The sequence below is a fragment of the Cydia strobilella genome, chromosome Z, assembly GCF_947568885.1.
Source record: "Cydia strobilella chromosome Z, ilCydStro3.1, whole genome shotgun sequence".
Lineage (NCBI taxonomy): Eukaryota > Metazoa > Arthropoda > Insecta > Lepidoptera > Tortricidae > Cydia > Cydia strobilella.
Window position 1 is genome coordinate 842,860 of NC_086068.1, and position 133,941 is coordinate 976,800.

The 133,941-nt window shown below is 37.9% G+C and overlaps 2 protein-coding genes across 2 annotated transcripts; both read right to left on the reverse strand.

The window, feature by feature from the left end:
• Positions 1–6,250: 6,250 nt before the first annotated feature.
• LOC134754579 (transient receptor potential cation channel subfamily A member 1) lies at positions 6,251–78,242 on the reverse strand. Its single transcript, XM_063690896.1, has 22 exons — positions 78,108–78,242; positions 51,489–51,645; positions 46,711–46,801; positions 44,520–44,589; positions 39,040–39,165; positions 37,512–37,652; positions 36,951–37,106; positions 36,533–36,772; positions 35,865–35,972; positions 35,559–35,737; positions 33,263–33,427; positions 31,595–31,709; positions 28,482–28,651; positions 27,947–28,091; positions 26,778–27,032; positions 23,393–23,678; positions 20,303–20,508; positions 17,377–17,565; positions 13,977–14,249; positions 13,254–13,413; positions 9,488–9,618; positions 6,251–7,849 (listed from the first exon to the last, which is right to left on the reverse strand). Exons 1-22 carry the CDS (start codon positions 78,237–78,239, stop codon positions 7,715–7,717), a joined length of 3,630 nt encoding a protein of 1,209 aa, XP_063546966.1. The 5' UTR covers positions 78,240–78,242; the 3' UTR covers positions 6,251–7,714.
• A 29,908-nt stretch (positions 78,243–108,150) lies between these two features.
• Positions 108,151–111,598, reverse strand: LOC134754095 (probable NADH dehydrogenase [ubiquinone] 1 alpha subcomplex subunit 12). Its single transcript, XM_063690169.1, has 4 exons — positions 111,437–111,598; positions 109,633–109,758; positions 108,587–108,779; positions 108,151–108,227 (listed from the first exon to the last, which is right to left on the reverse strand). The coding sequence occupies exons 1-4, from the start codon at positions 111,551–111,553 to the stop codon at positions 108,187–108,189; spliced, it is 477 nt and encodes a 158-aa protein (XP_063546239.1). The 5' UTR covers positions 111,554–111,598; the 3' UTR covers positions 108,151–108,186.
• Between the last annotated feature and the right edge of the window lie 22,343 nt (positions 111,599–133,941).

Sequence of the window (133,941 nt, forward strand, 5' to 3'; positions counted from 1 at the left end):
GCCGGTTAATGTACAATCGGCCACGGTGTGTGACTTGCTATCTCTTCCTCAGCTAGGGATATAATAAGTTTTTGGCAAAAATTAAATTTTTGGTACAAGCTTTTATCGCTGACTGTACTTTTCTTTCCACAGGCAACTAATTCTTATCAAGACAATTCTAAAAACCCCAAACAATTAGGTTGCGCTGTTTTATCACAGATTTCATATTACCACCTGTCTCCATCAGATCAGCTCGATGGTACCATAATATTGCATTGTCACCCGACTTACATATGTATGCAAATTTTCAGCTTCATCGGACACCGGGAAGTGGGTCAAATTTAACTTGCAAGATTTTACCCGTACAAAAATACTTACATAATATTACATACATACTTACATAGGTATATTGCAAGTTAATAGAAAGCTACTACGTAGTAATAAAAATAGTTCAATTGTGTCAGATCAGAACATAAATGGCAGATGACCGTGACGTAAAAAATAGAATAAATGCGGGATGGATAAAATGGCGACAGGTCTCTGGAACAACTTGCGATCCACGAATGCCTCTTAAACTTTAGGGGAAAATTTACAGGACGATCGTGAGACCTGTTGTAATGTATGGATCAGAATGCTGGGCGACGAAAGTGACGGATGAAAGAAGAGCACGCAGCGGAAATGAGAATGTTGAGATGGATGTGTGGAGTGACGAGGAAGGATCGGATTAAGAATGAGTATATTAGGGGAAGTTTGAAAGTAGCACCAGTAACGGAGAAGATAAGAAGTAGTAGGTTAGCGTGGTATGGGCATGTGATGAGGAGGGATGAATGCCATATAGGCAAAAGAATGTTAGGGATGAATGTTGATGGACGGAGAGCGTATGGTAGACCCAAAAAGCAATGGATGGATTGTGTGAAAGAGGATATGAGAAAGAAAGGAGTGAGTGCTGAGGTGACGAAAGATAGAGGAGAATGGAAGAGAAAAACATGTTGTGCCGACCCCACATAACGTGGGATAAGGGCAGGAAGAAGAAGACTTACTTACATAAGCACATTGCAAGTTAATAGAAAGCTTGTAAAAACATGTGTCAGACATTGTGTTATTAGAATACTACGTAGTAATAATAATAGTTCAATTGTGTCAGATCAGAACATAAATGGCAGATGATTATTTGTGGTGAACCGATCTTCTGCAGCCACATCTACGAGTATGTGCAGTCTGAAAATTTCCAAAACTGCATAATCTTCACATTTAATAACATACATAAATAAATACATATTATAGGACATTCTTACACAGTTTGACTAACTCGTAAGCTTAAGGTTTCCCAGGTAGCAGTGACTTCAGCTACGTCATAATGACGTAATAATGATGTCACAATGACGTCGCTGACGTCATAACGAAGTATAAATGCTACCTGGGTTGTGTTGCGGGTACTCAGACAACGATATATATAATATACAAATACATAGAAAACACCCAAGACTCAGGAACAAATATCTGTGCTTATCACACAAATAAATGCCCTTACCGGGATTCGAACCCAGGACCATCGGCTTCACAGGCAGGGTCACTACCCACTAGGCCAGACCGGTCAAATTTACAAGAACTGCAAGAACTAAATGTTTATTCATTTAGTTCAGCATTTTTTCGAGCACGATAAAGGATGACTCACGTTAGACCGGGCCGTGACCGGGCCGGAGCTTCCGGCGCTTCGTTTTCGATGGAAAGCATCACGTGATCACCTGTCATGTCATAGAAAAGTTAGCGCCGGAAGCTCCGGCCCGGACACGACCCGGTCTAATGTGAGTCATCCTGTACTCAACTGTGACTGCCTTGGTTGACGCCGCATATCGCCGGTACGGGGTTGCCATCGGATACTATGAACTGATCTTGATTGCAAACATTGTTGACTGGATCGGGTCCGGCTATTGTGAAGCGATTGAAGTCTAACCTGCAAAACGATTTTATATCCATATTGTCATTTCGACTTCCTTTTCTATGACATGACAGGTGATCACGTGATGCTTTTCATAGAAAACGAAGCGCCGGAAGCTCCGGCCCGGTCACGGCCCGGTCTAACGTGAGTCATCCTTTATTCTTATTTAAACAGCACAACCTAGGTTTTGAACCCATGATTTATGATCATCACACACATGTCAAAAGTTAATAGACCTGACTGTACCAAAGGCATAGTTGTTATTATTTCACTTGTCAAACGATCCAATATTGTTATCTCTTACAATAAATACGCATGAAATAGCTATTATACGATTCACATACTCTCACCACATCCGCATTAGAACCCAGCGTTAGAGCGTTTTCACATTGTCGATCCGATATCGGATGTAGGATCCGACATCCGCGCAGGGACCGGCCCGCTATCCCTTATCGGGGTTTTATAAGGGTATTGCATAAGGCTTAACTCACCATACCCTTTGCCAGACGAAACCCTTTGTTTTGGTTTTAAAAACCCTTATATAAAGCTACCACATTTGAGTAATCGGTAGCCCAAATACCCTTACAAAACCCTTATCATCCGCTCACCAACACCTTGCATATTGCTTATAAGGGTTAGCCTTATAAAGGGCTTCCCTTTTAGCATATAAGCGTGCTAATTTAAGTCGTCTACCTTGTTCATAAAGCACACATTACTTCGAATCCGAGCGATCGTCGGCGGCGACGGTGGCGTTCTTTGACTAGGCAAGTATTTTCTTTCCTTTTCATACACTACCGTAGATATATACTAATCCTGTCTCTTTCACGCAAAGGGAAACCTTTATAAAAAGCGCTTAAAGATAAGGGTAACCCTTATTAAGAGCTAGCCTTATTTATGGTTAGCTTTTCGGTAAGGGTTAGTCAAAGGTAAGGGTATGAATGGGCTTGCAGCTCAAAAGGGAAAGTCTTTCAATGTGTTAGCCGTGTTTAAGTGTCGCCCATTGAAAGGGTTTTATCGCGGAAAGGGTTGTCCGGTCCCTGCATCCGCGTAGTCAGGCCGCGGGTGCGCCCGGGCGCCTCTACCGGTCACGCACACTACTACAAGCATTATGCCTACACACAAACAAATATTACCGGTCCGAAAGCTGACGGGGGCTCCGACATGGCTGAATTTATCGGAAGCGCCTTTCCGATATCGGGTGTCGGAAGGCGCCTATGACTAAATCAGCTGCAGGAGAGTGCGATTGGCATTAAGTCCGCCTTTTTTGCGGTATTTATAGTTTTTTAGTAATAATGATTTATTAAATGCATAAATAAATACAGAGAAACACATATCTTACATTTTACTTTCCTTCCGACATCCGATATCGGAACGGACAATGTGAAAACGCTCTTAGGGTAACTCGTTCATACTCTGTGCCAGTAATAGATGATTTACCCTACAAATCAATTATAAAGAAAAGGAATAAGTTCCTTAAAGGAATACGTACTATCATGTACAGTCGCCATCAGATATATCGGGCCGGCCAAGACGCTCAAAAATATCTGAACACGCACTATAACGCCTTGACAATAGAGGCGTGTTCAGATATTTGTGAGAGCCTCGGCCGCTCCGATATATCTGATGGCGACTGTACCATATTTGTGGTTTGTGTTTTATACAATAAAGATATTAAAATACATACACACATATATAAGATGAATAAGACAACCCTAGGTTACCACGTATAGGGTGTGGTAGATTTTTCGTTAAAATTATAAAAAATATTGTGAAATCGCACCAGCGTCTGACTTTTGCCCCCTTAAACCCCCTTTTTCATAAAACTGTACAAGCCTCATTTAGTTTTTAGGGTTCCGTACCCAAAGGGTAAAAACGGGACCCTATTACTAAGACTCCGCTGTCCATCTCTCCGCCTACCGTCCGTCTGTCCGTCTCTGTCTGTCACCAGGCTGTATCTCATGAACCGTGATAGCTAGACAGTTGAAATTTTCACAGATGATGTATTTCTGTTGCCGCTATAACAACAAATGCTAAAAACAGAATAATATAAATATTTAAATGGGGCTCCCATACAACAAACGTGATTTTTTTGCTGTTTTTTTCCGTAATGGTACGGAACCCTTCGTGCGCGAGTCCGACTCGCACTTGGCCGGTTTTTTTATGTTTTATCCCTTTTGTTACATAAGAAAAAAAGTACATTAAAAAGAAATTGCCTATAAAAGAAATCATTTGTTATTATTTTGTGAAATTAAACACACGTTTGTAGCTATATTTATTAGTTTGTTATACACAAAACATTCCGTACCTATATCTATTGATATTTATTCCTGTTAAATATAACGATATAAATCCCTACTTATATAAATCTATCAATACTATCATATATAATTAAATGACTAGTGTAAATCCTTGTATAGGTATATCTGTTTGACACTTACTTATAATATAAATAATATAACTATTTATTAAGATAACGAAAACTAGGTATAGTTACACAGATTTAGGGCCTGATTCACAATGTCCAAGTAAAGTCCTGAATAAGCTACTTGCCACTTCTCTCTCTCTCTGTGGTCGCTCCCTCATGACTGAGGATCGTGGTCATCAGTGGATGTGGATGCTCCACACCTGGTTCTTTTAATCTGCCTCCATCGGTGCCTGTCCATCGCGTCTCTGACGACCGAGCAAAAGCTGGTTGAGGATGGGGCCCCTTTTACTTGATCGCTCCATCTAGTTGGAGACCGTCCCCGGCCTCGTTTGCCCTCCGTGTTTCCAACGATGATCAGCTTTTCAAGGCTTTCATCTCCCCTCCTCATTACTTGCCACTTATCTGACGAATAAAGTCATCGTTGGCGTTTCACAATCTCCAAATAAGCTTAACTGGTAGATAAAATGCTTTTTTTGTAGGAAATTTTAATTAATTTAGGTTAATTAACTAACCAATACTTTATTTGGACATTGTGAAACAGGCCCTTAGTATTTATTTGTTTTATGGGCATTTTCAGAACATGGATTTCCAATAAATGTACTAATTACATTAAATCATGTTAGGTTAGTTCAACTTGTCTCTTTCGCTCCTGTACCGTTAGGCGAGTCAGTGCATTAAATGGTTACATAGAGTAACTTATACTAGAGCGGTACTGTCATAGTAAATTTTGTAACCCCAGTAAATTCACTGCCATCTGTCGACACATTTTTAAACTAAAAACAAATATTTATAAAAATACGTTAAAATGTATTTAAATATGGATGTTTTTTTTTATTTGCATTAATTATTTTTATGATTTTGACCCATGTTCTTTCATTGATATGCGTTTAAATTATAAATAACAAACGAAACCGTCAACGCCCTCTATACGAGTGTAGGCCAAAACTAGTGGCGCCCTCTGATCGAGAATCAAATTTTCATGATTTTCGAGGCACGTTTTTTCCTTAGACTGTATCCATCTATTACGGAGTTATATCTATCTTTGATGGTTACAACGCGAGCGCACGTCTTTCATTTATCACAGTGGCAACGTCCGGGTTTTTTTTTAAGTACGAGTTCGACGATCGGAAATCTACCTGTTTTTGAAGTCGGCAATGACTGGAAGGTGTTTAAGGAAAGTTTTTAGACTCACTTGTTTTAGTCACTCGCGCGACATGTTTCGGAGAGCCTAGGTCTAGGTCTGGGTCTAGGTTAATATGTCTCACAACAGTTTAAATTTGAGTACTAATTAGAGAAGTAAAAAGAAGACACACTTTTTTCTTTTTTTGTCAGAAGATGAAATTATACACCGGATTTCAAATTTTGTATTCTAATAAAACAGAACATCACATGTTTTCGTAAAATGTATTATTTTTAAATAGTTCAATACCTAGTATTAAGATTGTAGCAGTGCCCTAACGGGGTATCATGTACCTACTTCAAAATGTTTTGTACCATCCTCTGTAATGAACATCATCGCAATAAAGATATATGAAATGCCCATATTATACATTTTGGAGTTATTAGATATTTTTCGTAACATACAATATACTTACGACATAACATTAGAATTAAACTAAAACAAGTATTTAGCCATTTTTTGAATTATGACAAAATTTTGGTATCTCTGAATAAGCTCTTACAATTTTACATTTTAAATAAGTAATAGATAACTTGTGCCTATACTTAATACGTGACAAAAACGAACTTCTCTTAAATAAAATAACATTTTTTATATTTTATAAAACTGGTCGTAAATATAATTAAATCACTAAAAACATTAATATTTTCCCCTCACTAGCTCGGAAAGCCGTCTTTTATCATTTAAAACAAGCGGGGAAAAACGCATTTTATCCACTAGTGGGGAAAGTAACTTGACCTTGGATGGACCGTGTTTAAGTAGCTTTTGACAGATAACAAAACGTAAAACGCTCATAATAATGGTTCGTTTGATATTAATTATCATTAAATAAATGGTTTGAGAATTTAATAAAAAATACCAAAATTGGATTTATTTAATGATTTTAAGTCATAAACCATAAATTCCATAAGAAACATTTGTTTTTTTAAATCATGTTGAATGTAATTTTGAACGCACAAGTTGAGTCGATGCAATTTCAAAACGCATCGTCAGAAATGTCAACATTGTCAACAAAATTTTTCTCACCGGCTCCGACACGTAAAAATGCACAACTTCCAGAGTTTTCTGTTATAATATCGTATTATCGTAAAAAAATTAGTGATTCCAGTGATAAAGATGATATAACGCCTATGGATGTTGCACTTTCCTCGCTATAGTGAGGGGAAAAGTTTTGTGTTACACACGGGTGCAAATGTATTTTACTTCTCGTGCGTTGAAACACTCGCTACGCTCAGGATTCTATTTTAGAACCACTCGCTTCGCTCGTGGTTCAACTATAGAATCCTTTCGCTTGCTCGTGTATCAATTCCACACTCACGGGTAAAATACAACTTTGCACCCTTGTATAACAAATAACTATTATCGTATTCTAGATTAACATCGTCTTAGTTTTACCATAGAGTAACTTATACTAGAGCGGTACTGTCATAGTAAATTTTGTAACCCCAGTAAATTCACTGCCATCTGTCGACACACTTTAAAACTAAAAACAAATATTTATAAAAATACGTTAAAATGTATTTAAATATGGATAAATGATTTTTTTTATTTGCATTAATTATTTTTATGATTTTGACCCATGTTCTTTCACTGATATGCGTTTAAATTATAAATAACAAACGAAACCGTCAACGCCCTCTATACGAGTGTAGGCCAAAACTAGTGGCGCCCTCTGATTGAAAATCAAATTTTCGTGATTTTCGAGGCACGTTTTTTCCTTAGACTGTATCCATCTATTACGGAGTTATATCTATCTTTGGTTTTACATAAGTTCCTAAACATTAAGCAATCTAAGGTTCTCATAAAATGTGACGTTTTCATCCAAAAGGTACCACATTGTCGTTTGATAAGTTTGATTTCTAATTGAAGCTATATGGAAATAGCGCCTTACTGACAAGCGACAATAAGTACCCTTTTGGTTGAAAATGGCACAAATAAATATACATTAAACTAAATTAATTAAGTACCTACAGGGTAATTATAAATATTATAATCGATCCGGTTTTTTATTTAACAGCCCAATGTTTAGTCCTTTCACCCAAATGTCCAAGAGACGTGTAAGGGGAGTAGCGACTCCATGTACCTGAGCGCCATGTAGGAGTTATTTCGAATTTATTCCGTTAATACAAACTCCCGTCGATAGATGGCGTTGTGTGTTAAGCGCTCTCAGTGACATGGCGTTTTAAATTGTTTAGTTTTTGTTAAAAGAGGGAACTGTCCGCAGTTTCTTGCGGATGCGTGGGGAACTCCAGCGCGGGACCACGCGGGTGTCGCCCGGGGACACGCCCTCGTCTACGTCGTCGGCTTCCGTTTTTATTTCCATTTTCTGAAAAGAAACATCGGTACATTATGTATAGTTTGTCAAAGGACTGTCTTATTTCAAACATAGACAGAGAGAATCATACTATCTTTGTCTAAAGCATATAGAGTAACTTATACTAGAGCGGTACTGTCATTAAAATTATAAATAACAAACAAAACAATCAACGCCCTCTATACGAGAGTAGGCCAAAACTAGTGGCGCCATCTGATCGAGAATTAAATTTTTCGGATTTTCGAGGCACGTTTTTTCCTTAGACTGGATCCATCTATTACGGAGTTATATCTATCTTTGGTCTTAAGCGAGGTTTAGACTAGCAATAACTTGCATGCAATTTTCGTTACATTGCGGTATATGATCAAACTTTTGAATGCACTTTACCTTAGTAGTCGGCAATGTAACGTAAATTGCATACACGTTCTTGCTAGTCTAAACCTCGCTTAACACTAGTACTAGCACTCAAAAGAAAGGGACGAGTATAATTTTCCTGGTTCTTACTGACTGACAAGTTGGTTTGACCAACTATACTTACTTATATACTCGTCGGTACTAAAATGATGAGACTGTCTTCATGGAATAATCGATGATGTTTCTCATTTTTTAAGAATTAATTTTTCGAATATTTGTGCAACTTGCAGTGCTATAATCCATACTAATATTATAAATGCCACAGTCTGTGTCTGTGTGTTACCTCTTCACGCTTAAACCGCTGAATCGATTTAGTTGAAATTGGTGGTATTTCCTATAAAAAGGGACCTTATTGTCGATGGCGCTTACGCCATTATAAACGATGCTCCGATATAAATACAATGCCGCGCGACGCTGTGCGGCGTAAGCGCCATCGACAATAAGGTCCCTTTTTATAGAAAATGCCCCATTTGGTATATAGATATTATTGAGTCCCGGGAAAGGACAGCATAGTTTTTATGTCGGAATTCATCCCTAAAGAGAGTGAAAAGGGGGATGAAATTGAGAGATTTAAATAATTGCCTGATAATTGATGTCAACCAATTAAGCTTATGCTTAAATTGAATGTTTGCTATTACACTTTATCCAGGCGCTAAACTTACAGCTGCTGTTACTGATTCCACGCAGACGAAGTCGCGGGCAAAAGCTAGTATGATATAAACTAGCTATCTAGCTAGCTTTTAACGAGTTTTGACACATCTCAAGGCAAAAATTCAAGGCAATAAATAATATCACACATACAGCGCGTGCATGAGTTTTAGAGGGCAGCACAGGGAGCCTAAGTGTCAATTTAAAGTTTAATGTTATATAGTCTCCATGGTTTAATGTATCTAACTTAGGTCACAAAGTAGCAGATAGATCATCCAATGTCAAATGGGAATGCATTTACTGCAGGAGGCAGTATCCTACTTATTGTTTTGAAGAATCAATATCAAATCATTGGAGAATTAAACATACGGAGATTGGACATATGGGGACTGGACATTCGAGGCCAGATATATAATGCAGAGGGGGCAAGTGCCCCGGGTGCCATCCAAGGGGGCGCCAAAATGGGCAAAAGGCAGCAGCAGGGAAACTTTTGTCAGTCGTCAGGGGGCGCAAATTTGGTGACTGCCCCGGGCGCCATATATCCTCTAGCTACGCCCCTGGTTAAGCAAGTCTTAAGATTAGTCTTACCTGTACCACAAGCCGTATCAGCGTGTGCTGTTGTTCTAGAAGTTGAGACATCTCCCGTAATCTTCTCTTCTGCTTGTCAAGTTCAGCGCTGATGTAGTCTTCACTGCTCTCTAGCACGAGATCGAGACTGGCTGGAATTTTAAAAACCCAGTATACAGTTAGGGGGGGTATTACGCTAAACTCTGCGTAGGGGGCGCCACTACCACAATCTGAGGGTCTATCGCGAAATAAGAAAAGCGAAATTTCGTTATCCTACATCTCTGTCACTTGCATATTCGAGCGATAAAGAGGCAGCTAGCGAAATTTCGGATTCGCGTTTCCCTGTAGGTCCTCTGTAAAGAAACCGGCTTGATGCATCAATGTCATATTTTATTATCTCTGAAAACTTGTCAAAAACCTGTTAAAGGTACAGTATGTATAAGTTACTCTATGGTTTACTAAAAATGGTAGTGCTGCACTCTGGTGGCAGAACATTGCAGTAATATCCCCTATATAGTGGGTAGTGACCCTGCCTGTGAAGCCAATGTTCCCGGGTTCGAATCCCGGTAAGGGCATATATTTGTGTGGTGAGCACAGATATTTGATCCTGAGTCATGGGTGTTTTCTATGTATTTGAGTATTTATATATTATATATATCGTTGTCTGAGTACCCGTAACCCAAGCCTCCTTGGGCTTACCGTGGGACTTAGTCAATATTTATTATAAGTCTGTTATATTATTTAAAAAATACATTTAGTAAATTTCAATTGTCTTCGCATTTTTTAAACGTAAAACCATATTGAACCCATCAAACCAGGGTATACAAATAACACATTAAATCAAAGCAAAAAAAAACATAGATACCGACCATAGACATAGTACATACAAGTATAGCTGGTCAAGCAAATCTTGTCAGTAGTAAAAGGCGGCAAATTTAAAAAATGTAGGCGCGAAGGGATATCGTGCCATAGAAAATTTGATATTTCGCGCCTTTTTCTACTGACAAGATTTGCTTGACCAACTATAGTTATAGACGCGCCACCGAGCGACCGGGGGTAAGAGCTCAGAATAATGACTAAAGCAAAGAAGCCGGGCAAAAATAAAAGCTTGGTAAAAGATATCGTATTCACAACACGTTATTACTTTTTGTCTATGAGTGAGTGAGACAACAATCCGCAAGTTCTTTCGTTTTTTTCAGTATTGTCATAAGATAAACTGAGGGAAATGTCAAATGGTCCTATGTGGTTCTATAATATAATCCAGCCAAATAAAATATATGTTCGTTATTTCACAGGTAGGTGTCAACTGTAACAACTTGACATAGTCGTATTATTTTAGTTGAAATATTTCGGGATGTTTCAGCGGTCATCTTGGTTTATTTTAATTATATTTTTGCTATTCCTGAAAGATTGTTGGAAAACGTGCTGAGTTTTTATTTGTAATGGTTTGAAGTTCCCTTTGTGATAATGTCTTGTGTGATCGAGGGCTGTAAATCGCATACAGGAAGAAAAGAAAATACGCACGAACCGATAACCTTTAATCGGTGAGTTTTGTTCAATTTTGAAGAAATTTATTTATAGGACCTGACCCTAAACATAGAAATTGATATGTTGTTTATGTAATTATTACTTGCATTCAAGTCTATATAGATTTTTGCATATATTTTCGAACTTTTCTGCTAAGTATGAAAGGTTATATTTTTGGCATAGTGATGTATCGACCTCAGATCAATAACCTATCGACATTTACAGCTTTCTTATAGTTTGGCCCAGGACTGTCTCATTTTCAATTGATGAGTACAGTCAAGGGCATAAATATATATACATTCCCAAAGACTCAAAAATATGTGTACGCTCAGACAATAAAATCGTGTTCACATATTTTTAAGCCATTTGTCTGGATCGATATTTTTGCCTTCGACTGTACCTATAGTTTTCTTTGTTCTTACTTACTGACAGATTGTGTTTGCCAGAATATAGTATAATACTAAAAACCGGTCAAGTGCGGGTCGGACGCGCGCACCAAGGGTTCCGTACTTTTTAGTATTTGTTGTTATAGCGGCAACAGAAATACATCATCTGTGAAAATTTCAACTGTCTGTTCATGAGATACAGCCTGGTGACAGACAGACGGACAGCGAAGTATTAGTAATAGGGTCCCGTTTTTACCCTTTGGGTACGGAACCCTAATAAAAAAGACATTAATGATCATTGATGAATGTTCCTTTTATTAATATTGTTGGTCACAAAACTGAACTTTTTATTTCAGATTTCCAAAGGACGAGGAATAGGGGATATTACTGCAATGTTCTGCCACCAGAGTGCAGCACTAGCTTTTTTAGTGCACCGTAGAGTAACTTATTCATACTGTACCTTTAACAGGTTTTTGACAAGTTTTCAGGGGACCTACCGGAAAACTCGAATCCGAAATTTCGTTATCTAGCTGCCTCTTTATCGCTCGAATACGCAAGAGTGACAGAGATGTTAGATAACGAAAGTTCGATTTTCTTGTTTCGCGATAGACCCTCAGATTGTGATAGTGGCGCCACCTACGCCGAGTTTCGCGTAATATTCCCTATTATTAAATTAAAAAAAAATATTACACGAACGTTTTTTTTTATTATATCCTATTTGGTACAGTCAGCTGCAGAGAAAAGGTACCCCACGTCCATACTAATTTACAGAACTTTGTATGTCTTTTCTATGCCTTTTCTCTGCAGCTGACTGTACATGAATAGAAACTATACTTAGTCTTTTAGCATTAGAAAAAACGGTAAACCATTTCCACGTGTCTTTTTATTGACAAGTTTTTTTATAAATATAACAATATTTTACTTATGAAAGCAAAAGTATGTAAATGATCGTATATTATATTTGTTGTGACTTATTTTCAAAGTGTTTCTCGATAAAACGACGACACGTTAAGATCGCTCGCCTTCTTTCTAATGATAAAAAAACGAGAGGTATAGTTAGACGGTTCTGAGTGGTAGACTGCAAATGAGATAAAAGCTATATTAGGTACATGCATTAATCCTCATATCAGGCGGCTCTTTGATTCCAAGGATTGCATAATTTTTATACTTTTTAATGATTTTTAGAATATGAAAATTATAAAAAGTGTAAAAGTTATGCAATTCTTGTATTCCACGCATTTCATTTCAACGAGCCGCCTGCTACAGATTTCTTGAAATTGCCGCGTTTTTTCAGGTTCAACTTTCATTAGCCAGACTAAATATTATCAATTTGCCAATTTCGTGATTATTATTTTACACGGCACATAAACTTATGCATAATTTATCGATATAAAAAGTCGACACAGTTACATCCCTAGCAAATTATCAAACTTATGACACCGTACGTAGATGAGAAATAACAAGCATATATGCATCTCTTTTCGGCACATTATCTAATTCGTAAGGAAGTAAAGTACGGGTATACATATTTGCGAAGCATTTTTGCCCGACTTCTATGCTTTAGTCATTATTCTGAGGGTAAGAGAAAGAATATTCATATAAAATTTGGTCAGCATAGGATTTTTTCTCTTTCACTCTTACAAACTTCGGTATTTCGCCATCGCCTCCTACGTATGATCCTACGCGTGATAAGGACAAAGCATGGCACTATTTTCTCTTTCCTCTTATAGGAATCGCAATAAGACTATATTTCTATCAAAGAGTGTCAGGCCCTTGATCCCGACGAACTGAGAAATGTTGAGCGGCCCGATTCGACTCGCGCCGTTAGTCGGTTAAAAAAAAGCTTGTTATAGTTTCAATGATTAAATACGAACCATCATCAGTGAAAGGATTGCAGAACCACTTCTTCATTATGAGGTCCAGAAAGCCCAGCTTGCAGTTCTTGTTGTTGGGGTACTCGATCAGCTCGTTCTTGTCCACCTTCTCCAGGAGGATGGTGGGCAGCTTCCGCTCCAGCTCCGTATGTAACACCACCTGGAAATTACAGCCAAGACCATTGTAATTAATTGTTTTTCAAAAAACGCAATTTTAACGAATCAATCGATTGCAAATTGCAATAATAACATATTTTATCAAATTACGCAATAATAACATAATTATGCTCAATGTAATTTGCGGTTTTGAACGCATCATAGAGGGTATAAGATATGTGTTTTAAGGATATAACCAAACGGAGACGCCGTGTCTGTAATTTATCTGTACAAAAAAGTCTGCCGATTTTTGCGGGAACGTCAAATGTATACGTAAAGTAAAAATAGCCATGTCATATAAACGTCATTCCATACATTATGTATGACCATTAGCCGCCTATTTTCGACAGAGGGGAACGCCTAATGGCTACTCCGTTTGGTTATATCGTCGCTATACTTACTCAACCTCATATCTGCAACAATCATTTGATGGAAATGTCGCTTTTCTTTCATTCGGAATACGGGTGTTTTTGTCATCAAATGAGTGTTGCAGATACGAGGTCAAGTATAGCGACGATATCCTCTAAGATAAACAAATTTAGATCAAAAACTGTGAAAACTACTCACCTGCATAGCCAACCTCTTCAACTGCGCGTTCCTCCTAACACTCTCAATGTCGCCAACCGCCAAACCGATCAGCAAATTCATCAGCAGAATCGGCATTAGTACCATAAAGGTCCCCAGAATCGCAAACGTGGGCATAGGGAATGGTAGGCCCCTATCCGTGTCTGATTCATAGTAGGGTTGCACGTAAGTCCCAACGAAGTCTATCTCGCCTAGCATCATTGCAAATGTCCTCATTAGAGACATCGGTATGCTGTTAAAAGACAAGTGGTGACCCTGAAAAGATTTACATGTGACAATTGAAATTCGCAATGCAGTCCGCTTGGCAGATGTAAAATGGATTTTTTACAAATTATAGATGGATTTTCATTAAAGCAAAGAGGATATAATAAGATAGAGCGGCACTGTCATAGTAAATTTTGTAACCGCTGTAAATTCACCGACATCTATCGACATATTTTAAAACTAAAAAGGAAGATTTATAAAAATACGTTAAAATGTATTTAAATACGGATAAATGATTTTTTTATTTGCATTAATTATTTTTATATGATTTTGACCCATGTTCTTTCACTGATTTGCGTCACGAGAGTAGGCTAAAACTAGTGGCGCCCTCTGATCGAGAATCAAATTTTCGTGACTTTCGAGGCACGTTTTTTCCTTAGACTGTATCCATCTATTACGGAGTTATATCTATCTTTGATTAAAGGTTAACACTTAAGTAGAATGTATAGTTGGTCAAACCAAATTGGCAGTAAATAAGAACCAAAAATACTATACTCATCCTTTTCTTTTGGGTGCTAGTACTAGTGTAAGACAAAGATAGTATGAGTCTCTCTCTCTTTATGTTTGAAATGAGACAGTCCTTTGACAAACTATAGCTAAGTAAAGAGTGTGGTGTAGTAGTAGTGACTTGACTGAGTACTAAACTAACACAGGGCGGAAACGCTATACATCAAAAATCACTTGCGTTTCTATGAACGGCACGTCTGTACACGCGTCATGCGTCATAGTGTAAGTTGCTTAAAAAGCGGCCGGCAAACGGCCGTCAATCTGGAGTCGCGGGGCGAGGGCATTCGAGACGGGGCGGGGCGGTACGTGGCCGTTCTGTATGATAATACTATTACTTATTCTGTGTAATTTGCTAAAAGCTTGTTGTGTCATAAATCTAGGTATTTGTATAGTTTGTAGGTAGTTAAAAGCTTTTTGAGTACGCCATGAAGCAGCTTCTAAGCAGTGACACAGTGACGTCACGATGCGTTGCCATCTGTGTTAGAGCATTTGCTCAGTAAAGTGGCGAAGCCAGACTGACCATCATTTGTGACTTTTGTATTGCTTTAAGGCGGTTCCCTGAGCCTGAAGGCGAAAAATCTCCTTACATGATCCTGTTTTTCTAAGAGGCGTTGATATTCGTAGACGTGTAAAAAATATATGTAGTTCTTGACTATATTATCTTTAATATCATAGCTTCTGATACACGAATTATGACACTTCACTCGATACAATTAATTACCAAAGTAACCTCTAACTCGAACTTTTATTCCAACTTTACTCGGTTATTTATTATGTGATACTATAAACAAAAAAAGAAGAAAAAAAGAAAAATCTTAACTTAAATAATAATTTCATAGCTTTCGAATTTCGATATTGTAGGGTAACGTTTTTAAAATAAATAAAAATCGACAAAATTCGATCAAAATTGACACTTGGCGCGCATGATCTTTCCCGTTCTTTCTTGTGAAATGTGACAGAGACAGCGGCAAACCGATGGAACGGCCTTAAGTTAAGACAATGAGTCCCATACAGACATTTGATCCTCAAAACAAACCTGATCGACTGATACCATTAATCAAATTGTCAACTGCCCCATTGCTGCTATCGAGAAATATCGATTAGCCAGTTGCATTTCATGATCACAATATTTTATATAACATAATAGCTAGCCATACACGCACGGATTTGCCCGTCGGATCTGCCTGAACGATGTCTGGCGGACACATCCGTCAATGTGTGGAGAGATTTGTCCGCCGGATGCCCGTCCGCTGCCCATCTGTGTCTATTTCTCGCCACACATTGACGGATGTGTCCGCCAGACACATCTTTCAGGCAGATCCGACGGGCAAATCCGTGCGTGTATGGCTAGCTAATATATTATTTACTGTTAGCTCAAGCTTATCATGACGTCATGATCGCAAGCAAGCAAGGAATATTACACAAGCGAGTCTGTAGATTTGACGCCAAAATCGCGTATAGGTACGAGTCCTTGGCGTAAAGAGCACACTTTGTCCAGTAATGTGTACAATAACTTATAAAGTATTGTTTATACGAATGTTTGTTTTGTGTATAATTAAACATATTTGAACATTTCTACAGCCAAGCTTAAACAGCTTAGATACGAGAAAAGCCGTTATGCGACCATTGCTGATCTGGCTTTCCAAGGACAAGAATAATATTATGTAATGATGTACGTCTAAACTTAACCTGCACTGACTACGGTGACAAAGTGTGCCCATGTCATTATAAACGTCACAAAATAATTAACATAATACCATTTTACTAAGAGAATTACTGTTTCTGACAAGAAACTGGAATTATATTAAGTATTGTGACCATATCCAAATTACCGACGAAAATAAACTTATTAAAAATAAGTATAATACCAGAAAAAGAATTTCCATAAAATTAAATTTTAATTAAATTAATACAGTAGGTATTTTGATATTTTTTACGTGTAATTAAAAATATGCAAACAATAAATATTGTTCAATCCAATTTCAAAACTTGGACTTGTTCAGAATAATAAATTTATCTCCAATTTCAAGGGTCATTCTCAAAAAATATGTCTACGGCTTAATTTCCGTGACCCATACAATTTATGTATGAAAGAAACATGAATGAAACAAACAATGAAACAATAGAATGAGTGAAACATGTCGAACGTTTTTCGACTTAAAATACGTTAGTAACCCGTTTTAATTATATTTAATACTACTTTGCCCGCGACTTCGTCTGCGTGGACTTAGTAACCGCAGCTAGAGTAAGAATAGCGCCTGGAAAAATTCTCATAGCAATCTAAATTTGAGCATATTATGCAAACAAATTAGCAGGCACTTCGTTAATTATCTCAATTCCACCCCGCTTTTTACTTTCTTAAGGGATGATTTTCGAGATAAAAACTATCCTATGTCCTTCTCAGGGACTCATCCTATCTCTATACCAAATTTTATCTAAATCGGTTCAGCGGTTTAAGCGTGAAGAAGGAACACACAGACAGAAAGACAGACAGACAGACTTTCGCATTTATAATATTAGTATGGATGAATAGTATGGATGTATGAGTCGTGGCAATAAGACGCAACCGCAGACTCAGAGAATGACTCTCAAATAGGTAAACAAATCTTACTTTAGACAGCAGGATAAAGAAGGCGAGTCCAAAGGCGATGAACAGTATGGAGAAGACCATGAGAACTTTCAGCAGCGTCTGCAGGATCTCCAGGAACATGACCACGTAGATTCCGACCGTGTCGAACCGCTGCAGCAGGAGTAGCAGCTCGAACCAGGACAGGAACACGGTGATCGAGGCGGCCGAGAACTAGAAATTAATATAGAATATAATAGCATAGAATAGTTTTTATTCGTAAACACACAGACAATAGACATCATCATCATCATCATCATCATGTCAGCCGATAGACGTCCACTGCTGGACATAGGCCTCCCCCAAGGCTCGCCACTCCGACCGATCCTGTGCCGCTCGCATCCACCGAATTCCCGCGACCTTCACCAGGCCGTCGCTCCACCTCGTTGAAGGCCTACCGGCAGTTCGTCTTCCGGTACGCGGACGCCACTTAAGAACCTTCCGGCCCCACCGGCCGTCAGTTCTGCGAGCAATGTGCCCCGCCCACTGCCACTTAAGGTTTGCAATTCTGCGAGATATGTCGATGACCCTAGTTCTACTGCGGATATCATCATTTCTGATTCTATCACGCAGAGAAACAATATATGCGTGACAATAGACATACATTATAAGAATATAGTGAAAATAAAGTGTCACGAAATGGCCCCATCTCAGCATGCTGCTGGCGACTTCCAGCGCTGATCTTCCGATGAGACCATCAAGTGAGAATCACGGAAGGTAACAGACAAAAAGAAAGCAATATAAAGGAAAGAAACACAAAATATGGCGGAAAATAAATTACACAGTTTACACAAACTAATACAAAAAAGAGATACAATACGACGACATAAGAACGTAACATTAAGTAGAATTTAAGAACGTAACATTAAGGTCCGGTCGGACCATATCGTGGCGCGACATTAGGCGCCATATAGGTACCCATATAACCATTCCGGTCGCAGAAATCACCAAAGTAGTAACTAAATGTCAGATATGTCGTTGCGGTGTCGTAACAACTACTACGCTGCGACTGTGTTCAGTTTTGGTTACTTAGTGTGGTAACAGTGTGTACACAATGCGACCTGAATTGTTTCAGTAACTAAGTGCGGTCGCCGTCTGTACACTTTTCGGTCACAAAGTGTCAAAACATTTTTTTCATCACACTCGCTCAGTAAATGTGGTATTGCACGCAGGCTTAGCGGGAACTATAGAAAAAGCTTTTTCCCCTCACTAGCTCGGAAAGTTGTCTTTTATCCTTCAAAACAAGCGGGGAAAAACGCGTTTTATCCACTAGTGGGGAAAGTAATTTGACCTTGGATGGAGCGTGTTTAAGTAGCTTGACAGATAACAAAACGTAAAACGCTCATGATAATGGTTCGTTCGATATTAGTTATCATTAAATAAATGGTTTGAGAATCTAATAAAAATTACCAAATTTAGCTTTATTTAATGATTTTAAGTCATAAACCTTAAAATTCCATAAGAAACGTTTGTTTTTTATAATGATGTTAAATATAATTCTGAACGCACAAGTTGAGTCGATGCAATTTCAAAACGCATCGTTGACATTTCATACGTCAGAAATGTCAACATTGTCAACAAATTTTTTACTTAAAAACTTCTCGTGTAAAAAAAACAACTTCCAGAGTTTTTTGTTATAATATCGTAAAAAAATTAGTGATTCCAGTGATGAAGATGATCTAACGCCTGTGGATGTTGCACTTTCCTCGCTATAGTGAGGTGAAAAGTTTTGTGTTACACACGGGTGCAAATGTATTTTACTTCTCGTGTGTTGAAACACTCGCCACGCTCAGGATTCTATTTTAGAACAACTCGCTTCGCTCGTGGTTCAACTATAGAATCCTTTCGCTTGCTTGTGTTTCAATTCGACACTCGCGGGTAAAATACAACTTTGCACCCTTGTATAACAAATAACTATTTCCCTGGGGAGTTATGAAGTTTCTAGAACTAATTAACATTTTTTTTTGTCTTTATATTTCATTCTTGTATCGCAAGTGTGATGAAAAACATTGTATGTAACTCGGGGCGAATAATATTGCAAACTCGAGTCTGTAAAATTAGACTCTCGTTTGTAATGTATAACTAACGCCCCATATTGCACAATGTTTAAGCTTACCCTTATTTATTTTTTACATTGTGTTTACTAGTCCATCTACTGGGCCTTACTGAAAATCAGCGTCGCGGAGTGTGCCATGTTGGCTCACACCGTGACACCAAGCTGAGTAAGGACCATTTAGCGCAACCTCATTCTGTTTAATTATTTCTAGTTTTAGTCTTGTTATGTTGTGCTAATAAATGCTTTTTCTTTCTTTTCTTTCTTTCTATGTACTATTTATACACTTTGCGTTCAGTTTGTGACCAAATCTATACACAATGTATTGTAACCGTTACCAAACTGTTTCTGTGTTGAAAAAAAACTGATAACAATGTGTCAACTCCCCATTAAAATTTCTGGTAGAGGTGTCGTAACGGCGACGACACTGCGACCGGAATTGTGACCGGAAAAAACGGTGTCGACACATTTGCGTCGTAACGGCGACCGAAAATTGTTGTATGGGTAGCTAAATAAATAACAACCCAATAATAATAAAAATCTGTTTAATTAGCTCAACGCCAGCGTCGGTTGTTGAGCGACCCCGTGTAAAGCGAAATTGTTTGTAATGCATTAAATTATTAATGTTAAGTGAGTGAAACTTAACTTTAACATTTCTACCGCATTTTTGCCCCTTGCAATTTGCCCTTAAAGGATTTGCCACACTGGATGCGTTCTGGCAGCGGTCAGGTCAAACTTCAACTTCAAAGGTTGCTGTCAATGTTGTACATGCGGGTTTGGCCTAACCGCTGACCGCAGAACGCATCCCATGTGGCAAATCCTAGAGAGAAATTCCTTTGCCAGAATACACATACGCACCTGTATCTCAGTGTAAAACCCAAGCACCGTCGGTAGAACCATGATCGTCGAGCATACATACAGCACCCACGACACGAGATTGGACGGATCTACCATATAGTGCCATTTCTGCTCTTTCATCTTATATGCGCCTAGTACCAGGCAGAGCGCGTTGTGAATCAAAATGGCCACCGTGCTTGTGTACATGGTTACGAGCACCTCGAAATCTGGGGAGAAGTACATTTTAGAACAGAGATACCAATGTAGGCAAACAAGCGTAGTGACACTGTGAGTGTAGTATGCTTGGTTAATGAGTGTAGAAGGGGATCCCATGCCCCAATGACCTTCGGTTTGAATACCTTAGTTTTCTAATGTTTTTTGTAGCTTATCATATTAACAGCAACGGATTTTAGCAATATAGTATCCCATATTTATTTCAAAGTTCATTGTTTTCGAAATATTTGGCATCAAAGTTGAACAATTTTAGTAACTGGTTTTCTGGCCATAACTTTTGTGTTAATTAGTTTAAAATTAAAACCTTAGACAAATTTTAGAGACGTCTAAGACGAACCCAAATATGTAGATTTCGTATAAGTAAGATCTTTCACAGCAATCGAGATACGAAAAAAGTGTATTTTTTAGACAATGTTTAAAACAATCATAAATAAATAAGTATTCATTTTTTTCACAATCCGGTAGACAAAAATGGAGATAAAAGATTGAAGAACCGATAGCCGCTTGTCTTATAGTTCTATATGTAGTGCAAAAGTAGGAGATACTATTCAAAACTTGTCAAAAATCGATGAAAACCTCAGGTAGCCGTGTAGACATACAATCGGGTATTTGGCTACTAGTCAAATCAGTTTCTTTTTTCGAACTGTCAAAAAGATTTTGCTACTATGGAATTTATATGAAACACTAGCATGTGACGTCACATTCAAATTACCTACTCTTTATAGTTTAATACTGGTTTTAAAATAGAAATTGTGTCTAAAAACAACTGCTTTCTACGTTTCTCTATTAATCTTCCGGTGCTTTATTTCATGCATGGTGTAAAATAATTTTCCCCTCACTAGGTCGGAAAGCCGTCTATTATCCTTTAAAACAAGCGGGGAAAAACGCATTTTATCCACTAGTGGGGAAAGTAATTTGACCTTGGATGGAGCGTGTTTAAGTAGCTTGACAGATAACAAAACGTAAAACGCTCATAATAATGGTTCGTTCGATATTAATTATCCTTAAATAAATGGTTTGAGAATCTAATAAAAAAATACCAAATTTAGCTTTAGTTAATAATTTTAAGTCATAAACCTTAAAATTCCATATGAAACGTTAGATTTTTTATAATGATGTTAAATATAATTCTGAACGCACAAGTTGAGTCGATGCAATTTCAAAACGCATCGTTGACATTTCATACGGCAGAACAGAAATGTCAACATTGTCAACAAAATTTTTACTGTTCTTCTCACCGACTCACGTAAAAATCAGAATTTCTAGTGTTTTCTGTTATAATATCGTAAACAAATTAGTGATTCCAGTGATGAAGATGATCTAACGCCTGTGGATGTTGCACTTTCCTCGCTATAGTGAGGGGAAAAGTTTTGTGTTACACACGGGTGCAAATGTATTTTACTTCTCGTGTGTTGAAACACTCGCTACGCTCAGGATTCTATTTTAGAACCACTCGCTTCGCTCGTGGTTCAACTATAGAATCCTTTCGCTTGCTCATGTTTCAATTCCACACTCGCGGGTAAAATACAACTTTGCACCCTTGTATAACAAATAACTATTATTTTAAATACGGTCAAATACCCTATTTTTTCCCACCACGGGCGCTAAGGAAAATTAATCACCAAGCGTGTACTGTTACGAACGGTTTGCCATAAAACAGCGAAAGTACTAAAGTTTTAATTTACAAAGTTGTTATAAAAGGGAAGTGTCTGAAAGTTTTAAAGTTCATTGAATTTTACTAGATAGTTGTCGAAGTTACGTAGTTATAGTTTGTCAAAGGACTGTCTTATTTCAAACATAGAGAGAACCATACTATCTTTGTCTTACACTAGTACTAGCACCCAAAAGAAAAGGATGAGTATAGTTTTTTTTGTTCTTATTTACTGACAAGATTTGCTTGACAAACTATAGTTGCTATACTCAGCATCACAGTTCGCACCAAAGCGCTGGCAAATTTTAACATGCAAATATTAAAAATATCTATTTCGAACCACATTTTGAATGAGTCTATCCTGTCTCTCTTTTGCGTTTCCACGTGTCCACTTTGACTTTAAGTATGTGACAATGTGTAGGGGGTGAGAGAAAGGTGAAGGGATGGTACTCAACTACTCGCAGCTCGTCCTTTTAATTGTCCAAATTACAGTGCTCGGAGGGCCTTTGGTTTCGGAAGGCACACGCGACACGGAGGGTGTAGAACTTCACCCTTTTGAGTTCTTTTTGAAGTCCTGAACGCACACGCGCGATATGTGTCAAGCTCGGAGGCAGATCGCATTCTGCCGAGCGTTCCCGAACGATCGGCGTGAGTTATGATTTTGGAAAGGGAAGGGTAGTCGGGAACTGCACATTGTCACAAGTATGTTGTAAATAATATGGCATAAAACAATGGGCATCTCCAACACCAGACTAGAGGGCCGGCATTTAAGATATACGGTCTTTTATTGAAGGTTTGACAATCGTATCGGTCCGGATATACCGCGGGCGACAGTTTATTCCACAGTTCAGCTGTGCGAGGCAGGAAGTTTCTGGAGAAACCGAGTTGAGGAACGCTAACCATCTAAAGTGGTGAATATAGAAATGTTGGCGCCAGGGATTAATCAGAACAATGAGGGCTAACGCGTATGAATTCGCCGCTAGGTGCGCTAGTGTGGATGGTGGTCTTCGCAAAGTTCGAAATGTCAAATGTCACTTGTCACTGCAATGACTGACAGCTGTTCTTTAGTCTTTTGGACCACCATCAACAGAGGCGCCAACTGGTGAGCAAAAAAAACGATAGCCCTCATTCCTTAGAGCACTCCCCGTTATACATGCGACGGGAAGAAATTTAAAGCATCTTAGACATATAATACAATCAATATTTTTAATAAATACTGTACTTACTTGCATGAAAATCTCCTCTGTTCCTACAGTCCACCTCCGTGCTATTCTGCCCTGTGTCATTACCAGTGTCACTTGAGCTCTTCGTCTCACACTTCGCATTATCAAAGCTCGAGTCAGTATTCATCATTAGCAAGTACGAATACACCGTCACAAACGTCAGGAATATGCTGTAGAACAATAAGTTGGCTAGATGGAAGTATTTCCCGTAGGAGTGCCACTTCATTTGAAGATATTTCTGGCTGAGGGGGTGCGCGAGGAGTTCTACTCGTCCGTGGGCTACCATCGCCTGAAATGTCATGGTTTAGTAGTCAATTGTGAAGTGCCTCATGAGGTGCTGTTCGAGGCAACTCATGAGGCACCTCAATAGGTATGTCGGAAAGCATACCTGCTTGCTTTCCGATATACCTATTGAGGTTCAAGCTGAAATGTCATGGTTTAGTAGTCAATTGTGAAGTGCCTCATGAGGTGCTTCTCAAAGCAACTCATGAGGCACCTCAATAGGTATGTCGGAAAGCATACCTGCTTGCTTTTCGACATACCTATTGAGGTTCGAGCTGAAATGTCATGGTTTAGTAGTCAATTGTGAAGTGCCTCATGAGGTGCTTCTCGAGGCAACTCATGAGGCACCTCAATAGGTATGTCGGAAAGCAAGCAGGTACTACCTTTATCTTTAAATACAGACAGAAAGTAAAGTTCTGTATCACATTTTGTTGTGTGGAATTATTCTTAGCTCATTCATAATTTTTAAAGTAAAGACATTTATCCTTTGATTACCCATCCAACATTGTTTGATTGTAACTATGTGTAACATAGTGAGTTGTATTTTACAAGTGCTTATACCTATATTATGTGTGTTTTATACAAGTGTGTGTAACATGTAAAACCCACAACCCGTGCTTATAAGCTTTGACATGTGTTTTGCCATGAACTGAGGGGGAAGAGAAAAATGTGATGCTTATAGGTTATTATGTTACATTTCGATGACATTAATTCCCAGTTCATGGCGTTAGTGACATACACGCACATGAATAGTGGCAACAATAAAATACATATGAATTCTCGACATTTTGACTAAAATAACTGACGAGAGAGCTAATCTAAAAACGACCAATGGATTTCTCGTCGTAGTATGAGGCGCGAAATAGAGTTAGACCAAGAAAAGTGTGCAGATATTTTGACAACACACGCAGTGCCAGTGTTATTTATACGTCATAATTTCATAGAAGTTTGAAGAATGAGTAAATTAGGGGAAGTTTGAAAGTAGCACCAGTAACGGAGAAGATAAGAAGTAGTAGGTTAGCGTGGTATGGGCATGTGATGAGGAGGGATGAATGCCATATAGGCAAAAGAATGTTAGGGATGAATGTTGATGGACGGAGAGCGTATGGTAGACCCAAAAAGCGATGGATGGATTGTGTGAAAGAGGATATGAGAAAGAAAGGAGTGAGTGCTGAGGTGACAAAAGATAGAGGAGAATGGAAGAGAAAAACATGTTGTGTCGACCCCACATAACGTGGGATAAGGGTAGGAAGAAGAGAGAGAATTTCATAGGTTTGACGTTTAAAATAACACCTGCACTGCGTGTGTTGTCAAAATCTCTGCAGACTTTTCTAGGTTTGACTCTATTATACATGACGCCACACTCGTTTAGCATCTTTTTCTGTTAGATTCCCTTAAAAGTAGCTAACAGCTGTTTTGAAGCTAATAAGAACCCGTTCTGACTCGTCGGATGTCGGGCCCGGATTTTAATAAGATGTCCCAGTGGCAAAACATATTATATACTTGCCGGAAACCGATTTGCCTGCAACTACCGCCACCACCGCCTACAGCTGTATAAAGCGCAGGTTCGCCCGCACATGGAATACTGCTCTCATCTATGGGCAGGGGCACCCCAATACCAGCTTCTCCCTCTGGACCGCATCCAACGAAGAGCGACTCGAATTGTCGACGGCCAGCGTATTTCGGAACGGCTTGACTCCTTGGCGCTGCGTAGAGATGTGGCCTCGCTCTGCATTTTCATCGCGTGTATAACGGGGAGTGCTCCGAGGAATTGTTCGGATTAATCCCTGCCTCTTCTTTTCGCCATCGCCCTACGCGACAACATTACCATCCTCACCACTTAGATGGTTGGCAGTCCTCAACTGTGCGTTTCTCTGGAAACTTCCTGCCTCGCACAGCTAAACTGTGGAATGAACTGTCGCCTGCGGTATTTCCGGACCGATATGACCTTCAAACCTTTAAGAAAAGAGCGTACTCCCATCTTAAAGGCCGGCAACGCACTTACAACCCCTCTGGTGTTGCGGGTGTCCATGGGCGGCGGTAATCGCTTACCATCAGGTGATCCGTCTGCTCGTTTGCCTCCTATTTCATTAAAAAAAAAAACTGGGACATCCGGGCCCGACATCCGACAAGTGAGGACGGGCTCTTATATACTCTACACTCTCTACAGCTACTTCCAAGAGACCACATAGGAGACAGCAATTCTATCGTGACGTCGTTGAATATTTATTTCGCGCCTCAAAACATTTCGAGATGATACAAAGCAGACCATCTCATCCTGTTTTTCCAGGCAGACTGACAATAGGGTATTGACTGTATTTAAAATAAATTAAAATAAACCATGCATGAAATAAAGCACCAAAAGATTAATAGAGAAACGTACACAGCAGTTATTTTTAGACACAATTTCTATTTTAAAACCCGTATAAAACTATAAAGAGTAGGTTATTTGATTGTGACGTCACATGCTAGTGTTTCATATAAATTACATAGTAGAAAAACCGTTTGGACAGTTCGAAAAAAGAAACTGATTTGATTAGTAGTCAAATACCCTATTGGTCTTAAATGAGTGTCACTCTTTGTCGACTCCGAATCAGCTATAGCATAAAAAGAATAAGTTATTTCTCTATAATTATAGATAACATTGCATTTGCGACAGAATTTTAGCGCAGCATTGCAGCAAACCGCATTGTTGCAAGGAAATGTCAATTATCTAATGTAATTGTATTATGCCGAGACAGAAGCCATATTTAAATTTTGTTAAATAGAGATTTGTTAAATACAGAAGCCATATTTAACAAAATTTAGTTTCAATATTGTGTCTAGATTAAGCCTTAGTTTGTAGTTAGTAGTTTCTTACTAAATTATAGTTTTTAATTGTAACAAAGTCTGATATTTAAATTGTTATTGGTTCCCCGCGATACAGGCACTGCCTAGTGCGGAGACCCCTGGAATGTCTGTAACCTTTAGCTGAAAATAAATGATCTTTATTCTTAATTGCAGACTGCATCATGCTACGAACTTCCGTGTCATTAAAAAAATGTTTGGTATGTATTTTAGTGTCCCACAATCCCATGGCCAAAGCCCCAAAGTCAAGCAGACTCACGTTGACCACGATCAACGGTTCTGGTCTATACTTCGGGTCGTTCAGCGCGACCCTCAGCGCCTCAATCTCCTCCTTTGAGTGTTGGTAGTTGCCAAAAGAATACTTAATCTGTGAGAAGAATATACTATTAATAAAGTTTACTCTACTTACGTTCAACGCGGGGAGCGGTACGGTCTGTGATTTGGGGACGGCGTCCTGTTTCTTCGTTTCGTCGTCCGTTAGGACAGGGCAAAGGGCTTCGAAGTTGTATTTGATCTAAAGTGGAAAAGCCGCTTAGTTGCATTAGTTCAGCGTTCGATATCGTTAGAATGCTATTCTATATTAAAAAAAGCTTAAATTACCTTTCCAAGTTTTACAACAGCGCTGGATTCAAGTTTTTAAATTACCTATTAATGCAATAAAGGATATTTATTATTACTCACTTCTTTCTTAATACAATTGTAAAAAAACTGTACTTTACGTAGCTGTCAAGCAAAGTTCAGTTTTGCAAACAATTTTTACTTAGAGACGTATTTTTAATCACTATATACAATATTTCCACTGCAAAAATGTGGATGTTCAAAGAGTAGCATGTTCATGTTCAAAGATAAATGCAAAATGGGTGTTGATATCCATTAACTCAGTGTATTTTCTTAATTTTTTAAAATAAAATCTTACTATGTGCGCAAGTACTTTACTTATACTAGTTCTATGTCAATCATTATCATTCGCCTGTCATGAAATGTTAGTACCTACTCATTCAAAATTCTTGCATTTAAAATTCTATCCGACAGCTGAAGCCAGTTAGATTTAGGGTTTCACCTCCTCGGAGAAAGATATAAGCTGGAAACTACACACACGTTCATTATGGCATTTCAAACATTGTCTTCAAAGTCACAGAAAATTTCGTATACTCGTCGGAACTCGGAAGTTATTTAGGGTCAAAAGTCATAGAAATTGTTTTTCGTGAATATCCAGGGTTCTTGGTCAAATAATAATGTTTACATGTAGGTAAAAACTGAAATCATAAAATGAGCAACAAGTAATATTCCAAACATTTTTCACGCGGTCACGCGGAAGGTGTACAAGTTTTTAGCTTATTATCTCTCATGAGGCCCTCGCTTCGGTATAAGCCAGGGTTAAACCCCCGAACCCCTCACTGCAAGCATTACCTGTTATATTGTACTTACGTAGAAGCTCTTAGAATCCTTCTTACAATTGGCCTTCGTGATGCACTTGTCCTGCACTGCCTCGAACACGCGGGGCATGTACGCGATCAGGGCGAGAGTGACGCACGGGTGCCGGTCGGACCTTAGTGCCATTACTTCGTGGGCCCTGGATCAAAACGTGCAGGGTTACACTTAGAAGAACTGCCAAAATATCGGGTACACGCCAAAACAAATATACATCGGAAATACCCTGGAAAATGTTAACGGAATGGTGGCCGCTTGAAGATGAAAGGAGTGCCTGGCGTCCGTTGGCTCGTTGGGTGGACATTCGGATGGGGTCACTTCTGGATGAGCTTGGTTCAGGACCGGGATAAGTGGCGTAGTCGAAGAGAGGCATGCTCAGCAGTGGGCGATTAAAGGGATGGCGATGGATGGAAATACCCTGGAGGCTTAATTACATTCTGACATCGAAAAAGATGTCAGTAGCGCGTGCATTTAGCTCGTTCTTGTCGAAGCGAGCGAGACGCACGATGAACATCAATAAACAACTATATACCTCTGTTCGTGAGTGACCATAGCCAACGCGGCTTCAGGGAATTTGTAATAGATGGCGTAGTCGATGGCGCTCATATCCATGTTATTGTAGCTGAGACGGCAGCCCATAGACAATAATAATGCTATGGAGTTGGGCTTGTTCTCCATCGTGGCCAGGTGGAGGGGCGTGTTCTAAAAATAACGAAAGAAACATTTTTTTAAGTCGACTACGAATTCATTCGTCAAAAAACTTCTCTTTATGGATCGCCTGATTCGAAATAAATAAATTATTGATTTATAAATTAACGGAACAAGACAAGACATCCACACTAGCGTCTCGAGCGTCGGCGCGGCGTCTAGCCAACTCCCCAGGTAGCAAAATGACGTAAAATGACGTCAGCGACGTCATAATGACGGCATTATTACGTCATTATGACGTCGCTGACGTGATTTTACGTCATTTTGCTACCTGGGTCTATGGCTGCTGCTCGCTGCGCTGGAGCAACTGCGCATGGACACCATTTACACTTGAATACTTTTGAAAATAGGGACGAAAGAGAGATCCGACTGCTTTCTAGAAGGAAAGACTTAAGTAACAAGATAGTACCTAGGCTGAATATTGTTAAGCACGCTACATGCTACCAGTCAATCTACCTTTTTAATAAGCTGCCAGTTGAGTTTAAACAGATGAACAGCAATATTTTTAAAGCGAGACTCAAAAGTTTTCTTTTAAAAAAGGCATATTATTCTGTAACCGAATTCGTAGCAGATGGTAACATTTAGTCAAATTTGTTATTATTAAAAATGATTGACATTTTATTAATTGTATCTTATTGAAATAAAACTATGAAAACGGATTATATCGCGTATATTGAATTTATAATACATCCCGACGTTTCGAACTCTTTACAGCGTTCGTGGTCAACGGGTGTAGTTTTATTTCATGAGTAACTATCGCGGTAACCGAAGGCAATATTATGTATCTTATTGTTTTTATTTTCCTTTCATATGTACTGACGGCTAGTTTTAGCATTTTATTTTATTGCATGTTATTTTTAATTTTGTAAATATCTGTTATTCAAACACAATGTATGTTGTAAATGAATGAATAAATGAAATTTTCTAGACACCAATGCTGAAAAGACGCTATGTCTGTATCTATAGGTATTTAAAAGAATGTAAACAAACCACAGTTAGGTATTTTATTGGGCAAGAAAATTCAAGTCAATTAATTTAAATGGATGTGTCAAAACTTATAGACAAAATCGTGCTATTTTGGTAATAGTAATATATCGGGATGAAATGATAATCAATAGCAAAGATAGATATAACTCCGTAATAGATGGATACAGTCTAAGGAAAAAACGTGCCTCGAAAATCAAGAAAATTTGATTCTCGTTCAGAGGGCGCTACTAGTTTTGGCCTACAGTCGTATAGATGGCGTTGACGGTTTCGTTTGTTATTTAACCATTTTAACGCATATCAGTGAAAGAACATGGGTCAAAATCATAAAAATAATTAATGCAAATAAAAAAAATCATTTATCTATATTTAAATACATTCTATCGTATTTTTATAAATCTTCATTTTTAGTTTTAAAGTGTGTCGACAGATGGCAGTGAATTTACTGGGGTTACAAAATTTACTATGACAGTACCGCTCTAGTATCAGTTACTCTATGTCAATAGTAATTTAGTTTTGTAATATATGCTATTACTTCGACCTCATAAAGGACCTAAAACGAGATCGATTATTTAACTATTTGAGGGTAGATGAAAACATTACTCGATTAAATTAACTAGAAAAAAAGTTAGAACGATGAGGAACAGATCCAGGCAGTTTTCTATTTGGTTGGTTAATTCATAATTCATAATTCGTTTATTGTCTGTAGAACATGGGTATATACAATGATGGAACATAAAGACATGGAATCACCATGGTCTTGCCATTAGGCGTACAAACAGTTAAACTTATAACTACTTACTACTACTTAAAACATAAGTCATGCAAATTACAATATATTTACATATAAGTTAAGAGGCCGGTGTCGATTTTAGTCGCAAAAATGTAAAATTGAGGGATTTAGTCGGTGAAATTGTACACCTTTTGTTACCTAATTGAAATAACAAGTACTGGTTTCTATTAGCACATCTTCTTATCTTACCTTTTATCAAATCAATTTGTTGAAAACAGACTCACTAAATTAGTAATGTTTACTTTTCTGATGGACGTTTAGGTAAACGCGCGTAAAGCACTGATTTTGTCGCTCTTAATTGTAAATTTCGTAAAGTTTGGACGGCTAAACATGGTAATTTTGTATTACACATATCCTGTACTTGACGTTTATCAGACTACATTTTTATTATTATGACTTTGAAGTAGTGTAAATGAAAGTTAGACGAAATCAATTTTCTCCAGAAATTACTTCAAAACAAGTGACAATTTCTCTGAAAATCGACTTAATTTCAACGTAATTTTGATACTTAAACAATCTACAACATTTGTTGAAACTATTTTTATACATCAATTTGTAAAATTTACCACCATCAATTTTTGATGATTTTTTTAAAACTGCCCCTTCTTTTCATATATTACCGGTGACGCACGCTTGCGACCTCATTATTAAAAGGCAAGATGAGAAGACGTGCTAATAGAAACCAATACTTGTTATTTAGATATTACGTAACAAAACGTGTATAATTTCAACGACTAAATCTATCAATTTAAAATTTTTGCTCCAAAATCGACTACGGCCTCTTAACAAAAGCGGTCTCATATGTAATGTTACGCTATAATGTTAAAATTTGTCACAGAGGTCTTGAATGGAGTAGTAGTAGGCTTTTTTTGATAAAAAGTCATGCAAAATTTTCTTAAAATGTTGTAAATTATTACAGTCTAAGATGGATTTTGGGAGTTTATTATATAATATGGGTGCCATTCCATATACACTTTTGGAAAGTAAGGCCGTTTTATATGGTTTCGCGTATATTTCTCCTTGATGTCTAATGCTATTGTGTAGTATTAACTGATAAATGTTTCAAGTACCCGAATGTAATAACACATTGTTTACATTTATTTAACTACCTAAAGATACAGACTATAGTGTGGGATCCCTCTTGTGTACGTAATGCTTACCCCATCTTTGTCAACTTGGTCCAACAAATGCGAGTGCACAGAGCGCAGCAGCTCGATGGTCTGCGTGTAACCGCTCATGGCCGCCAAGTGGAGAGGGTTCCTGCCGTTGTGGTCCCTGTTTTGACGGTTATAACATTAGTACTAATAATGAGATAATGGCACAGGGCGGACAACATCAAAAATCACTTGCGTTTCTGTTTGAACAGCACGTCTGTACACGCGGCATGCGTCATAGTGTGAGTAAGTTGTTTAAAAATAGTACTGAGCGGCCGGCAAACGGCCGTCAATCTGCTGTCGCGGGGCGAGGGCATTCGAGTGCGGTGCGTGGCCGTTCTTGTTGATAATACTAGGTATAACTTTTTTTTTTTTTTTACTAGCCTAATTTAGTGTCCCACTGCTGGGCAAAGGCCTCCCCTCGTTTCCTCCACTCGACCCTGTCGTTTGTAGTGTCCCGCCAATCCGGATAAAATGCGTCTAAGTCGTCCCGTCGTTCAGGTATTACTTATTCTGTGATAATGGTCAACGTTAAAGGTGCTTTCAGATTGCAACTGAAACATTTTTAATTTAGCGTAAGTGCAGCGAAAACGGGTTACTTATAAATTCATTGATTAATTATTAGCTACATGCATGAATCCTTTAGGTTATCAGATGTCAATCGATTCAACTTCCCGTTAGATTTAAATGTTTCTAATAAACCTGCTATATATCTACTGTATATAGGGTTGAAAATTCTCGAAAAAAAACAAATCTTTTTTCCAGGACGTTTTAAAATTTTCGTTTTATACCGTGTTTTTCAGTTTTTTTGGGCAATGAAACATTTATACTAATTAGGTATTATTATTTATTATTCACTGTCACTGCCATTATCTAAGTCTATCATACTCGAATCGATGACTTCGTCGATTCTGTAAGAAACAATTTGCAAGTGCAAATTAAATCGAATAAAAATTAGTTTATTCAGCCGTAAAGATAAATATGTAAAACATTTAATTTGTGACAGTAGCAAAACATGTACGAACATGTACAGACAACAAAAGCAGAAAAAACAGAACATTCAGTGTGCACCACCACCCCGAAATGGACCCAACCCAACTCAGCATAATGGTAATAGGTACACAACCAGCGCTGGCCTTCCGTAGAACATATTACCTTTACATTCCTAAAAAGAAGGCTGTGAAATACATTGTTGCACATACATAGATACATACATATAATCACGCCTATTTCCCGGAGGGGTAGGCAGAGACCACGGATTTCCACTTGCTACAATCCTGACATACCTCTCGCTTCCTTCACTTTCATAACATTCCTCATACACTCGCCGGTGTAGGGTGCTCTTGACCTGGCCTTTCTTCAGGATTTCCCCGATCTTATCAGAGAAAGTCCACCGAGATCTTGGCCCCTTCCAACTCCCGTTTCTACCTCTCCCTTATACACTCTCTTTGTTAGCCGTCTTCACACACACTGGCGACGCGGGCTGTGCACGGAGTACAGCCGCCGCGAGCACTCGAGCTTGAGGAAGGACTCCCAACCAGTCCGAAATATGTCAAAAGCGACTAATAATACTAGTGAGTGTAACCGTAGTGATCTAAATGTATCAGCAACTCATTCATTCTCTTTTCTTTCGTCCATGCCCAAACAATTTTAACTGACTTCAAAATTCCAAACCTATGCAGTAGTGCCCCTCGATTCAGCAGCAACTGCACGACCCTAGTGTGGCCCTCGCGCGACGCTATGTGCAGCGGCGTCAGGCCCTCGCCGTCGCTCTCGTTGATTATGAACGTGCCCTTGTCAGAGTCAAGAAGCTGGCAGGCTGTGTGGTAACGTCCGTATCTGTATAATTTACAAAACAGTTCAAAATGCGATCATTTTATGGTCTTCAGTAGCAGTTCCACATTCCCAAGTGATTCTTGAGAGCAAATGCACGAGGTACTTACTGTAAAAATACCGATTTTTTTTCTTATTTAGAACACAAACACATATACAAATGGATTTATAGAACAATGTAGTGTAGGTATAGTCCGACAAGAAATTGTAGAAAATTATTGAGGGCGCCAGTTAAGGTTGCCACCCATACTATAATGTATACCCAGGTAGCAAAATGACGTCATCGACGTCATAATGACGGCATTATTACGTCATAATGACGTCGCTGACGTCATAATGACGTATAAATGCTACTGGGGTAGTATCGTGCTATATTTTACACAATTGTACTATATATTATACAAAAACAATATAGTACGAAAAATACTATATTTTCATAACTCAAGAAAGGGTTATATAAATGTCACCGATATCACATCGTAAATTCGCATTTTTAATTCGCCTCAAATCGGCGTCCTATATTTTTTTTTATTTTTCCCAGTAAATACTATATTTTGTCAATATTTTGACAAAAATACTATGTGTGTAAAGAAAAAAGGTGGCAACCCTAGCGCCAGTTCCTACGTAACTGTCACATTTTTGACGTAAAATGCTTAAATATGGCAACAAAAGGGTATTTGACGGTATTTAAAATAAATTATGTTACACCTTGCATGAAAGATTGCACCAGAAGATTAATAGAAAAACGCATACAGCAGTTATTTTTAGACACAATTTCTAATTTAAAACCCGTATAAAACTATAAAGAGCAGGTAATTTGATTGTAACGTCACATGCTAGTGTTTCATATAAATTCCATAGTAGCAAAATCGTTTTGACAGTTCGAAAAAAGAAACTGATTTGATAAGTAGTCAAATACCCTATTTAGTATAGATTTTTTTTAGTTCCATTTAATTATATATAGTTAAAGTATAGATAGATTACATACATAGATATTGTCACTAACATAGGTTAAGAGTTAATAGAATAAGTAACTAATATATTATGGAAATTGAATTTCTGAAATAAATAATTATTTAATTTAATTTAATTTAATTTTTACTATTTTATGTCGCACTATACTTAACGTACTTAAGAAACAGACCTGGAGGTTCATAATTAAGGACATAATGTTAACATACATAATAACAGCAGAAAGAAGATGAAATCATGAGCCATACCTACTTAAATCCTATTAAGATATCACTTATTAAGACCCTTTACACCTCTAAGGATAATATGATGACCGTTTTTTTTACTATACATGTATATATTTTATCTCTGACACCTTGAGACTTTTACATCTCTAAACAATTTTAGTAATTGTCTGTTGTTGGTATATTTTTTATTAGTTTTTTTTTTGTGTAATTTGACATTTAAACTGGATACATCTCTAAAGCGAGGTTTAGACTAGCAAGAACTTGCATGCTATTTAAGTTACATTGCCGACTACTAAAATAAACTGTATTCAAAAGGTTGATAGTGATTTCTTAATTGGTATCTACATTCCCTGAGGTTGAAAATCATGTTTATCATGAATTAACATACATTATAATGTAACCATCTGCCAAGCATTAACTTTAAAAAATATAAATAAAGCCTTACAGAAAAAATTAAACTACAATTAACTAAACTAAAACTACTATAAAACTAAAAATCTAAATCTAAAATGGGCCCCAGTGGCATGGTGCCGAGGATGCTGGCAGCATTTCCTCGCTGGATCGCTATGCTCAAGCGTTGGGCGAGGAAGCTGCCAGCTCTCTTATCTCCGGTCCCATCCACCAGCCGCTTCGCCAATTGCCGGTATAGGCCCTGTGCTGCGGGGCCCCATGGACCAAGAGTCTCGACTCCAAATGCAACAAATTTGTAGTTGGTGTCGAGACTCCCGTTGATCAAATACCGCAATGTAACGAAAATTTCATGCAAGTTCTTGCTAGTCTAAACCTCGCTTAACAAAGTATCTAATATTTTAATTATTCCATATTTGTAATTGTTTTTTGTAATTTTCGGTTAATTTTATTGCTTGTAAAAATTGAGATGTAAAAGTGCCCCTGTGGCCTATTTGCTGAATAAATGTTTGATGTTTAAAATATCATACCTGGCAGCAAAATGCAGAGGGCTCTCGTTATTGTTGTTTTTCAGATTGATGCAGGCTCCTAATCTGATGAGGTTCTCTAGGGATCTGATGTGGCCCTCGCGGCTCGCGTAGTGGAGGGGAGAGCAGCCGGTCATGTCTTTTTCGTTCAGGAGCTCGGCTAGGCTCTTCTCGCAGCGGTCCTGGTGGGGAGATTTTCGACTGCTTAATTAATTAATGCTTTACGCATTATATTAAGGGGCAAAGTTACGTAAGCAATGTGATATAGATATATGCATGTGTCTATCGATGGTTAAGTTCTGCTATTACCTTGCAGTTGGCAGCGAAGTCTTCCAGTCTGCCACCGTTCATCACGACCAGATGCAGTACGTTGCGAGAATTGATGTCCTTCAGCCGAATGTCGGCGCCCAGACGGATCTGGCAAGTACAAAGTTGGAATGAAATATGTGGTATTTTCTATGAAAAGGGACCTTATTGTCGATGGCACTCATGCGGGGTAAGATGAAAAGTCGCCCAATGGCACGCGCTCAGACACAATGGCCAACCGGTCACACAAAAGCCATTGTTTCTTTCTTAGGGTCTTACGCGTCAAACGATTTTGACGCGTAAATCCCTAGTCTTACGCGTCAAAATCGTTTGAGAAGATTCATAAGGTTATTATAGGTCACAGTTTCCATACTTATTTCTACACATCTTACATCTACTATTTACATCATTTCGATTACTACCCCTTCCTTCCCTTCATGTGTCCGCCGACCTGCCCAAGAGGCAGCGAGAATAAAGGATGAACTTCTTTTCTTTTCTAGGGTATTGTCTGCTCTCTCGCACCAGCCCAGGTTGCAAAGTGACGTTAGCGACGTCATAATGACGCCATAGTGACGTCATAATACGTCACAATGACGTAATGGACGTCATAATGACGTATAAATGTTACCTGGGAGATATCACTTGCAGATCTGAAAGGATCTCTTCTTTACCAGAGTATGAACTGTTCTCCATCCAGCTCTAGAGGCAGCCAGAAGAAGTGGTGATCTTCTCTCCTTGTCCAGGGGGTTGATGTCCGAGCCCTCCTTCACAAGGTAGTCCACGATGTCCGGGTGGTCGAACATGGCGGCACAGTGGAGGGGCGTCATGCGCTGGACGTCGCAGGAGGTCAGGCAGGCTATCTTCTCTTTAGGCTGCATTGTGAACATAAGCTTGACGATTTCTAAAGCGCCCTGTGGAAAAAGGGTTGAGGACATTGTACTTACAAATCGTAGCAGTATACATAAAAGGGCTAAGGAGAGAGAGAGAGAGAGAGAACAAATAAAATACTGAACAATAAATAAAAAGTGAAGTGGACAACTTTATATAAATTAGTCCACCATTCCTGTAACCAGCTATAGGTTAACCAACCTGGGCACACGCCAGATGCACCGGTGTCGACAAGTCATGTTGCTGCGTAGATATTTTCGCGCCGGAGCTCAGGCACAGCTCCACGGCCTTGATGTCGCCGCCGTGCACCGCCGAGTGCAGCGGCACGTTACCCTCGTTATCGTATAGCGAGATCATCTGGACAATACAAACATAATGACAACATGAAGGCATGTATTCCCCCTATAGATAGCTATTAAGTTTTTATTTCTCTTAAAAAGCAAAGAGATAGGTGCGGGCTGAAGAACAGCGCTGTGCAGTCGCCAGACTCGCGGCACAAGCTGTCCCGAGGCCTGATTATGTGATTATGTTTATGTTTATGTTTATGTTTATGTTTATGTTTATGTTTATGTTTATGTTTATGTTTATGTTTATGTTTATGCTTATGCTTATGCTTATGCTTATGCTTATGCTTATGCTTATGTTTATGTTTATGTTCATGTTTATGTTTAAGTTTATGTTTATGTATGTGCAGCCTAGGAACTTCCTCGTTGTTCTTGAGAGGGGGGGGGGCCTAAATTACTTCAGTATTAAGTGTAATACCTGCTCCCGAGTGCAGCCTAAGGACTCCCCCCACTGCAGGAACACCTCCATGGTACGCGAGGAGGCGTTCTTGGCGGCCTCGTGGATGGGATAGTAACCGTTGTTGCACGGACGCTTGCAGATGGCGCCCAGGTCGGTAATCTGTGAACGTGTTCAATCTGGGTGTTTTAAAGTTCTAAAATACACCTAAAGCTAAAGTAAAGCAAATGTAATGAGATAAATATTGAAAAAAAACCTTAGGAATTCGAAACTTTCGTTCGTTCATTCCGAACCATATCGACTGATCAAGTTTTAGATATTATGCCATGGCACACAGACCATGGTCATCTAAGGCATCAACTCTTGAATTGGATCTTGTAATATTACACCTGGATAGCGTTACCAGGTATACCTGGATAATATTACCAGAACTCATGCGTCGTCGTGGCCATGAATGACCAAAGCTGGCTGTTCAACAGGTTTTTGGTCGTATTGGATCTTATTAAGAGTAGTAGGATATAAGAATGATATGGGATCCCTTTGTTTGACATAATTATTGAAAGTCATAATCCCTAACAGCATTTATACGTCATTATGACGTCAGCGACGTCATTATGAAGCCATAATTACGTCATTATGACGTCGCTGACATCAATTTGCTACCTGGGATGTAATGATTGTCATATTATCATTAGTCATAATTCTGAAACCGTTAACTTTTCAGGATTTTCCTCGGGTTGTCCTATAGATAGGTTAGGTTAGGTTTGTTTTATGGCAATCCTGAAAAGTTACGCGTTTCTGAGAAAAACCAAATTATGTCTAATGATAATATGACAATAATTATGTCAAACAGAGACCCGAATGATATGCATGTTGACTTCCGGTTCGAGCGCCATCTTGGTAGTTAGCATCGTGATTAATTACTTTGTTTTTTGCTCATTAATATTGTTTAAAGTGTAATATCGATAGCTTATTATACAGTAAACTAATGTGGTAGTGTGCAGTGAATGGAGAATTAATTTTGAAGCGCGTTTAACCACCATCTTGGAGTCAACGGCCGGTAGTCCACGTGCTTCTTGTAAAGTCTAGCTATCGATTTACAAGAGCTAACAAATCACCGTACACTGTCTTGTACAAACGTACAATTTTTGTCGTTTTTAAACCTCTTAATACCTTGATACTGGCGAAATAGTCCCACTGGGCTGAAGCCATAATTTTAAAAGAAGAAGAAGGATATGCATGTTCTTGAGTATAGTATATCGGTATGATGGCGTGGTTATGTTTGACACACTGGTTACACTGTTACAGTATGCATGGACTTACATGGCTACATACGGTTCTAGGTGCGTATGGTCTACTTGAGTATCCGATCTCATTGACATAGGAAAAAGAGCTAGTGAATGGTGCCTGCGTTTACTGCAATCAACACCTAATCACCTGGGTTACAACACTTACAACCCTGGTCAGCGACGTCATAATGACGTAATAATGCCATCATTTACGTCATTATGACGTCGCTGACGTCACTGCTACCTGGGAAAGACCTTACCAGAACTCTGGCGCACAGATCGTGATCATGTATGGCTGCAAAGTGGAGCGCGGTGCGGCCGTGCTCGCCGCCTAAATCCACGTTAAACTGGCTCTTGTACTTGGCGAAGGTTTGGAGTACCGTTACCTGTACAAGTAAGTGTTTTATTTGTAAATTGACAATAAATGACTTTTTTTTTTATTATAAACTGATCGGCGATTGGCCCTAGTCACACCTGATGGAAAGTGAAGACAGGGCCTAAGATGTAGCTCACCGGTTCAGTAACAACCTATTCACTCTTTTTATATTGGTAATAACAGTGGTGGTCAATGTTTACACGGTGGCTAAAAAATAAGTGCGTTCCCGTTGCCAGGGAGTTTTTGGGATTATACTGAGCAACTTTTACTAAAGGACCAATCCCGAAATAGCAAAAAATTTTTTGGCTGTTTCATACATTTTGACTGGTCCATTTTCTATTGAATGGTAATTTTTTTATACGCGATTTCGTGGTTGGTCATAGTAAAAGTTGCTCAATATAATCCCAAAATCTCCCTGGCAACGGGAATGCACTTATTTTTTAGCCACCCTGTGTAAATAGTTGGTAAATATAGTCTTACTATAGCTATTTAGTTTGCCAATCGGGGTACAAAAACATTGAACTTACCTAATACCTACTAAAAGCCGAGTACGGTTAAAAATACTTTCACATCACCTACTCGAAAAACGGCTTTTTCTTGTATGCTAGGAGTGATCAGTGGCACTTCTTCCCTGCTAGGAGGGATCACGATAACAATTTCCTGTTCTAGAACACAATTTTATTTCTTTATTGCATACAATATATCCGCTGAGATACGATACGAATCACAGACAAAGATCACGTTGAACTCATATTTTCTTCTCATTTCAAAATGCAGTATAATATTCCCAATTAAAATAGTTATCGATATACAAACTGTCCACGAACGTCCGAACTACCCAACAATTGGGTCTATACTAACCTTAGCTTTAACATTTCTTAGCTTTAACATTAACTTAGCTTTAACATTTCTTGAGCTTCAATAGCTAATAGGTATGTTGACAATGAGACACCTGCGCTGAAGAAACGTATTCCCAAATGAGGGTATACCTACACAATACGGCCCACGTACATCTGGGGATTGGACTGTAATATTTTTAATAAGGCCTTAGGGCTAGTGCACACCGGATACGAGCCCTTGTAGGGTACGATTTCAAAAACTTTTTCAACACACTTGCTCAAAACGACGTTTTTATTCCACCATTTTCATTTTTGGCTCATAATCCTAGATATTAAACACGTGTGCTCTTTCAGTGTATTATTCCACTCGTGCTTTTTCATTATATTATCCGACTGAGTTAAGAAACTAACTGGTTGCTAATAATATGCATGGAAAGGGAGCCTTCTTTAATTGGTCGGACTGGCGGGCCCGGCCGGCCCGCCCGCCGCGCCGCCCGCGGCCGGGGCGAGCGAGGGCCGGCCGGCAGTACGAGTATGACAGATGAAACACACAATACTAACTGTTTTAACTATTAAAATTTGATTAATATGAAAGTTTCTTTTTTTTCTCACAAGTGTGTTGAAAAACGTCGTATGAAACGCGTGTGCATTGGTCATTACACACATCGGCTTTCTTATTCAATATCGCCTCGTGTGTAATGACCAACTTAGCACACTTGTATCATAATGTACTATTATGATATGAGTTAAGGTTATGCAATTTTCCTGTGGACATCGAAATATAAACGGAAATTATAGCCTACTTTTAATACTCCTTATCGGCATGTCGGGTAAATCAGATTTTTTTAGAAGCACACGCACAATAGGACAAACGTCAAAGTGCCAACATAGCGATAAACGTCCAAGAAGTTTTATCTCAATCGCACGTAAAGATACATTACACGCACACACTTTTTTTTTATAAGTTTTAGAAAAACTTTAAACGTTTAGCTTTTTGTTAGTAGTAGTACCTATCTAAGTAACGAAACCATTTAATACATACTTTACTATAGAAGACTAAGCTTCTGCCCGCGGCTTTGCCTGCGTGGGATAATGATGATGATTGATAAAAACTATCCTATTTTCTTTCCCGCCCCTCACTCATCACTAAAAAGTTTCAGCGGTTTAAGCGTGAAGGGGTAAAAGGGATGATGACACCATGTTGAATTTTATAACAAAATCTAGTAAAATAGCAACTGAGCAATTTATCACAATAATGTGGATATTGAAATAATATATCGAAATAATACAAAAATACAGGACATGAAAGTTTAAAAATTTAAGTTTTTTTTTACTTCCAAAAAGGATAAAAGTAAGGGCACCATTCGATTCCTTAAATTTTATCCAAAAAAGATTGTATAGCAACTATGTACATAAACGCAAAATTTCACCGACAAAAACGCAATTTTCTTATTTTGTCCATACTTCAAGATGTGCTCTCAGTGACCGTGACGTCACGTTCACTTATCGTTTTTCTAGGAGCGTTTCGCGAGTGAAGTACGACTGTCGGACTTTGACTATCATTTCTGACTTTCGTATTGCTTTAATGCAATCTCATATAGACATTTGCTCCTAAAAACAAACCTGATCGATTGAAACCATTAATGAAAATTTATCATCTAGCCTACAGAAGGGATAGATAAAGGGTACTATATTACATCCGTGACGTTACGGCCCGGCCACGACATTGCGCGACCGGCGGCGGCGGCGGCAACCGTAGGTGGGAACGAAAGGTCCGATCGCTGTGTCTCGGTCCAATCTATGGCCGCCGCTCGCCGGTGCCGCCGCCGCGCGATGTCGTGGCACAGAATAAGTAATAGTTTTATCATACAGAACGGCCACGCACCGCCCCGCCCCGTCTCGAATTACCTCGCCCCGCGGCACCAGATTGACGGCCGTTTGCCGGCCGCTCAGTACTATTTTTAAGCAACACACTCATACTATGACGCATGACGCGTGTACAGACGTGCCGTTCACACATAGAAACGCGTGATTTTAGATGTATAGCGTGTCCGCCCTGTGGTCGTGGCCAGGCCGTTAGTCTTTTATCGACCATCTAGATCTAAGCTAATTCCAATCCCACAGCCAAATAAACGTGTGCCCGCGCCCTAATAACCCTTGACCTTCGTCTCGCATTGTAAATCCCGCCTTCTATCTACTATCTTGTATCTTCTATTGTAATCGCTATACAAACTCCTAAATAGGCCTATTTGAATAAAGAATATATTGACTTTGACTTTGACATTGACTCCTTTCAAAGACGACCTTTGCAGATTCCGTTTTCAGTAAAAGGTGTCAAACACATATATCTGTGTAAAGGCCCACCCATACAAAGTTTCCCTATTTTTAATTTGAACCTTGTTGTATAGAAGATTAGGGTGACTTTCGTTTGTTTTAGAAAACAATGAAACAAAAGAAATGCTACTTAATTCAGTTAGTCTAAAGTTCAAATCAGATTGAAACAGAGTGTACATTGTAATGCACATTGGGCCTTACGAGGTTAAGGGAAATTTTAGCAACAATAATTAATACCAAACATGATACTTACCATATACCTATATGTTCGAGCCAATTTCAGCATTTCATTGTTTTTTCAAACAAACTAAATTCATCCCAATTTGTTTATACAACAAGTTAAAAATAGGAAAATTTTGTGTGGCCTCGCCTCGCCTTACGACACTTCGACAGCACGGCTAGCACATGATTGGAGCGACAGTAACTATGTCGCCGCGAGATAGACTACCCGTCTTTTTCAAACTGTATTAATTAAAGAGGGACGTGTAGTCAATCCAATCATGTGCTAGCCCGGCAGGCGTGGCTCACTCCGCGATTTCGTCGCGTCGCTACATGTACATGCGGCCCACACCAATTTTGGTGTCTAGCCCTATGGCTACTATTATTAGTTGCCGCGCACCGCTACGGAACGGACGCCTGTTCGCGCTTGCGCCACCTAGCGGTCATATTTGTCATAATAGACGTGTTTTGATAGAGAGTGAATCTTCCGTACTTAGAACTATTATTTATTCTGTACAGTCGCCATCAGATATATCGGAGCGGCCGAGGTGCTCAAAAATATCTGAACACGCACCTAGCGCCTTGACAATAGAGGCGTGTTCAGATATTTGTGAGCACCTCGGCCGCTCCGATATATCTGATGGCGACTGTACCTACAAGTACCTAGCTCAACGTGTAACTATTTTTAGTAAAGCCTGACCAGTAATATATGATCATTGTCAAGAGGGCGCTGTTATTTTCATGTATAGGGTGGCAGTTCAATATAGTATGAAAATATTAGTTCCAGTGAAATTCCGCAACATGGCACTTTACATTTACGCGAAAAGTAGAAAATTCGCAACGAGTGGTGATAAATTAAAACACCAAGGGGAGCGTTTTTACATCGTCACGAGTTGTGAGTTACCTATTCGCAACGTTTTACAGTACATATGGCCCTTTAAATTTTCGACGTAGGCACGTAATGTGCTTATTATAAGTGTCGTAATGGAGCACCAGATGTACTGTAAAAAATATTATAATTAATTGTCTTAATAGGGGATATTACTGCAATGTTCTGCCACCAGAGTGCAGGACTAGCCTTTTTAGTAAGCCAATGAGTAACTTATACATACTGTACCTTTAACAGGTTTTTGACAAGTTTTCAGATAATAAAAAATGACATGGATGCATCAAGGCGGTTTGCTTACAGAGGACCTACCGGGAAACGCGAATCCGAAAATTCGCTATATGTCTCTTTATCGCTCGAATAAGCAAGAGTGACAGATATGTTAGATAAAGGAATTTTCTTGTTTCACGATAGACCCTCAGATTGTGGTAGTGGCGCCCTGGCGCCCCCTACGCAGTTTCGCGTAATATTCCCTATTACAGAACTAAGACATATAAATAGACAATTTAGGTAATAGATACTCAACAACGAACACCTGACCCTTACCTTATTCAACTCAGTAGCCAGAAGTATAGGCGCCTGGCACTTCACGTTCCTGATTCCAGTATCCACGTGTCTGTGCATAAACCCTACGCAGTTTCGCGTAATATTCCCTATTACAGAACTAAGACATACAAATAGACAATTTAAGTAACAGATACTCAACAACGAACACCTGACCCTTACCTTATTTAACTCAGTAGCCAGATGTATAGGCGCCTGGCACTTCACGTTCCTGATTCCAGTATCCGCGTGTCTGTACATAAACCCTACGCAGTTTCGCATAATATTCCCTATTACAGAACAAAGACATATAAATAGACAATTTAGGTAATAGATACTCAACAACGAACACCTGACCCTTACCTTATTCAACTCAGTAGCCAGATGTATAGGCGCCTGGCACTTCACGTTCCTGATTCCAGTATCCACGTGTCTGTACATAAACCCTACGCAGTTTCGCGTAATATTCCCTATTACAGAACTAAGACATATTAATAGACAATTTAGGTAACGGATGCTCAACAACGAACACCTGACCCTTACCTTATTTAACTCAGTAGCCAGATGTATAGGCGCCTGGCACTTCACGTTCCTGATTCCAGTATCCACGTGTCTGTACATAAAGACGTGATTAGGGTAAGAGTGCGCAGTGGAATTGGAAGGGTTAGGTTACAGTGGGTAATGAAAATTGGCCTTAAGGATACCGATTAAATACCACGTGATTAGAAAACCGGCCAAATGCGAGTCGGGCTCGCACACGAAGGCTTCCGTACCATTACGCAGAAAAACGGCAAAAAATCAAGTTTGTTGTATGGGAGTCCCACTTAAATATTTATTTTATTCTGTTTTTAGTATTTCTTGTTATAGCGGCAACAGAAATACATCATCTGTGAAAATTTCAACTGTCTAGCTATCACGGCTCGTGAGATACAGCCTGGTGACAGACGGACAGACAGACAGCGGAGTCTTAGTAATAGGGTCCCGTTTTTACCCTTTGGGTACGGAACCCTAAAAAGTAAGGAAAGTCCTTTTCATGTGTGCTTGTGGGTAAATTTTTGAAGAGGGTGTTTTTTCGACATTTGTATGGTAATATTTTATTTTTACTAAAAAAAATATACTGTACGAGGCACCACTCTACTTTTTATAGTTAGCTAGATATGTACGTTTAAATATCGACATTTGTATGGCACTATTCCGCTATTTGTAAGGCGCTTTTGACATGTAAATGGCACTTTTTCGATATTCCACGGCAGTATAAAAATTGTTATGGCAATATTTATTATTTTTGTCTCCTTTGTGACCCTGACGACATTTGTATGGCACCTTTTCGGCATTTGTATGGCACTGTGTCGACATTTGTATGCCACATTCGACATTTATATAGTCAAAGTAGCCATACAAATGTCGAAAAAAATGTTTTTAAGCCATCTTTCGTGCATTATGTACTCGATTCACGTATCCAACTATTATTATAAGAAAACACATTTTTATATCAATGGTATTAATCAATAAGAGCCACTGTTCAAGAAAATTAACTGTTTTTCGATACAAAATACCGTCATTGCGTCCGCTACCGTTTGAGATCGAAGCCCAAGTAATGTACTATTTGGCATGGCCATAAAAATATATAATAAAATCCCAAACGAAATAAAAGAAATAAATAATTATAGTAACTTAAAAAATGCATTAAAAACTTACCTAAGTAAAAAAAGCATACTACACATTAATAGTAGATTGTTAACCAAGGGATGAAAGGCACTAATTTCTGTCGAGGTATTTTGGCGCTCGAACGCAGTGAGAGCGCCAATAGTCCGAGGCTGAAATGAGTGCCTTTCACCCGAGTTAAACACTCTACTTTTCATTTCGAATACGAGGAAAGTAAAATGCATATTTTTAACCATGACCAAGTGTATATACATTTTTATAGTATTTCTTGAGGGTACTTTCAATTAACAATTCAGGCAAATGTGTCGTTATTTATGGAATGGAGAGTCAAATATCAGAATAGAAATTGTATAACAAATCCATTTAAACTCAAATTTTAATTACTTATCTTAAAAAAAATAAAAAAATCGTACTTCGAAAGTAAAATGCTCTAGTGCAGACACGTATCATTTTCTGCACACCTTTTAGAACAACAATGACCCTCTTTCAGAGCATGAGAAATGAAAATGATTTTTTTAACGATAATATGGATTAATAACGTTACCGGCACCGATAAAAGTTTGAAAAAAGGTTACAAGAGTGACCATTATAAATTATACACTAGTCTTTAGGAATTGGCTTATGCCTATGATGCATGTTATCTCATAAGTAAGTGTTAAGTATATTGCTATACCCTTACAGGGTTCATGTGGAACTGTATTAAATAGTTATAAGAACTGTATACTAATATGAGTGCAATAAACAATTCCGCGTACCGGAAGACGAACTGCCGGTAGGCCTCCAACGAGGTGGAGCGACGACCTGGTGAAGGTCGCGGGAATTCGGTGGATGCGAGCGGCACAGGATCGGTCGGAGTGGCGAGCCTTGGGGGAGGCCTATGTCCAGCAGTGGACGTCTATCGGCTAACATGATGATGATGATGATGAAACAATTCTAATTCTAATAGACAAACCAATAGTTGTGATGGTAATGATGATGATAATAATGATGTTCACTGTAATTATGTAAACGGTATATGGCGAAAAATTAATGTTGACAATAATGACGGTGATGGTAATGGCGAACTCACTGTTGCAGCAAGAAGTCAATGGCGTCCAGTGCCTCGTTATCCACGGCCACATGCAACGGAGTGTTGCCATTATTGTCTTGTGCGTTTAAATCTGAAACATAAATTATACTAAATACTAGGTATAGTATGCGGTCTATCTACTGAGTTCGTTCACTTACCTGTACTGACAATGGCATTCTGTTAAACAAAAGCCATTTTTCTTTTGTGCCTGAGCGCGTGGCCTTTGTGCCTGATCGCTTGGCTATTGTGTGGGAGCCTCAGGCACAAAGGCCACGCGCTCAGGCACAAAAGACATAATGGCTTTTGTTTAACATAATGCCATTGTTAGTCCGTAAGTGAACGAGCTCAGTAGAGATAGCGTTAACTATACCGTAAAATGGTAGGAGCAAAACTGACATTCAAACCTCGATACATATGCATACTGAATGGTGTATATAATAAATGTTCCGGACATTTGTATTTTAGTTTTTAATTTAATTATGGGTAGTTCCATTACATAACTTTGACGATAAACAGGAAATCCCAGCTCACCCCGTACTCCCTCGTAATGAGGGCTATCGTTTTTTTGCTCACCAGTTGGCGCCTCTGTTGATGGTGGTCCAAAAGTCTAAAGAACAGCTGTCAGTCATTGAAGTGACAAGTGACATTTGACATTTCGAACTATGGAAAAGACCACCATCTACACTAGCGCCGGACTTCCGGTTCGAACGCCATCTTGATAGTAGCCTCGTGATTAATTCCTTTATTTTTTGTTCATTAATATTGTTTAAAGTGTAATATCGATAGCTTTAATACAGTAATCTAATTTGGTAGTGTGCAGTGAATGGAGAATTAATCTCAAAGCGTGTTTAACCACCATTTTGGAGTCAACGGCCGGTAGTCCACGTGCTTCTCGTAAAATCCAGCTATCGGTTTTACGAGACAACAACAACGAACTACCGAACAACGTCGTGCTCTAAGAGCATTTGGTATTTCTACCTCTAACCGTGTCTGGCTAGAGCCCTAGAGGCCCATAATTTTATTTACCGTACACTGGCTGAAGAAAATCTGGAATTATTAATTCGATCCCACGTGGATCCCACTTTGACGTTGGCGAAATCATCGACAGTACCGATGGAGCCATACTACTTAAAGATTGATTGATTACACTAGCGCCCCTAGCGGCGAATTCATACGCGTTAGCCCTCATTGGTGTGAGATGGGTTTTCATACAAAGGTGATTTTGGAAGATTGTTGGATCGATCCTTTTCAGGGTTCCGTACCCAAAGGGTAAAAACAGGACCCTATTACTAAGACTCCGCTGTCCGTCTGTCCGTCCGTCTGTCCGTCTGTCCGTCTGTCTGTCACCAGGCTGTATTTCATGAACCGTGATAGCTAGACAGTTGAAATTTTCACAGATGATGTATTTCTGTGTAGTACTTTTTTAGGGTTCCGTACCCAAAGGGTAAAAACGGGACCCATTACTAAGACTCCGCTGTCCGTCTGTCCGTCCGTCTGTCCGTCTGTCACCAGGCTGTATCTCATGAACCGTGATAGCTAGACAGTTGAAATTTTCACAGATGATGTATTTCTGTTGCCGCTATAACAACAAATACTAAATACAGAATAAAATAAATATTTAAGTGGGCCTCCCATACAAAAAACGTGATTTTTTTGCCATTTTTTGTATGGGAGCCCCATTTAAATATTTATATTATTCTGTTTTTAGTATTTGTTGTTATAGCGGCAACAGAAATACATCATCTGTGAAAATTTCAACTGTCTAGCTATCACGGTTCATGAGATACAGCCTGGTGACAGACGGACAGACAGACAGCGGAGTTTTAAGTAATAGGGTCCCGTTTTTACCCTTTGGGTACGGAACCCTAAAAAACAGATTCATTTGTAGGTAATGAGAAAAATATGGAAGTGGTTTTCGTGCTTCTTATGTATAACCTATATATAGTTATATAATATCTTTGTGTAGTACTTTTTTAGGGTTCCGTACCCAAAGGGTAAAAACGGGACCCATTACTAAGACTCCGCTGTCCGTCTGTCCGTCCGTCTGTCCGTCTGTCACCAGGCTGTATCTCATGAACCGTGATAGCTAGACAGTTGAAATTTTCACAGATGATGTATTTCTGTTGCCGCTATAACAACAAATACTAAAAACAGAATAATATAAATATTTAAGTGGGCCTCCCATACAAAAAACGTGATTTTTTTGCCATTTTTTGTATGGGAGCCCCATTTAAATATTTATATTATTCTGTTTTTAGTATTTGTTGTTATAGCGGCAACAGAAATACATCATCTGTGAAAATTTCAACTGTCTAGCTATCACGGTTCATGAGATACAGCCTGGTGACAGACGGACAGACAGACAGCGGAGTTTTAAGTAATAGGGTCCCGTTTTTACCCTTTGGGTACGGAACCCTAAAAAACAGATTCATTTGTAGGTAATGAGAAAAATATGGAAGTGGTTTTCGTGCTTCTTATGTATAACCTATATATAGTTATATAATATCTTTGTGTAGTACTTTTTTAGGGTTCCGTACCCAAAGGGTAAAAACGGGACCCATTACTAAGACTCCGCTGTCCGTCTGTCCGTCCGTCTGTCCGTCTGTCACCAGGCTGTATCTCATGAACCGTGATAGCTAGACAGTTGAAATTTTCACAGATGATGTATTTCTGTTGCCGCTATAACAACAAATACTAAAAACAGAATAATATAAATATTTAAGTGGGCCTCCCATACAAAAAACGTGATTTTTTTGACATTTTTTGTATGGGAGCCCCATTTAAATATTTATATTATTCTGTTTTTAGTATTTGTTGTTATAGCGGCAACAGAAATACATCATCTGTGAAAATTTAAACTGTCTAACTATCACGGTTCATGAGATACAGCCTGGTGACAGACGGACAGACAGACAGCGGAGTTTTAAGTAATAGGGTCCCGTTTTTACCCTTTGGGTACGGAACCCTAAAAAACAGATTCATTTGTAGGTAATGAGAAAAATATGGAAGTGGTTTTCGTGCTTCTTATGTATAACCTATATATAGTTATATAATATCTTTGTGTAGTACTTTTTTAGGGTTCCGTACCCAAAGGGTAAAAACGGGACCCATTACTAAGACTCCGCTCTCCGTCTGTCCGTCCGTCTGTCCGTCTGTCACCAGGCTGTATCTCATGAACCGTGATAGCTAGACAGTTGAAATTTTCACAGATGATGTATTTCTGTTGCCGCTATAACAACAAATACTAAAAACAGAATAATATAAATATTTAAATGGGGCTCCCATGCAACAAACGTGATTTTTTTGCTGTTTTTTTCCGTAATGGTACGGAACCCTTCGTGCGCGAGTCCGACTCGCACTTGGCCGTTTTTTTGTATATTAGCTGTGGTCGTGGAAAATTTACATTTATTGGTTTTCCTTCCAGCCCGCCGTTCCCATTACTTGTATCGGTATTTCTAATACCCATTCGTCGCACCAAGCCATTCAAAGAACACTTAGCACATACATACATACATACATATAATCACGCCTATTTCCCGGAGGGGTAGGCAGAGACCACGGATTTCCACTTGCTACGATCCTGACATACCTCTTTCGCTTCCTTCACTTTCATAACATTCCTCATACACGCTCGCCGGTTTAGAGTGCTCTTGACCTGGCCTTTCTTCAGGGTTTTTCCCGATCTGATCAGAGAAAGTCCGCCGAGGTCTGCCCCTTCCAACACTTAGCACAATTCTAGAATAGTGTACTTCTATGTAGTTATAATTATCAATTTTGCACAACATGTAACATAATATATTTCTAAAATCGCGATCAGCTCATTAAGTTAGTTTTTTTTTAATTGCGACGAAAACATAACCTATATTTCAATTATTCACTTGATCGTATTTATCACACTTGCTCGAAAAATATCTTTTCATCACACTCGCTCAGTAAATGTGGAATTGCATGCAGGTTAGCGGGAACTATAGAAAAAGCGTTTTCCCTAGGGAGTTATGAGGCTTCTAGTATTATAATTAACAGTTTTTTTGTCTTTATACTTCATTTTTGTATCGCAAGTGTGATGAAAACATTGTTTGTAACTCAGGGAGTAATAATATTGCAAACTTACGCCCCATGTTGCACAATGTACTATATTTCATGCGGGTGTACTAACAAAGACCTATATTGTTCCCGCGGGAGTTATGGATTGTTAAAAAGCTATTTTTATACAATTTTATTTTTCAATCGTGTCTTCGATGCCTAACCTGTCAAGCAATGAAAATATGGCGGACGAATGTTTGCAATGTCATATAAAATTTTGTTTTCGCTTTAAATTTAGTTTTTTCTTCGCAAGTATCACGAAAAACATTGTACTTAACTCCGGGGTTAAGAATATTGCAAACTCGGGTCTTTAATTCCCTCCAGCAGCTGCAGCTATCGGGAATTATCACCCTCGTGTCGTTCACTTACCCCTCGTTGCACAATGTACTATTGCTGTCACCGCGTGACGTCTCAGATATGTTTATTTCCATAAACATAGTATATACAAGTAGTTATAGACGCGCCACCGAGCGACCGGGGGTAAGAGAAAGAATATTCATATAAAATTTGGGCAGCATAGGATTTTTTCTCTTTCACTCTTATACATTTCAATATTTCGCCATCGCCTCCTACCTATGATATGCCGGTCGGTGATAAGGACAGAGCATGGCACTATTTTCTCTTTCCTCTTATAGGAATCGCAATAAGACTATCTTTCTCTATCAAAGAGTGTCAGGCCCTTGTTTATTTCCTACCTCCGCCGTAGTTGGTGATGATGTGCAGGATGTTGGTGGTGTTCCTAGCGGCGGCCTGGTGCGCGACAGTGCGCCCCCTGACGTCCCGGACGGCCAAACGCGAAGGCTCGCTTAGGTATAGGCGCATGAAGTCCTCGGCGTTACCGCTTTCCGCTGCCTGCGGAGCAAAATTTACGTAAAGTTTATTGACATTTACCTTTTGTTGTAAGCACCATGGAGACTATATAAAGGAGCCAAATATCTATGTATGAAAAGTGTCCATTAAAAAACAGTAATTAGGCGGCGCCACCATACACCAAAATACTACCAAAAACAACCTACGTAATTTGGTCGGGTTATTTGTGGGTTCATGTTATACTCATGTTCCAGAGCCTAACTAGCGCCACCGGAGAGATTAGGAACTATTATTTAAAGCTGAAAGCGGTCTCTTGCAACAATTCTGCCATAAGAGATTGGCATCCTTTCTATACCATCCATAGTAAGCAGGGCCCTTATATGGCATGCCGTTGATGCGGATGAGCGAGTTAACAAAAACAGTATGAGAAACGCACTGACGCACTGGCCACGCCATTATTAGGCTAAGGCGACAACCATAGGTTGGAGCAAGACACAGCGTTTGGCATTTTCTTTCCCACCTATGGTTATTAGCCTAAGCTAGTCGCGCAGTGTGGCCAGCGCGTGACGCGGCGTGCGGCGGAGCTTATCCTATAGTACAGGTTGGCCAAATAACAGGTATATTTAGTTTTGTAATAGTACTAGCTGTTGCCCGCGACTTCGTACGCGTGGATTTGTATGTTGGTGGTTATATTTTCTACATGAGCATAATATAGAACATTATGCAGCAAAAGATATCAGTAGGGAGGGTTAATCATTTGTTAATTATTATACAACGCATGAAATTTGTCTTTCACAAACTACGAAGTTTCAAGACCATAACTGACAAAAATTGTTCCCGATATAATCCCTCTCGACCCTCTTAGAAGATTTACAAGTCCACTATTTAAAAAAATATTCGCTCCCGAAACTATTAAGTAATACAAACTTTTCAAAAACGGTGTAAGTAATCAATTTTCGTCTATTTTAATATAATGCCCTTTTTACCAAGTTTCAAGTTCCTAGCTTAAAAGAAAATTTGTACCACATATAAACTTACATCCCCTTTTTAACGCCTTTAGGGGTTGAATTTTGAAGAACGTTGAAATAACTTTTTTGGAATCTTATATAGGTACAATGCCTTTCTAAGAAGTTTCAAAGCATTTGTAATAGATTCACTTTGAACCCCTTTTTAACCACTTTAGGGGATGAATTTTTAAACACGCTGAAATCACTTTTCTTGTATTCTAATAACATGCCTTTATGCAAAGATTCAAGTCGCGCACTTAAAAAAATGTTTGACCTCCATACAAACTTTCTACCCCTTTTTCACCACCTTAAGGGATGAATTTTCAAAAACGCTGAAATTACTTTACTAGTATTTTAATAATATGCCTTTATACAAAGTTTCAAGTCCCGCACTCAAAAAAATTTATGATATCCATACAAACTTTCAACCCCTTTTTCACCACCTTAGGGGATGAATTTTGAAAAACTCCTTAGTGGATACTAACATCATAAAAGCTATCTATTGTGAAAAATTCAGCTCTCTAGGTCTAACAGATTGGGCTGGGCGTTGATTTAAGTGAGTCAGTCAGTCAGTCAGTCAGTCAGTTAGTCAGGTCTTTTACGTTTATATATGTCAGACAAATGTCCACCTCTAGCAGCCAGGAGCTGTTAAATCAGGCGATCTTGGGGGCCAATGAATGTCACCGTTTCTCGAATTTTCCGCATTTTTTTACAGTTTCCGCAATACATGATTGGGGATTGACGTTTTAATAATTAACACGCGTTGTTCCGTCGTAAAACGCTCCATAACAAATTTGCCGTATTTACACAAAGTAATTTTCATGCAACAACTGTCATATTTACCGCCAAAACAAAATGGCGGCAAAAAAAGTTGTATACCTCCAAGTTGGCTACTCTGTAGTAAGTTTCAAAACAGAGTATGTAAACTGATTTATAATTAAATTCCAATAATCTAACCTCACTTTTTCTTTTTTCCGTATGTTTTAAAAAACTAAACAAAGCTACATCTATATTTATTTTAAAAGAGTATGCAAAAGGGAAATTTGAGTTTACTACTTTACATATTTTCCATTATTACGAAAGAAAAAGGATCTGAGTGAGGTCAGTTTTTTGGAATTTAATTACAAATCCGAGCCTATACACATCGACGACTTATTGCCTCATTTCGTGTCTAAAATGTAAAGTTTTGTTTAACTTTTAATGAGGCAAATGTAATAGTTAAAATTCATAATTAAACAAAGTTATTTCCACTGTCAAAAGAGTCAAGTGCGAACTGTTATTACCGTCATATTTAAGCGAATTTGAGTTCTAAAAATAGTCTCTTTAAAGTTATTTATACCTCTCAAATAATGTCTAAAAATATAAGGTTCTTACTATGAACTAGTAATTACTTAGTATGAACACTTAAGCCGTTTTTGGTTTTAGCGATATAACGAGGAAATGGAAGGTTTCTTCAATTTGTAGTAATTGGTCTGACAATATTGCGTAATTCTCTTGATATTTGGTGATATCATAGAGTAACTTATACTAGAGCGGTACCTGTCATAGTAAATTTTGTAACCCCAATAAATTCACTGCCATCTGTCGACACACTTTAAAACTAAAAATGAAGATTTATAAAAATACGATAGAATGTATTTAAATATAGATAAATGATTTTTTTTATTTGCATTAATTATTTTTTTGATTTTGACCCATGTTCTTTCACTGATATGCGTTAAAATTGTTAAATAACAAACGAAACCGTCAACGCCATCTATACGACTGTAGGTCAAAACTAGTAGCGCCCTCTGAACGAGAATCAAATTTTCTTGATTTTCGAGGCACGTTTTTTCCTTAGACTGTATATATCTATTGGTGATATCTATCAAATTTACACGAATGTTCTGGAACACGTGTTACATGCGGGTAATTCAGGGGTTGAAAATGATTTACCCAAAATTGTAGTTTATGCCGGTATAATAAAATCAAGGTACTCTCTTCCGAGACTCGCGAACCACGTGACTGGCACTAAGCCAACGTCATCGTGCTGTTCACAGGTTCACCATGACGTAGGCTTGTGTCATGATTTATTTATGTTAACATTTAAGATAGCAGTTAAATAATAATTCTACTGTGGCAACATTAGTACGTTACCCCGATTAATACAGGGGTAGCTGGGAAAGTAACATTATACTGTTGGCAACACGGGAGTTTTAGCAAATGGTGGGGCACGGAGTAACGGGAACAGACTCGTTCACTTGGGTTGAGGCGGTCAAAGAGGACGCATCGCAAAGGACTGGTTAAGTCAGAGTACCTGTAAGTACCTCCATTGTTATGTTGGGAATAATTTAGAGTAACCATGCAAGAAGCTTCACACTTATGTCAGTCACGTGGTTCGCAAGTCTTGGAAGAGTACCAGGCGGACTATATTATTATACCATGAGTTTATGTATATAATTAAATACCGTTAACCGGGGTGAATAGGGATGGCTGGGGTTAATAGGGACAAAACTTACAATGTGATTCACCTGACAATTTTTTACAAAATACCCGCATACATTGTATTATCCACCTTACAGAAAACCGCAGCCAAATAACACTAGACCCTACTCATAGTGTTGTGTTCCTGCCGGTGAGTAAGGTTGCCAGAGCTCGAGGGAGAGGAGTGTAAGGGTCGGCAACGCGCATGTAACTCCTTTGGAGTTGCAGGCGTACATAGGCTACGGAGACTGCTTAACATCAGGCGGGCCGTATGCTTGTTTGCCACCGACGTAGTATAATGCTGATATCGGTCCAACTGTCAGAGAGTTATGATGCCACAGACAGATAGACATTGGCGTCAAACATATGGTCCGAGAGCTGGTGGAAATTTGGAGTAGGTCCTTGAGGCAAGCTGAAAATTTACTTGATGCTTCTCCTATCTTACCCTACCTCAGCACTACAAGTCTGGCTGCAGGGTAGCGGGTCTAAACCAACCTATAAATTTTTAAAGAATTTTTTTTTTGGTGCCCAAAAAAGGTTCTTGAGGCAATCTGTAATTTCTACAAGTGAAAATTGAATATCTAAATAGTCATAAAAAAATTATGCCAGACGATTTGGCCGGGTCTTTAACCTTGCCAAACGCGTGCAAAATATTTTTTTTTTTAATTCAAAAAAGGTTCTTGAGGCAATCTGTAATTTTTACAGGTTAAAGTTAAGTATCTAAATTGTTGCTCTCGAAGTTGTTGACGATTATGTATACCTAGGACAAACAGTCCAGTTAGGTAGGTCCAACTTCGAGAAAGAGGTCACTCGTCGAATCCGACTCGGTTGGGCAGCGTTCGGGAAGCTCCACAGTATCTTTTCGTCCAAATTGCCGCAGTGTCTTAAGTCAAAAGTCTTTGACCAGTGTGTGTTGCCAGTGATGACATACGGATCTGAGACGTGGGCGCTAACGATGGGCCTCATAAGAAGGCTCAAGGTCACGCAAAGGGCAATGGAGAGAGCTATGCTCGGGGTTTCTCTGCGTGATAGAGTCAGAAATGATGATATCCGCAGTAGAACTAGGGTCACCGATATAGCTCGCAGAATTGCAAACCTTAAGTGGCAGTGGGCGGGGCACATTGCTCGCAGAACTGATGGCCGGTGGGGCCGGAAGGTTCTGGAGTGGCGTCCGCGTACCGGAAGACGAACTGCCGGTAGGCCTTCAACGAGATGGAGCGACGACCTGGTGAAAGTCGCGGGAATTCGGTGGTTGCGAGCGGCACAGGATCGGTCGGAGTGGCGAGCCTTGGGGGAGGCCTATGTCCAGCAGTGGACGTCTATCGGCTGACATGATGATGATGATGATGATCTAAATAGTCATAAAAAAAATAAGCCAGACGATTTGGTCGGGGCCTTCTACCTGCCAGACGATCTAGAAAGTTACGTATGGCACTTACTCGCACGCAAAATTAAGTTTGTTATCCTGCATAAATGTATGCTAATACAAAGTTATTTTTGTAGTGCAGTAAATTAAAGGTAAAAGGTACAAATTAGGATGTACGATGTGATTGTGATTATGAATATTTGTATATTTATGATAATTATGTACACTGAGTATTAGTAGGGATATAGTAAATGTAATATGACCGAATTTATAAGAATGTATTGTAATTTTAATAAATACATGTACAATTTAAATACAGAATAGTAATGTGTTGTAATTATTATGTGTGAATTTGTTATTTTATTATTAATGCTTGAATATTTGAATAATACAAATAATAATACAAATATGATGATGATGGTGATTGTTTCATGTACTCATAGGTTATTCAGTGTGTGGGGTAAAAGGGGGCGAGAATTTTATTATTTTTGCGCTACTACGCTCGGTTTAGAAGCTAGAGCCATATATATATATTTATTTTTCGTTGTTTTTAAATTTCATAATTTTTGCGCTACGACGCACGGTTTAGCAGTTACAGCCCTTTTTTTTAACGTTTTTTTTTTAATTTTATCATTGTGTTTTTTATATCACTTATGGGTTCCTTGAAAGGGAACGAAAATTTGATTGTTTTTGTGCTACGGCGCACGGTTTTGGAGATACAGCCCTATAAAGTTGTTTTTTTTTCTTTTTGGTAATTTTTTATATTAACTCCTAAAGCTTTCCTAAAGGGGAGGAAAATTTTGATTATTTTTGCGCTACGACGCACGGTTTAGCAGATACAGCCCTATAACGTTTTTTTGTTGTTTTTTATTATTATTGTGTTTTTTATTTATCACATGGGTTTTTTAAAGGGGAACGAAAATTTGATTTATTTTACGCTACGACGCACGGCTTAGGAGATACAGCCCTATAAAGATATTTCTTTTGTTTTTTTTTTTTTCAAATATAAATTAAGGATCATATCTAGAGGGGAACGAAAATTTTATTATTTTTGGCGACGCATGGTTTAGAAGATACAGCCCTATGAAGATTTTTTTTTGTTTTTTTTTTAAATATAAATTAAGGGTTACCTAGAGGGAAACGAAAATTTTATTATTTTTCGCTACGACGCATGGTTTAGGAGATACAGCCCTATATTTATTTTTTTTTCTTTTTTTTTTCTTTTTTGATTTTCATTGTGTTCTTTATTATATTACTTTGGGGTTTTATAAAGGGGAACGAAAATTTTATTATTTTTGCGCTACGACGCATGGTTTAGTAGATACAGCCCTATAAAGATTTTTTTGTCTTTTTGGTTTTTTTTTTTCAAATATAAATTAAGGGTTACCTAGAGGGGAACGAAATTTTTATTATTTTTGCGCTACGACGCATGCTTTAGCAGATACAGCCCTATAAAGATTTTGTTTTTTTTTGCGTTTATTTTAAATATAAATTAAGGGTTGCTTACGCGGGAAAGAAAATTTGATTATTTTTGCGCTCCGACTAAAACAAATTTCAGCTGTTTAGCCCGTTCGCATGAACACAGATGCCATGTTTACATTAAAATAAAAAAAAATACTCAATTTCGTATGAAATTCCTTTAAGCGAGGTTTAGACTAGCAATAACTTGCATGCAATTTTCATTACATTGCGGTATCTGATAAACATTTTGAATGCAGTTTACCTTAGTAGTCGGTAATGTAACGTAAATTGCATGCAAGTTCTTGCTAGTCTAAACCTCGCTTTACAGTTCTCTCGAGTTGCTCCGCCCGAAACGTGATACTTTGAAGGCTGTTTTGACGCACATGAGGACGATATTTCATTGCATGTCAAGAAAATTAAACGATTAAAAACGATTATCGTTCCAAAAACTTGTTATTTAACTGTACAGCGAATAAAATAATTTAAATAACTTATAGTGACGTCACAAAGTTTGTGACTCCCTCACAACATGTCACATTTTCTTGACCCCCTCCCCCCCTAAACGTGTGATGTAATTAATTTTATTTCATTTATTCATTTATTTTAATCAACTTAGGATCATAATACATTACATTATAACATTACATAAAATTATTATATTACAGTTAAGATTAAAATTAAAATTAAATTAGACTAATATTATATTAAACCCCTAAAATAATTAATTAATTATTTAATAAATTATTTATTATTTAATTATATTATATGATATATGAAAGATGAAAAAAAATCATGAACACAGCCATGCACGCCATGTTTACATTAAAATAAAATAAAAATATTTCCCGGCCTAGGCCTTCGTCATAACTAATGAACTACCCATGTATCTACAATAGAGATACAGCTGGACATATTGTCGCTAATTTCATATGTACTATGCCCACACCCTATTCATACCCATAATTATCATAAATATATACTCTCAATCACATCGTACATCCAAATTTGTACTTTTCTATCTTTAATTTTCTGCACTACAAAATTAACTTTGTATTAGCATACATTTATACAGGATAACAAACTTAATTTTGCGTGCGAGTAAGTGCCATACGTAACTTTCTAGATCGTCTGGCAGGTAGAAGGCCCCGACCAAATCGTCTGGCTTATTTTTTTTATGACTATTTAGATACTTAACTTTAACCTGTAAAAATTACAGATTGCCTCAAGAACCTTTTTTGAATTTTTTGAAAAAATATTTTGCACGCGTCTGGCAAGGTTAAAGACCCGGCCAAATCGTCTGGCATAATTTTTTTATGACTATTTAGATATTCAATTTTCACTTGTAGAAATTACAGATTGCCTCAAGAACCTTTTTTGGGCACCAAAAAAAAATTCTTTAAAAATTTATAGGTTGGTTTAGACCCGCTACCCTGCAGCCAGACTTGTAGTGCTGAGGTAGGGTAAGATAGGAGAAGCATCAGGCAAATTTTCAGCTTGCCTCAAGGACCTACTCCAAATTTCCACCAGCTCTCCGTCTAATATAACACCTCTCTTTTTGCGTTGACGTTAAAATAACACAAACATATCTAATTCTCATTAAATTGAGTTGTATATAGTTACCTCGTATAACATAGCAATAGCAGTATAATTGAGTTGTATATCGTTACCTCGTATAACATAGCAATAGCAGTATAATTGAGTTGTATATCGTTACCTCGTATAACATAGCAGTATAATTGAGTTGTATATCGTTACCTCGTATAACATAGCAGTATAATTGAGTTGTATATCGTTACCTCGTATAACATAGCAGTATAATTGAGTTGTATATCGTTACCTCGTATAACAAAGCAGTATAATTTTGTTGTATATCGTTACCTCATATAACATAGCATTATAATTTCAGTAAAAAATATCTAGTGATACCTATTCCTTAGGGAGGCGAGGCCCGAGGGAGCTGACGAACAAAATCTTATTTAAAATTTTGCTGTTTTTTATCTACAGATATTGTCACAGTAAATTGAGACAAAAGGTAAAATCCCACGCGATGGCCATTACTTAATATTTTGTCCCTATATTTTCCTTTTCATACGAATAACATAGAAGTGTTTTTCAAGCTTTTTCATGACGCAACCTCGTTGGCATAAAATTTTCCTTGCGACTCATCATGTAATAAAATATAATCCACTGCCCTCAACAAATTTGTGTTTACTTGTAACCTGATATTTTGTATTTAATTAAAGCTTGGCGAACAACACAGGGTAAAAACACTGAAATATTATATTGTAGGATTTTATATAAGAAGCAACAAACAATATACTCCAGCAATATATTCTGTTCTATTCTAACTTTACGGACCGAAGGAATTGTAAATATTTTTTATTAGCCGATGATTTTAGTTTAAAGGTTTGGTTTAAGGGTTGGAAGTATCTATTAGGGGCTCCTATTTCTGGGTGATTTGCCCTTCGGCATCTGAAGCTACCTAACAAACCTAACCTAACCAGGTCAGCCGCATTCGAGGGAAGCCAGTGCTGCCAAACTGGTTTAACTTGGCAGATATTCTGAATCATCAATTTATTAAAATGCAGCAATACATTAACTTCAACCTAACAGTTATATGTTAGTGTATTAATAGGGTACATGTTAGTTAATTAATAGGGTAACTGTAAGTAGGCTAAGTAGGTTAAGTAGTATAAGAAATATACAAGGGTGCAAAGTTGTATTTTACCCGCGAGTGTTTTAACACACGAGAAGTAAAATACATTTGCACCCGTGTGTAACACAAAACTTTTCCCCTCACTATAGCGAGGAAAGTGCAACATCCACAGGCGTTAGATCATCTTCATCAACTGGAATCACTCATTTTTTTACGATACTATTACAAAAAACTGGAAATTCTGTACTTTTACGTGAGAAATTTTTAAGTAAAATTTTTGTTGACAATGTTGACATTTCTGACGTATGAAATGTCAATGATGCGTTTTGAAATTGCATCGACTTAACTTGTGCGTTCAGAATTATATTTAAAATAATTATTAAAAAACAAACGTTTATTATGGAATTTTAAGGTTTATGACTTAAAATCATTAAATAAAGCTAAATCTGGTATTGTTTATTAGATTCTCAAACCATTTATTTAATCATAATTAATATCGAACGAACCATTATTATGAGCGTTTTACGTTTTGTTTCTGTCAAACTACTTAAACACGCTCCATCCAAGGTCAAATTACTTTCCCCACTAGTGGATAAAATGCGTTTTTCCCCGCTTGTTTTAAAGGATAAAAGACGGCTTTCCGAGCTAGTGAGGGGAAAAAGTATGTAAAGCTAAGAAAAGAAGAAAAGAAAATAAATAAAACAAAGAAACAACTATTGAAAAATAAAAATCAATAATAATATAGAGGAGGGAGGTGGGCAAAAAAAAAACACCTAACCTACCTACCTATTGATTTAGTGTAACGTCCGAAGAACTCCAGATTTTATTGACACCCCAGCGTTTTTCATAGTTTTGATGTGAAGCGCCACGCGACTCACGCGTGGTAAATTAAAGAAATAATTCGACCAAAATGCCGCGGAAAAAGGCAAACGGCGCCGCCGAATTTTTACAAATTGCCGAACCGCTTCGCGTTTATAAAATGACGGCGCCGTTTGTAAACGGCTGATTCTTAAATAATGCCTGCGACGTATATACAAAGTAGGTAATACTGTAATAGTGTAATACGGTAATAGTGTTGTGTTCCTGCCGGTGAGTAAGGTTGCCAGAGCTCGAGGGAGAGGAGTGTTAGGGTCGGCAACGATGTGATATCTCCGGTGTTGCGGTCGTCCATAGGCTACGGTAACTGCTTACCATCAGGCCGTATGCTTGTTTGCCATTGACGTGGTATATAAAAAATAAAATATATTTTATAAATTAAATAGTTATTGCATTATTGTATCGAGCCAACCTTAACTTTGTAAGGTTTTGGTTGAAGTCTCCCTTGCAAATATGTTCAGTTTCCGTGACATTTTTTAAGGACGTTTGCACTTTATTAAAACGTTAAAAAATTGAATACCGTCAACCGGGGTGAATAGGGATGGCTGGGGTGAATAGGGACAAAATTTAAAAGGTGATTTACCTGACAATTTCTTAAAAAATACCCACACAAATTGTATCATACAAAACCTGCTCCTCTGGAGTTGCAGGCGTACATAGGCTACGGAGACTGCTTAACATCAGGCGGGCCGTATGCTTGTTTGCCACCGACGTAGTATAAAAAAAAAATACTACTTATTTCTATTTATATTGTGGCCCTATTCTAATAACATTTTCACTTACTTACTTATTATAAATTGGTCAATTCGGCCACAAAATTGGATGATGATTGACGGGCCTTTATCAGTTCGTCAGAACTCACTTTAATTAGACACGAACATAGACCGATTAACCGATTACTAAGCGATAGTCCGAGCGTCGACACCAATTAAGCCAGGTCCCCACAGAAAACCAGCGCCACGGTTTGCCGCGGCACTATGCTGAGTGGGGATCTTTTTGGCGTCCAAATGTTTTTTTGTCTGCATGCTATTCTTTTTTATGTACTATGTTGTGGCGTCAAATAAATGAATTTTCTTTCTTTCAATTGTGGAACGTCTATGTGTTTCTCAGAATTTATTTATTTAGTTGAAATAATAGGCTAGTTGCCTAATAGCAAAGATAGATATAACTCCGTAATAGATGGATACAGTCTACGGAAAAAACGTGCCTCGAAAATCAAGAAAATTGGATTCTCGATCAGATGGCGCCATTACCTTTGGACTACTCTCAGATAGAGGGCGTTGACGGTTTCGTTTGTTATTTAACAATTTTAACGCATATCAGTGAAAGAACATGGGTCAAAATCATATAAAATAATTAATACAAATAAAAAAATCATTTATCCATATATAAATACATTTTATGGTATTCTTATACATCTTCATTTTTAGTTTTAATCGTGTGTCGATAGATGGCAGTGAGTTTACTGTGGTTACAAAATTCACTATGTCTAATCTTGTTTTGTCTGCAGTATCTGTGTATTTTTAGACATATTTACACTTCCAGCAGTCCTAGCCTAGACACGATTCCGATTTAATAACTTGTCACGGTTTTGACCCTTACGGTCGTTTCGGTGATCAAAGTTGTATCAAAATGAGATCAAAATTGTAGCAAGTTATGAATAGAATCAGGCGTTAATTTGCGAAATTAATTCGTGGCAAGATATCTCGGTACTCGTGAAGTAATGACATACTTTCCGCACTAGCATCGAAATGTACTATTAAACACGGGGGCCACTTTACGTGCACGACCACAGATAAGATAATGACTTGAATTTTGACAACCCTAAATAGCCGAAAGGGGTGCCATATATTAGAAAGGGATAGCATGATTCGACCCTGAACCGCTGTCAAACTTCGGTTTTGTAGAAATTTTCCTTTCTGCCCAGGTAGCAAAATGACGTCAAATGACGTCAGCGACGTCATAATGACGGCATTTTTACGTCATTATGACGTCGCTGACGTCATTTGACGTCATTTTGCTACCTGGGTGTACGGTAGTACTATTATTTCTGTGATGCAAGCGGAGTGTGTATACTTATGAAACTTATTTCATAAGTATACATCCTCAAAGGCATAAATCTAGCATAAAATATAATATTCATAGCGCAGTCCTGGCTTCTTCTTATTATTCTAAAAGCGTTTTGTACTAACAGTCCGATTCTGATAAAACAACTTGTTAAGGTTTTGATCTTATTTAGATACGACCTTGATGAGCTCACGCTTATTGATGCATGCGAAATATACAAATACAAATACAAAATATCTTTATTCAGTAGTAAAAAAGACATATATATGCTTACATTTTTGTATACAACTATATACTTTAGTGATCTTATTATTAACCCAGGTAGCATTTATACGTCATTATGACGTTCGTTACGTCTTTATGACGTATAAATGACGTCATTATGACGTCGATGACGTCACGTTGCTACCTGGGAAGTGACTAATCACTATACTTTAGTTACTAGGCGCACCACAGTTAAGTGACCAACCGACGTCCCTAAGTCGTTAGAATAACGTCTACAATTGGTCAGTTAACTGCACTGTCCAGTAAAGATAACAATAAAATAATATAGGTACTTAATGTACTTATAACATTTTATGAATAAAGTAAGCCCCCGTACGAGCAGGCCTCTTTCACTCGCTCAAGGCCTCGCGCTATATGCCTACCGCTCGGCGTATCGTCGACGATACAACGGACAGGGGGCCGCCGAACGCCCGCCTGAGCGCTCGCACCGCACGTTTCCCGCGCCTACGCTTCGAAATGCCGAAACCACGTAATTATTGTGCAGTAGATGGGTGTAAAAGTCAAAAAACAAAGGAAAATTTGTCGTTTTTTTCATTTCCGAGAGACGAAGAAAGGTGAGTAGTGTTTTAAATCTTTATGAATTTTGTCACCATTTATTTATTTGAACATAAGTAGGTAAATCGTAAATTAAGGAGTTTTTAGAGTCAGGTTGTTTTTATATTTGATTGACTAATAAAAAATATGGTTGATTCGCAAGCGCAACATTCGTTTTATTACAATAATAACATAAGTAACAGTACAACCCTAGCGCATTCTTACGATGACGCGTTGGCACGTGACTCGCACGGCGAGCAATGCAGTCTCGACTCTTTGTGCGCGTACTTATGGTACATTTCTTCTCGTCCTGAGCAGCAGGTATATTATCTGTGGTACTAGTATTAAACTGAAAGGAAGTGAAAGACGCGCGTGTGCGCGCCAATCACAAGAACGATCGTCCAGGCCCCTATTTCATCACGGTGACAGGTGCGACAATTGTCGACATCAATGTCAGGCCTCCATATGCTACGGTAACCGCTTACCATCGGACGGGCGGTGTGCTTGTTTGCCACCAACATTTTAATAAAATAAAAAAACTCCATTATATCGCCAATAAATAAGTACTTATTTTGCGATGCTAATGACAATTGTCACAAGAAACACGACAATTGTCGCAAAATTCCGACACAGAACTTATTCCCTGTCAAGAATTACCGAAAATTCTTATAAATCTTGTGACAATTGTCATCATCATCGTCATAAACGTACCTGTTTTTTGCCGATATAATAAAGATTTTTTAAATATTACAATGATGGTGGCAAACAGGAATACAGCCCGCCCGATGGTAAGCGGTAACCGTAGCCCATGGATGCCTGTGACGTCAGCAACATTGATGTTTTACAATTGTCGCACCTGTCACCGTGGTGAAATTGGGGCCAGGCCCCTATTTCATCACGGTGACAGGTGCGACAATTGTCGACATCAATGTCAGGCCTCCATATGCTACGGTAACCCGGTCCGGTCCGGTACGGTACGGTACGGGTCTTCTAAACATTTATATCAACTTATTATTGTGAATATTAATTTTATTTTTATTTTATTCTTAAGAATTGGAATGACTTGTAAAATGTATTTTATTTTACCAATAAAGATCTGTATATCTGTAACCGCTTACCATCGGACTGGCGGTGTGCTTGTTTGCCACCACCATTGTATTATTAAAAAAACTTCATTATATAGCCAAAAAACAGGTGTTTATGATGATGATGACAATTGTCACAGATTTTTCGGTAATGCTTGACAGGAGAAGAGTTCTGTGTCGGAATTTCGTGACAGTTGAAGCTAATGACAGCTTTGCAAAATAAGCACTTCTTTATTGGCGATATAATGGAGTTTTTTTATATATTAAAATGTTGGTGGCAAACAAGCACACCGCCCATCCGATCATAAGCAGTTACCGTAGCATATGAAGGCCTGTGACGTCGGTAATAGTGATTTCGGCAATTGTCGCACCTGTCAACGTGGTGAAATAGGGGCCAGATTGTATCAAAACCAGTTCAAAACCGTAACAAATTGTTAAAGTTGAATCGGCATCTAGGTTACCGAGATTATCAGATTTCTTCTTCAGTGTGAACTTTGAACGTGTATAAGGCCTTTTGGCCTTCGGCCTTCGCATTTAAGATGTGGAGTTTTAGGAAACATTTACAGTTAAGGGCATAAATACATATACATTCCCAAAGTTTCAAAAATATGTGTACTCTCTTACACCTTAGACAATAAAGTCGTGTTCACATATTTTTGAGCCATTTGTCTGGATCGATATTTTCGCCTTCGACTGTACATCGGTCACTCCGAGCTTTCAGCTCTACGCAGGGTTCGGACTTAAGGCCGTTCCCTGAGCCAGAAGGCGAAAAATCTCCTTATATGATCATGTTTTTCTAATAGGCGTTGATATTCGTAGACGTGGAATAAATATATGTAGTTCTTGACTATATTATCTTTAATGACATAGCTTCCGATACACGAATTATGACACTTCGCTCGATACAATTAATTCACAAAGAAACCTCTTACTCGGTCTTTTAATCAAACTTTACTCGGTTATTTATTATGTGATTACTATAAACAAAAGAAGAAAAAACAATTTTAACTTAAATAGTAATTTCATAGCTTACGAATTTTGATATTGTAACGGTTTTAAAATAAATAAAAATCGATAAAATTCGATCAAAATTGACTCTTGGCGCGCATGATCTTTCCCGTTCTTTCTTGCGAAAGTGACACAGCGGCAAACCGATGGAACGGGCTTAAGTCATCCAATTCAGACACTTATTATTCTTTGTCTGAGCTCTAACCTCCCAAAGCTCGGCCTCAGCCGTGGGTAGGTACGCCTGTTCGGAACGTTTCGGGCCTTCGCACCTCCGCGGATCTCGTCCCTCGGCCTCGGGCTTAACAAGAGCTGTCTACACCACTGGCCAGTGGCGTAGCGTGAACTAATCTAGCCGTGGGCGAAATCGTATCTGCGAGGCCCTTTACCTTTACTGTGCCCGAAGGCGCGAGGCCCCCCTTGGGGCGCGAGGCCGTGGGCGACGGCCCAGTACACGTTACTGCCACTGGCTGTGTCCATAAAACAAGCTAACCGCATTTTTGTTCTTAAATCCGACTCACGCTTGACTGTAGACTTCTAATAGGTTTTCCTGACATCTTTAGGTAAAAACTATTTTGTGCATTGAACAAGTTTGGGAACAAATCAAATTATTTTATTAAATATTTTGATTTGTGTTTTTAAGTAGTCACACTACTATATATAAATTAAAAACTGTAATAGATGTCCTATATTAAAGAAAAAAAAAGTGTTTTTTTTTTCTTTAATATATGACATCTATTACAGTTTTTTTTTGTGTATTTTTTCAAAATTTTAGACCTAGTAGTTTTTTGCCTATTTTCTTTGATAACTTCTAAACTGTATCCAAAAGATATAAGTATTTGCGATTTTCAGAATGAGTTCTTCCATTTGATTTAACACGACATAGTTTGCCAAACTTTGTTTTTTATATTTCTCATTTGGGGGGTAAAAAGAGAAATCAATCGTTAAATTTTACCTTTTTTATCAATTTTCGTAGATAATTAATTTTGCTTTATTAGTAGACGCAATATCAGTTTTTTTTATCCTTTTCTTGGCAAATAAAAAAAAACCGATATTATACAAAACATTTTTTTTTCTTAACTACGTTTGTCGTGTGATCGTGTCTCGTTATCTTTATGTTTTAATTCATCCCATCCCATTTTCAAAAAAGATTTAGTAGTGATTTCTTATGAGAAAATATTAATAATAATTCAGCCTGTATATTCCAAGTAGCAAAGTGACGTCAGCGACGTCATAATGACGTAATAATGACGGCATTATTACGTCATAATGACGTCATTGACGTCATAATGACGTATAATGCTACCTTGGATGGGACTGCTAAAGTAAAGGGTTAAATTTATTTCTGTGTCGACATCTCCTACATGTTCATTTTTGGTATTTTTTAATATATAAATCACCTTTTTAATTTACAAACAAGTTAATTTTAAAACGCATAAATCCAAATCAGAATACTTCTCTAAAATACTTCTATAAATTTCGAAATAATAACCATTAAACTTTTTTCGCATATATAATGCCATTTTGTTATATTAATGACACTTAATGTTTTGACATATGTGGCCTATCTTATTATATACATAATTATTTACCCTACCGTAAATCGGGGTGGCTTTGAAATGTAGGGGCGACTTTGAAATTCCAGTTTTTAAGCCATAATATATTTTTATGCAGGATTTTTTACAGTAGGTGACAATCAATATGTATTAATCTAACTAGTTACACGAACAGTTTCAGCAAATAATGGTAATTTTGTAGCCATTTTAAAACTATCAAAGTAACCCCAAATTTTCCTAAAGCCACCCCGTTTTACCGTATATAAATGATTTTGGACACTTACTTGTAATATTTCTTCAGCGGACACTCTATCCAAGTGGCCGAGCCCCAACATTTTCGACCAATGGCGAGGCAGCTTAATTGCGCCACTTTTCAAATTGTGCAAATTCCTTAACCGTTTGGTCTGAATTAACGAACCCATCGCAATTAAACAAACAAATTAAAATTCAACTGTTATAATAATAATAATTTATTTTTCTTTTTTAGGTATTAGGTTTAGTTTCGTAGGTAGTTTTATTTTAAGTTTAGTTTTAATTATAATAAAGTTAGCGCGCTCAAATTTTATTAAGAAAGCGCCCGGTGGAAACGCGTAGCGCGCTCGGCTTCATGACATCTACTAGAAGCGCTACGAAATTCGCTACGACGCTCGGTGCTACGCTTCCGCGGATCTCGTCTTGCTACCCTTGGAATGTCAACTTTAACTTGAACGTATAAAGTCTATTTTTCATTGTCATCTACACTAGATGAACATAACGTTAGGTGATAATTGAATTTCTGTTCTATTCAATACACAATACGGTGTATTTTAGAAATATACAGTGTTTTTTATATTTTTCGTGTTTACAGAAGTAATTCTGTTTGACGGTAACAGAATGGAAAAAGTGACGGGTAAATATGTTGTTCTTAATGTGAATAAATTTGAATTGAGAATATGAATAAATATGAAATAGTGGGAACGTGATGTATTTTTGTTCTCGTGTAAGTACGAGGTGAATGACTTTTGGATCTCCGTGTAGTAAGTACAAAATAACAATGTCGGCTAATTTTCTTATTTATTTATTTACTTTATTTATTTTTAAAGTAGTTTCTGTGCCCAATTAAACCAAGTATAAACAATTTGTATATAAGTTATTTGTCAAACATTTAGTTTTTAGGGTTCCGTACCCAAAGGATAAAAACGGGACCCTTTTACTAAGACTCCGCTGTCTGTCTGTCTGTCTGTCTGTCTGTCTGTTTGTCCGTCTGTCTGTCCGTCTGTCACCAGGCTGTATCTCATGAATTTGAATTTTTCATAGATGTATTTCTGTTGCCGCTATAACAACCAATACTAAAGACAGAATAACATAAATATTTTTCTAGTTAGGGTTCCGTACCCAAAGGGTAAAAACGGGACCCTATTATTAAGACTCCGCTGTCCGTCTGTCCGTCTGTCTGTCTGTCACCAGGCTGTATCTCATGAACCGTGATAGCTAGACAGTTGAAATTTTCACAGATGATGTATTTCTGTTGCCGCTATAACAACAAATACTAAAAACAGAATCATATAAATATTTAAATGGGGCTCCCATACGACAAACGTGATTTTTTTGCTGTTTTGTTCCGTAATGGTACGGAACCCTTCGTGCGCGAGTCCGACTCGCACTTGGTCGGTTTTTGATCCACTCTCTGATTAAAATAAAACCGTATAACTTAAAACTTTTTTACCTTGATTTTATTCTAATAATAATCTCTTTAACGCAGTGTTTTAATATTCACGCTGCAAGTATTCGTGCTTAATTTAAAAACTATTAAAAACTAACCGATACAAACACTGTAAAGGCGAAAACTAATTTAAAGTCGCTCCGGGACTAACAGGCGTGAACTTTATAATTTACTCAAACAAGGTTAACAAGACTATATTCAGATACCGGGGAATATTATACTTCAGGCAAACTATGCGTTCCTAGCATGGAGACTATATAAAGGAGCCAAATCTCATGTATGAAAAGTGTCCATCAAAAACAGTAATTAGGCGGCGCCACCATACACCGAAATACTACCAAAAACAACCTACGTAATTTGATCGGGTTATTTGTTGGTTCATGTTATACTCATGTCCCAGAGCCTAACTAGCGCCACCGGAGAGATTAGGAACTATTATTTAAAGCTGAGAGCGATCACTTTTTCAACAATTCTGCCATAAGAGATTGGCATCCTTTCTATACCATCCATAGTTCCTAGAATCAAAGAGGATATAATAAAGATAAAGCGGTACTGTCATGGTAAATTTTGTAACCCCAGTAAATTCACTGCCATCTGTCGACACACTTTAAAACTAAAAATGAAGATTTATAAAAATACGATAAAATGTATTTAAATATGGATAATAATTTTTTTTACTTGCATTAATTATTTTTACGATTTTGACCCATGTTCTTTCACTGATATGCGTTAAAATTGTTAAATAACAAACGAAACCGTCAACACCATCTATACGACAGTAGGCCAAAGCTAGTAGCGCCCTCTGATCGAGAATCAAACTTTCGTGATTTTCGAGGCACGTTTTTTCCTTAGACTGTATCCATCTATTACTACGGGGATAGAACCCTTAGGAAAAGAATTCCATATTTACTTAATAGTTTGCCCGAAGCCATAAGATGTAAAAATAATAAGTCTAAATTTAATGTTAAAATACACTACCAAAATATTTTGTAGTAATTGTACTACTATATAATTAATTTAGTTAATCGCGAAGCGTCTGGTTGACGTAACTGGTGACCGAAGAGCTGGCGGCTTTCTCGCACAACGTATCAGCATTGCGATACAGCGGGGAAATGCCGCCAGCATCCTTGGTACAATGCCTCGAGGGCCTATTTTAGATTTAAGCTAGTTATTAATTTCGTTTACGTAGTACCACTGTATATATCTTGTATGTAAATAAATGTTCATACTTAAAAAAAAAAAAGAAATAAGTTAAGTACATATGTAACTAGAGACTAATGACCCCACAGAAACTCTTTATTGAGTTTGACTGTCGCTATGATTATAGTAAGAATACTCTGTATTTTATTAAATAAATAAATAATAAAATAATAAATCTAATATCAATAGCGGAAAGCGGAACGTCGCTTTTTATGGCTAGTAAACCTAGCCTAGTTAACCTAGAATCAAAACGTTTCTGAAAACAAGACGATTTTGAATAAACATTCCAGATTTTTGATCGAAACCGAACATTCGGCCGAAACCTGATTTTTACACCGAAACGAGTGGGGCATTAAAAATAACTCATGTTTAAGTCATTTTTAGTGTTCCGTATCTCAAAAGGGAAAAACGGAACCCTTATAGGATCACTCGTGCGTCTGTCTGTCTGTCCGTCTGTCACATCACAGCCTATTTTCTCCGAAACTACTGGACCACTACCGGACCAATTAAGTTAAAATTTGGTACACATACGTAAAGTGAGAAAATTAACAAATTAAGCTTTTATAACTGTATCGTGTTACATATCAAATATATATTTTTTGTAATTTTAAAATAAATAGTTTAATATTTAAATCGCACTTGGCCGTTTTTAGGGTTCCGTACCCAAAGGGTAAAAACGGGACCCTATTACTAAGAATCCGCTGTCCCTCTGTCCGTCTGTCTGTCTGTCACCAGTGTCACCAGGCTGTATCTCATTAACCGTGATAGCTAGAAGTTGTAATTTTCACAGATGATGTATTTTTGTTGCCGCTATAACAACAAATACTAAAAAGTACGGAACCCTCGGTGCGCGAGTCCGACTCGCACTTGGACGGTTTTTTTAATTTAACTACTCGCTCGACTAACGTTTGACTAAACTGTACAATTTTAAATATTTTCATGAACCATAAACCATAATAAAACTGTATTAAGGTCTAAAGTAGCTAGTTCAGAATGGCTGTTATTCTCGAACAATCAACTTAATAGCTCGCCCACGCTTTGAGTGGAGCCATCTCGTTTATTAGTGCTAAACTAAGTTACGGTCAGTTCGCGGCGGCCCTCGTTTCACTAACAGGTCCATAGATGGCGGTGCGTTTCAGTAGTTTCAGTACCCTTATGGGGACGCTGCCTGGAGGATGGGGGTACACGCTGTCTGGAGTACGGTAGGGACGGGGGTACTCGCTGCCTGGAGGACTCGAGTTACCTTTCAGTGTACATGAGTTATAACTCATATCATATATGTATAGGTATATAGGTAGGTACAATCAAAGATAGATATAACTCCGTAATAGATGGATACAGTCTAAAGAAAAAACGTGCCTCGAAAATCAAGAAAATTTGATTCTCGTTCAGAGGGCGCTACTAGCTTTGGCCTACTGTCGTATAGATGGCGTTGACGGTTTCGTTTGTTATTTAACAATTTTAACGCATATCAGTGAAAGAACATGGGTCAAAATCATAAAAATAATTAATGCAAATAAAAAAAACATTTATCCATATTTAAATACATTTTATCGTATTTTTATAAATATTTATTTTTAGTTTTAAAGTGTGTCGACAGATGGCAGTGAATTTACTGGGGTTACAAAATTTACTGTGACAGTACCGCTCCAGTATAAGTTACTCTATGGTACAATATATTAGGGTGTGATTTGTATTCTAGGAATGCCGGCAGTTTGAAAACTGTATTAGAGCGTTTTTATAATAAAGATTTTCAAAATTTAATTGATAGATATGACTGATAATAATGTTAAATTATAAGAAACTGATAAAGTATGAAATAGTTCGTACATACCTCGGTCCACCGGCACTGCGGCACGGGCAACGCCGGCATGGTCTGCGCTCTCCTGAATAACTATCCACATTCCACCACAAATATAACCAGTTCACAGATTTAATATATACGCTAGATGACGCAAATATCACGATTTGTATTGAAACAAAGCGTGCCGACTTTTTCATACAAAATATACGCATAATATAATTTTTAAAATTACTTACCTGTGACAGGAAATATGTTTTTGCCTTTGGGTGCTCGCAATTTTTGGGCTGTTGCAGTTAATTATCACGCAACGAGGCATTTTTTAAGTTTTCACGGACGTCCGGCTGCAACAACTGACGCGCCTGATGGACTGTCAAGAGCGACAGTCAACCTCGACGCTTGGTCGGGGTTCGGACGCGAAGTAGATGCATTTGCGTCATCTATGATATATTTATATGTGTGATCCAGTTACATACTAAAATTTTTGTAAAGTATGAAACAGTTCGTACCTCGGTCCACCGGCATTGCGGCACCGGTAACGCCGGCAAAGTCTGAGCTCTTCTGAAAATCCACATCTTCACATCGCTTAGCGTCTTCTAAGCATTAAAAGATTGCATTCCACCACAAATATAATATATAATATAATATATATATATATATATATATATAATACGAGGGCTTTAGCAAGCTTTATCCATAGAAAGTGAATATATCATTTAAAAGGGGTCCCTTTGTTTGATATAATTATTGAAAGTCATAATGATTGTCATATTATCATTAGCTAATTTTAAAAAACATATTTTAAATTTACAAAAATTATACTCTTGTGCCATTTCTACTTGAATGAACGCCTCCCATATAATTTATTTTTCCTTGTGTTATACATTAATGACTGTTTATTTACCATAATTTAAATTATTGTATTGTTATTTTAGTTTTGAATAAATAGGATAATATAGGCTTATTAAATTTACTTTTTATATAGTTAAATTTTGTACTTTAGCGTGTAGTTGCGCTCTCTCGGAAGGGTCTCCACGGAAGACCAGCGTCGAGATCCTTAGGTGGATTCTTGACATTAAGCTGAGTGGAGACCTTTTCAGTGACGCTTAATAATAAGTTGGTTCTGTATGTCTCAAGTAATATTTATTCTATTCTATTCTATTCTATTAGTCATAATTCTGAAACCGTTAGCTTTTCAGGATTTTCCTAAGGTTATCCTATAGGTTAGGTTACGTTTGTTTTATGGCAATCCTGTAAAGTTACGCTTTTCTGAGAAAAACCAAATTATGTCTAACGAAAATGTGGACAAACAATGCATTATGACTTAAAACTATATGTGACGTTTTCAACCAAAAGGTACCACATTGTCGCTTGTCGATAAGGTTAATTTCTAATTGAAGCTTTATGGAAATAGCGACTTCTTGACAAGCGACAATAAGTACCCTTTCGGTTGAAAATGGCACATATGGAAAACAATAGAGACCAAATGTGTCAATCACAAAATAAACGTAAACACAAATTATAAATGTTCCGTCAAATAACCGTCACTTTTAAAAGTTGTAATAATACTGCCATTGGCAATGAGAGGATTATCTACAGGACAAGAGTTGTTGATTATCGGAATGTGATAATGTGATCGTGCTGTGGACATAGCTGAGTGAGCCGCGTGATATTTGCATTAGTGACGTATGACGTACTAGGGTGACTGCTACAGTTATTGGCCACTACATGGTGGGTTATTGGCCACTACATAGTGGGTTATTGGCCACTACATAGTGGGTTATTGGCCACTACATAGTGGGTTATTGACCACTACATAGTGGGTTATTGGCCACTACATAGTGGGTTATTGGCCACTACATAGTGGATTATTTGGTCACATTGGCGGGGTTGCGAACTGCATCGCAGCCATAATAGTGTTTTTAGTTTTATTTAATAATATATTTTATAATAATATGTATATGCTATAGTTGGTCAAACCAAATTGGCAGTAAATAAGAACAAAAAACAAACTGTCCTCATCCTTTTCTTTTGGGTGCTAGTACTAGTGTAAGAAAAAGATAGTTTGAGTCTCTCTCCTCAGGCACGAGTGTCCGCGGCGGTTGTACGTCGCGTTGTGTGGTTGGCGTCGTGTGTGTGTGTGTGTGTGTGTGTGTCGTGTGTGTTGTGTGTTGTGTCTGAGGAGCCAAAAGCGACTAAAAATAATAGTGAGTAAAAACCGTACTGATAAATATTTTGAAATATGTCTCACGATAGTTTAAGTGCGATGAGTCTCTCTGTCTATGTTTGAAATAAGTCAGTCCTTTGACAAACTATATAGGTAGTTTTAAGGTATTTATCTATGGGCCAATAGTGCCTGAAAATAAAGAATTTAATTTAATTTCATTTCATTTCATTTCATAGTAGTTGGCCGCTCTTAACAATAAGGTTTTTAGAGTTAGACCAAGAAAAATTTGCAACGATTTTGATAGCATACACAGTGCAAGTGTTATTTATACGTCACAATTTCACAGAAGATTGACGTTTAAAATAACACTTTCACTGCGTGTGCTATCAAAAGCGTAGCAGACTTGTCTTGGTCTAACTCTATAGATAGGCTTGTTTATTTCTGATTTGTTTAGTTTCCCCTCTGGATTGGAAGGTTAGATGGTAGTCGCTTTCATATAGTGCCTACGTCAATTGGGATTAGTTGTCAAGCGGACCCCAGGCTCCCATGAGCCGTGGCAAAAAGCCGGAATAACGCGAGGAAGATGATAACAATGTAAGAAATTAGGAGCGAGGCAGGTGGATATGCAGTGTAAATAAACAGGTTTAGGTATATAAATAAAATTTTACAAACCTACAAACCAAAAATATATTATAAGTGGACTGGAATAAATTTAATTTACCAATCCTTACGTCATATTCAAATATAGGACGTGGGCCCGATTCCCTACTTACTCACTACTTACTCCGTTGGCTCTTGGCTCAGGGACCTAAAACGATACTTGACCTCAGACACAACCCAGGTAACATTTATACGTCATTATGACGTCCGTTACGGCATTGTGACGTATTAATGACGTCACTATGGCGTTATTATGACGTCGCTGACGTCACGTTGGTACCTGGGAAGACAGCGCCACCTTTTTCGATCCTGTGCGACCTCTCGCCAATGAGGGCAAGTTATGAATAATTTAAAATGCTTTTTCTTAGGTAAAGCCTGACCAGTAATATATGATCATTGTCAAGAGGGCGCTGTTATTCTCATGTGGGTGACAGTTCAGTTTAGTATGAAAAAATTAGTTCCAGTGAAATTCCGCAACATGGCGCGTGATCATATATTACTGGTCAGGCTTTTTATCTCCGTAAAACGTGACCTCGCGTTTTTAGTAAAAAGGGGCTACCTGAGGTTTTCATCGATTTTTGACAAGTTTTAAATAGTATCTCCTACTTTTGCACTACATATAGAATTATAAGACAAGCGGCTATCGGTTCTTCAATCTTTTATCTCCGATTTTGTCTACCGGATTGTGAAAAAAATGAATACTTATTTATTTATGATTGTTTTAAACATTGTCTAAAAAACACTTTTTTCGTATCTCGATTGCTGTGAAAGATCTTACTTATACGAAATCTACATATTTGGGTTTGTCTTAGACGTCTCTAAAAATTTGTCTAAAGTTTTAATTTTAAACTAATTAACACAAAAGTTATGGCCAGAAAACCAGTTTTTTGGCCTAAAATTGTTCAACTTTGATGCCAAATATTTCGAAAACAATGAACTTTGAAGTAAATATGGGATACTATATTGCTAAAATCCGTTGCTGTTAATATGATAAGCTACAAAAAACATTAGAAAACTAAGGGATTCAAATCGAAGGTCATTGGGGCATGGGATCCCCTTAATGCGGTACCTATTTCATACCTTAAATCGAGCAATTCCAATTTCAATTTCAAGGCTCTACGATTTTTCGGGGTTTTCGGGGGCGAAAAATCGATCTAAATAGCCTAGGTCTTATCTCTGGGAAACGCGCATTTTTGAGTTTTTGAACTAAAACTTTTGAAGTAAAACTTCTTTAGGCGCGACTAGAGGGTAACTCAGTTTTTTTCTGACGGAAGTAACGCTCAGTAGTGACACACGCACAACAGGACTCACGTCAAAGTGCCAACATAGCGATAAACGTCATCGTCAAAGAAAGTTTACTTCAATCGCGCGTAAAGATTACACGCACACACTTTCTTAGGGTTCCGTACCCAAAGGGTAAAAACGGGACCCTATTACTGAGACTCCGCTGTCCGTCTGTCTGTCACCAGGCTGTATCTCATGAACCGTGATAGGTAGACAGTTAAAATTTTCACAGATGATGTATTTTTATTGCCGCTACAACAAATACTACTAGCACTTGTCCGGTTTTTTTTATGTTTTCCGAGCTCGGTGTCCCAGATGTATAAGGTAATTTTATTCTGTGTCTATCCTATCTTCCTACATACATACCTGACGACCGGTCTGGCCTAGTGGGTAGTGACCCTGCCTGTGAAGCCGATGGTCCTGGGTTCGAAACCCGGTAAAGGCATTTATTCGTGTGATGAACACAGATGAGTTCCTGAGTCTTGGGTGTTTTCTATGTGTTTATGTATTTGTACATTATATATATCGTTGTCTGAGTACCCATACCACAAGCCTTCTTGAGCTAACTGTGGGGCTTAGTCAATCTGTGTAAGAATGTCCTATAATATTTATTTATTAAAAAAACCTACCTGCCGAAACTACATATACAGTAGGTACCTAAATATGTTTCTATAAAACCTTTTCAGCTATGTCAAAGCTCTTTATCATTGGATTAAGTGTAATTTAGCGAATCATGCGATAAGCTCATTATCTCGAGTACGTGCACATTAACCAATACAGGCAAGCTTTCTACGTGAAAAATAATGACGACACGGTTTTTACACAAGTCATTATTTTTGTCATTGTCCAATCATAGAGTAACTTATACTAGAGCGGTACTGTCATAGTAAATTTAGTAACCCCAGTAAATTTACTGCCATCTGTCGACACACTTTAAAACTAAAAATGAAGATTTATAAAAATACGATAAAATGTATTTAAATATGGATAAATGATTTTTTTTATTTGCATTAATTATTTTTTATGATTTTGACCCATGTTCTTTCACTGATATGCGTTAAAATTGTTAAATAACAAACGAAACCGTCAACGCCATCTATACGACAGTAGGCCAAAGCTAGTAGCGCCCTCTGAACGAGAATCAAATTTTCTTGATTTTCGAGGCACGTATTTTCCTTAGACTGTATCCATCTATTACGGAGTTATATCTATCTTTGCTAAAATGAAGCGGTGTAGCGTTCCGTTCTGCCCTCATCAAATCAGGAAAAATCTTCAATTCGCAACGCAACATGACAGCGCCATCTATGACATAATCCCTAAACTACTTACCCGTAGTATCCTGAATGGGCTCTCGGCGAGCAGGCAGACGTCGCCAACATTTTTGTCCAACGGGGACAGCATGATTTGCAGCTCGCCTCCGGGGTCGACAACCTTCGGTTGACGCTCACGAGTCAAGGTCATCACCCATTCCTGTAACAATAATAGGGGATATTACTGCAATGTTCTGCCACCAGAGTGCAGGACTAGCCTGTTTAGTAAACCATAGAGTAACTTACATACTGTACCTTTAACAGGTTTTTCACAAATTTTCAGAGATAATACAATATGACATTGATGTATCAAGGCGGTTTGCTTACAGAGGGCCTTACGGGAAACGCGAATCCGAAAATTCGCTATCTGCCTCTTTATCGCTCGAATATGCAAGAGTGACAGATATGTTAGATAAAGAAATTTTCTTGTTTCACGATAGACCCTCAGAATGTGGTAGTGGCGCCCCCTACGCAGTTTCGCCTAATATTCCCTATTGATATTAATCATCAACAACGTGCATACGTATTACGGATGGTCAAGATGGTATAGAAAGGATCGCAATCTCTTATGGCAGAATTGTTGCAAAAGTGACCGCTTTCAGCTGTAAATAATAGTTCCTAATCTCTCCGGTGGCGCTAGTTAGGCTCTGGGACATGAGTATAACATGTAAGGCAACAAATAACACGACCAAATTACGTAGGTTGTTTTTGGTAGTATTTCGGTGTATGGTGGCGCCACCTAATTACTGTTTTTTGATGGACACTTTTCATACATAGAGATTTGGCTCCTTTATATGTATAGTCTCCATGATACGTATGTTTGAGGTGAAACAAATTTATATGGCGCCATCTACTGATTTGGAATAGGTCCCAACTAATGGTAAATACAAATAGCCTTTTTTTAATAGAAAGCAGAAAGAAGTAACTATTAATTAAAAAATAAATAAAAACCCTCTACACAATTAAGCCAAAAAATACTAATTAAATAATAATTTGTTAATTTTTTCGTAACCGCTACACCGGTTGTTATGATACTTTGTATAGGTACTGATTAAATACCCTAATGTATACGTACATTTCGGCTTTGTCCAATGCCTAAGGACACCCTGTATATAAGTACGTGTTGCTAAGGCACTTTAATGTCCATTAAATATAACGAATTGAGTAAAACCCCTCACAAAGCTCAGCGTTTACGATAAAATCCCCACTTACTCAATTACCCCGTCATATACGAAATTCGAGAAAACTTAATAAAAACGGCTTTTACTGAAAATTATTAAACGAGGTTAATACACCTCATTATTTATAATAGCAAGTATCATCTTAATGTGTAAGAAGAATAAACAATACTATACATATACTATCCATATCCATACTAATCCATACTATCCATACTAATACTAATATACTAATACTAATATGCTAATACTAATACTAATATACTATATACTAATATAATACTAATACTATACTAATAATACTAATACTAATCAAATCACACAAGTCGCGCAGTATGCCGTTCCGCACACCTCCTCTCCTCCTGGCTCCACAGAAAACCAGCGCCGTTGACAACGCTTAGTCGTGCCAACTGCATTGCTGAGTGGAGACCATTTCAGCCTCACATCCTTATCTGTTAGTTTTGTATTTTTCACCTTTGTTTTTTTTTTTCTTTCTTTTTGTTGTTAATGTATCTTTGTAATGTAATAATGAAGTGATTCTATTCTATTCTATTCTATTCTATTCTATTCTATTCTATTCTAATTTATTCTAATACTATACTAATATATACTAATACTAATATATACTAATATAGTAATTATACTAATACTAATACTATAAATGAAAAAATATTATAAATGCGAAAGTCTGTCTGTCTGTCTGTCTTTCTGTCTGTGTGTTCCCTCTTCACGCTTAAACCGCTGAATCGATTTAGATGAAATTTGGCATAGAGATAGGTTAAGTCCCTGAGAAGGACATAGGATAGTTTTTATCCCGAAAATCATCCCTTAAGAAAGTAGAAAGCGGGGTGGAATTGAGATAATTAATGAAGTGCCTGCTGATTTGTGTGCATAATATGCTCAAATTTAGATTGCTATGAGAATTTTTCCAGGCGCTATTCTTACTCTAGCTGCGGTTACTAAGTCCACGCAGACGAAGTCGCGGGCAAAAGCTAGTAATATTATAAATGCGAAAGTCTCTGTCTGTCTGTGTGTTACCTCTTCACGCTTAAACCGCTGAACCGAATTAGTTGAAATTTGGCGTAGAGATAGTTTGAGTCCCGGGGAAGGACATAGGATAGTTTTTATCCCGAAAATAGGGGTGAAAAGTGGGGTGGAATCATGGTGGAATTAAGATAATTAATGAGTTGCCTAATATTTGGATGATTGTTACCTACTCGTATAAGACTTTCTCCAGGCGTTATTCTTACTCTAGCTGGGGTTACTAGGTCCACGCAGACGGAGTCGCGGGCAAAAGCTAGTACTATATAATATTATAAATGCGAAAGTCTGTCTGTCTGTCTGTGTGTTACCTCACGCTTAAACCGCTGAACCGATTAAGTTGAAATTTTGCATAGAGATAGTTTGGGTCCCGGGGAAGGACATAGGATAGTTTTTATGTCGGAAATCATCCCTAAAGCGAGTGAAAAGGGGGTTGAAATTGAGATATTTAATTAATTGCCTGATAATTGATATCAAGCAATTAAGCTTATGCTCAAATTGAATTATTGCTATTACACTTTATCCAGGCGCTAAACTTACTCTAGCTGCTGTTACTGATTCCACGCAGACGAAGTCGCGGGCAAAAGCTAGTATTTAATAAATAGGGGTCGAGATACCTTCACATACATAAGATGTTTTTACCCAGAGGGCCTACCGCGAAAGACGAAAATCGAAATGTCGCTATATGCCTCTCTATCGCTCTTGCATAGTCTAGTGATAGAGAGGCAGATAAATAAATTACGCTTTCCGTTTTTCGCGGTAGGCCCTCGGATGCCTACTACAATGACTGTTCGTATTTTGTATTTGTTTTGACCTCATTACTATATAATATGTATTTAATATCAGTATAGATGATATAGAAATACTTTATTTGATGTTGTACAATCGCCCTCGAGTAGGACAATTGTATTTGGAGAGAAATTTAACTATCAACTGCCAGTGAAAGCGAATCATTCGAAAGCCAACTCACCCCGTGTCTGCATGTCGAACGGCTGGTCGGTACCGACACTCTCCAACGGCAAGCTGATGCTGTAGTGGCTGGCGAGGGTTTTGAGGACACAAGTCGACACTTTCCATGCAATCATGCGCAAAAAAATTGCATCCATGTGGAGTCGTGTAAGAAATAGCCACAACGGCATTCTGAAATTGATTGCAGGCAGATTCGACTGTCCAATTCAAAAACACTGGGTTGGGCAAGTCAAATCGGTTTGGCAATATGTCAAGTAATTGTGTTTTAAAATTTATAATGTTAATGTAATTTAATTTAATGTATTTATATTTTTAATGTAATTAGATCTAATTTAATTGACTTATAAATTTTGAATGTAAAGTAATGGAATTTAATGGATGTGTAATTTTTAATCAAATTTTTTTTATTTTTTTTTATTGAAAATTTAACAAAAATTATAACATTATAAGTACCTTAATCTAATGTTCGCCAAACTGTGAAACAGTTTGTTGGCGGTGCGCTCTAAAATAATCTTAAACTAAATAGGTACACTAAAATTAAGTAAGCATGTTATTGAATTGAAGCTAATTTATTTATAATTTTAATTTTAATTTATTTATTTTACAATTTATGTGTGCTTACTAATATACTTTTAAGAACTGTAAACTAACAAAATATGGGCCGACAGACCTGAAATAAAGATTTTCATTTCATTTCATTTCATTTCATTTAACACATTTTGGGTTTATCACGACGAACGAGCTTGAGCATACGAGCATGAGCAGCCATCAAATCAATCTACCTTCAACTGGCTTTTTATAAACGTCAAGAATATTCGAAAAACTACCCTACAAACTACAAAGCAATGTGTTCCATTTTACGATACATAGAATGACATTTGTCAAAAAAAATAACAAATTAAACTATATATAGGACTTCCGGTTCGAGCGCCATCTTGATAGTTAGCATCGTGATTAATTACTTTGTTTTTTGCTCATTAATATTGTTTAAAGTGTAATATCGATAGCTTATTATACAGTAAACTAATGTGGTAGTGTGCAGTGAATGGAGAATTAATTTTGAAGCGCGTTTAACCACCATCTTGGAGTCAACGGCCGGTAGTCCACGTGCTTCTTGTAAAGTCTAGCTATCGATTTACAAGAGCTAACAAATCACCGTACACTGTCTTGTACAACCGTACAATTTTTGTCGTTTTTAAACCTCTTAATACCTTGACACTGGCGAAATAGTCCCACTGGGCTGAAGCCATAATTTTAAAAGAAGAAGAAGAAGAACTATATATATGGTGTCCGGAACCATCAGGGGGGCCCACTGACTATCAGTCCGCCGGACGATATCGGCCTGTCAGTTAGAACAAAAATTTGACAGTTCTGAACAACCGACAGGCCGATATCGTCCGGCGGACTGATAGTCAGTGGGCCCCTGCACATGTATGTATGTACCTTATGCATCTTATTCTAATATATTCTAACACCAAAATGGATGCCACTCAGCATATGCCGATGACTAAGGTATTTAGCCATGGCGCTGGTTTCAGGGCAACCAGGGAAAACACAATAAAATAAAATAAAACAAAACTAAGCTAACAAATTTTAAATGTTATAAGCTAACAAAGTTAGTTTCAACTATTACTAGGAGAAAAAAAAACCGTGCTTTAAACAGTTAGAGAGTAGGTGAAGGTAGGTAGGTACTTGTTTATAAAACCGGTCAAGTGCGAGTCGGACTCGCGCACGAAGGGTTCCGTACCATTACGCAAAAACGGCGAAAAAGTCATGTCTGTTGTATGGGAGCCCTGTTTTTAGTATTTGTCGTTATAGCGGCAACAGAAATACATCATCTGTGAAAATTTCAACTGTCTAGCTATCACGGTTCATGAGATACAGCCTGGTGACAGACAGACGGACAGACGGAGAGCGGAGTCTTAGTAATAGGGTCCCGTTTTTACCCTTTGGGTACGGAAACCTAAAAAATGTAACAATAACATCTAGTACCGTACGTGTACATCTAGTACAGCTGATGTGTTGAAAGTTAAAAGGTCAATTTAATACTTTTTAATCTTACTTTTAAAAGTACACGTAAAAGTAACGACGACGTTGAGTTATTACTCTAACGTTTTACTCCGCGACGTGACACTAACACTAACATTATACAGGGTGGCTTTGTTTTGTCTGACCGAGGGATAAATATCACACTGTATATTTTAATATGAGCTTCGAGCAACACCGGGAAGGGAGTCGACATTCGCGTTATTTCCCCTATGCCGAAGCTGTACCTAACAGATACTGAGGTTACACACTATCACGACCACATACATACATACATACATATAATCACGCCTAATTCCCGGAGGGGTAGGCAGAGATCACGGATTTCCACTTGCTACGATCCTGACATACCTCTTTCGCTTCCTTCACTTTCATAACATTCCTCATACACGCTCGCCGGTGTAGGGTGCTCTTGACCTGACCTTTCTTCAGCCACAACCACATACCTATATGTATATGTGCACAAAGAGAATACAAATGATATCTACTCTCACCGTAAGTTTATGTTTCCTGGGTGCCGGCGCGTCGGCTGCCGGCGCGGTGAGATTCAACCGCCTTGCCAACTGCCACATGCTCAGCACAGGCTACTCTGAAAACAAACACAATACGCAACTTAGCCTAAAACGGACAGCCCCATCCCCAACAGCATTTATACGTCATTATGACGCCAGCGCCGTCATTATGACGCCAGCGCCGTCATTATGACGCCAGCGCCGTCATTACGACGCCATAATTACGTCAGTATGACGTCGCTGACGTCACAATACGCAACTTAGCCTAAAACGGACAGCCCATCCCCAACAGCACTTATACGTCATTATGACGCCATAATTACGTCATTATGACGTCGCTGACGTCACTTTGCTACCTGTGTGCAGAGCGTGTATGGAAGAAGAAACAACAAAACATGTAGAAGTACACATACTCCTGGACTGTAAACAGGTAGAAGTATACAGGAGCAAATACCTAGGGAATCCATGCACACTGAGGAGGCAACTAGCAACCTGAAGACTGCTAGGCTTCGCGGAGGAGCTGGGGTGGTTAGAATAGGCCTACCTCGTATATAATAAGATAGAGCGGTACTGTCATAGTAAATTTTGTAACCACTGTAAATTCACTGCCATCTATCGACATACTTTAAAACTAAAAATGAAGATTTATAAAAATGCGTTAAAATGTATTTAAATATGGATAAATGATTTTTTTATATGATTTTGACCCATGTTCTTTCACTGATATGCGTTAAAATTATAAATAACAAACGAAACCGTCAACGCCCTCTATACGAGAGTAGGCCAAAACTAGTGGTGCCATCTGATCGAGAATCAAATTTTCGTGATTTTCGAGGCACGTTTTTTCCTTAGACTGTATCCATCTATTACGAAGTTATATCCTATCTTTGCTCTTATTCACGCAAAATAGGCACATTGGATGTCGACTTGCGGAAAATGCCCAGTAAAATTAACTAACTTTTCAGACTGCCTTTCTACTGCGTATGCGCGTAGATGAGAGACGAGCGGCAATCAACCAATAGCTTTGAATAAATAAATAAATAAATAAAGTCATTTATTGTCGCAGTAAATATACAAAAAAACAGTAAAAAACAGTAGTAGGTGCAAGCTTTAGTTGTAGGTATAGAGAATGGGAGACGATCGGGCGGTGAAAAGAGCGTTTGTGGGAAAACCGACAGCATGCCGCCCGGTCGGGCGACCTAGGTACCGATGGGCGGATGTGGTGGACGCTGATCTGCGCGAGCTCCAGGTCCAAGACTGGCAAGAAACTGCACAGGACCGGGATCAGTGGCGACCCAAGACACACTTTGGGTCGTTGCGCCAGAGGAGTAAGTAAGTAAGTAGGTATATAGCGGAGTGGAGAAGAGAGGTGGAGTCTAAAACGAATGCTATCGGTTGATTCCCGAACGCCGGCTACTCTCTGCACTGATCTCAGAAGAACGTCAGCCTTAAACTCAAGGGCCTGACACTCTTTGATAAGGAAAAATAGTCTTATTGCGATTCCTATAAGAGGAAAGAGAAAATAGTGCCATGCTTTGTCTTTATCACCGACCGGGCATTTTTTCATTCGGGTTATGGCATCATGTGGGCATCATAGCAAGGAGGCTGTGGCACAGGGCGGACACGCTATACATCAAAAATCACTTGCGTTTCTATGTGTGAACGGCACGTCTGTACACGCGTCATGCGTCATAACTGAGCGGCCGGCAAACAGCCGTCAATCTGGTGTCGCGGGGCGAGGTAATTCTAGTCGGGGCGGGCCGGTGCGTGGCCGTTTGATAATACTATTACTTATTCTGTGGCTGTGGCGAAATACCCAAATTTATTAGTGAAAGAGAAAAGACATTGAACATGCAGACCGGATAAAATGCGTAGTATACATTTTATATGAATATTCTTTCTCTTACCCCCGGTCGCTTGGTGGCGCGTCTATAACTACTTGTATATACTATGTGTGTGTTAGGCCCTAAAGCTTCTTATCGGTCATAGATTTATTGTACGTAGGGTTGTGGATTGTATGGGTGTGGCATAGGCGGCAGGACGGAGTAAAAACACCAGAAGCTTTTCTTTCTTCAGATGCAGGAGGGTTGAGGACGGAGAGGTTTTCTTTTTTTCAGGTTTCTTGCTCGGCTGCTCGATTCGTAATGGCTTGCTAGTTTTTAGGGTTCCGTACCCAAAGGGTAAAAACGGGACCCTATTACTAAGACTCCGCTGTCCGTCTGTCTGTCTGTCACCAGGCTGTATCTCATGAACCGTGATAGCTAGACAGTTGAAATTTTCACAGATGATGTATTTCTGTTGCCGCTATAACAACAAATACTAAAAAGTACGGAACCCTCGGTGCGCGAGTCCGACTCGCACTTGGCCGGTTTTTTTAATAACAGAAATTAGAGTCGGCCGGACAAAACCCATGCTCTTTGCCCTAGAATTTTTAGCTAGTTCAACTAATACTAACTATACATGTACATTATTTATTGAATTATTAATAAAATTACATGTTTTTATTTGCTAACCTATCTTACTTATCTAATTAGACTTTACCTAGCCTATTATCACAATTTCTCTTATAAGTACAAGGTGCTTGCCGTGGCCTGCGCCATGGTGCATACCATGACCCAATTATTATGCAGAGCTACGTAATGAAACACAATACGGAAAACTTTTTTTTCATAGCAATCCTATCGTATAATATTATATTGTGAACCTAATCCTACCCAGTACCATAATGTTTTTCTTTTTTTTTTCTTGTATACTTGGTTTTTTATTTTTGTTTGTGCTCTTCATGTATATTTTTTTGGTTTGGTTAATATGTTTGTATATAATTAGGTATTCTATGTGTGTAGCTTTGTAATGTTTTAATATGTATCATTGTGTGTTATCTGTCGTGGCATCACCGAATGGGCCCTACGGAAGACCAGCGCTGGCTTTATAGCTAGCATTATGCTGAGTTGGGTCCATTTCGTGATGCACACTTGATGATCTCTTCTTTTCTTGCTGTTGTTGTCTGTACATGTTCGTACTTGTGTTGTGATCGTCACGAATAAATGTCTTTTATCTTTTATCTTTATCTTTATTTATACGTCATTATGACGTCAGCGACGTCATTGTGACTTCATCTTGACGTCATCATTACGTCATTATGACGTCGCTGACGTCACTTTGCTACCTGGGTGTAACCTAACTGGAATTTGCTTATTAGACTATTCTAAAAAGATTCCTTTAAGACGTACAAAGTCTGTGCCGCGATTATTTGCGACCTATACTTTGCCCTATAATGTAATGAAACACACCGAAATATATTATTTAATTGTACATCAGACACGACTTAAAATTAATTATTTGTTAATGAAGCTAAGGGGCACTGACTATCAGTCCGCCGGACGATATCGGCCTGTCAGTTAGAACAAAAATTTGACAGTTCCGAACAGCTGACTGGCCGATATCGTCCGGCGGACTGATAGTCAGTGGGCCCCTTAAGATAAATAAAACAACGCGCGTCGTGTACACTACACCCCAGGCCCAAAGTATGGAAACAAGCTTGTATTTCAATAGAAAAGTGTGATCTTTTAAGCGATGGATTTTATACTACTCATTGACAATTTGGTAAAAATAATAATAGAACATTTTAAAAGTAAATTACTCTGGCTATGATAGTTGCCAATTCAACATTTTGTCATGTAATTAAAGGGTAGGTATAATTATATAACTATTTCCTACTTCATTTTTTTAGCTTTTTGACAATATTTTAGGATGTTTTGATATTAAGCGTGTATTTTTAATCTTTTAGTTTTGCCTAATGTAAGTCTTAGTTTACAAATATATACAACAAAGATGGAAACATGAGATATTAAAGAAAACAACGTTGTTTCCATACTTTTGGCCTGGGGTGTACTCGTATGTCTATGGTTGAAGTGAAGGTATAGAGACAGGCAAAATAGAAGTTAGAATATTAGTTAACTTCATTTCATAAAAAATACAAACAATTAGATTGTGTTTGTAGCGGTATTTTATTACGCGGAAAGGACACCTGCTCGCGCTTGCGCCACCTAGCGGCCATATCTGTCGTAATAGCCGCATTTGTTAGAGAGTGAATCTTCTGTACCTATTAGTACTATTATTTATTCTGTGGCCCAAACCAAATTTTGTCCAAATCGGTTTATGCGTGAAGAAACTGAAGAACTAACAGACATTTCGCATTTATAATATTTTAGTATGAATTTTAAACTTTATTGCACAATAAATAAGTGTTCCGTCTTTCAAAACAAAGTTTTGCACGTAACACTAAAATAAGTACTAATGGCGGACTTAATGCCTTAAGGCATTCTCTACCAGTCAACCCTTAACATTGTCAAAAGCATCTAAGCTTTAATATCGTCGTAAGTAAATTTATGAATTATGAATATTGTTACTGCATATAAGTGTACTGTATCATTAATCATTATCTATTCCACCTATCGGTACCCAAGTATACATGTCCTGACTGGGCGCGGCCCCATTACCGTTGACGGCGGTGAGCGATAGCGTCACACTAATTTGATTATTTTCAACTTGTTGATAGTGACTGAACTTGCCGAAAGCTCTTGCCATTTTAATTGACTTGAAAAAAAATACTTGAAAAAAAAATTGACTTGAAACATGAGGTTCCTCTCGTAAGTGACCCTTAACATAAGCGCTTTTTCAACGCGCGTTAGCGCTTGGATCTGCCCGCACTAAATTCGATTTAAAGAACAAGGCTTAAAGTTGAAAATCCAACAAAACTCTTGATAAAAAGCGCAACCGCCATCGTGTGAATAAATGGGGCATTTTCTATGAAATGGGACCTTATAGTCGATGGCGCTTACGCCGCACAGCGTCGCGCGGCATTGTATTTATATCGGAGCATCGTTAATAATTGCGTAAGCGCCATCGACAATAAGGTCCCTTTTTATAGATATGTGTCATTCAAACGCTCGTGAGAATGAGATTTCCGCACAGACTATTAATAATACATTGTGCAACATGGGGCGTAAGTTAAATATTGCAAACGAGAGTATAGTTAAATCGCGACGGCTTGCCGGAGCGATTTATAGACGAGTTAGCAATATTATTACGCCCCGAGTTACACACCTGCGATCCAAAAATGAAGTATAAAGACAAAAAACTGTTAATTATAATACTAGAAACTTCATAACTCCCTAGGGAAAACGCTTTTTCTATAGTTCCCGCTAAGCCTGCGTGCAATTCCACATTATGTGATGAAAAGATTATTAAGGCCTTAGGGGGGCTAGAAGACGTTTGTAAAGGGCCCACTGACTATCAGTCCGCCGGACGATATGGGCCTGTCAGTTCTTCGGAACTGTCAAATTTTTGTTCTGACAGGCCGATACTGTCCGGCGGACTGATAGTCAGTGGGCCCCTTAAGTTGCGACATAGTGTTAAGGGGGCCACTGACTATCAGTCCGCCGGACGATATCGGCCTGTAAGTTAGAACAAAAATTTGACAGTTCCGAACAACTGACAGGCCGATATCGTCCGGCGAACTGATTAGATAGTCAGTGGCCCCCTTAAGTTACAAAAATCTGAAGTTTTCAACCAAAAGGTCCCACATTGTCGCTTGTCGATAAGGTTGATTTCGGATTGAAGCTATATGGAAATAGCGCCTTATTGACCGAAAATAAGTACCCTTTTGGTTGAAAATACCACAAATAATGTCGTTGTGGGGGCAGGGCATGACCTTTGCTGTAATTACACGAAGTGGTACAGATGAGGCTTCCTTGATGATTAAGTGGCACTCCTACGCGTTGCGAGACAAGAAGGTTGGGATGCGGCATTACACACTTTTGTAGTCAAATAATTTAATTTCAGTACCATTATGTATCGCAATTTTACTTATTTTCCATACATTCAAGACGGGCTCTCAGTGACCTTGACGTCACGGTCACATCGTTTTTTTTAGAAGCGTCGCGAATGAAGTATTGAAGTACGACTGTCGGACTTTGACTATTATTTCTGACTTTTGTATTGCTTAATGCAACGGGTCCCATATAGACATTTGATTCCAAATACAAACCTGATCGATTGATACCATTAATAAAAATGTGTCATCAAGCCTATGATATTTTTAACCGACTGCATTAGAAGGAGGGTAATGTTTTCGAGCGTATGTAACAAACTCTCCTTCGTCAAGATCGGCGCGTGGACAAGCCCAATCGTTTGGGTTTATGTAACATCCACCACGGTAGCATTTATACGTCATTAAGACGTATAAATGACGTCATTATGTCGTCGCTGACGTCACTGCTACCTGAGTACTGTCTGCGCGCGAAATCCGTGCACGTCTGAGCAATGTTAGGAATGTTGGACGTCATGACCGTGTCATTTTGTACGTACGGGCGCGGCGCAAACCCTCCCCACTTCCTCGACCTCCGAATGCATGGAATTGTCGCGCGGACAGTACTTATGTGTGGTGAATTCACAGCCTTCGTAATCGCTTCATGATGCGGTGTCTGTGAAAGTAGTCTGTGGCTTTACAGTCTACACAGCACTAATGTTTTAATCTTTATGTACAACTTGTTAAGTAATATTAAACAAGCACTATATTTTATTAGCTGGGACGACGGCCATTTAATGGTTTAATTAAATTGATCCGATAGCGTCAGGTAATAGGGAATATTACGCGAAACTCTGCGTAGGGGGCGCCACTACCACAATCTGAGGGTCTATCGTGAAACAAGAAAATTTCTTTATCCTACATCTCTGTCATTTGCATATTCGAGCGATAAAGAGGCAGATATCGAATTTTCGGATTAGCGTTTCCCTGTAGGTCCTCTGTAAACAAACCGCCTTGATGCATCGATGTCATATTTTATTATCTTTGAAAACTTGTCAAAAACCTGTTAAAGGTACAGTATGTAAGTTACTCTATGGTTTACTAAAGGCTAGTCCTGCACTCTGGTGGCAGAAAATTGCAGTAATTTTGTAGGCGTCGAGTAAGTACGTAAGCAGTTTTCTTACTTGAAAATAAGTCCCATACAACTTAATATTTTTATAAGAATGGTAAAACTCATGAAATAAAACTATGAAAACGGATTATATCGCGTATATTGAATTTATAATACATCCCGACGTTTCGAACCCTTTACAGCGTTCATGGTCAACGGGTGACTGAAACGTCGGGATGTATTATAAATTCAATATACGCGATATAATCCGTTTTCATAGTTTTATTTCATGAGTAACTATCGCGGTAACCGAAGACAATATAATGGTAAAACTATTAAATAATATTGTCTTTGGTTGACGCGATAGTTACTCATGAAATAAAACTATGAAAACGGATTATATCGCGTATATTGAATTTATAATACATCCCGACGTTTCGAAACCTTTACACTGCCTTACAGCGTTCGTGGTCAACGGGTGACTGAGGAAAAGCTACAACACAGAATAACTAATAGTACTACCGTACAGAAAATTCACTCCTTCACAAAAGCCAGATTTAGGTACAAAATTATACCTACACTCGCCGCCTGCAAGCAAAATTGAAACTTATAACCGCGCACGAACCGTGAATCTTCTTTGCGCGCCGCAGTTTTATGACCGAGCTGCGAGTGTCGGCACGGGGTCGTCACTTGACAAGTTTTTGTACCTATACCTACTGATTTATTATTTTTAAGATAAATATGTAGGAATTACAAACGTAAACATACAATTTTTAGCCGGAGATAGTATGTCTGATTCTCACGGAAGTAGGTATGCCACAGATTAGAAGTACTTATTCCTTTGAAAATATGTCGGTCAATATAGTCCGGGATTTAAAAAAAATGTTTTCTCTGCTTCCTTGTTCTTCCGTTTATTCAGACATCCGTAAACAGAACATTATCTTTTATACAGATTAGATCGCGATTTAGGTTTCAAAGCCATTGCGTATTTTCAATTTTGCGCGAGCGGCAGCCCACTGCCATACACCTGCCCGGGCGGTGCGCCGGCCAAATATACCTAAACTGCGCAGTGACACCCCCCTGGCTACAATGAGTACTGTCCGCGCGCCAATTCCGTGCATTCGGAGGTCGAGGAAGTGGGGGAGGGGGGGGGGGGGGGGGTGCGCCGCGCCCGTACGTACAAAATGAAACCACTCTGTCATGACGCCCAACATTCCTAACATTCCTCAGCCGTGCACGGAATTCGCGCGCGGACAGTACAATGTGCACAACTACCCACATACAGTTTCTTGACCCGAATCATGCACACAGCCAAATAAAACAAATCTAAAGCCAGAAAAGACTCCAGAATTTCTATTTTGGTAAAACAAAACACTACATACACACACAATGAAAAAACCGACCAAGTGCGAGTCGGACTCGCGCACGGAGGGTTCCGTACCATTACGCAAAATACAGCAAAATAAATCACGTTTGTTGTATTTATTTTATTCTGTTTTTAGTATTTGTTGTTATAGCGGCAACAGAAACATCATCTGTGAAAATTTCAACTGTCTAGCTATCACGGTTCATGAGATACAGCCTGGTGATAGACAGACAAACAGACGGACACCGGTCTTAGTAATAGGGTCCGGGTTTTACCCTTTGGGTACGGAGTACGGACTCTTTCCACTTTTCTATAGGTATAATAGCTCCCAATGCCTGCTGAAACCGGTTTACGGGTATCTATTTATGTACCCATGAATGGGTTCCAGCAGGCGTTCTACATGACATCAAAACTCTCCAAACGGCCTCTACGTGTTGGATCTATGTACATCCCCACGCACGCCTTATAAATGACCGGGCCTGAAAACCCGAGCTTGTAACGGAGATACAAATAATAATAACTAAGAATCGAAATAAAGAATAATAATCCAAAATTTAAGTAATGACCATTAAATTAATTATAAATAGATAATACGACAATATAAGTTGTATATAATGATTACTTTTCTTGTAGAATGTAGAAAATCACTAAGCTATTTTCGCATGCAAAGCAAGCTCGGGTGACGAATGAGCAGCGATCGACCTGGCAGCCAATCTCCGCGCCATTATACCGTACAGATGGCAGAAAACTCAGAGATAATTTTATGTCTCTTGCAAGAGAAGAGCCGGCAACGCACTTGTTAGGTTGGGACCTATGCAATGTTTTCTCCCTGGTCTCAAATTATCTTCATACCAAAGTTCATCTAAATTGGTTCAGCCGTTTAAGCGAAGAGGTCAGACAGACAGAGTTTCGCAGTTTATCATATTACTAGCTTTTGCCCGCGACCTCGTCTGCGTGGAATTAGTAATTTGGGTACCTTAATTCTTAAACAAATCTGCTTTTTAATCCATCCTTTTTCACTTTTATTGGTCCACGCTAAACATTTCTACCCCATTTTTTACACCCTTAAGGGATGATTTCGGGGATAAAAGTTATTCTATATCATTTCCCACAGCTCAAACTATCCCCATACCAAGTTTCATCTAAATCGGTTCAGCGGTTATTGATTCCCCATACAAATTTCCACCCCCCTTTTCACCCCCTTGAGGGGTGAGTTCTGGGATAAAACGTATCCTATGTCCTTCCCCGGGACTCAAATTATCTGTATACCAAATTTCAACTAAATCGGTTCAGCGGTTTAAGCGTGAAGAGGTAACACACAGACAGACAGACTCGCATTTATAATATTAGTATGGATTACATCCCCAGCCCATTTGAGCGCTTACGATAGAAACTAATAAAACTTATCTGATGTAATAAAAACTTGATAAATATCATAACAAAACAACCGCCAACTACCTATCATTTCATTCATTTGGTATGAAATATTGTCTCCGGTTACCGCGATAGTTACTCATGAAATAAAACTATGAAAACGGATTATATCAATATCGGATGTATTATAAATTCAATATACGCGATATAATCCGTTTTCATAGTTTTATTTCATTTGGTATGAAATTAATAAAAAATAATGTATGCGATATGCTTTTGAATTTTCAGATATTAGGTACAGTCGAATACGATAAAATTTTGAATACGAGCTTCATGGTCAATTGGTCATGTGCAAAATATTATTTACAATACATATGGTGCTATTTCTCGCACTAGTGCGTAAAAGAGCACTTTTCGTGCATATGTCGAAAGTTTAAAGGGCCATATGTACTGTAAAACGTTGTACGATACACGTGCGAATAGGTAATTCGCAACTCGTGTCGATTTAAAACACTCCCTGCGGTCGTGTTTTAATTTATCGCGACTCGTTTCGAATTTCCTCTTTTCCGAACTTGTATCGTAAATAACTATTACAATGCATGTGCTCGAAAAGTGCGTTTCCTACGGAGCCATATCATGCGGAAAGTACTACTTTTCCGCACTAGTGCTTTTTGTTTTCAATTTTTTTTTACAGTACATATGGTGCTACTTTCTCGCACTAGTGCGGAAAAGAGCACTTTCCCGCACTAGTGATTTTTGTTTTCAATTTTTTAATAATTAAACTTATTTGCCATTATATGTTTTTTTTATTTACCTACTCGCACAATGCATAGTAAAACATTGTATGATACACGTGCGTAAAGATGATTTCCGACTCGTATTCCTTTATACACTCGTCGGGATTCATACTCTTTCCGCACTTGTTGCATAAATAGCTATTGAAATGACTGTACAGTCGAGTTCATAAATATGTATACATTTCTCTTAATCCACTGAAATAAGGTGAAAATATGTACACATATTAATGAACTCGACTGTACATAGTAGTTTAAATCGAAAAAAAGTGTGACCAAGCTATTCCTGCATGCAATGACAAAGTGTGACAATTTTATGATCAATGTGAAATTTCTAAGAAAATACGTCTAATGACCCTGTCTCACTTTGTTCTGTTTAAGCCGGTGCCAAGTTAGCTTAGACGGACTCTAGTAAATATTTTACTGTCCCATTTTTTTAGTTACGTTGTTAATTATTAAGTATTTTAAAAAATACATATTTAAAAAATGTTAACAAATTAAAACATACATAATTAAGTTTTACAAACTAAAACTCAATTCTTATGCCGACTTACGGCACAAAATTAAAAAAAAACTCACCTCAAACCGAATCATGAGCGCCAATAAAACAAAATCTCGGTGCGTTCGAAAACCGATGTAGTATCACACACGAGCGTGGGACGCGACGAGAGGGTGCCTACTGGCTGGACATGCGTCGGCACAGATCACTAGCCCTGTGTGGTAGATGCAGCATGACACCCATACCACAGATTATATAATTGCATGATCATAGCTTATATGGGGCATTTTCTATGAAAAGGGACCTTATTGTCGATGGCGCTTACGCCGCACAACGTCACACAGCATTGTATTTATATCGGAGCATCGTTTATAATGGCGTAAGCGCCATCGACAATAAGATCCCGTTTTATAGAAAATACCACATATTATATGTAGATCTACACGGTGTTTCTTTCAACTTCGGGGTATGGCCACAGATTATATATTAGTTCTTACGAACAGATACGTATCTCTCAAAGAAAACGCAAATACCTACAGTTTTGATACCTACACAAAAATACAATGGAGTGACCTTCAACGCGCCGCTCCCCGCACCGCGCGCGCCGGCACAACGCTAGGGTTGCCGACGCTTCTTTTAAATACTTAGGTGTCTTAGGTACATAATTACATATCTAGCTATAAATGTGTCGTAAAAACATTACCTACGTCTTTAAAACAATTTAGTACCTACGTAGCTTGTAATTATCGTAAACATAATAACAGTAGGTGTAAGTACCTATATTGAGAATGTCTACTTACTTTTCCTCATCCGTCGAAAGAGGAAACTATATTTTTTATTTGTTTTGTTGTTTCTGCATCCATCAACACTACAAGCTGTTATTTGTTCGTGACGAAGACATTTCTTTGGCAGCGCGCGGTGCCGCGCGTGCGTGAGCGCGTGTGGCAACCAACTGTGAACTGGCTAGCTTGAGCCCCGCCGGCGGGAAGCGAGTCGTAGGTGTAAATCCGAGCTCGCGCGGAGAGTTCCATAGGATAGACATAATATATTCTTCCTTGTCCTTGACGACCTACCTGGCCTAGTGGGTAGTGACCTTGCCTATGAAGCCGGGTCCCGGGTTCAAATCCTAGTAAGGGCATTTATTCGTGTGATGAGCACGGATATTTGTTCCTGAGTCGTGGGTGTTTTCTATGTATTTAATAATTTATAAATATTATATATATCGTTGTCTAATTAGTAACTACCCACAACACAAGCCTTACTGAGCTTACTGTGGGAATTAGTTTGCGTAATAATGTAATATAATATTTATTATTTATTACTTTTATTTATTCAATATTTATTTAACCTTGTATGTATATGATAACGCTGCGTTTCCACCAGAGATGAGCGGGGATGCGTTGCGAGGGATATATTATGTTGGTTAGGAATTGTGGTCATAGGGTCTCCAACCTTTGGGTACGGAACCCTAAAAATTGTGAAACTTGACACTGGTATTAGGTTTCGTTGCTAAAAAATCAGATAACAATAAAAACCGTTCTGGGGGTTTTCAATGTACACGTACGGAGCAAAATTACGATGAATTCTTTGAAACCATTAATTATATTTTCTGAACATACGCAGGGGTCATATAAAAAGTCCTTAAAGTCCTCTATTTAACAAACCTCTTTCGGAATTTAATTTATTAACTTATTTTTAATTCATTAAAAATAAGGATTGGCAAAACTAATTACCGTAGCCTAGGAACCCTAACTTCACCGTTAGTGCCCAACTTCGCCCAAGTATGTAAATAATAAATTGAGCTAAATAGATATTAGATAGTTGAATTCACAATAAATAGAAAACTAAAATACCGTAATTTTGACATTTGTCCCTAACATCGCCTAATATTTTTTATTCATTATATTAGCCCTTTAGCGCCCACTGCTGAACACCTTGTACGCCACTTGTCCCGGTCCTAAGCTAATCTCATCCTGAAGTGACCGGCAATCTTCCGGATGTCGTCCACCCAACGAGACAACGGACGCCAGGCTGACAAAGTTGTTTGACAGACTATACTCAGCCACACAAGGTCACTCCATTGTATTTTTGTGTAGGTATCAAAACTGTAGGTATTTGCGTTTTCTTTGAGAGATAAGTATCTGTTCGTAAGAACTATTATATAATCTGTAGCCATAAATACCCCGAAGTTGAAAGAAACACGCTTAGATCTATAATATGTGGTAATTTCTATAAAAAGGGACCTTATTGTCGATGGCGCTTACGCCTTTATAAACGATGCTCCGATATAAATACAATGCTGTGTGACGTTGTGCGGCGTAAGCGCCATCGACAGTAAGGTCCCTTTTCATAGAAAATGCCCCATATAATCTATGATCATGCAAAACCCCCACGTGGGAGAGTGTTGACTGTGTTGTAGGGCGGACGTTTATGAGTGATGAGTGATGAGCCATTTTTATGGTTCCGTACCCTAAAGGACCCTATTACTAAGACCCCGCTGTCCGTCCGTCTGTCTGTCTGTCCGTCTGTCACCAGGCTGTATCTCATGAACCGTGATAGTGATTGAAATTTACACAGATGATGTATTTCTGTTGCCGCTATAACAACAAATACTAAAAACAGAATAAAATAAATATTTAAGGGGGCTCCCAAACAACAAACGTTTTTTTGCCGTTTTTATAGATACGGAACCCTTCGTGCGCGAGTCCGACTCGCACTTGGCCATGTTTTACTGAAATTGTTGCGCAACTAAGCCCTAGGATTTTGATAAGTTAGCCTTTACCTAGATTACCTATCATCAACTATTAGATACTTAAAACAAACTTTGTTTTACCATAGAGTAACTTATACTAGAGCGGTACTGTCATAGTAAATTTTGTAAACCCAGTAAATTCACTGCCATCTGTCGACACACTTTTAAACTAAAAATGAAGATTTATAAAAATACGATAAAATGTATTTAAATCTGGATAAATGATTTTTTTTATTTGCATTAATAATTTTTATGATTTTGACCCATGTTCTTTCACTGATATGCGTTGAAATTGTTAAATAACAAACGAAACCGTCAACGCCATCTATACGACAGTAGGCCAAAGCTAGTAGCGCCCTCTGAACGAGAATCAAATTTTCTTGATTTTCGAGGCACGTTTTTTCCTTAGACTGTATCCATCTATTACGGAGTTATATCTATCTTTGGTTTTACCTATCATGTTTTTTTGAACCAGTGACCCTGCTTACCAAGCTGGAGGTCCTGGGTTCGAATCCCTTTATCTATTTGTGTGCTGAACACGGATACAGGATGGCTCAATAAAATAAGTACGTTGACAGATTTTCACTGCGTCATATTGTTGATAGTTTTAACAAACTTATATTGACCGGTATATAGAATATAGACCGTGATTACCTTTCGTATTGTTTTAGCTACCGATGTGAAAAGATGCATGTATAGTTAACGCTATCTCTACTGAGCTCGTTCACTTACCTGTACTAACAATGCCATTCTGTTAAACAAAAGCCATTATTTCTTTTGCGTGGCCTTTGTGCCTGAGCGCGTGGCCATTGTGTGTGAGCCTCAGGCACAAAAAGGCCACGCGCTCGCACAAAAGAAATAATGGCTTTTGTTTAACAGAATGCCAATGTTAGTACGTAAGTGAACGAGCTCAGTAGATAGCGTTAACTATAACTGCGTCGAAATATCGAGAGCTAATAAATAATACAAAAGGTAATCACGGTCTATATCCCGGTCAATATAAGTCTAGTGAAACTAACCGTGAATTATTCAAAACTCTTAGTTTTAACAAACTTAGCGAGAAATTTTAATTTGAAAATAGCACAAACTGTTACGATACGATATTACTCAATAGATCCGACAAGAGGTCACACCGTTCCAGTCGGCGAATAAATCCGCAGGCCATATCAGGGGTGCGAAACTCCTCGCTTCGGGCAAACTCGGCTCCATTCGGCTCAGCATCGCTCCGAGCAATGGGGTTGGCAACTGTCAAATGTGCAGAGATGGCGCCATCATAGCTTGCCCCTTTTAAGGGTTCCGTACCCAAAGGGTAAAAACGGGACCCTATTACTAAGACTCCGCTGTCCGTCTGTCCGTCCGTCTGTCCGTCCGTCTGTCCGTCTGTCTGTCTGTCACCAGGCTGTATCTCATGAACCGTGATAGTTAGACAGTTGAAATTTTCACAGATGATGTATTTCTGTTGCCGCTATAACAACAAATACTAAAAACAGAATAATATAAATATTTAAATGGGGCTCCCATACAACAAACGTGATTTTTTTGCTGTTTTTTTCCGTAATGGTACGGAACCCTTCGTGCGCGAGTGCGATTTGGCTTAAAGAGCATCCAGGGCATTAAAAAAACAGAAATTTGACACAATTCTAGGGATTGACAGGGCAAGCTATGCTGGCGCCATCTGCTAATTATTTCGCCCGGCCAACCCCATTATTAGGGTTGGCACAACTTGACGTCCCTTTGCGTGCACAACCACAGATAAGATAATGACCTGAAAGGGACATTATGGTTCGACCCTGAACCGCTCTGTCAAACTTCGATTTTGTAGGAAATTTCCTTTCTGTACGGTAGTACTATTATTTATTCTGTGGCCATATCATAATATCATAGAGTAACTTATACTAGAGCAGCGGTACTGTCATAGTAAATTTTGTAACCCCAGTAAATTCACTGCCATCTGTCGACACACTTTAAAACTAAAAATGCAGATTTATAAAAATACGATAGAATGTATTTAAATATAGATAAATGATTTTTTTTATTTGCATTAATTATTTTTATGATTTTGACCCATGTTCTTTCACTGATATGCGTTAAAATTGTTAAATAACAAACGAAACCGTCAACGCCATCTATACGACTGTAGGCCAAAACTAGTAGCGCCCTCTAAACGAGAATCAAATTTTCTTTATTTTCGAGGCACGTTTTTTCCTTAGACTGTATCCATCTATTACGGAGTTATATCTATCTTTGATAATATTAACGCAATCGAATTATTATTTATATTAGGGATAGTTTATGGAGCTACGGTAATTTACTTAGTTCTTGAAATAGGTCTTCTACCGGTCAGTGGCATTAAATAGTGACGGCTAAAGGGGCCAAGTATATTATCATAACAATTTTTGTTACCATAGAAATAAAAATGTAAGTACTCTGATATATTTTGCGGTTGGCCTAAAGCAAATGGGGTGCAAAAAAGACTTGGATTTTTTTTAGTAGGTACAATAACATGTCTGTTCTGGCTTCGCTTCGCCCGCTCGGCTTCGCGCTCTGTTTGATCGCGATCATCGCGGTCAACCTAACACACTCCTCCTCGCTTCGCTCGTCGTCGCACCTATCTTGTCTCTGTTACTTAAATTTACTGTTCCAAATGATTGCTTTTAATTTGTCAAGTAGTGGTTTCAACTTGTGGGTCAAATATCTCGGCCATTTTTGATTTTAGAGAAGTTTTTCCTACTAAACATGCTTATTTTAGCGTATTCTCTACGATAACACAATAAAAAACAGGTGTCATAATAACATCACTCCGATGAAGCACCCCCTTTGCTTTAGTCCAACCTATTTTGTCCACAAATTTAATTAAAAGTTATAATTACACTCGTTTAACAGAACGTATTAAATTATAAACTGAAATAAATTTATATTAAGTTATAAACTGAAATAAATGTCATATACCAAGAAAAAGTGACCAAGGTCTCCAGTGACCCAGGCTGGAATCGAACCAGCGTCCTCTGCTGTAGCAGGAGCGGTAGCAGCTAGAGAACGCTGGTTCGATTCCAGCCTGGGGCACTGAAAGCCTTGATCACTTTTTCTTGGTAAAGTCTGTGCGGAAAGACAATTTATTGGTTCCCTTATATTCCACGACTGTTCTTTCCGCACACTTTATATGACATTTATTTCAGTTTATAATTTATATAGCGTTTCTACTTGAAATAAAAACATATTAAAATATTTTCTGAAAATAATTTAATTTGTTCTAATATATTATTTTCAAAATATTCTGATGCAGCTTTGATACACAAACACAAACATTTATTAAAGCTATTAACAATAATTGAACAGTACAAAAAAACTTAGTCAACTTATTTTTGCGCCATCCTGACCTGATAAATGAAAATAATAAGTTTACATTTTTCTTAATGTGATAGTCAGCAAACGAGCAGACGAGCCGCCTGATGGGAAGCAGTCATCGTCGCCCATGGACGTAAGCAACATCACAGGAGCCACTTAAGCATTGCCGACCCCCCAGGTAGCAAAATGACGTCAAATGACGTCAGCGACATCGTAATGACGTAATAATGCTGTCATTATGACGTCGCTGACGTCATTTTACGTAATTTTGCTACCTGGGCCTTGAGAACCCTATTACTATCAACTTATGAGAAAAACAAGTAAAAGTTACCGTCCAAACTCGCCACAAACAAACGTACCTAACAAAAAACAGGAAAATCACTAGCTTAATTGGTTTGAAAGAAACACTGCTTGCGGCGATTGATAAAGGAATCGCTTGGCTTTCCTAATTCAATCATAATGTTTAACGACGCCACGGCTAGAGGGCACGGCGCCGAGCTACACAATTACGCACAATGGGGGTATTTGACTACTAGTCAAATCAGTTTCTTTTTTCGAACTGTCTAAACCATTTTGCGTAACTTTTCAGGATTGCCATAAAACAAACCTAACCTATCTATAGGATAACCTTACGAAAATCCTGAAAAGTTAACGGTTTGAGAATTATGACTAATGATAATATGACAATCATTATTATGACTCAATAATTATGACCCCTCTAGACTCAGACGGTCGCTAGGCAACCGGTGACTCGGTAATATGAAAAACTAGCATGTGACGTCACAATCAAATTACCTACTCTTTATAGTTTTATACGGGTTTTAAAATAGAAATTGTGTCTAAAAATAACTGCTGTCTACGTTTCTCTATTAATCTTTTGGTGCTTTATTTCATGCATGGTGTAAAATAATTTATTAAATACAGTCAAATATTATATAGTAGCTAAAACGGGTCAGTTTGCATGTACTGAAAACATAACTAGACAAACTCATTATGTTATTCGAATAATAACTGAACATAACCCTTTTCATAGAGTAACTTATACTAGAGCGGTACTGTCATAGTAAATTTTGTAAACCCAGTAAATTCACTGCCATCTGTCGACACACTTTTAAACTAAAAATGAAGATTTATAAAAATAGGATAATATGTATTTAAATCTGGATAAATGATTTTTTTTATTTGCATTAACAATTTTTATGATTTTGACCCATGTTCTTTCACTGATATGCGTTAAAATTGTTAAATAACAAACGAAACCGTCAACGCCATATATACGACAGTAGGCCAAAGCTAGTAGCGCCCTCTGAACGAGAATCAAATTTTCTTGATTTTCGAGGCACGTTTTTTCCTTCGACTGTATCCATCTATTACGGAGTTATATCTATCTTTGGTTTTACCTATCATGTTTTTTTGAACCAGTGACCCTGCTTACCAAGCTGGAGGTCCTGGGTTCGAATCCCTTTATCTATTTGTGTGCTGAACACGGATACAGGATGGCTCAATAAAATAAGTACGTTGACAGATTTTCACTGCGTCATATTGTTGATAGTTTTAACAAACTTATATTGACCGGTATATAGAATATAGACCGTGATTACCTTTCGTATTGTTTTAGCTACCGATGTGAAAAGATGCATGTATAGTTAACGCTATCTCTACTGAGCTCGTTCACTTACCTGTACTAACAATGCCATTCTGTTAAACAAAAGCCATTATTTCTTTTACGTGGCCTTTGTGCCTGAGCGCGTGGCCATTGTGTGTGAGCCTCAGGCACAAAAAGGCCACGCGCTCGCACAAAAGAAATAATGGCTTTTGTTTAACAGAATGCCAATGTTAGTACGTAAGTGAACGAGCTCAGTAGATAGCGTTAACTATAACTGCGTCGAAATATCGAGAGCTAATAAATAATACAAAAGGTAATCACGGTCTATATCCCGGTCAATATATATATATATATATAATATATAAGTCTAGTGAAACTAACCGTGAATTATTCAAAACTCTTAGTTTTAACAAACTTAGCGAGAAATTTTAATTTGAAAATAGCACTAACTGTTACGATACGATATTACTCAATAGATCCGACAAGAGGTCACACCGTTCCAGTCGGCGAATAAATCCGCAGGCCATATCAGGGGTGCGAAACTCCTCGCTTCGGGCAAACTCGGCTCCATTCGGCTCAGCATCGCTCCGAGCAATGGGGTTGGCAACTGTCAAAGGTTTGCAGAGATGGCGTCATCATAGCTTGCCCCTTTTTAGGGTTCCGTACCCAAAGGGTAAAAACGGGACCCTATTACTAAGACTCCGCTGTCCGTCTGTCCGTCCGTCTGTCCGTCCGTCTGTCCGTCTGTCTGTCTGTCACCAGGCTGTATCTCATGAACCGTGATAGTTAGACAGTTGAAATTTTCACAGATGATGTATTTCTGTTGCCGCTATAACAACAAATACTAAAAACAGAATAATATAAATATTTAAATGGGGCTCCCATACAACAAACGTGATTTTTTAGCTGTTTTTTTTTCGTAATGGTACGGAACCCTTCGTGCGCGAGTCCGACTCGCACTTGGCCGGTTTTTTCTATGAGATTTGGCTTAAAGAGCTGGCATCCAGGGCATTAAAAAAACAAAAATTTGACACAATTCTAGGGATTGACAGGGCAAGCTATGCTGGCGCCATCTGCTAATTATTTCGCCCGGCCAACCCCATTATTAGGGTTGGCACAACTTGACGTCCCTTTGCGTGCACAACCACAGATAAGATAATGACCTGAAAGGGACATTATGGTTCGACCCTGAACCGCTCTGTCAAACTTCGATTTTGTAGGAAATTTCCTTTCTGTACGGTAGTACTATTATTTATTCTGTGGCCATATCATAATATCATAGAGTAACTTATACTAGAGCAGCGGTACTGTCATAGTAAATTTTGTAACCCCAGTAAATTCACTGCCATCTGTCGACACACTTTAAAACTAAAAATGCAGATTTATAAAAATACTATAGAATGTATTTAAATATAGATAAATGATTTTTTTTATTTGCATTAATTATTTTTATGATTTTGACCCATGTTCTTTCACTGATATGCGTTAAAATTGTTAAATAACAAACGAAACCGTCAACGCCATCTATACGACTGTAGGCCAAAACTAGTAGCGCCCTCTAAACGAGAATCAAATTTTCTTTATTTTCGAGGCACGTTTTTTCCTTAGACTGTATCCATCTATTACGGAGTTAATATCTATCTTTGATAATATTAACGCAATCGAGTTATTATTTATATTAAGGGATAGTTTATGGAGCTACGGTAATTTACTTAGTTCTTGAAATAGGTCTTCTACCGGTCAGTGGCATTAAATAGTGACGGCTAAAGGGGCCAAGTATATTATCATAACAATTTTTGTTACCATAGAAATAAGAATGTAAGTACTCTGATATATTTTGCGGTTGGCCTAAAGCAAAGGGGGTGCAAAAAAAAAAGAATCGGAATTTTTTTAGTAGGTACAATAACATGTCTGTTCTGGCTTCGCTTCGCTCGCTAGGCTTCGCGCTCTGTTTGATCGCGATCATCGCGGTCAATCTAACACACTCCTCCTCGCTTCGCTCGTCGTCGCACCTATCTTGTCTCTGTTACTTAAATTTACTGTTCCAAATGATTGCTTTTAATTTGTCAAGTAGTGGTTTCAACTTGTGGGTCAAATATCTCGGCCATTTTTGATTTTAAAGAAGTTTTTCCTACTAAACATGCTTATTTTAGCGTATTCTCTACGATAACACAATAAAAAACAGGTGTCATAATAACATCACTCCGATGAAGCACCCCCTTTGCTTTAGTCCAACCTATTTTGTCCACAAATTTAATTAAAAGTTATAATTACACTCGTTTAACAGAACTTATTAAATTATAAACTGAAATAAATTTATATTAAATTATAAACTGAAATAAATGTCATATACCAAGAAAAAGTGACCAAGGTCTCCAGTGCCCCAGGCTGGAATCGAACCAGCGTCCTCTGCTGTAGCAGGAGCGGTAGCAGCTAGAGAACGCTGGTTCGATTCCAGCCTGGGGCACTGAAAGCCTTGATCACTTTTTCTTGGTAAAGTCTGTGCGGAAAGACAATTTATTGGTTCCCTTATATTCCACGACTGTTCTTTCCGCACACTTTATATGACATTTATTTCAGTTTATAATTTATATAGCGTTTCTACTTGAAATAAAAACATATTAAAATATTTTCTGAAAATAATTTAATTTGTTCTAATATATTATTTTCAAAATATTTTGATGCAGCTTTGATACACAAACACAAACATTTATTAAAGCTATTAACAATAATTGAACAGTACAAAAAAACTTAGTCAACTTATTTTTGCGCCATTCTGACCTGATAAATGAAAATAATATGTTTACTTTTTTTTATGTGATAGTCAGCAAACGAGCAGACGAGCCGCCTGATGGGAAGCAGTCATCGTCGCCTATGGACGTAAGCAACATCACAGGAGCCACTTAAGCATTGCCGACCCTTGAGAACCCTATTACTATCAACTTATGAGAAAAACAAATAAAAGTTACCGTCCAAACTCGCCACAAACAAACGTACCTAACAAAAAACAGGAAAATCACTAGCTTAATTGGTTTGAAAGAAACACTGCTTGCGGCGATTGATAAAGGAATCGCTTGGCTTTCCTAATTCAATCATAATGTTTAACGACGCCACGGCTAGAGGGCACGGCGCCGAGCTACACAATTACGCACAATGGGGTATTTGACTACTAGTCCAATCAGTTACTTTTTTCGAACTGTCAAAACGATTTTGCGTAACTTTTCAGGATTGCCATAAAACAAACCTAACTTATCTATAGAGCTAGGATAACCTTACGAAAATCCTGAAAAGTTAACGGTTTGAGAATTAGCCTCATGCATGAAGTTTATATTTGAACGAAATATGTTTTATTCGGATGTTTGTTACCGTTATATCATGTTACAAATGCATTTCCGTTTTTAGATTACCATTTAATTACTTAAAATTATAAATAAAAACTACAAAAATTTGCCCGCGAAAAGCTAGTGAGCGAAACGCTCGAAACGCCACGTGACGTCACGCGTTCGACAGATTAGTGTCATTAGTAGCAAACGTCAATTGGGCCGCCCAACGTGTGACGTCATCACGCTCTGTCGAATTCGCGCCAAAAATTATGAGCGTTTCAACCGCTCAAAAATTTTCAACATTTTAAATATTTTTTAATAAAATAATGTTAAGGTTTATAAAAGTATTTTTATCATTTCCGGTGTTCCAACGATATAAATTATGAATCCAAAAATAAAAATTAATTCATGCATGGAGCTAATTATGACTAATGATAATATGACAATCTTTACATTATGACTCAATAATTATGTCAAACAAAGGGACCCCTCTAGACTCAGACCGTCGCTAGGCAACCGGTGACTCGGTAATATGAAAAACTAGCATGTGACGTCACAATCAAATTACCTTCTCTTTATAGTTTTATACGGGTTTTAAAATAGAAATTGTGTCTAAAAATAACTGCTGTCTACGTTTGTTTCATGCACGGTGTAAAATAATTTATTAAATACAGTCAAATATTATATAGTAGCTAAAACGGGTCAGTTTGCATGTACTGAAAACATAACTAGACAAACTCATTATGTTATTCGGATAATAACTGAACATAACCCTTTTCATAGAGTAACTTATACTAGAGCGGTACTGTCATGGTAAATTTTGGACCCATGTTCTTTCACTGGTATGCGTTAAAATTATAAATAACAAACGAAACAGTCAACGCCCTCTATACGAGTGTAGGCCAAAACTAGTGGCGCCATCTGATCGAGAATCAAATTTTCGTGATTTTCGAGGCACGTTTTTTCCGTAGACTGTATCCATCTATTACGGAGTTATATCTATCTTTACCCTTTTACAGGCGTAGGCGTATAAATCGACCACATGCGTGTCAATAAAACATACATACTTGTCTCAAAGGAATCACCAATACTTGTATTCCAACATTTGAAGTAAACCTACATTGGTGCGACCAGGAAATCAAAGGATAAATTTTGATAAATATCCTAAAAACCCTATCATATTGGACGCCCCAGGTATCGCTGGTGCGAAATGGTGGAGGCGGATCTGCGCGAACTTCGAGACCAATTGGCGAGAGGTCGCACAGGACCGAGAAAAATGGCGCTGTCTTGTGTCGGAGGCTGTCTCATTTTGGGTCGCTGAGCCAACGGAGTAAGTATTATTCTAAAAGCCGATTTTTTTTGTTACAGACCAATCTGTTGGCCGGTGGAACACAAATTTAGTTCGCAAGTCCTAATTTTGTGTACATAACAAAATATTTCCAAGCAAACATTTCTTTCAGTGTACATAATACAGAAGATAACTCACCACAAACAGTTAATTTCAATGATTCCATGTTAGTACTCTTCTACCTTTGTCAGGCGATCAGGTAAGATATGAAATACATAATATTCATATTATTCAAATTACGGTCCACTGTAAAAGGACTCTGGACTCTGCCTGAAAAAGGGTTAAAGGAATTGTGATGTGAATCGATGAAACAAAAAGATGTCATTTTTAGGGTTCCGTACCCAAAGGGTAAAAACGGGACCCCCATTACTAACTCCGCTGTCCGTCTGTCTGTCACCAGGTTTTATCTCATGAACCGTAATAGCTAGACAGTTGTAATTTTCAGAGATAGATGTATTTCTGTTGCCGCTACAACAACAAATACTAAAAAGCACGGAACCCTTGGTGCGCGAGTCCGACTCGCACTTGGCCGGTTTTTATACCTATTTTTCTTCTAGTATCACCTACTAATCCTATTGGTGCGAGCGAGATAATATGCGTATGTGTAATGTGTAATCAATAACAGAATTTTTAATCTTAAATACCGCTTCTGTACCAAGAGTATTTAGTACAGTCAAGGGCATAAATATATATACATTCCCAAAGTTTCAAAAATATATGTACGCTCTTACACCTGACAATAAAGTCGTGTTCACATATTTTTGCGCCATTTGTCTGGATCGATATTTTTGCCTTCGACTGTACCATCGGTCCATCGCCCACACTGTTAACTGACAGTTCGTAAACATACAAAAGGCAATGGGCAGTGAAGTGTTGCGATTTCAGCTGTTTGTACTAGGTTTTAGTTACGAATATAAAACATACATACAATCACATTTGAAAGTATCTCTTTATTGATTCACTATTTAATAATTGACAACATTAATTAGTAATTACGTTTTCAGTTGAAGTGATTATTTACTTTTTCAGCAAACGGGGGGACAGGGCAACTCGGATAAACTCGAACCTGAGGAAAAATGTTAAATTGTAGTTAAAAACTGGAGTAAATGTCATATAATATGAAAAGAAATGTCATCAAGGCCTCGCTATTTGACGCGGGCGCGTGCGGCGGATTTTACCTACAATTTCAACCGCGCACGTGCGCCCGCTCCGTGCACCCGCGCGACGTCCCACACCGTAACGGCTTACCTGGTGGTGGAGTAGGGGTAGTACTGTCGTATGGTGCCCGTCTTGTTCTCCTCGGCTACTAACTATTAGCAAAGTAACGTCAGCGACGTCATAATGGCGTAATAATGACGTAAATATGGCGTCATTATGACGTCGCTGGCGTCATAATGACGTATAAATGCTGTTAGGGTAACTAACCGTCCCACACCGTGACGGCCTGCCTGGTCGTGGAGTACGGGTAATACTGCCGTATGGTTCCCGTCATGTTCTCCACGGGGGGCAGGAGCCAACGGTTGTGGCAGTCCGACTGCCGCATGCAGCACTTGATGAGGTGGCAACACGGGACCTGGTCCGTCATGTAGTGGAGCCAGCCAAACCATTCTGGGGTCACCTTGGGAAAATTACGTGTTGTAAGTACTAAGTAGCTACTGTCCGCGCGCGAATTCCATGCACGGCTGAGGAATGTTAGGAATGTTGGGCGTCATGACAGAGTGGTGTCATTTTGTACGTACGGCCGCGGCGCACACCCTCCCACTTCCTCGACCTCCGAATGCACGGAATTGGCGCGCGGACAGTGCAATTATGTCAGATAGGAAAGGGACATTTCAAAAATGACATTTTAGTTAAGTACACAGTACACGACTATACTTAAATAAAATGTCATTTGGGGCATTTTCTATGAAAAGGGACCTTATTGTCGATGGCGCTTAAGCCGCACAGCGTCGCGCTTCAATGTATTTATATCGGAGCATCGTTTATAATGACGTAAGCGCCATCGACAATAAGGTCCCTTTTTATAGAAAACACCACATTTTTGAAATGCACATTACATATTTTTAGGGTTCTGTACCCATAGGGTAAAAACGGGACCCTATTACTAAGACTGCGCTGTCCGTCCGTTTTTGCCGTTCGGTACAGTCTGCGATAAAAGCTTGTACGAAAAATGAAATTTTTGCCAAAAACTTATTTTTATATTTTATTTAACTTGCCCTGTTAGTTAGTGTGGGTCAAATCTTGGAAGCTAATTACTTAGCAAATTTCATAGACTTTGTATGACGGTAACGAAATGGAAGGAACAAAACATAACGTATGGAAATTTTGGGTCATTTGGGTTTATACTTTACAAAATCGCTGCGCTGCGTGCGTCGCCTGCATCTCAGCATACGCTTAACCTTACTGTGGATCAGGTAGATTTGTGCGACATTGTCCCATAATGTTTTATTATTTTTTTATTATATAGGTACCTGAGAGGCGTCATAATCCCACTTGTAGTGGTCCGCGTACTCCACCCAGCGGCTGCGGCCGATCATGTAACGCTGGTTCTCGTAGTATTTGTTGCCGTTTACGTCCCAGCCCATCAGGCAGCCATGCTGTTAAATAGCGTTATACTCGTAGTTATGTTATAACTGTGGACAAATTATACTAAAAAACCGGCCAAGTGCGAGTCGGACTCGCGCACCGAGGGTTCCGTACTTTTTAGTATTTGTCGGACTCTGGAAAATGTTAGATTTCTAAATTGTTCTGCCATATGCATCTTGTATGGTTTAGTTGTCCACATTGTGGTAAGGAGGAGACTAGCTTTCACTTACTAGCAGAGTGTATTATGTATGCGGCATCGCGATATAATATATTCGGTAGAGACACGCTGAAAGAGAATGAACTAAAGGATGTCGAACTTAAAGATGTCCTTCTGTTCTGCAGGAAAACAAGAAGATTTGAGGAGAATAGTGTGGGAATGCCGCCGGGACAGTAACCTGCAGCTCCAACTAGGGAACTGGGCTGAATGAACGCGACACGTGATCGACAGCCCGCCTGCCTCCGGCCGGGCGTCCCTACACTACATCTACATCTACATGGTTTAGTTCAGCCTTAGACCCAGAATACACCAGATGCGTGTACAGCACAGGGACCGGACAACCCTTTCCGCGATAAAACCCTTTCAATGGGCGACACTTAAACACGGCTAACACATTGAAAGACTTTCCCTTTTGAACTGCAAGCCCATTCATACCCCTACCTTTGACTAACCCTTACCGAAAAGCTAAACAAAAATAAGGCTAGCCCTTAATAAGGGTTACCCTTATCTTTAAGCGCATTTTATAAAGGTTTCCCTTTGCGTGAAAGAGACAGGATTAGTATATATCTACGATAGTGTATGAAAAGGAAAGAAAATACGTGCCTAGTCAAAGAACGCCGCCGTCGCCGCCGACGATCGCTCGGATTCGAAGTAATGTGTGCTTTATGAACAAGGTAGACGACTGAAATTAGCCCGTTATAAGGCTAACCCTTATAAGCAATATGCAAGGTGTTGGTGAGCGGATGATAAGGGTTTTGTAAGGGTATTTGGGCTACCGATTACTCAAATGTGGTAGCTTCATATAAGGGTTTTTAAAAGCAAAACAAAGGGTTTCGTCTGGCAAAGGGTATGGTGAGTTAAGCCTTATGCAATACCCTTATAAAACCCCGATAAGGGATAGCGGGCCGGTCCCTGGTACAGCAACTGGTGTATTCTGCCTATCCACTGCGCAATTCGCCACACGACTGAGCGCGCTGGTGTAACTAAATGCGATTTTGACTCCAATGTATCGGCGGTTGGCCTAAAGCAAAGGGGGTGCAAAAAAAGACTTAGAATTTTTTTTGTAGGTACAATAACATGTCTGTTCTGGTCTGCTTGATCGCGATCATCGCGGTCAACCTAACACACTCCTCCTCACTTCGCTCGTCGTCGTACCTATCTTGTCTCTGTTACTTAAATTTACTGTTCCAAATGATTGATTTTTATTTGTCAAGTAGTGGTTTCAACTTTCGGGTCAAATATCTCGGCCATTTCTGATTTTAGAGAATGTCTTTCCTACAAAACATGCTTATTTTAGCGTATTCTCTACGATAAAACAATAAAAAATAGGTGTCATAATAACATCACTCCGATGAAAAAAAAATTAAGTGTCGGCACCCCCTTTGCTTTAGTCCAACCGTATCGGCCCCATTCGTAGTACTCGTAAGGCCAGTCCTAACGAAGTAATATATGTCTATATACAATATACTCACCTTAAAAGTATCAAATCTCCACAACTTATACAGAGTGTTTTTAAACCCGCCATTCGCGCGGACGGTGGCGAAAAAGTGCTTCAATTTGCTGATCTGATGATACTGAGACAGTGACATTTTTTACTTTAAATGAATTGTTTGTAACAATAAATCCTTTGAGTTTTGTTTTGAGAATTTGTGAAGGCTGTGTGACTTCAGTTTGACATTGATTGGCAAAATAAAAATTGACAGGAGTAACGATATCTAACGAGGCGTAATTACGTAATATCAAAGATAGATATAACTGTAATAGATGGCTACAGTCTAAGGAAAAAACGTGCCTCGAAAATCAAGCAACAATTTAACGCATATCAGTGAACGATCATGGGTCAAAATCATATAAAAATAATGTATGCAAATAAAAAAATCATTTATCCATATATTTTATTGTATTTTTATAAATCTTCATTTTTAGTTTTAAAGTGTGTCGATAGATGGCAGTGAATTCTCTGTGGTTACAAAATTTACTATGGCAGTACCGCTCTATCCTATTATATCCTCTTTGGTAATATCGACAAGCTAGGAAAATCAGTAGGATAATAGGCAAAGAGGATATAATAAGATAGAGCGGTACTGTCATAGTCAATTTTGTAACCACTGTAAATTCACTGCCATCTATCGACATACTTTAAAACTAAAAATGAAGATGTATAAAAATACGTTAAAATGTATTTAAATATGGATAAATGATTTTTTTATTTGCATTAATTATTTTTATATGATTTTGACCCATGTTCTTTCACTGATATGCGTTAAAATTATAAATAACAAACGAAACCGTCAACGCCCTCTATACGAAAGTAGGCCAAAGCTAGTGGCGCCATCTGATCGAAAATCAAATTTTCGTGATTTTCGAGGCACGTTTTTTCCTTAGACTTTATCCATCTATTACGGAGTTATATCTATCTTTGATAATAGGTTAAGCTCTGGTTTAGTGTAGGTAGGTATACAGGATGATTCATGAGAGGTAAGCAGAACGAATCATACACACTCAGTTCAGTTCACTGATCGATCACCGTCGTATATAGTTGAAACCAAATGACGAAACAGTTGCTTATAAGTTACTGAATGTGTACCTATAGTAAACATCCTGCTCGCGTCTCCTGAATATACAGGATAGGGCCGATACCTTAAGGGGACCACTGACTATCAGTCCGCCGGACGATATCGGCCTGTCAACTGACTTAGAACAGCCTCCTCCTTTTTAGTACGGACGGCTAAGGAATGGAATGCGCTCCCGCCATCTGTATTCCCTGATCAATATGACCTCGGTCTCTTTAAAACAAGAGTGAATAGGCTGGTACTGAACCGGTGAGCTCCATCTTAGGCCCTGTCTTCACTTTCCATCAGGTGTGACTAGGGCCAATCGCCGATCAGTTTATAATAAATAAATAAAATAATAAGAATAAAAATTTGACAGTTCCGAACAACCGACATATGGATGGTATAGAAAGGATGCCAATCTCTTATGGCAGAATTGTTGCAAAAGTGACCGCTTTCAGCTTTAAATAATAGTTCCTAATCTCTCCGGTGGCGCTAGTTAGGCTCAGGGACATGAGTATAACATGAACCATATAAGGCAACAAATAACCCGACCTTGTTTTTGGTAGTATTTCGGTGATGGTGGCGCCGCCTAATTACTGTTTTTTGATGGACACTTTTCATACATAGAGATTTGGCTCCTTTATATAGTCTCCATGAACTGACAGGCCGATATCGTCCGGCACATGGAGACTATATAAAGGAGCCAAATCTCTATGTATGAAAAGTGTCCATCAAAAAACAGTAATTAGGCGGCGCCACCATACACCGAAATACTACCAAAAACAACCTACGTAATTTGGTCGGGTTATTTGTTGGTTCATGTTATACTCATGTCCCAGAGCCTAACTAGCGCCGCCGGAGAGATTAGGAACTATTATTTAAAGCTGAAAGCGGTCACTTTTGCAACAATTCTGCCATAAGCGATTGGCATCCTTTCTATACCATCCATAGTCCGGCGGAGATAGTCAGTGGGCCTCTAAGTCTATGCGGAGAGAGATTTTACGGATTTTGCTATGCTGACAACAATGTGACGTAATTATAGTATGACACTAAAGATCATGATACTTGAATCCTTTTGTTCCGGCTTTTTGCCACAGCTCACTAAAGGGAGCCCGGTGTCGGCTCGGCAACCTAATCCCATGAGTTGGCACAGGCACTAGTGACAGCCATTTCAACTTCTACCCAAAGGTTAAAACCAGGATTCAAAGGGTTTGGATTTAATAAAACAGTTGTATAATAAACCTATACGTTTAATACCAATTTACTCAATATCGCTACAGCTCACAGCCTTATGCCAAAACACGCCACAGGAGAGACAAAATATGCTGCTTTCAACTTTGGCACATAAATGGCACATATTTTGATAATACTAAGAAAAATAAGTGCATTTCCGTTGCCAAGGAGGTTTTGGGTTCACACTGTGCAACTTTTACTATGCGACCAACCACGAAATCGCGAAAAAATAATTTATCCTCCTATAGAAAATGGACCAGCCAAAATGTACAGTCAAGGGCATAAATATATATACATTCCCAGTTTCAAAAATATGTATACGCTCTTACACCTTAGACGATAAAGTCGTTCTCACATTTTTGAGCCATTTGTCCGAATCGATATTTATGCCGACTGTTAGGTATGTAATAGCCAAATTTTATTCGCGATTTCGGGGTTGGTCCCAGTGGTCCCATAGTAAAAGTTGCTCAGTATAATCCCAAAACCCTGGCAACGGGAATACACTTATTTTTTAGCCACAAAGTATAATTAAGCACTTATGTATACATTTCTCCACCTTCATAAGGTACCTACATATTTTATGGAAAAGCGAATCTTCAGTGAAACGTATTGTTACAAAATGTGTAGCAGCTAGGTAGATTTTACATTATGAAAATTTGATGAAACATCCCGTACCACAATGTAGTTTTTGTGCAAAACCGCACGATCGTATTTTATAAAATTCTAAATAGGGGATATTACTGCAATGTTCTGCCACCAGAGTGCAGCACTAGCCTTTTTAGTAAACCATAGAGTAACTTATACATACTGTACCTTTAACAGGTTATTGACGAGTTTTCAAAGATAATAAAATATGACATCGATGCATCAACCCAGGTAGCAAAATGACGTAAAATGACGTCAGCGACGTCATAATGACGGAATTATTACGTCATTATGACGTCGCTGACGACATTTGACGTCATTTTGCTACCTGGGAAGGCATGTTTACAGAGGACCTACCGGGAAACGCGAATCCGATATTTCGTACTGCCTCTTTATCGCTCGAATATGCAAGTGTGATAGAGATAACGAAATTTTCATTTTGTTTCGCGATACACCCTCTTGTGGTAGTGGCGCCCTGGCGCCCCCTACGCAGTTTCGCGTAATATTCCCTATTGCATTTGACTCTCCCTGTGACGTCTAACTCTTTCACCGTAACTATACTTCTACAACCACTTCAAATAAAACGCAAGGACTCGACTACATATAAAAAATGGCGGCCGCCGCATGCGCGGTTGTCGGAGAGCGTCCATTTTGAGGCCTTGCCGCACAAGGGGTTCTATTCATACAAAATTATGCATAGTTGATTTTTTTTATTAATCCATTGGTGTAATGAAATATATTCATATACATAATTGAATCACTAAATTTCGTTACACAAAGGAAATATTTAAACTGTACGCGTATTTATTAGTTGCAAAAGACTAATTATGTACAAAAAAAACCTACTCGTCACACAAAAAAGGCTTCTATACTTTGCAGTCGAGTCCTCAGAGTGATTGAATATCTAAGAGCGTTTTCACATTTTCCGTAAAAAACGATAGAAATAACGCATTAAAAGCGGACTTAAAGCCAATGGCACTCTCCTGCAGCTGTTTTTGTCATAGGCGCCTTCCGACATCCGATATCGGAAAGGCGCTTAAGATAAATTCAGCCATGTCGGAGCCTCCCGTCAGCTGTAGGACCGATCATATTTGTTTGTGTGCGTATGTGTAGGCATAATGCTTGTTGTAGTGTGCATGACTGCTAAAGGTGCCCGCGAAGATCCTACATCCGATATAGGGACCGTGCGCGTTGGAGGGTCTGCCATCTTGTGTCCTGAATCGGAACCATAAACATGTTCATCACATGTACATTGACACTTCACGCCAAAGCAAGTGCTGCCATCTTGTGGGCTACTTTGGAAGCATAAACTACACATTTACGCTTCGCGCCAAAAATCTGACGTCTCCTGTGCTGACCCCTACAGTTTATACACGCTCCCTAGCGGATCGGACAATGTGAAAACGCTCTAAGGGCGTCCGCGTCGCGTGTGCGGGTGCACGGGGCGGGCGCACACACGCGGTTGCCATTATAGGTAAAATCCGTCGCACGCGTCCGCACCAGTTAGCAACGCTCATACTATTCGTTGACCAGCTCACCCGCTCCCCGAGAGCTAGCGGACGCCCCAACGGCCCGGCCACGACATCGCGCGGCGGCCATAGGTGGGAACGAAAGGTCCGATCGCTGTGTCTCGCTCTAACCTATGGCCGCCGCTCGCCGTCGTGGCCGGGCCGTAAAAATGCTGGGGCGATGCAACATCAGATCTTACAAACACTTCAATATATAAATAATGATAGTTAAATCTATAATTACCGATACTTAACCTAATCATCGTTAGTCCTACCGAAGTGCTGGTGGAATGATTGGTCGCTACATTCCTAGAGTTAGACCAAGTAAAGTCTGCAATGATTTTGACCGTATACGCAGTGAAAGTGTTATTTATACGTCTTAATTTTATAGAAGTTTGACGTTTAAAATAACACTCGCACTGCGTGTGCACTCTATTTGTATGAGAATATAGTTTATTAAGTACCAAAAAGTTGAATTTATCAAAATAATGTTTTTTCCTTACAGAGTTTCTTAATCTACATTAAGTGTAATTTAAATGTAAAACTTAATTACAAAATGGCATGTAAAAATAACATAAAATCAATATTAAATGTATTCTAATTAAACTATTATTTATTTAACAGATGATGTTGAACCGTATAAAATACAAATTAACAACATTATCTGATTAGTATTAAGTCACATTATTGTTAACACAAAAGTTAACTTTTAATTGACCCAACCCTTCTTTGCATGATTTTTTATTTTTGCCCGAAATTAATATCATTATGTCACTTAATCTGGGAAAAATGGTAAAAAAATTAACATCGATTTTTACTGGGACATCAGAAGTTGCATAGGCTAAATCATATTTATGTAAATATATAATTTTCAGTAAGATATATGAAAAATCTTACTGCCATCAGAAAGGTACATTTGTGATATACCTATGATATTTTTTTTTAAATATAAAACAATTACAAAACACCGAAAAAAAACGCCCAAAAACACATTAAAAAAAATCATCTACTTCAGGATTTTTCCGACATTTCGTCTTAAAACAAATGTAATTTTTATTAATTAAAATACTGCGTAAAAAGTAAAAAATGGGAAAATATGACAGACAAAAATAAATATCAATCACCTTCAAAATTACCTTTAATTCATAGGACAATGTTATGATGGAAATTTCGATTACCATGCAAAGAAGAGTTAAGACGGTAGCTACCTAACTTCAAAAACCATTTTGGTTCGTCTGCCTTATGAAACTTAAGTTACAACAAAACCTCTAAAACAATTCTATACAAATCAACATGACCCGTTTGTGCTGGCAGGACAACGCCTAAATAATAATTGTATTACTCAGCAACTTATTGGCCAGGAAATGAATGCTCAAAAAAAGTTATAGAGGGAAATGCTTGGAACACGATTTTTGACTTCGTAGCTTTGTTTGGACTAGTTAGGACGTGAACATATCAAGTCCCCGGCCGTAACGCTAGTGCCGGGGGGAGAGAGGGTTTGAAGCCATTTTTCGGTTTTTCGATTATATCTCGGAAACTATGCGTCTGAGCGACATGGCCACTTACAAAATGAAAAGTGATTTAATTTGTTACAAGTTTATCAGGTCAAAGTTACGGAGTCACAAATTGCGTTCCTGGCATTTCACTCTACACCTTCTTATTGCTAAATGTATCCTAGATTGTGACGTTTTCAACCAAAAGGTACCACATTGGCGCTTGTTGATAAGGTTGACTGCTAATTGAAGTTATATGGAAATAGCACCTTACTGACAAGATACAATGAGTACCCTTTTGGTTGAAAATGGCACAATTAAGTGTAACATATATTCTGTTAACTTTGGCCAAACAAGGTACTTGCTCGTTAACATTATAACAAAATATGCTGTGCGACTATAAGTAAGAACGGTTATACTCCGCAGATTATGTGCGGTCAAGGAATTTATTTTCGGTACCATTTCGTACCTCGTTTCGGACCCCAGCTAGGCTCCCATGAGCCGTGGCAAAAATACCGGGATAACGCGAGGAAGAAGATACCATTTCGTACCTTGTCACGTCAAGTGACAATCAATATGAAAGTCGCTAGGGAGTCCCTAGTGGACAATACAATGGTACGGAAATTAAATTCTGTCACTGTGCTGTTTATTAAAATTCGTTTACTTTTCGATGAATATTTTTCCAAGTTGAAATAATCGCACGACAATAGATGACTAGTCTTACTAAGATGGCATATAGTCGAGAAATTGGGACGGGTACCGCCGTGGCGGTGGCCTAGGGGTTCATGGCGTTAGCCGCGATAGCTAAAGACGCCGGTTCGAATCCGGCCTTCACCACTGGAGGGCTTCGTCACTTTTTCTTTAATATATGACATCTATTACAGTTTTTAATAGCGTCTTAGTCAATTTCAAGTAGGTACTGTTAGATATAAATATATAGGTCGTTGTGGTGACTTACATGTTGTACACTGATTGTACAATTTGTAATACATTTGTAACTTCAACTAATATTACTTTGAAATGTATGTTCTATGTTTTGATGTATAGGTATGATAAGTAGATATACTTAATTACAATTCTTCCTTTTGTATGGCTGAACTAAACTTATTTTGCATGTGAATCAGGTGCCATATTTTACTACTAGGTATTACTTAAGGACCAAAGCTAATACAGAAATTAACAACTAGGGATATTTAACAAAGAAAACTACTTAAAGATACTTCGTCACCATACTACGTTTTTTTGGTTTTTGATCTATTGGAAGACAATAAAAAAGTAACTAAATTAACAAAAAAGTTACAAATAGAAAACCTACCTATGAATGTATCTACCCTTACAGCTAAAGATATAATAGTTTAAGATTATGCTACATATCATAATATGATAAATAAGGCATGGGTCTAGACCCCGGTAGCAAAATGACGTCAACGACGTCATAATGACGTAATAATGCCGTCATTATGACGTCGCTGACGTCATAATGACGGCATTTTGCTACCTGGGGAGTAAGTATAAATAAGGCATAAATATTTTTATAATTAGTAGAAATTCCAGACAAAAGAAAGTTGTAGGTACTTTAAAGAACAAACAAATTAATATTTGATATAATTACTGATTAAAACAATTATAACAGACACCATGCCTTTATTTTAACCTAGCTAGATTCTAAATAACAATATTTTTAAAATATATGTACTTATGTCGTTATTTACCCTTTATTTTATATACCTAACAGATACTTTAGCGCTCAATCTTCCATTTACATACGTACATAATACCTCGTTTATACACATGTAGGATTAATACTTATATTTAAACCCATACTGATACAACATACAACATAATTGTAACAACAGATTGTCGATTACAAAAAGTTGAAAATTTCAAGAAAATTGTACTGGAATAAAAACAAAAAGGAACATTTCAATCTCCGTACAAAAGTAGAAAGATTTCCGAAGTTTTCTACTTGGAAATTTCGGAAACTTTCATACACAACATCAGTAATTGTAACTCAAATTAGATAAACACGAGTTGTACTCGCTTATCCTCGCGAGACCCCACGCATAAATAATTGTACGTATTTTACAGTTTATTTTGAACTTTAATAGAGTAACTGAGTGTTTCAAATTCAACAACAATACAACTGCTTCTGGGTCTCACATTTCCCTATTATTTATCAGATCTTCAATCCGAATGGGGAGGTACTACGATATAAAATATAACCTCTGGAAATACGATAGACTTCCTTTGTGTACGGAACCCCAAAGAACCCTAAGACTATGTGCTATCTATGTACATATTTAGAGCTATCTACATAATAAAGGTATAGTATTAGAATGCCTACGACAATTACTAATATACCGAAAAATCTACACCGAATCTAAGGAAATTTGACCTCAAATCGTGTATTAAATGAGGAATTTTATTCCAAACAAGATTAATTCACCTATATAGGCAATAAACCACGGCAACCAATAAGGAGTAGGAAGACAATATTATAACATACCTATTTCTTTGCATAACTGCTGTTACATAGTCTTAGTGAAGTAAATTTTAATTTTAATTAATTTTAATTTAATTAAAGTTAATTTTAATTTTAATTTTATAAATTTTGGTAAAATAAAATCAGATAACTATATATTATATAATACAACTATGAAATTATTAAAAGTTAAATAAGACACTGTCAAATATATTGTACATATATAAATTAATCTTTAGATTTAAGATAATTGCCTTGCCCTACCAGGGCCCATGTGAAACTATTATATGTGTAACACCTGTGTACCATGGATGCAATAAATAAATATGAATGAATATGAAATATGAATAAATTAAATCATGCTGAATGGAAAAAACAAGAACAATTTATTTAATAAGATTCTGGTATAACAAGGTCATCGAAGTTAAAAACACCACTGAATGAATCAGCGCAATTAGATAAGATTCTGGATGAGATACAAATGTTTCGTACAGTCAAGAAATTTAATTTCAGTACCATTTCGTACCTTGTTACAATGACAATCAATATGAAACTCGCTAGGGACCTCACTGTGGTAAGGTACGAAATGGTACTGAAATTTAATTCCTTGACCGTACAGAAATAAATTTAAAATAATTTGTATAACGAAATATAGAAACACCATAATATGGGCAATTTTCGTTACACAATGGACTCAGTTAAATTCGAGAACAGTAAAACTATAGTTAAGAAGACATTACATTAAGAAGGTTATACCTTGCAGTGAAATGTTTAGTAAGATAAGATAGAGATTTATTAACACAAATTAACAGTAATAATGAACATAACAGGATAATACTGTACTAAGTTTTGGCACTAATTTGGTTGTAACTAACATAACTGAATTGCACTTCCCAAGTTTTCAGGAGCCCTAAGTGTACATATCTACATAAATAGTATCTTACAATTGCGCAATCTAGCGATCTAAAGGCGCATTAACAATTTATGTATAATGTGGTCGTATGGAGGTTACTTGTGACTATTCATCATCATCATCATCATTTTTGTCGTTTTCAAGCATAAGGTACCACATTGTCACTTGCCATAAGGACGCTCTGATAGGTGTTTCGTATAAAGATACAAGCAATTTTCGTCCTTATGGTAAGCGACAATGTGGTACCTTTTGATTGAAAACGTCACATTTTAGCCTCATGTCGCCCACTGCTGAGATAGGCCTCTTGGTGTACGTGTGTATTTCTAATTGCACTGATTAATAATTACTGACTTGATAATTGTAAATTTATATACCTATTGACTTTATTGTAATTCATTTAGATCAAATGTTGACAGTGTATAATTAATACCAATAAATAAATCTATCTATATACGCCACTTAGCTTTGCCCTGAGCTAGTCTCATCCAGAAGTGCCCCGCGATCCACTGAATGTTGTCCACCCACTTATGACTTAGGGAAGATAAATATACACACTTATTTGTCACGCAAAGAAAATAAGGTGTATAATTATCGTCGTTACACAATGGAAATGAAAAAACCATTTAAAACCCTAACGACTCTATTTTAAAGCAATGTGCAAGAATTTTGTAGATATAGTTAGTCATAAATTTAAAAAATACATGAAATATAATGAATCATAGTCATAAATTTAAAAAAATAATATAATGGCTTCCTTATGGCTGTAAAATAATGTCAAGTTAACTCCATACTACCACTTTAAATGTAACAAATCTACTAATATTTACTATCTGTACCCCCGTTTCATTTATTTCTACAAAACGCGTCCCGTCTACGAAACCTCGATTATTGGAATTATCTTTTTATAAATGCAAAATAGGGTATTTGACTGTATTTTAAATAAATCATTTTACACCATGCAAGAAATAAAGCACCAGAAGATCAATAGAGAAACATAGACAGCAGTTATTTTTAGACACAATTTCTATTTTAAAACCCGTATAAAACTATAAAGAGTACGTAATTTGATTGTGACGTCACATGCTAGTATTGTGCTACATATAAATTGCATATATTAGCAAAATCGTTTTGACATTTCGAAAAAAGAAACTGATTTGACTAGTAGTCAAATACCCTATATTGTAATGGACATTATTAACACTGGACATAAAGAACTCTTAAAGGCGTCTGAAGTCGTACCTGTGGCGCAAAGAACGCTTAGGTAGGTAAGTCCTACAACGTACGTTAAAGTAACCTTCAACGTTTCCAGTACGGTTTAAAATATTAGGAAAAGTTAATGAATGAGGGTACCGTTATATTAAACAACAACAGAGACTACCCATGATATTTGACAGACGTTTAAATTGTACAGTCAAATTATTTAATTATGGTACCATTTCGTACCTTGTCACGACAATCAATATGAAAGTCGCTAGGGACCTCATACTGTGACAAGGTACGAAATGGTACTATAATTAAATTCCTTGACCGGTACAAGTGTTTAAAGTGAACGATAAATAGACACATAATATCTACTCCAATAATTAATATTACTAATACAGTAATTAGCCAATATACCGGATAAAAATCGATAATCAAACTTCGTCATCGATGTTGCAAATCATTAAATGGATCGGCAAAAAAAACGTACGCTTAATTCGCCTTTATTATGTCAAAGAGGGGTATAATAAGATAGAGCGGTACTGTCATAGTAAATTTTGTAACCACAGAAAATTCACTGCCATCTATCGATACAATTTGAAACTAAAAATGAAGATTTATAAAAATACGATAAAATGTATTTAAATATGGATAAATTATTTTTTTATTTGCATTAATTATTTTTATATGATTTGACCCGTCCATTCACTGATATGCGTTAAAATTGTTAAATAACAAACGAAACCGTCAACGCCCTCTATACGAGAGTAGGTCAAAGGTAGTGGCGCCATCTGATCGAGTATCAAATTTTCGTGATTTTCTAGGCACGTTTTTTCCTTAGACTGTATCCATCTATTACGGAGTTATATCTATCTTTGATTATGTATATCATTACTATTTTAAAGCTACGTTCCATACGTGATACGTACCATAAAAAACCGGCCGTGCGAGTCGGACTCACACACGAAGGGTTCCGTACCATTAACTATAAAAACGGTCACCCATCCAAGTACTGACCCCGCCCGACGTTGCTTAACATCGGTCAAAAATCTCGTTTGTTGTATGGGAGCCCCACTTATCTCTATTTTATTCTGTTTTTAGTATTTGTTGATATAGCGGCAACCGAAATACATCATCTGTGAAAATTTCAGCTGTCTAGCTATCACAGATCACGAGATACAGCCTGGTGACAGACAAACAGACAGACGGACAGCGGAGTCTTAGTAATAGGGTCCCGTTTTTACCCTTTGGGTACGGAACCCTAAAAAAGGTTCACTTTAATCACTTAAGAAAACCACTGGGCTGATTGTGAAGTTCCCATATTTACTTGTAGAAGAAAAATACTGTAAGTAACTGTTTCACCAAAAAACAGCTGAGCGATTTAAACTATCGAAAATCACACCAAAGTAAAGTAATAATTTTAAATGTTATGATTATCAACGTCTGTCAAATAAATTAGGAGACTCGTATAAACTATGCGTCTGTAAAGGTGAATCCGAAAAATACACAGGTATGTCCTTAATACACAAACGTATTTTGAGTTTAGTGACACGAACTTTCCAAATTTATTTTGAAGCTTCTATTTATTTATAATTGATTCCATTGTGAGTTGGTAGTCTCCCATCGAACGCGTCCCCAGGTGGCGGATAGGGGCAGGCTTCTCAGATATGAGTGGTATCGGGGAAATCAAATACCCGGCGCGGACCAAAACTACCAAGTGACCTCAACGACCGTTAGGGCGGAGATGGAGACCATCAGTACGGCTGAGCGGGCGGAAGAGACACTATCCTAAAGCCAGGCCGACCTAATATAATGGGGTATCAGGCTACTTTAGAGCTGCACTGGATGGTGCAGTAGAGTTGGCGGCGAGACTCTGTAGTAAGATTCATCGGCGGCACTCAAGCTTCCCACGGAAGTTACCGTCTTGGTGTCAGGCGGCAGCCGACTAAAACTTTAATAGTACATTATTGTCGAGGCTCGGAAGTAGCTACTTGCTGGCTGAGGATTCGTTTTAAACGGACGACCTTGGGAGTCCGTTTAATTGAATCCGAAGCCAGCAAGTAGCCTTCCTGCCGAGTCATATATAGTGCTTTTCTCAAAAATGGCGCAATAAATACAAATACAATAGAAATATTTTACAGAAGCAACGTTCTTACGTATATATTTTCACATTTTCACAGAAGATTTGCTTTGCCGCCTTTTTATTTTTTTTAATTGAAAAACGAAGTGTATTTTTCTGCCGAAAATACGCCAACCTATTTGAGACAGCTAAATAGTCGCAGTACCAACATTATAATAATAAGTACTGATCGTCTGTTTGGCTGTTTAATGGACCTATGCCTTCATTTGATATGACCACTTCAACTTTTAAAAAGTTTGGAACTCGACAAATAATGGAATTTGTATGCAACATTGTAGTCCCGAAATCAAGACTGCAATGTTTTTAACTTTTTAATTTTTTGACTGACCATAAACTACGCACTTCGCGACCTAATTTTTAACCGGCAACGTCGACTTTGCCGTCCATTTTTGAGAAAAGCCATTTTCTATCCTTGTCTGAAATGAAAGTAAACCGGGAACAGTGGAAAATGCAGACAAGGAGAGCCGACCCCAGATGATTGGATAAGGCTTAGGACAAGAAGAATTGTGTAAAATATTTTTTATACCTATAACTTTCATTATAGAGTAAATCAAACTATAGAATACCTTCATTCATATTTTCATTAATTCCAATGCGTAGCGTAAGTGAAACGAACTTTATACCTACTCTCGCAGCTGCGAGAGTACCTGTAGTGCAACCTACATAGGTTGCACTACAGGTAGCTGTGGTCACGGAAGACTCACCACAGCTAGTGCAACCTAGCCTAGCTGAAACGTCGGAAAAAGGGCAGATAATGAAATTTTATCGTGACCCAGTATTGACATTAAAACTTAATTTCTGGGTCATTTTTAGGGTTCCGTACCTCAAAAGGAAAAAACGGAACCCTTATAGGCTTATAGGATCACTCGTGCGTCTGTCTGTCTGTCCGTCTGTCACAGCCTATTTTCTCCGAAACTACTGGACCAATTAAGTTGAAATTTGGTACACATATGTAAGTTTGTGACCCAAAGACGGACATGTAACGTAAACAAATTAATTTTAAACATAGGGGCCACTTTTGGGGGGTAAATGAGAAAAAAAAAATAGTTTTTCAAACTATATCGTGTTACATATCAAATGAAAGAGCTCATTATGAGGATCTCAAATATATTTTTTAAATAATTTTTAGGATTAACAGCTTAGAAGTTATTCAAGAAAATAGGAAAAAAATGACCATTCCCCCCCTTTATCTTCGAAACTACTGGGTCTAAAATTTTGAAAAAAATACACTAAATAGATCTTTACCTGTAGATTACAGGAATACCTATAAAAATGTGCAGTAAAGCGTGAGTCGGACTTAATTAGTTAGTGTTTGGTCCGACCCTTGGAACGCGAGTCCGACTCGCACTTGGCCGGTTTTTATTTCACAATTGGATTGAATGAAAGTCTATACGAACGAAAGTCCTCATTATCCATTATTGTAATACGATTTTATTGTTAAATTCTTGTTACTTATTTTGTAATTTAAATAGCAATTCAATGATATTTGTAAGGTCCTTGTCCCGGCGCGTCATAGTGAACCCTGTCGGCACGAAGGTCGATATATGGCTGTAGCCGCGCTTCATTTGACATCTTAACAACCGCAATTCACCCTTGTGTATTTTCCAAAGTCACCTTCAAAGACAATATATAACACTTAAGTAGCAGGTGTTGGGCCCGTTGGGCGAGTAGGTTGTATAGTCCCTGTATGGACGTGCCCGCGGACGCGGCCATACAGGGCGGCTTCTAGCACGGACCGACCAGGCACGCACTTAACTGAGGTTGCCGACGTTCTAACTCATGTCATTAATATTAGTTACTACTGCTGGATATTAAGTCGAAAGATCTATTTTGAATATTAACTTTCGGTTCAGGGTGCTCAGGGTGATAACGCTGTCTCTATCACCCTTTCATATTAGTGCGACAGTGACAGTTGCGTTTCGTTCGCTACGGAGCGTAAACTTGCATGTTACGCACCCAGTTCAGACATGAATGATACAATTTTATAAACCTAATCATGTTCTATAAACTATAAAAGTCATTTTTACATAATTAACTGTATATAATGATAACCAGCAACCTGTGAGAGTAATGTGTTTTATAAAATTAAAGTTTTATGAATTACACTACCGCTCCTTACTATTTAGACACCTTTTTTTTTCACACAATTTAATACAAAATCGACTTTCAGAATTATACCCCTAAGTCGAAGTCGGGTAACAGTTTTTTGTGCAGTTTACTTTTTTAATTTAACCATAGAGTAACTTATACTAGAGCGGTACTGTCATAGTAAATTTTGTAACCCCAGTAAATTCACTGACATCTGTCGACACACTTTAAAACTAAAAATGAAGATTTATAAAAATACGATAAAATGTATTTAAATATGGATAAATGATTTTTTTTTATTTGCATTAATTATTTTTATGATTTTGACCCATTTTCTTTCACTGATATGCGATAAAATTGTTAAATAACAAACGAAACCGTCAACGCCATCTATACGACAGTAGGCCAAAGCTAGTAGCGCCCTCTGAACGAGAATCAAATTTTCTTGATTTTCGAGGCATGTTTTTTCCTTAGACTGTATCCATCTATTACGGAGTTATATCTATATTTGATTTAACAGATAATCGAGCTTCGAAATGATGTGCAGAATATTCGTGTACATTCTGCCTATTTACCAAATCATCATCTTCATCTTCCTCTCGTTGTCCCGGCATTTTGCCACGGCTCATGGGAGCCTGGGATCCGCTTGGCAACTAATCCCAGGAATTGGCGTGGGCACTAGTTTTATGAAAGCGACTGTCATCTGACCTTCCAACCCAGAGGGTAAACTAGGCCTTATTGGGATTAGTCCGGTTTCCTCGCGATGTTTTCCTTCAGCGAAAATTGAAGCTTAGTTGCATAAAGTAAACTCGAAATTTTAAAAGGATGTGTTTTTAGCAACAATTTCAGGCACAATGTGTGTCGTTTTCAATCAAAAGGTACCACATTGGCGCTTGCCATAACGACGCTCTGACAGGTTATTCGTATAAAGATACGATCCAATTCCGTCCTTATTGTAAGCGACAATGTGGTACCTTTTACTTGAAAACGTCACATATATTTACCTAAATAAAAATTCAATCCAACATCTAAAAGTCAATTGCCTGTGGTTGAACAGTATGATTTTGAAAGTAATTTTTTTATACAATTGTATGGTGAAAATTGCGGGTGCCTAAATACTTTTGAGCGGTACCATTTCGTACCTTGTCACAGTCACAATCAATATGAAAGTCGCTAGGGACCTCAAAACTATAGGGAGCGTGCTTGAACTGTAGGCGGCAACACAGAAGCCCCCCATTCATTGACTCGAAGCTATATGTCAAGTTTCCATTTTTAGATTTAAGCCACTAGATGGCAGATACTATGCGAAATAGAGCCAGCGTCAAGTGTAGGGGGCAACACCTGCTAGAAGCGTAAATGAGGGCTAACGCGTATGAATTCGCCGCTAGGGGCGCTAGTGTAGATGGTGGTCTTTTCCATAGTTCGAAATGTCAAATGTCACTAGTCACTTCAATGACTGACAGCTGTTCTTTAGTCTTTTGGACCACCATCAACAGAGGCGCCAACTGGTGAGCAAAAAAACGATAGCCCTCATTGTTTTCTCTTTCGATTCAGGTCACGAGATGCCAGACATGGCACGCACGGTCTCTATTGTCGATGTGATAAGGTACGATATGGTACTGAAATTGAACTCCTTCACCGTACACAGGTAAATACAAAACAACGATAAGTTAATTAAATTCTTACTTAAAATCAAATTATTTATGTGAACATATAAGTAACATTACATAAACTATCATTATAATTAAATGAATATACGAAACCTACATCAAAATTATAATATGTTAATAGAAATAAACTTATTACCTAAAGATGTTAATTTCATTCCCGGTCGCCCAATACTACAAGAATATTAATAAACTAGTTCTAATAATAATGTTTGCTTACATACTATAATAACATATCTACACTTATGCTGTGAAGACAATGTCAAAGTACTAAAAAAAAAACCGCCCAAGTGCGAGTCGGACTCGCGCACCGAGGGTTCCGTACTTTTAAGTATTTGTTGTTATAGCGGCAACAGAAATATATCATCTGTGAAAATTTCAACTGTCAAGATATTCACGAGATACAGCCTGCTGACAGACAGACCGATAGACAGGCGGACAGCGGAGTCTTAGTAATAGAGTCCCGTTTTTACCCTTTGGGTACGGAACCCTAAAAATATGACACCCTGCTGCTACTTTACTGTAAATTAATTGATTTACTTTTTAAAGGTGACATGTTCTGGGATAGCAGTCAGACTGGACGTCTTCCTTCTTTCAATTTCAACTATGTTAAGTTAATTGTCAATATTATATGTAATACTTTTCAATGTCACTTTTCTGTAATGGCTGTTTGTGCCAAAAAAAAAAAAAAAAAAGTATTAGACATTGTCTTCCATTGCTACATTACAAACATAATTGATGTAAAGATATTGTATATTACTATTTTATAATACATTTATTATGCAGTTTACCTGGAATAATATAGATACATATGTACACATCTTAAAATAAAAGTACGTAGTAAATATCGCCGCTATACTTACTCAACCTCGTAACTGCAACACTATTTGGTTACATTTAGCGACGACATTAAATTACAGCCGTCAGAAACGCTATTTAATAAGCAGTTGAAGGATTTTTTAATTAACAAGCTAAATGATTTTTTCGATGACAATATGGACATATAATATGACTCAATTTTTAATTTTAATTTTTGATGTGTCAATTTTTAATGATTAATTTTAATTTTTGTTTTTAATTTTTTTATTTAAGTTTTATTAACATAATTTATTGATAATTGACATTAACCGTAATAATTTTTACAGCATGAATATTTAATTTTAATTAATTAAGATATTGATAATCATTGTACGTACAATCTCTAGATTTAATTATATGCCGTGCCCTACCAGGGCCCATGTGAGACCAATTATTATGTAACACCTGTGTACCTACCATGGATGCAATAAATATATGAGTATGAGTATGATGACAAAAACACCCGTATTCCGAATGAAAGAAAGGCGACATTTCCATCAAATGATTGTCTTTTCTTGATGTACTTGAGGGCGGTGTTGCCCGTAGACAATGTCACGTAAAAGGGTAGGAACAAAATAAATGCTCTTAGAGCACGACGCTGTTCGGTGGTTGTTGTAGTTGTCTCGTAAAACCGATAGCTGGATTTTACGAGAAGCACGTGGACTACCGGCCGTTGACTCCAAAATGGTGGTTAAACACGCTTTGAGATTAATTCTCCATTCACTGCACACTACCACATTTGTATTGTATAATAAAGCTATCGATATTACACTTTAAACAATATTAATGTGCAAAAAACAAAGGAATTAATCACGAGGCTACTATCAAGATGGCGTTCGAACCGGAAGTCATCAAATGATTGTTAGGTTGAGTAAGTATAGCGACGATATGTAACAACGTTATATACACGCTTGTGCTTGGCATCTTAGATGGAAGAACTCTAGATTTTGATCGCAATGTACACTCCCGACTAAAACATAATGAACACTAGGTGGCGCTGCCGTCAGCTGGGTAACGAGAACATGCCACGAGAGGTTAACAATAAGTCTGCATTTTTACAGGGTATAAAGGTCTCCCCACACCTACCGACTAGCGTTGAAAAAACCGGGAAAATTTCAAAATGGCTCGTCTTTTTCGAAAAAAACAATGCAAATTTTAGTTACAATACTTCTGAAAAAAAGGATAAAGCTAAAAAAACCAAGTTTTTTTCAATATACTTAATTAGGAATTTAAACAGGTAGGTTAAGGTTGCATGTCTAATGTGTTAGTTTATGGCATTGACACTGTCATCACTCATCAGTGTGACGTTGTGTGTGACGTATTTAATTTCTCTGAATAGAACTCCCAATGGACATATGCCATAAGAACCAAAAACTGAACTGAGAACTGGAAATAAAACCGAAAAGAACGAAATTTTTGTAAAATTGCCGAAAAAAAACATTTGATTTTTTTTCCGGAATTTTCAACCGACGCGGAATCGGCAAAAGACTATAGGTGTGGGGAGACCTTAAATTCGATGTTTCGTGAATCCTGTTATAACTAGGGAACAAATTAAACTATTTATATTTAATATTTTGATTCGTATTTTTTAAAGGGAGTTAGCCGCGTAAGATGGAGGCACCGGTTCAATAGGGTATTTGACTGTATCTAAAATAAATTATTTTACACCGTGCATGAAATAAAGCACCAAAAGATTAATAGAGAAACGTAGACAGCAGTTATTTTTAGACACAATTTTTTCGTATCAAACTATAAAGAGTAGGTAATTTGATCGTGACGTCACATGCTAGTGTTTCATATAAATTCCTTAGCAGCAAAATAGTTTTGACAGTTCGAAAAAAGAAACTGATTTGACTAGTAGTCAAATACCCTATTCCGGCCTCGGCCCACTAGAGGGCTTAGTCACTTTTCTTTAGTATATGATATGACTTCTATTTCAGTATATAATCCTGTGTGTGTGTGTGTCACACCGCTACGTGGATTCTGCGCCTTATACTCCGTAGAATCTAAAACAATTTTTCAAACCAACCACCACCAATGATAGTAATATGGCGGCAATATTGTGCTAAAGTGGTAATAATTTTTTGAGTTTTGTACATATCTGCCGTTTCAGTACAGTCGCCATCAGATATATCGGAGCGGCCGAGGTGCTTAAAAATATCTGAACACGCACTCTAGCGCCTTGACAATAGAGGCGTGTTCAGATATTTGTGAGCACCTCGGCCGCTCCGATATATCTGATGGCGGCTGTATATACACCTACCAAAATTTCAAAAGATAATCACTTACAAAACAATTTCCATTTCATCAGTGCGTGTCAGATTTAGGCATTTTTCTGTATGATACACTAGACTTTTTTTAAGGCGGTTCCCTGAGCCAGAAGGCGAAAAATCTCCTTTTATGATCATGTCTTTCTAAGGTGCGTTGATATTCGTAGACGTGGAAAAAATATATGTAGTTCTTGACTATATTATCTTTAATAACATAGCTTCCGATACACGAATTATGACACTTCGCTCGATACAATTAATTCCCAAAGTAACCTCTAACTCGGACTTTTAATCAAACTTTACTCGGTTATTTATTATGTGATACTATAAACAAAAAAAAATAAGAAAAAACAAGCTTAACTTAAATAGTAATTTCATAGCTTTTGAATTTCGATATTGTAAGGTAACGTTTTTAAAATAAATAAAAATCGACATAATTAAGACTTGGGGCGCATGATATTTCTCGTTCTTTCTTGCGAAATGTGAAAGTGACAGCGGCAAACCGATGGAGCGGCCTTAAAGTAAGTAAATTTTAAGTTTTAAACTTAGAATCATGAGCTGATCCAACCTCCTACGAGAAAAAAATTGTCATACATTTTACGTACTTTCCATTTCGTTGCCGCCGTACAGTGTTTAAAAAATGGTAACGGAATGAAAAAATAAAACTTGGGACGCGTTTTTTTCTCCTAGTAGAATCGAAAGAGTTAGTGATTCTCAGTAGGAAACACATTAAATTTACCTACCTTAGAAAAAAAGTCGAGTGTATCTCTTTAGAAAAAAAAATGCCCATTTTACGCGTAAAATGTACAATTCCAAAATTATGGCACATTCATTTTTTGTATACAAATTATAATTTAACTTCAAAATATTTGGCACAAACGGTTTAATCTTTCAAGTTTAAGTTTTGGTCACATTTGGAACTTGGAGGAAAGTAAATTGTTTCTGTTCATCGTATACGGTAAAAACGGGTTTTTATTATTTCTCTCTGTGCAGTACTTCAGAACCTACCCCAGATTAGTTACTAAACCTACCTACTACATTATTTACAATTGTACAATATTATCTACTACTAAGTACTATATTACCACAAATATTGCAATATTACCACAAATCCCGTCGCCTTTAAAAATAACCTTAAAAAACTGCTAATTGAAAAATGCTAATATAATAATAATTCCTAAATGACGCCAATGTATTTGCCTAACTTTGACACAAGTATTGACGTATCAGAATTTATTTATTTAGCAAAAATATTGACATTAAATCATTAGAATAAATTTTATGTTAAACATGTATGTAAGTAAATTATGTATTATGAATATTAAGATTTGATTATTCTTACTGTAAATTATGTGTTAGATATAATTAGTGAATTGCTTCACCCTATGGGTTCATGTACCATAGTAATAAGTCCTAGACATAATTCATTGTACATGACTGCAATAAACGAATACGAACACTTTATACATCCAATGCGGTTGACGGTAAGTAATTTACAGATGGCGCCAGAATAGGTTTTACCTGTGATTGACAGTGATAAATTCTTGTTTTTTTATATGACCTGGACCTAACCTAACCTTACCTTATAAAAGTTATAAACCAAATCTCTTTGTACAAAACTAGAGACAGGTAAAACCTATGCTGGCGTCATGAAAAAAAAATTGACAGTTGCCAACACCAATAAAAATAAAAATTGAATGACCAGTGGGTTCCCGTATATACAATCACATGTACATATTATTATATGAGACCACACGAGTACTCGTTATGAACATACGTGTACACCTGACGAGGGTATTGTCACAACCACCAGTGACGCATTCCCAGGTAGCATTTACACGTAATTATGACGTCCAGCGTCGTGATTATGACGTCATTATTACGTCATTATGACGTCGCTACCTGGGTTACAATGTACACTTATTTCTAGTATTTATACGGTATTATATACGAGACGAGTGAATAATATAAACCTAATCTTGTATCCATGATATTTCATTAAATTACCGCGTTATCGTATAAAATTATACTTTTTATGATATTCCAAATTTTATATTAAAGGAAAAAATGGAAAAAGTTACACTTCCGGCAGGATTTGAACCCGCAACCTCCGCAATCCGTGCGTTGCTCTTAACCAATCCTGCCGGAAGTGTAACTTTTTCAATTTTTTTCCTTTAATATAAAATTTGGAGTATCGCTCGCAGACGTTTCTGCATGTTAAAAAATTGGTTTTTATGATATTACCTATAGAGCTTATTGAAATAGCTTATTTAAATACTAGTAGCGTTGAATTTGTTTTGTTCAGTTAAATTTTCACCCAAACTAAAATCAATCATACTTCCTACACTATATCTAGATTCATTCATTCTCAAATTTCGTTTTTGTTTTTTGTATGGCTGGGCCTTAGGGGGTTGTTATATTTTATATATTTTTAGTATTTTTACGAAACAATTGTTGAAAAATAATATATTTGATCATACTACTGTCAGATTACTTTTCCTTTCTAAAATTAGCGATATCTAGAGGTAATTAGAGCACTGAGATTCACTTTAGACGTTAGAGGGCATGTATTTAATTATTTGATGGCAATTTTTTTAATATTTTAAACGTTTTTTCTTTATTACTATTCGTAACTGTGTTTGGTATAAAATTAATATTTATTTTTCAATTAATTGGAAGATTCTTTTTGTTCCTATTTATATGGAATATGTTTTTTAATTTCAATTTCCATTTTTTTTTTATTCAGACACCGACTGCGATCATTGTTGTTAGTACAAATATATGGTTTTTTTAAGAAATACGCAGTCTTTAAGCATTCACTCGTTTCTAATAATAATCAATAAATCGGTACAACATTCTACGATCTAGATAATACTAAATGCACATAGCCTTATTTCTTATCAAGTAAAAATATATAAAAACTTG

Bases quoted from the DNA above. Each gene is read 5' to 3' on its own strand.
- LOC134754579 (XM_063690896.1), bottom strand. From the start codon at position 78,239: ATGACCTTGACTCGTGAGCGTCAACCGAAGGTTGTCGACCCCGGAGGC. The intron at 46,802-51,488 runs GTAGGAAATAAA...TTTATGTTTCAG, and splicing joins CATCACCAACTACGGCGGAG to ATTTAAACGCACAAGACAAT. The intron at 35,973-36,532 runs GTAAAGAAGAGA...TGTACTTGCCAG, and splicing joins GGAGAACAGTTCATACTCTG to ATCCGTCTGGGCGCCGACAT.
- LOC134754095 (XM_063690169.1), bottom strand. From the start codon at position 111,553: ATGTCACTGTCTCAGTATCATCAGATCAGCAAATTGAAGCACTTTTTC. The intron at 109,759-111,436 runs GTGAGTATATTG...GCTATTTAACAG, and splicing joins GGAGATTTGATACTTTTAAG to CATGGCTGCCTGATGGGCTG. The intron at 108,228-108,586 runs GTTAGTTACCCT...ATTTTTCCTCAG, and splicing joins GGCCGTCACGGTGTGGGACG to GTTCGAGTTTATCCGAGTTG.